Consider the following 123,161-nt stretch of genomic DNA (forward strand, 5'->3'; position numbering starts at 1 on the left):
GCTGCCAAAGAATGCATAAATTAAATTAATCATTTTAAGGCACTTGTGTATGCTATTCATTTTATTAAAGACTTTAATATCGTATGATGCTTATGTCCCCAAAGCAAGAAACAGTAAATGTTTTTAACATACTCGATATTTAGAGCTTGCCTATGACTCAAGTCGATCTTAGATTTTCGAAGCAGAACAACAGAAAAGAAGTGAAACAATAGGATATGGAGAAAATATAAACTTTTATGACAATGCACTGATGAACTTTGTCATCTTAGAGTATGATTATTATGTAATTATGGAACTAAATAGAAAAACTCAGAAATTTAAAGTCAACCACATTCTGCTATCATGATGAGTTCAAAGACTTGAAAATAAATTGCCCTCCATGACATAATTGTTCTGTCTTTCTTCGAAGTAATAAAATATTTTGTTTAAACTTCCTAATGTATAATTCTGTACTAATATGTCATAACCATTACTTTTTCCTCAAGCCTAACAATGATTTCTCAAAAAATTGAAAGATTAACCTTTTAGGTATTTAACCTATTGTTTGATATCGCAATCTATGACCTATAGTATGATATATACAAACCCTAAACAGTTTGATATTTGCTAGAAACAAACAGTGAAAGAGAGGACATAATACGCCATTTCTTAAAATAATTTATTAGATCTATAACCTGTTACATATGAAATCCTGTTTTTGTTGCTTATACGGGAGTTCTTATGAGGACTACTCAGTCAAAAAGTATTCTTTCAGAATTATTAGCAAGAACCTCGACTCTACATCTCCAAGAAAGTACTTCATAGGTAACTTCGATATTGTTGCTTTCATAGGTAACTTGGATATTATTGCTTTCTACGTGAATAGACATGCCATTCTTACAGAATTTTTATCTTGCTGACTGTATTACTTGTTACCTATCATGGAAACCATATATGGTGAAGCTTAGTTTTCATCTTATACATCTCTTGTCATCCAAATGTCAAGTGTCAGTCCAATTTCATTCCCCTGTCACTTGTGGCTAACTGTAGATCACACAAAGAAGCAGCTTCTGTCGGTAAAGTTTTCTCCCAAATTTGGATGGCAAATCTCTAATGGCAAGGTCTACCATTTTAGATGTATATTCCATGGCAAGGTATTTGGATGGCAAATACCTTGTTCGAGAACAATGGCCTCCCTTTCTTCTGGTCTGCTAATTGCCTCATGATATATGTGGAAGATCTGCAATCCTCGTTGTTGCTCTTCATCCGTTGGTCTCATATCTGAGAGTCCAATGCTTCTGCTACAGTCTATCATTCCTACTGAATCAGTGACATTGATAGGCGGAAGAGGGTGGAGCTATCATTCCTCGAACTATATTTGTCTCCTTCAGTTTTTTCGGAGTTCTTCCAAGTCCTTATACATTGACTGTGATCTTAGAATTCTCGTCCCGTGTAAAGCCACTAATCTTTCTTGGAATGCCGTCTCAATTGCTTGCTCATTGGATTTGAATGTACGATCTACCAAATCCGCAAAAAGCTCTCTAGATCTAATTGTTTGTTTCCATCGTTGACTTCTCATGTCAGGGGTTCAGGTGGTACACAAGAAGACTCCGGATCGACGAGGACGGGGACGTGGCGAACGAGTTCCTGGACGAAGTTGCACCTGAGGTCTCACCCGAGAACCTCGTAGTACTTCCCAAGTTCCAGGTGAAGCACAACACCCAGCCCACCGCCATGGCCATGAGAAAGCAGGTCATCGCGGTGGACGGGAACATCCACCAGAGCCTGGAGTACCAGGGAAAATTGCAGTGGGCATGATGAAAGATGAACCCACACCACCACCAGATTCTTGTAGTATGTTCTTTATTGCCGTACATGAACACATACTAATTGTACACGAAGGACGTGACGGAAACAGAAACATTCTAGTTCTAGTACTTGGTGGCTGCAGGTCGGACGCTGGAAACCGGGAAGGTCGGCACGGCTACTCCCGGAGGAGTCGGAGTGGCGGCGCCGATTGGCAGGTGGTGATGGCCGCCATGGAGCAAGTGGGAGCCGCGATGTGCAGCGGCGTCGTCGCTATGCTGGGCCTTCTCCTGGTGCATTTTCATCTTGGCCTCGGCCTTCTTGGCCTTGGCCCGCTCCTCCGCTGCCACCTTCTCCTCCTTGGTCCTAGCAGCGGCCTTCTCAACCTTCTCCTCGCCCTTGACTTCGTGCTCCTTTAGCTTCTCCTTGGCGGTGCTTGCCATGTCCTTCACCTTCTTGACAGCCTGCATTTCGATGTATGTCTGCTACCTGCGTGATCTATTGATTGATAATAACCTGGAGGAGTATGAGAGCAGGTGCCATTGTGCTTTATATGTATACAGGTCGGGGAGGGTAAACGTTGATGGGGTGAACTACGTGGAATGCATGCAGCTCATGTCGAGTCTTCTACTGCCATGTTTTCGAGTGAAAAGGTAACACGTGGAAGTAGGCTGAGTGGTAAGACACATGGCATGATAACATTTGATTTTGTTGTTCTTATCTCATCTTAGGAAACATTTCCTGGACACAACCTGCTGCTCCTCCGAGCTGATTTCATATTACTCTTTATATTTAATAATTTGATCCTTCGTATCATCGATTATACTAACAGAAAATATCGAATGTGTTATCATATATAAAAAATATTTTTTTAAAAAATAATTTTATAATTATTATTTTTATCATCCAAAAATATTAATTTTACATAAGATAATTTTTATAAAAAATTAGTTATTTTTCTTTGACTTCGTCTTCTCCTTCGGTTTTGTTATCCTACTTTATTTCTCTTTCCTCTTACATTTTTCCTTTACCCTTTTCAATGTAGGAGTTACGTCTATCGTGCACTGTTAGCTTTGGGCTCTCTTAGAGAAGGAAGATTTTTCCAACGACTTTGAGTTCGACGTTGAGATTGACGTTGCCATGGTCAATCCTTGCCCATCGTGCCTATGTCGATTCGAGAGTATAGAAGAAGGTTATATACTCTAACCGCGACAACTTCATCGGCAATTGGGTGGGTTGGTCTTGACATATGCGGCTATCATGACATCTTCTGCATCATGTGTTAGGATCGAGAGCACTAAGAGGGGGGGGGGGGGTGAATTAGTGCAGCGGAAATCTTTCAGCGATTAAAAATGAAAGCTGCGTTCGTTTGATAAAAACTATTTTGATGCAAAAGCCGATTCTAAGAATACTTATGATTAAGTGCAGTTTATGTCTAAACACAGTTTGCGTCTAAATGCAGTTTGTGTCTAAATGCAGATTGCGTCTAAGCGCAGTTTGCGTCTAAGATCATATTGCGTTTGAGCGCAGTGCAGTTTGCGTCTAAACGCAGTTTTACGTCTAAACATAGTTTTACGTCTAAACGTAGTTTTACGTCTAAACGCAGTTTGCGTCTAAACGCAGTTTTACGTCTAAACGTAGTTTTACGTCTAAACGCAGTTTGCGTCTAAACGCAGTTTTACGTCTAAACGTAGTTTTACATCTAAACGTAGTTTTACGTTTAAAAGTAGTTTACGTCTAAAACACAGTTTTACGTCTAAACACAGTTTGTGCAGTTTATGTCTAAACGCAGTTTTAAAGGGATCTGAACTTAGAAACTTCGTTCATAAAAGCGCAGAAGACAGTTTTGCAGAATCAAAACGTAAACGTAAACTGTAATGTATGAAAACACCGATTTACGTCTGAATGCAGATTCGGAAAGATCAGCACTTAGAAACTTGTTCGTAAAGGCGCAGAGAGCAGTAGCTATGTAGGAGGTTTGCAGTAATGATAAAGTGCTCAAAATAAACGCAAACCAGAGATTTAGAGTGGTTCGGTCAGTCTTGACCTACTCCACTTTTGGCTTCCTCCACCGACGAGGTCACCGACATCAACTAGAGGCCTTCCTTCAATAGGCGAAGGCCAACTGCCCTTTTATAGATTCACTCCTTTTGATGGGCTCAGGAGACAACCCTTACAAGACCTTTATCTCCTCTCTTTACAACTCAAGACTTGAAGAACAGAAAGAGGAGAACTTTAGGACTTTTCACAAATTTGAGCTCTTAGAATCACAGAAAAGATCAGAATTCGGTGTAGGTCTGTTTCTTTTCAGTGTTGAATGGATGGGGTATTTATAGGCCCAAACCCAATTCAAATTTGGAGCTCAAAACGATCAAATCCCGGAATTCCGGGATCAGGCGGTTGCACCTCCTGACTGGAGAGGTTGCACCGCCTGGCAGAGCTCGAAGACTGAGCCCAGGCGGTTGCACCTCTGTGTCAGGGGCGGTTGCACCTCTTGAGTCTGGCTCGGAGACTGAGCCCCAGGCGGTGCCACCTCTTGACTGAGGCGGTTGCACCTCTCTGCCAGAGCTCGAAGACCGAGCTCAGGCGGTGCCACCTCTCTGTCAGGGAGGTTGCACCGCCCAGTCTAGCTCGAAGACCGAGCTCAGGCGGTGCCACCTCCTGGCTGGGGCGGTTGCACCGCCCAGTCTCGCTGGGAGGCTTAGCCCAAGCAGTGCCACCTCCTGGCCTAGGCGGTTGCACCTCCTGGTGTAATCAGGGTCCGAATGGTTGGCTCCATTCGGCCCAATTTCAGTCTTTCAGGGGCCCAATTGCCCCAAGATTAAGCTAATGGGATCACCTCCCATTTTCCAACTTAATCAACGTGCTAACTACGATTAGATCTAAGACAATTTCTGCAGCTTTGCTTCGGTGCGTCAATCGCTTCTTCCGGCGAGTTTCCGACGAACTTCCGTCGATCATCCGATGAACCCTCGGTGATGCTCCTGCGGACTTTCGGCAAACTCCTGGACTTTGCGACGATCCACTTGGCGAGTTCCGACGAGCTTTGCTTGGCAAGCTTCTGGACTTCTCGGATCTGTTCTTGCAGAACCTCCGACGACCGTCCGAACTTCCGTCGAACTCTCGAACTCCTAACGTGATCATGAACTTGACTCCGGCGCAACTTTTGCTGCTTGTATAATTTTCATCGTAGTTAATCCTGCACACTTATCTCAACACATAGATTAGACAACAAATGACAATTGACTTCAACATCAAAATCCGAGATTCAACATCGTGATGCTTAACAAACCCTTGCTCAATGTCGTCGTCGATGTCAACCTTAATAGTGTCGATACCTCTTCGCAGAGCTCAAGCTCTTGAGTGACATTGCCCATGTCCGTATCAACTCTAGTCACTTTTGTAGCATCATCGTCCAAAACATCTCTCATCTCAAACTCCTCCACGAGCTCGACTCTAGCAACAATCGCTTCATTAGCTTGTTCCCGGACGTTGCCCTTCGCCTACCATTGCTTAAGTACCCTGGCCTTCAATTCAATGACTTTAGAGGAGTGCTCTTCAAGAAGGAGCTCGACATCATATTCTTGAACGATAACTATTTCAGCTCTTTGATGTCTAACAACTTTGGCAACTCCAAAGCCTTCATCGTCATCATTGTCAACAATAAAATCCATGGTTGCCTTCAAAGCAACATTGGCAAGATAGCGACCACCCTCAACGAGAACGATGAACAAGCTTTCAAGATTTAATCAAAACTTTCTCCTCCTAATAGGCCATTCAGGAGGATAACGAAGTCAAAAAAGGATAGTGAAGCTTTCACAGAAAATATCTTTAAATTAATATTTTTGGACGGTGAGAATAATGGCTATAAAATTATCTTTTTATTCCTTTTATAGCATATCATTTTCTGCACATGGAAACATATGCGATATCTTCTAGCAAAAGAGTTGACAGCATGAAGAGAAACGAGCTCGACCCTAGCAACAATCGCTTAATTAGCTCGTTCTCGGACGTTGCCTTTCGCTTACCATCGCTTACAACTTTGGCAACTCCAAAGCCTTCATTGTCATCATCACCAACAATAAAATCTATGATTGCCTTCCAAGCAACATTGGCAAGATAGTGGCCACTCTTAAAGAGCTCGTTTTGATGAACAAGTGTTCGAGATTTAATCAAAACTTTCTCCTCTTAGTAGGCCAATCAGGAGGATAACGAAATCAGAAAAGGATAGTGAATCTTTCACATAAAATATCTTTAAATTAATATTTTTAGACTATGAGAATAATAACTATAAAATTATCTTTTTATTCCTTTTATAGCATCATTTTCTACACATGAAAACATATGCGATATCTTATAACAAAAGAATTGACAATATGAAGAGAAACGAGATTAAATGTTTCACTTGCATAAGTATAAGGACCGTAATGCTAAGTATAGCTAACTATATATATATATAAATAAAATCTTTATTTTGCTTAATTTGATACTTTAATAAAATATATATATATATATATATATATATGAAAATTTTGGCATTAGATACCCCCAACATATGCATTTGATCGCAATTGAACTCAAGAGAAGAAGTCAGAAATCTTCATCATCAAAATCAAAACTCCTATCTACAAGTTCTTCTCAGATATCAACCCAGCAGTGGTGAAGTTTAACACCCTCTCCAATTTCCTCTGGTTAAGGACTTCGACTTCTACCAGGAACACAGAACTAACAGGGCGGTGATCGGAGAGGCTCTGCTCAGATCTCCAGTACGATAGCTGTTTGATTCCCTTCCCCAACCACACAATGCGATCGCACCTGAAAGATCATGCAAGACACGGTTGGCTTCCTTTGAAGCACAGGAAGATACTGGAGTGTACCAGAGAGAGAGAGAGAGAGAGAGAGAGAGATACCACGCAGGGGACCTCCTTTTCTCCCCCTCTCTTGCATCCTCTCCAACATATCTGTTGGAATTACTCTCGTACTTGTAGGTGGGTGGAAAAGTAATCAACCCTTCCTTCCATCCATCGAATGTGTGGCCACTTCTCAGCTCGTTGCTCAGCTGCCACAATGATCGAAATGAGATCATTTCATCATCAGCATCGCAAGGAACATGCATCGGTACCTGATCAAACTTCATGAGCTCATCCCACCGTCGTGAAGCAACCAGACCTCTGATCTCAGCGTCCGGCATTGTCAGGCGATAGTTCAAGTCCCCCAACCAGAAGATTCGACTGTTTCATTCATGAGATCAAACCGGGGAATGCTATAAGCGGACCAAGAACAGCTCCATGGATATAATACTTACTCATGAGACGGAATCGTCTGTGGATGATCGGCATTCATGGCGGATGCGAACCGCGTGCGCTGAAGGATGTCGTAAACGTCGGAGTTCCGCTTGTGTTGATCCCCCTCCTTGTGGCCGGACGTGAGGTGAGAGCAGACGAAGCACAGACGCGTTTGGAAGAGAGTCATGCTCACAGAAACCGATCCCTGCACCATTTCCATGGAAACAGCTGAGCACCGGATGTTTGCGCTACGATTCCGGAGAGGAGAAGACACGACACCTTGTTGCCCATGTAGCCCAAGAGTCCAACGCCCACCGGTGAGACCTTCAGGTTGTTCACGTGCCTGCGCAGCCTCCGGCACACCCAGACCGAGACGTAGATGCCCACCATCTGCTTGCTGACGACGCGAGAGTATCTGGAGCGCGGCCGTGATCTCTGTTCGTCCGCGTCAGCTTCGTCGCTCTTCGCTTCCTCTTCGGAGGACCTGTCGGAGATGTCGTTCACGGAATCGAGAACATCGGCTGCCACTTGCTGCTCTGACCACAGCATTCCGAGGTTCCCCGAGCTGTGGCACACTCTCTTCAGCCCTGCATTGATGGCCAGATTGCAAGGCTCCAACACCTGAGCCTCTTCCAGCCAATCCAATCCGATTCTGGCAGAACTGCTGAACACCCTTCTCAGTCTCTTGCCGGATGTCAGCACTTGATGTGGCGTATCTAGTGAATACTCAGGCCAGTCTAGCTTGATGCCACCATCACTGGTGTTGGTCTTCTTCCGGTTGAGCTTACCGTAGTCGTCGGTGCCAGTAGTCAGTAGAGATGCTGCCTCCTTGTTGTCTGTGTCAGCATCAGCAGGAGTTGAGGACATGGATGCAGCCGAGGGAGGAGCACTGTAGCTTTTGCAGAGTGCCTTGGGCTGCAAAGACTTGTTGAGTGTTCTCCTTATGATCTCCTCCCACTTCTGGATTGGCCTGTTGTCCTCAGCTCCGAGAACATTGCCGGCATTCAAGGGGACTACCTCTTGGAAGCTGCAAGAGGAGATCACTTGAGCAACTAGAAGATTGTTGAGTGACAGATACAGTTTTGATGATGAGCATCTACTTACCCAAGAACATACATATCAGCAGGTTCTTTGGTGTCAAGCCATTCATCAAGCTCAAGATCCCCCACTGGGAACCTTCCCGCGACGTTCCATGTGCCGACCATCACCCTATCGATCGAAGAAGGAGAACAAACACCGATCAATACTCCGAGTGTTGTGATCCAGTTTTCTTGAGACTAATGGTGGACCAAAATTTCAAGAACTCGATGGGGTATCAGATCCAAACCTCACATCTTTGTTAGTTATGTAGTTAAAACGCAGAGTTTCAGATTTTCTTCTCCGAATTCTTGACAATGGAATTCTTGTTTCTGTTTCTGGAGTGTTTGACACAAGAACAAGAAGTCAATTCACGAGAACAAACTCAAGCAGATCTAACCAAGTGATTCAAGATATTGGTAAGTAATGTATTTATAATTGTTTCGCAGAAAAATGCTATGTATATATATATATATGGTTTCTAAAAGCTCATATCCATGGCAAGGGAATTCTTGTCTCTGTTTCTGGAGTGTTTGACACAAGAACAAGAAGTCAATGCACGAGAACAAACCAAGCAGATCTAACCAATTGGTAAGTAATGTATTTATAATTGTTTCACAGAAAAATGCTATGTATGAATATAGTTTCTAAAGCTCATATCCATGACAAGGGAATTATTGTCTCTGTTTCTGGAGTGTTTGACACAAGAACAAGAAGTCAATGCATGAGAACAAACTCAAGCAGATCTAATCAAGCGATTCAAGAAATTGGTAAGTATTGTATTTATAATTGTTTCACAGAAAAATGCTATGTATGAATATAGTTTCTAAAGCTCATATCCATGACAAGGGAATTATTGTCTCTGTTTCTGGAGTGTTTGACACAAGAACAAGAAGTCAATAATGCATGAGAACAAACTCAAGCAGATCTAATCAAGCGATTCAAGAAATTGGTAAGTAATGTCTTTATAATTGTTTCACAGAAAATGCTATGTATGTATATAGTTTCTAAAGCTCATATCCATGTTCTACATGATGCTTATCAGTGCTTCATCCAACATGATTTTGTTTTATTCTTGCATGGTTGGATTACATGAAAATTTCTTCCAAACTTGTAGGAGCACTGAGTAAAATCTGGGGTCAAATTCCAAGTCCTGTTTACTACAAGATCTCAAACATGAAATTGTTGGAAGTCCAATGAAATCTGTACCAAACAATACATCTAAACCTGATAGTGGTTGTGAATAGTAGCTAATCCTTCTAAATCAAGCTGTATCATTTTTTTCAACCAATGCTTGACTTGTTGCAGGACATGAGAAATATATTGCTGAAGCACAGCTAATGTAAACATCAAGAGATCAAAATTCTGGCATGGAAAACAAGAAACACAGTCCGTGATTCCATCTATCGGTTTGTCGGTACCTGATGCATGAGGTTTGTATTCATCTTTGCTTCCTACTGCTTCAAGAAATGAAGCCATGCTTGAGATCCTTGCATCTTGGACTGTAGAAGAGTAGCACGCAAGTAGTTTGAATGGCAGTGTGATCAGCTTGAACAAACTAGAATTGCATCCTCATTAACATTCATCTAAACTAACCATCATCGTCGCTCTCGGTGTCGACCTCATCCTCGCTGAATTCATGCACCTTTGGCTTGATGTTGAGCCACTTCCTCATTACTATAGAGGGCCAGAAGGACTGATCACAGACAGAGCAGCAACAGCACAAGCAGAGCAGTTAAGACCTTGTCACCGATCAACAAAAAGCAATTCAACAAACACTGGACAGGCAAAGAGCAGCACCTCAGAGCGCCGGCCTTTCCTGGTTCTCATGGTCTCCTCTCCTCTTCTACGACTCGGATCGGGGTCTCGCGAGCGGCCCAAGTTACTATAAATGCAGAGTGCACCGACGACATCAAATCAAAAGAAGAGTCCTCCCCGATGGCGTAACCGATGACCTCCAATCGATGCTCGAAAAAGGAGGCAACGTACGACCAAAAGGTGCTCGAGAAAAGGAGGGGCGGCAAGCATGTGGCGGAGGCGGAGACCTGGGCGCCCGAAATCTTCAAACTTGCTGACTCCACGGATCAACCAGAACCGCGGGATCTGCTCGCCAGCTTCCTCTCCGTTTCCTGGCTGTGCTGGGCATCGTCGTCGGCACAGAAAAGGATGCGCATGTCGCTCCAACAGCGATCAACTTGGCCAACGCAGGTCATGCGCGGTATGAACCGTTGAGCGAGTGGGAAAGACAGCGACCGGCACGACCGCTACATCTCGAACTAACCGAAAGCGACCGGGGCGCAGGGGACGGAGGTGTAGACATGGAACAACAGTAGGAGCCAGTCTGCTCCACAACTTGGAAGCCCATGGATGGAGCCAATGGGTTGGAGACAGCTACAGGAGGCAATGGGAGGTGCAGAATTTAGAGCAGCGAAGAGTGTAGCCATGCACAAGGCAACAAAGAAGAACAAAGAAGGAAGGTGGTGGTGGAATATTATGTACAGCTACAAGGACAGTGATACTGTGTTGGACTTGTGCGCTCATATATCCTATAACAATAACTGTTCTATGGCGGTGTATGCCTGCAGTTGCAGATATCAAAAAGGACGACGTAAAGAGGAGAGGAAGAAGAAAGTTTCTTCCATCATGTCATTCATTGGCTGATGGTGTGAGTGAGACTGGCAGAGGAAAAGTGTGGCTGAGGTGGTGGAGGCATGCATATAAACAGCACATCCATGGCAGTGATGTCTACATCAACTTTGGAACCAACACATTCCCTTTTGCAGGACTTCATCCAGCCTTATCTTCTACAGGCAAAACTACAACCAGGAGAGAGAGAGAGAGAGAGAGAGAGAGATGACAAGCCATTGGTTATCTGTGTTCATAGTTTTAAGTAACATCTATCAATCAGCCTTCTCAAGGATCCAATGAAAGGTGTCTCTCAACCTACAGATTAGTTGAAGATTATAAACAGAGACATAGATATATACACTTAATTCTTTCATATCTTAGTAGAAACACCATCAAAAACATTCTTTAAACCATTTAGTCTGAATTTGTGAACAGACCAATTACTGTTATTATCTCCTATCTCTAATGTTATTAATAAAATATTATAAAAATAATTTATAATTTTTTTTATTATTTTTCCTTAATCTATATATTATTAATTGTGATATTTTATTACTTGTCCTATGTATTTAATTAATTATTAATGAACTAAGCATAAAAATCATAATATACTATAGTTATATAAAAAATTTAATATCAAAAACTAATATCAACCAAATATACAATACATATATTTGAATGTTGTTCATAAAGTTTTTATCTGATTTATAAGTATATTATCATCGGATCTAAAAGCTATACGATGTCGATTTATAATAAAAGTTAAATTCATCTTCTTTTCTTTTACTATTATTTATTTGATTACTAGGTTGATTTGTTCCTGGGAGATCATATCCTATAGCTTAAGCGAGAATAAAGAATATAAAATAAGTAATTATAATAGTCTTTCTATTTTCTAAAAAAATCTATCATAATTAAATTTTTTATTAATCAATAATGAGAATCCATGTATAATAAGACCCTAAAACACACAAAATTAATAACAATATAAAGATAATATATTTGATTTATGCTCGAACATTCAAAATAAAGTTTTGAATGCAATAACAAAGAAACCATTTGTCAAAACTTAGCCTTCATTCATATCCTATATATAGTCTCACTTCTGTTAGGGCAAGTCGGTACGCGTATACGTCTCTCTCTTTCTGGTTGCTTCGTCAGGTGGAGGACAAACGGAGCCCGTCGGTGGCTTTGACGGCACTGCCGACGAAACCCTAGATCTACGAGCCCGAATCCTTCCGGCGGAACCCTTTCTTTCCTCCCGTTGTAGTACGCCCCATGATCCCTTTTGCCTATCGTGATATGAGTTGGTTTGATCAGGGTATACCGGTTAGGCTATGGAAAAGGATGCAATCTTCTTTTGGTTTCATCATGCGAATAAACTGGTGATTCAGTCTGTTTCATCATGCAATATTTATTTGAATTTGTTATGAGGTAGAGAAAGTAGGAGGAATTCTTATGTAATTTGATGAAATAGGATACTGACATAGTGAGGTATTGTGTCTGGTTGGACTAGCTGTAGCCTGCGAGAGGGTTTTTCGAATGTTTTGTTGTTAGCAATTCTGTTTAATTGAGATGAACGATTTGATGACCAGACGATACAGAACAGGGTTCTAGACATAAGGCAGATGTCTTTAAAGAGCAGATTAAGATGATACATTTCTTGAAGCAGGATAGGGAGAATGAAAAGTGTGGCTGCTTTAATAGTAGAGAAAACTTAAGAAAGATCCCCAAATTTGGTTGAGGAGAAAACATTATGAATCTATCGTTTGAGGTTTCTTTGTTTAGTTGCAGGATAAGCTATTGTTGTGGCATTAGATTAAGAATATAGGAAGTCTCCTTGTGGATTGCATGCGATTAAAGACTATGACACAGTTCAGACTATAAGAATTGTTCAACATTAGCAATCAACTCAGCTTGGTGTTTGGGCAGCAAATTGATCAGGAGTTTGCATGTACCGTACCATTTACAACTAGAAGGTGGTACCTTTCTTATGTTATGGTGGTGAGTACAAAGCACTGAAATAGTGACCTCCCAATTAAATCTGAGAGTGTAAAAATTTTAAATTGGGTTAGTAATTATTGCTTGCATTTTTAATTACCTTATGTTGTAATTTCTATTTAAGATGCCTTTATTTCAAAGTCTAGGATCTCTTAGAAAGTTTGTGTGGTTTCTGGTCAGCTGGTTTATGTGGTTAGATTAAGTAGTTTTAATCTAAGGTATCATGCTCTATCATACTGTATCCTGTAAAAGCTGAGAACAGTTACTGTCTGAATTCAATACATTCTTTTGTGTGGCATCCAATGTATTATACTTGAATCAGTATTCTTTTAATGGTTGGCCTGTGTCCATGGTGCTAGGATTAGACATTGTTGGGAAAGATGTCTATTGGAATTCTAAAAGAAGTGTCGGGCAAAGTAGAGATTGAAATGATGGGAGAAGCTTTTTGGTATTATTTACAATTTGATACATCATGAAGCCTTAGATGGTGATAGTTTCTTTTTGGGGCAACAAGTTCTACATGCATCAATTGTTGTGTTATATGCAAGGTCTGCCGTACCGGATCATACCGCTCGGTACGGGCGGTACATACCGGTCCGACAGGCCAGCGGTATGCGAACCGCCTTATATCAGTCCGTACTGTAGCTGTAGTACTGTAGCTGTAGCACCTGGGTGTACCGAGCGGTATACCGTACCGGTACTGGTACCGAGCCCGGGTCGAAACGCCGGTACGGTACGGTACGACTGACCTTGGTTATATGGTTGTGAAAATGCCATTGCCAGAATGAAAAGAAAGGGTTCCTGTTATCTATCATACTATGCATACTATCCTACACATATTAGTCTGCAATCTAGTTAACTCTTTCATTAGTTGAACCCATAAGCTACTCAGTTTTCTTTGTTTCTTGCACCTCTTGACATGAACCTGTGAGGTCTGGTCTTGATCCGAATAGGATAGTTCACCTATTTTTTTTAGACCCTTAAGGTTTCCTGGGGAGAAGATTCTATTCAGAAGAGTTTGGATTTGGAAGTTAAAAGGCTTTAAAAGAGTTGTTAAATTTTTAATTTATTTTTACATCACTCAACAGTTTCATCCAGAAATATTGGGCCATTGTGGGACCATCAAAGTATTTAAATCTATCCGTTAGTTTTTTTTTTTGTATAATATGTTTATACAATAGTTATTTACACAGTAATATTTTTGTATGATTTGATTAGTATATATTTTCTAATAATTATATCATAGTTCCATTTACTACCTGTTAATTTTCATTTGCGCCTTTTATATGATTTTATGGTTTATATTTTAATTATAACTATCAATATAAAGTTATTTAACCTACAAAATATGATGGTAAACGAATATTTTATTGTATTAAAATATGTTTTCTCAAATTTGTTTCTAATTTGAATCTTTAACAAATAAAGTATGACAGGAGCCTCAAGCAGTGGGTCACCCTCTTTTGTTTTGTAGTGATCCTTTAATCCCTTTTTCATATTATTTTCTTGGTCAATCCTGATCTGAGCAACTTTGATTTGGTTGATCCAATGAATTCTGTTTATATCACATGTAACTAATCTTGATGCCATTATTGATATTGCAAACTATACTTGAACTATAAATTGAGTGGAGGCTTCCATGGATGACTTTGTTCAAGAGACATGCACATTACTTTTTTTCTTATACTTACTCCTCTATTTCTTTTTTCCTTGTTTGTTCTGCCAACATGCCTCTTCAATAATACTACATTTGTTGACCCTCTCTGGATCCTGCGGGGGCCTTTTGCAATGGGCCACTTGGTAACATGCCTGTACACAACCGTTCCATACCCTGCATCACTGATATGTAGGAGCATGCTGTCCAGTGGGTGGTGTTTTCTAGCTACTTCCTTTCCTCTCATATCAGTATGTCTAGTAGCTGTTCTCTGCAATTCTCTCTTTCTCATTTCTAGCTTTTGGTTTGGTAGTATAGGCTTAAATCTACCGGAAATATGGGATGTCTGGTCGTGTTATCATATGTTACTATGTTACGTAAGATGTAAACCAGCAAGAGATCTTGAGTTAATTCCTTATGCTGTGATGCTTAAGGAAAACTATATTGTGATCTATCTCCACAGGTTTTGAATTGTTGATTTCTTACGCCACTGAGCTCACCATTGATCGGTAAAGAAGACAATGGCGGGTTTATCCAACAGATTGACTGCTTGCCTGCACACTGGGCAGCTTGCTCTTTTGGCAATTCTGGTCTCTGGTGGAATAGTATTACAAATTTTGGTGAGTATACTCTAGATGCTAGTCTATTACATTGCTTACAACTGCATCTCTATATTCTCTCTTGTTCATTGTGATTTCAGGCATGTGCTTTATACAATAACTGGTGGCCTATGTTAACAGGTAATGGAGTAATTGATTTGTGAATATATTGACAATGAATGTAATATCTTGGTAAGTTTGTGAAATTTTTCTGCAGCCTTGATGTATGTGATCCTTCCTATGCCATTGCTGTTCTTTGGGGGTTCCAGCTCACTCATGTCCGGTGATGGAGATGGGTTAGTACTTATTGTTCTAACAAGAACGACTTTTTTGCTTTCCTAGATCTGAGATAACAAGTTTCTTGCCTTCCATGCTTACCAGCTGGGTGAATTTCACGAAATTCTTGACGGGAGCATCAGTTGTAGGAAGCATCGCGATACCCTCCATATTGAAGCATGCAAATCTCATTGGATGGGGTGCTCTGGCAATGGAGCTGTCTTCATTCGTGGTCTTTGGTGTGGCGATCTTGTCGTTCCTTCAGATGAGTGATCGTGACGAGTATAGTTACTTCTAATGCTTGATTAATAGCTCATCACGGAATTACAAAACACCTGTTTATTCCCCTCATGTACAGAGGTGCGCTTTCCTTTCATTGAGAAGAGGCAATTGCTGCTTGTGAATTTATGCAACTGTGCTGCCACACAGTTTGTTACTAGATTTTGTTTTTGTTGTTTGAAAGATGTTGGGAATAGTATTATACCTTTTGATTATTGGAATAAATTATTTTTTAACTTTAATATCACATGTTACAAAAGGTTATTTTTTCCTGTGATACAGACAGGAGATATGGCACTTGCTGAAATATCTCTGCAAGGTTTAGAAATGCACAACAAGATTCTAGTAAAGGTGAAAAATCTGAGAGGACACTGCAACTACTATTCTGTGAAGGCATAGGTTCCAAAAGATGCTAGCACTGGTTATGGTGTAATAGCTATAGGCATGCACCTGCTATGAATTCATTTGAACAATGTAATAGAAGCTCTGTCAACAGGAAACAATTACATATGAACAAGTGAGTAGATCATGATAGTCAAAGACATCAGAGTAGATATTGAGAACCAGGTAATTGACCTTGTTGTCTAGATAAGATTTTCTATTGAGCTACCACTACAAACTGCATTAGGTAAACAAAAGTTGTATTAGTTTAGGCATTATGAGTTAATTTCTTGTATGCAAACTTGATCCTTTTCAGGGGACCTTCTTATGAAATGAACACAATGTTATTGGTAGGTCAAATATCCTGCCACTGATTCAGTATTAATATATATATTTAGTTGAGAAAAATGTTGAAGGATCAGTCCTAAATTGCTGATGTGTCATTGAAGAATTGAAGTGATTCGTATATTTGCATTTGGACAAGTGCCATTGTAATCACTTCATCAGCTAACTATCATTTAAGGATGATGTTAGTATCTTTCAAAAAAATAAATTATGATTTTATATTTTTGACTGAAATTAGCCAATGTTGATTATAGTTATGATAAACCTGAATTATTTGAATTAAAATTTGCAGGAGGGATATGTGTGAAAGATCTTAATATTGTTCAAAAATATATCTGAATGTGAAAAGGCTTAGGAAATTGATGTCAACCTTCAACCTGTGACCTAAGTATTATTCTACATCATTTTCCCTCCTCTCTGGGCTTCATGGTTGGCAGAATTCCCTCATTGGCACGGAATCTTTCTTGTCAAACTTGACCATATTTAATGTAGGAAGGTTGATGATGGAGAGTGATGTTTTGTTTGAGAAACTTCTTAGAATAATTGCAATCTCTCACTAGAAGAAGACAAAAAAAAAAGAAAAAAATGCAGTCCAAGCCATTGCATATTAATGACATGTATTTTTTTCGTCTCTTCTAGATGAGGTTGACTTGACATCATGCACTTCTGACACGGTAAGAGTCACAAGTTGTGACCATTGACAAGTGTGGAAGGCAATTCAGAAGTAGTGGCCTATAATTGACATGGCTTCAGATGGTTGACTAATTTGCCATGTTTCCATCACAATGAATTCAACACCAAAGCATTGATGGGGCTTCATGTTGACTAGGGTGCGGTAGAACATTCTTAGTTTTGATCACATGAATACAAGTCCATTGATGGGCCTACACGTTGACTTTGGTGGCATAGAACATTCTTAGATTTGATCATTTTAATACAATCCACTATACATTGGTGATGATTTCATCCTTTCTTTTTAAGATATCTTCAAGAAATTAAGTTAGTATTTTTTTTCCTAGTTTATTATCCTTAAGCTTATATTAATATGATAAAATTGGACAAAAATAAATTATTGTGTATATAGGTTTTACCATTACTTAAAGAACAAAAAGTCCCAAATCCACCAAGGTGATGATATCTTGCACATAATGTGTATGGTCACAGTACAAAGATTTATGTCAATAATTTAAACCCCAAAAATATTGATTTTATCCTTTATTTTATTTATTAGACATTTTCCCCCTTCTTCTTTATTTTATTATTATTTTTAAATATTTTAAAATTAACAGTTGTTTACTCAATAATTAATCTCTTCTCCGATTGTTTGACTTCCACCTATTCTTTCAGGGGACCAAATTACCTATTAAATCTATTATTAATTCTATTTTGTAGTTTAAATCCCAACATTTAATGCGCATCACAAAATTGACCCGTCGGCGTATACCCACGTCTCACCCTTCTCGACGGAAGTGCTTTTGGTACTCAGGACGCTTCGCGTCGTGAATTACCTGCTCTGTAAGTGGAGACAGCGGTGGACCCCAGTGACGAGAAGCGTTGGGCCACGAGAAGTACGTTAAGAAAAGTATAGTTCGGTCTCGTTGGCAGATCTCTTTCCGACTCCGCACGGGTCACCCCTAAGAGCTGCACGGGGTGACGTCACGTCTCTAAGCCATGTGGTATCGCGCGTCAGAGGGAGGACCACGTCACCTTTCATTTGTTTCATCGGTGAACAACTCCTGCTGCGTGAATCTAATTAATCTGGCCGATCGAGAGCCCTACTTAATAGCTCGAGACTGGAGGACGCGACGAAGATATCTCTCTCTCTCGATCTCTCGATATTGTGTGTGGAGAATCGACGAAGAAACGAACCTTGGGGCTTGAATCTGGCGGTCGATGGCCGGAGGCCGCAGCTGGTGGCAGCGGCGATGAAGTGCAAGGAGCATCCCTACGAATTGGGCGCCGGCGTCTGCGCCTCCTGCCTCAGGGAGCGCCTCCTCGCTCTCGTAGCCGCCGAGAACGAGCTATCCCCCCACCGCCAACCATGGGGTTTCGACGCGCCCACCATCGCCTTCCCCCGGTCCGTGTCGCCTTACCTGCCACACCGCCGATCCGTCGGTTCCGACGCCTCGCACCACCACGACCCCAGCTTCTTCAGCACCCCCGGGCTCGGCCACACCTTGGATGGCGAATTCGACGGCGGTCGGAACCGGAGGTCCGGGCGGTTCTCCGTCCTCAAAGCGCTCTTCAGGCATCACACATCGGAGAAGGGAGAGGACGACTGGGTGCCTCGTAAGGGCTCCGGACCGAGATCATGGTTCTCGGCGCTCGTTCGCCTCCGCCGCCGCAGGAAGAAGCGGCAACCGGAGCCCTTCTCGGCGGCAGAGGGAGAGACGGCACCGGAACAGAATACGAGGTCGTGTCGGTTGGTGCAGCGGGGGATGTCGCCGGCCATGGAGGACGAGGAGGAGTCGGACGCGAGCGGGTACACGAGCGAGTCCTCGAACGGGTGGAGGCGTCCGATTCCGACGCGGCGGATCTCCGCGAGCAGCCGTCACCGCCACCGCCACCACCAACAGCAACAACAACAACAACAACTGCGAGGCGTCGGCTGCGTGTCGGGGTTTACGGTCCGCCTGAGCCCGCTGATGAGGTCGGGCGCCAGCGGGCGGCACAGCCAGGTGTCTGAATCGGCGGGAGTCTCCGGTGAGCTGCGATACCCGGCGAACTCGGTCCGCCGGGACCGGCGCACTGCCACCGGATGCGCTCCGCTCGGGCTCGACCCGAGCCGGTCTTGGAAGCTAGCCGATTTCGGCCGGTTCAAATGACGATTCTGCCCACCGCTTAGCATAACAGAAAAAGAAAACGATTTACTGTGAATTAGATATCTTTTATTATAAATATTCATATTTATAATAAAGCTGTGATATTGAAAACCTCCGACTTAGAAACTTTGGCGGGCTAACTCAAGTAACACTACCATTCTTAATAGTAAGATCTAAGATACATGGGAGATTCTTTACAATACTAATTCCGATGAAATGGGGTACAAATTTATGGTGTAAGTTTATCGGTGTATTCGTCAATTATTTCATCAAATTAAACTATGACAAATGATATTAAAATAGATCAATAAGAATGTAAAGTAGTGTTTGTGAATCTTGTTCCCTTTCCTACTTATAATAAAACCTAAGGGTCTTTAGACTTCTCAGTCAATTGCCTCCATCTTCCAAGTATCTGAGTAACCTCTGGCAACACTTGTGCCTAAAATAAATATACTTTACTGTTTAACAATGACACAATAGAATAGAAAGGTATCCTTTGAACACTATCAGTCTTATCACAAATTGCATCACTCCATTTGAGAACCATTTACTAATCATTTTCAAGCTTAACTTGAAGATCATGTTGTTCATGAGTTGATGATTTCAGTTGAAGGCTAAAGATTGAGTTATTGTGGTAGGTTAGAAGCTTAACACACAAATCAACTATTTTTCAGGATATGTAATGTTGATGAGGTTTCTTATTGAGAATAAACAGATGGAATTGTCTTTGTAAAATTAGCTTCTTCTTTCTTTCTTTTTGATAGAATGCTCATTGGTGTTTACCATTCAATACCTTTTAGAAATAAAAATAAAAATTTTGAAGTCAATAAATGTTTTTTAATTATTTTATCATCAAGTCAAATCAATAATCATTAGTTTTGTTCGGGAGAAAGAAATTTTTTTAAAAAAATCAGATATCGATAATAAAAAATATATCAATAAATCGATACAAGATTAATATGGCTTTGACACCGCCACTACCTATTTTCGTAAAGAAAAATTAAATTCTTGACATAGTAATCAAACTATTGATAAACCTAACTCAAACATAATTCTCCTTGTATATCTTCTTATATAAGATTAAAAAAAAAAATTATAGCTTTTGTCTACCGACGTATTTATAGAATAGTCAAATTTTAATTTTAAAATTTCTTCCATGTTTTCTACTAGGAATCTTTGTTTTATTAGAATAATTAAATCTAAAAATCTAAAAATACTTATCAATCCCAACAAGGTTTACTAAAGGATTAAGGTTTTTGTTTCAAAAGTTAGTTTCTTTAAGATTTCTCATGATAGAATTTAATCCAAAAGCTGATATAAAACTAGAAAATTTTGTAATGCAGTTAACAAGTGAAGAAGACTCGAAGAAAATTATTCTACTAAAGTATTTGCATGAAAGAAAAAAGAGGATTTGATGTGTGCTGGAGAGGAGCTTGCTGCATTTTTCCAAGCAATTTTGTGTCCCAAAATATGACATTCATGCAATCCATATGATCAAAGAGTATAAACATTTGTGTCTGATGTGAGTGTATCCATGTTTGCTCCTGAGATACATACATGTATCATGAAGATACAAAACATTAGGAAACCTGTAACTCCTAATATTTTCAGCTAAATAATTTATGACATCAAGAAAAATTAAGGTATGCAATCATCATGATGGAATGAGAAGTTCATGTATCCTCTCAACAATTAGACTGTCCTCTTTCTTTCTCTCTCTATATCTCTATGGCATACACAGAGATTAATCAAGTGATTTACAGAAGCCAAATGCTTGATTTCATGTACCTCAAGAGCAGTGTCTAAGAATGTGGGGTAGTCCTAAGGATGAATAAATGAACCCTAGAGGGAGTGTTGAGGAACATCCTATATATAATGATCACAAACCTTGAAGCAAACATATGTACATGCTTTCCCTTTTCATGTAACTTGCCATTAATGTTTTCATTGCCTTGTAAATGTGGCAGAAAACCCCCTAACTACAATTTCAACAGAGCTGAATCCTTCTGTTCCTTTGTGAATTGATCCCACAAGGATCTTCTAATGTATATCCATGTTGTCTGTACCCCATTGAGAGCAGTGAAATTGAAAGGACTGATAAAGAGATGATGAAACCTTGTGAATAGCACATGATCTTGTAATATTAAGCTTCAAGTTCTATAGAGACACTGCACACCGTCTGTGTGTTCCATGCAACCATATCCACCAATTTGAAGCATTGCTAAACCAGCTTAATCAACCATTAAAGCATAAACAAACAAGAAAATGGCAACATGATAGATGAAAGAATTGGGAGATCCAACCTCAAGTGACCCTAACATGCTGCCAAGCTTGCTGAGTGTTTGGAACATGCAGGAGAAAGCTGGGAGAACCCTAGCAAAAATGACAAGGGAAAAGGGTTCCTCAAGAAAGAGCAAGTAAGAACATAGTCCAACTACTGAACCAAAAGATTGGATTACAACCTCATGTAGTTAGATGTCTTGACATATATGTGATTGGAGTCTGTAGCTCATATCTAAGATAGAAGAGATACAGCAATCATGTCTTTGTTGACATGCGACCCAATCCTTTCTCTCCTCTCATCCAAACTCATACTCACAGCAAGAGATTAGAATTATTTCTTAGGCTAAAGATGGCAAGGAAGACAAAAAGAATGATAGGATCCTGCAACCTCTTTCTATGAAGCAACGGCATGATGGCTGCTTCTCTCCCTTTCCTTCTTCCTCGTTGAGTGGTGGCTTGTTTGATCATGCTTCCAGTGGAGGGAGAGTTTAGGCAGGACCAGCAGTGTCCATGGAGGTCTCTCCATGGCCATCCATCTCGGAGCATTCGAGGTCGACTCCGAACAGCCGGACTCGCCTTGGCTCGGCCATGCGACGGCGCACCGGCACTGATTCCAGAACTAGCGGCGTGCCGGCCATTCCACCACCGACTTGCACCCTGGTTTGCTGCGGCGGCTGGGGCATCGCTCGATGAAACAGCTGTGGCCGCCCGAGGTCCGCAGCACCGTGCACGGCGGGCATAGTGGGTGAGAAAAGCTTACCCCAGGGTGAGAATTGCAGGACGGGAAGGGCCGGGCGTCGCCAGGTTGGTTCGGGCCGGTGCCAGTCGATGAAGAAGCGGCCGTGTCCAGACTCTCCGGCGGTGGCACGGCTGAAGGAGACGGTGTCTCCGGAATCGAGCTGCTTGTCCTTCACGAACCGGCTCCACCCCTTGGTCATCACGTAGCTCTGGCTGCTGTTCCAGTACGAGTAGCGGAACTCCCAGTGCTTGCCGTTGGGGTCCTCGAAGCAGAGGTGGATGCCCTTGTCCGCCGACGAGGGGTCGAGGGGGAAGTACTTCTCTGCGTAGTGCTTGGGGATCACAAGGCGGTTCAGCTTACCGACATCGCTCGGTGTGACTACCTTGTGGAACATGTGCTCGCGCTCCACGGGAGGAGCGGAGCAGTCGGCAGCATCAGCATGACCAAGCCGAAGGGAGGAGTAGGATGAAAGCGAGGTAGAAGCAGCGAAGGGGATCGGCCTAAATACCTCCATATTCATGCCACCTTTTTTCTTCAAAGGATCCAAGAATGACACTGCTGTCCTGCTTCTTTCTTACATGAGAAAGATGATTCCGGAAAGAGATCAATCAGGAGAGGATGAAGGAAGAAGACGAAGAAGAAGAAGGATCGGAGATCACCATGTCTGTACTCCCTTATGGAAGGATGAATATGTCAGAGAGAGAGAGAGAGAGAAGGTAGGGTTACTACTGTTTGATTCTTCGCTTTACCAACCTGATCCTGCATGCCCCACAAGGTTCCCTGAACAAGGTAGGGATGCTTACCTTCAACCTAATCGGAAAAGGAGAATGGGAAGACAAAGGATGGAGGTAGCTGAGAGAGAGAGAGAGAGAGAGGAAGAAGGAAGACAACAACAGGAGACCCTAGGAATAATATGACACTACTAACCCTGCAGAAACCTTGTGCATTTGTTTACTCCATGACTGCAATTGCAGCTCCCTAATGTCAACTAATTAAGATAAAAGTATCATCGCTACATTGGTACTTGTATGGATAACCATCACAACATGTGGTGCACGCACACAAACACACACTGCACTGTCTTCTTGTTTAGCTGTGGCTTCAACATGGGTTTGGTGCTGTGGCAGAGTCAGTGGAGGGGAGAAAGACAACACGGATCAATAGATCTGACATGGTAGGAACAACATCTTGTTTCCCGAACCTGTGATGTGATCCAGACAATTGACAGAGATTCCAAGAACATTATATTTCATTGTCATCAGAATCTGCAAGTTTATCCACAGTGAAACTCTTCCTGATGCCATTGCCATTTCTTGATCTCAAACGGATCGACATCTCGGTCTTGAAATGTTCTTTTTGTTGGTTGAATCACAATTATTTTCCTCCATGACTTGCCCAAAAATATATCATATTGTTGGATGCCAGAGATCTTAAAAGACTTGAATGTAGCAAATCCAACACATCTCGAGCTGGAAGTATGGCATTAAGAATCTGAAGAACACTGGTTAATCTTTAGCTTTCAGGCTGTCAAAAGACAACGATGCATGCCCATTAGCCCTCATGCATTCGTTGCTAACTGTGCCTACAACTCAACCTTCGGAAGAGATGTTGTCTCGAATCCAAGAAAAGAAGCCTTGCTAAGGAGAAAACAAGTAAGCATTATGAAAGGCATTTAAACTGCAATGTCATGTTTAATGGAACATGTAAACTGCCATAAGATGAACCGAGAAGAATCAGACCGTATGATACGGGAAAGAAATAGAGAAGAAGTCTCAGTCATGTTCAAGCACACAACATGGGGTGTGGCAGCAGCCAACAAGGAACAGCACAAAGTTCTCTTCTAGTTTAATGGGATGATGATGCCAGCAGCTTGAAGAAGCCTGACGTTGGTTTATGGATCCTAACAAAGATTAGGATGACAATAATTAAGGTTTTGCTAGTTGACTTTGAGATCAGGAAAAGTCACTCCACCACCTCCCAATCCCACTTGCAGCGCACACCCCCAAAAACCAGCTACAGCTTCTTCTTCTTCTTCTTCATCTCCTCCTGCTGCATTAGGTTGGATCAACACAGCCATCTGTTCATGAGCTTGTCTTAGACTTGCAGGTGTGGTTATTTATTGGGGTAGTCTCCATGTCATGCAGGTATTTGTACTTGTAGGTGTGTCGACTTCATATCTTGGCAGAAGTCATGTAGTACATTTTATTGTTGTGTGCAGTAGGCACTGGGTAGGGTTAGAGAGTGCCTATTTATTATGAACACATGTGAGCCAAAGGGAATCAATCCTTATGAATCACCACATGCAAACATTAGGAAGTCTCTTATGCAACTCTGCTGGACATTGGTTGGTAGAACCAATGCTTTAGCATTTCAAACACAGGAGAAAGAAGGAGACTGTGCACTCTTTAGAATACTCTAATTAGATTGTTAAGAGAGAGAGAGAGAGAGAGAGAGAGAGAGAGAGAGAGAGATTCATCTCAGCAATCTAATACAATTTATGCCCAACACATTGGAGCATAGATTAGAATATGATTTAATAGGTCATTCCTTATATAAAAAATTAGTGAGGCTTCCTGAACCAATCCTTTTTATCCTAAAAACATCTCTAAATGCATGAAACAACACCTTCATTTGCTAGTAAAAACTTCATTTACTAGCAGCTTCTGTTTAGAGAGAGAATTTTTGGTAGATGAGATTATTTTCCTAGTATGACCACAAAATTCTCTCTTAAAGTTTCTACACTTTTTGTGAACTTAGATTCAGTCAAAAAGGGAAAGAGTATTTGGTGCTTTTCAATCTTGCAAATGGGTGAGTGGCTGTGTTCATATCGTCTCACACAGATTAGCTAGAAATAATTAGATACATCCTTTTAAATGTCTTTCTTCTGTGCTTGTAAATATATATGTCATTTTTTTTTGTACTTTAATCACTTCCTCCAGCTGCTCTATTTAATATCATATGTTGAATTGGGATGAGATCAAGACATCACCTTCCAAAGGGAATCTTTGGCATGGCTTGATGATATAAGAGTACCTGATATGCCAATGAGTACATCATACAAGAAAATTACAAGACATGAAGTCAGAATCAAGTTAGAGAGAGAGAGAGAGAGAGAGAGAGAGAGAGAGAGAGAACTAAATACTAATTTGACATGGATTTCTACTTGGAAGCATTACACGATATAGTCTCAATTAATCTCGTTGAGACATCAAAAGAACAGTCCCAAATAATGCAGAGAAGTGATAAGGACTCATAATTGCCTTGTATACCTCTTACACTGCTCACAAGGGAATCCACAGAACCTCTCATGTGATAACAGTGGCAGACCAAAAAAATCTGGTTTCAGCCTACTAATTACTTAACACGATCTCTTTTTTTTTTGTGGTCAAAACAAAAAATTAGCTACAATATCGAGTCCAGCCTGCTTGTGAAGTACAAGAGGATTTGGTGTCAACTAATTAGCTACAACAATATGGATCCAGGTTTTATAATTATGCTTGTAAGAGAAGATTAGAAAGAACAAATCAGTTTAGTAGCATAGAGAATTATCACTTGTGTGGCTTTTATTGTGTGTGTGTGCCCTTAGAGCTTGTTGTTGTATTGAAGGGTGAGCTGGGGACCCTCCTAGGTGTGTGAAACTGTGTGTATGGGTGACCTACTTTTTCTAGTTACCATGGCAGCCTCCACATGCTGTCAAAAGTATCACAATCAATGTTGCCTAATTACAGCTTGTTGATCCTTGGAGATCATGCATTAAATGACTGGTTGGGACATGGACCACAGAGACACCAGTTAGATGATTGATTCCACATACAAAATGCAATCAGTGGTGTCACAAAGAGTTTCCTTCCATTGTTTTCTTTTTCTTTTTTTCTTTTAAATAATATCCTCTTTTCATTTGTGAAACTGTCTTCAATTATTAACATGTCCACATACCTTCTCACTCATGTATCTTTTTCAAAAGGCGCATTATGGTTAGTAAATGTGAAGTGCAAACCCTAGCCAAGTATCACAGGGAGAGACAGGAAAATTCTGATAGGAAACCTAGGAACCAAGTTAGGTCATGACCTTTAAATAGTTTGGCTGGTGGGCAAAGCAACCTTGCCTACCCTTCCTCTCTCTTCTCTCCATCACCAGTTTGTTTCAGAGGGGAGGAACTTGTCTTACTACCCAAAATGTTGTGTTGTGTCTATCATACTCCTGGGAAGTAGACTAGGGACCATACTGTGCAATCATCCTCCTCTTCTTCAGACACCATAACTTTCCTCACCATTACTGTGGCACTATCCATTCTCATGTATACAATTGCTTATCTTTTTCCATATTCCATTTTGCATGTAGCATCCATTAATACACACCTACAATCGTGTCACCACAGCCTGCATGCAAGGCACACACAAAAGCCAAGGCTTGTTCTGCTTGCAAGCAAATAGGTAATATATGAGTGACATCAATCTCGAGGAGAAAACAAAACAAAGTGCGAGCTCATAGTAATCTACTGCTGTTACCATTCTATTATTTATTAAGTCATATCAATCTTAAAGAGATTGAGTGGGGAAGAAGAATGTGCCATACTTTTCTTGTTCATAGCTTCTGAAGAAAATAATCACTGCTGCGAGTTAGTTGGTGTTACCAGCTGTTACTGCAAAAGTGATTCATTGATGGCTTTTGAATGTTGTCTGAGTAGTACCATTGGCTCGGTACAATTTAATACCGACACTGAAAGAAATGAAAGGCTGGTATCAGATGGCAAGAAATAATTAGTGCTATTCTTTTCTCCACCATCATGGAAGGACTTCCCTATCTTCAAACAACAAATAATTTACAAAAGGAAGTTGCAGAAGAATTCTTGTGGATTCACACTCAATAGTTATCAATGTCACCAACCTCGGTGCAAATCTGGACAAGATCATCGTTCATTCAGTAAAAAAAAACAGTGGAGAAGACATGAGCATTGTGACTGAAATCCTACTTTAAAGCTTCCAACATCATCATATCCTGTTATTAATTGGACCAGTTCATGTGTTTTTTCAGTCTTGAAAGTAACTAGAAAGGATAACCTTATATACAACATAATTGTGGCAGAGTATCATGTAACTCTTAACAGGAAGAGAACACAGGAATACTCCAAAAATTTCACAAATGATGACGCAACTTATATAAACTTCAACAAACTGATAAAAGTTATAGCCAGTAATTCGTAAAAGTAAACTTTGTACATTACAACAATAAAGTTGCAGCATTTTCATATAAGTGGCATATACAACCAAGAAATGGTTATCAATTTGGCCGCTGCTACAAGCATGGCTGTGAAAAATTTTCATCTGATAATGCTGTTCAAAACCAGCATTATTATTATTATTATTATTATTATTATTAATACAACTCCAAGCACTGGCTCTGCATCAGATCCATCAAGTGAATAGTACATTTATCAGTCAGATAAGAGTAAGCATATAGAACCAGGAAATAATTATCCATTTGGCTGTTGCTAAGAGCATGACCAGGAAAAACTTGTCTGATGATGTAGTTGAAAAGCCTCTACTGGGTACTTCAGGAAAGACTTGTGTTTATACCTTTAAGTCAATCTAGCTTGACATTGGAATAAAGAAGGGTGTCCCTTGTCAGCGGCATGTTGAGTAATAAGTAGACCTGAGAAACCAATGCCAGAGTATCAGCACACAAAATTGAATCTAAAACAGTAGGACCTTTTGCAATCAATAGGAATCCTCAGCATTGGATGTCAAATGGTGAGAGGGGTTCAAAATTTTATTTTAAAATATTGCCATAAATGGTGATCTATCTTCGCACATCGCATGTAACATGAAGTACACCCAGACAAAAAAAAAAGTGAGGAAAAAGAAAATGAATATATTATCAACTGAGAGTCTATGACTATTTGTTGCACTCCTATTTCCTGCTTAAAAGATATAATTACAAGTAAAAAAGTAACTCTAGTTCTTCAGCAAATAAATTTGCTCTTGTCAAGACTATGCAGCAACCACACAATGAAGTGAGAACTACAAATGCTTTTAAGTTCTTTTTTCTTTAACTTGTTCAAATATAATTAAACAAAATATAACTTTTTTTTCTCACCCCAATGAGAGTTGATAGAAGAAGGATAACTCCCGTTATCCAAGCCAAACTCCGTCTGACGAGCAGCACCTCTGATTCAGTCGTACTAGAGCTTTCTTCTTCCAACAATCTGGAAAATCTTGCTGTAGAAGTTACATCCAACAACATTCCCGACTCTGGTGAAGACTCATTGTTTAATACGACAACTCCAACAAGCTTCCCTAAAAGGCAAAAGAAAATAATATAAAGAACTCTCACAAAAGTTGCCCAAGAATTAAGTGAAATAATTCAACCCAAAAAAATTAGTTTAGTCACTGACAATGTTTCTAAAGGTGGGCTACCTGAAACATTTAACTAGGCCATAAAACCTATGTCTGACTTAGGCAAATATGATGGTAGTCTATCATCTTTCATTGAAATACAGCATATATGTAAGCGTTATTTCATATTAATTGCAGCATATGTTCAGTTTAAGCATTAAGGCAGACATGAAATTTGCTGCTAATGGACTACCAGGCCACCATGACAACAGCGGTCATAAATTTGTTGGAGCTTGTTGCTTGGCCAATTACAATATTACCTAGCAACAAACTTCCAAAATCATTTTAAACGGTTATGCAAAACCAATGATCTGAAGTGAGAACCTTCACTAATCGTCAAAAATCAGACAAAAGTTATCATATGAGAAAAGGAAAAATTTACCATACCTTGAGAATTTTGCATGCTTACTCTTTATGAGTCTTGTGAAGATCAACAGTTACACAGAAACATAACAAGGATATAATCAACAACTTAAGCTTTTTATATCAAAGATTAAACCATATCTGGCAAAATAATAAGATTTAAGTAACTGAAGAAGAATTAGAAGTCACTGCTTATTCATTTTATGTAGTCCCATTAAATGAGAAGTGGACAATATATCTGCAGTCTCAGTCTCAAAGAAACATAACCAGGTTCGTAAAGCATCTTTTAGTTTCATTCATGAACAGCCACCTTCCAGAAAGATGCAAACCATAAGTTAAATACTATTTCTAAGTTGACAACATTGACTAGAAAATAAACACAAGCCTAAACCTATAACCATCACTAACCTTTGTAAGACACTTGTAACATATCAGACAACTTTAGAAGTGTTGTCTGAAGCAGCTCCACCCCCTGTCGAGCAGTGTCCCCCGAACCATATTCGGCTCTAAGAGCCTGTAATAGATTCATCAAGTCACAAAATACACATGTAAATAAACATAAAAATCAATTATAGAAGTCACAAACTTCAACAGAATTCCTATAGTTTCTGGCCAATCCTGCCATCAAGCAATTATTTATTAACTGGAAAATACAAGAGATTAGAAATGCCACTGGATGAAGAAACATGCATGACAACCATGATAGTCGAACATTCTTAGCAGCAATAAAATAAGTAACAACAAGCTATAACTTAGTAGCAGCAACATATTTTGTTTAAGCTGTGGTTTGACCATCTCTTGAAACATAATGGAACCCATATGTTTCAGATAAGCCAATAAAGAACAGCCAAAACAATTTTTAGCAAACTTTTATAAGATGCTTCAGTAAACAATCATCAGGATACAATTCTATTATAAAATTCTTAAACAATATCCTTCAAAGGCAAGGTTTAGCAAGCTGACTACAAAAGTGAAACCAAACTAGTTAACTTACCTGACTTTGCTAAGGTCATTAGAATATTTTGTCTGGAAAAATGCATCAAATGCTAGTATTCATAAGGAAATGTTCAAGCTATCCGACTCTAACACTATAACCATAGTTTCAGAGGCACCATGGCATTTATTTGTTCCAAGAATTGAAATCTTGTAACCTCATTGTAAAAATTTGAGAATTTCTTTTGTTGAACAAAGAAGAGCCAAAGCTAACAATAGTAAACTGTTTGTAGTAAGTTCAGCCCAGTATTCGACAAGTCTTCTGCGTAAAAAGGGAGAGAAACAGTAGAAATTGGTAGACTTGGTAATGTCATCAGAATGTTTTGACTGGAAAAAATTCATCAAAAGCCTATATTTGTAAGACAACTTTTAAGCTCAAATTATAACTCTATGACCATAGTTCAGAGAAACCAAGGCATTTATTTGTGTCCAAGAATTTGGAATCTTGTAACCTGAGGCCGACACAAAGAATATCATCAGCCAGAAAAATGCTTCGATAACAACGAGGGTTGTATTTGCATTATATATTTGCAATAATGAGTTTCATTTGTGAATAATGCATCAAATAGCAATAATAACAGGAACAATGAAAGTAGACATAAACAAAGTGTTATTCAGGATGAAGCCAAACATATGATCACATCCTATTAGCGACAATAAAAGATCACCTCAATGCCTGTGAAACGGCCTGTCATAATTTCTGAAGGCATAAAGCTGCTTTCTGATAAATCTTTGTGAATCTCCACTGCCATTTTAACATTTCTAACCAAAGAAACAAGAATAGATGCAAATTGAAGGTCTGCTTTCTGCAAAGCATGTGCAAGTAGCTGTCAACATTCTACAAATTGTTTATGTCAAAGAAAATGTGCCAATATGAATGTCAATGACATTAAGTAAATAAACTACCACTGGTTAAATTTCTTACCACATTAAATCATTCTCAGACTATGAACAAAGATATTCAGTTATAGGGGTAGAAAAATTCATAAGGAGTTGACAAGAAAGAACTACTCAAGTGAGGTGATTAATAAATACAAATAATCAAGTGCTATGATCATTTCTGAATTTTCAAATTAATAAGATTTACATATACTAGTGTGGTTAAAGGTACTAAACGCTAAAAGGCACCAAGCTGTCAAACTGCCTGAGGTGATAGGCACTCACCCGAGCAAAGCAAGACACTTGAAAATATTAAAATATATATAATTAAGGAGAAGAGGGATGAGGCATGGGATAGGAGGAGGAGGAAAGAGAAGGGAGTTGTCTAGGAACGGGGAGGCTCAGCGGCTATTTGTTGGGAGGGGAGATATCAGGGAACATAATTAGTTAACGGAGGAGGAGAGGGAGGGGGCGACGATGGAGGAGGAGAAAGAGGGAGGGGACACTCAGAGGGAAGGAGAGGGGTAGATTGCGTTTAACAGCATATGGTGCGTAGAGCAGAGGAAGGTCGTGGATGACTACATATGGCCAAGGAAGAGAGTAGCCAACAATGTACGACAAAGGAATGAAGCAAATGGCAGAGGAACGAATGGTGATGATGCAGGGTTTCTCTTTCGCTCGCAAAATGAGATCTAGGTAGAGGTGGGGGGAGTAGGGGTGGGGGTGGTAAGTGGGAGACTTTAGTTGGTTCGACTAAACCAACTAATTCAAATTGACTGAACCTAGACTTTGATTCGCCCAGCGCTTGGGCTCAGGTGTGCACCCAAGTCGCGCATGTTTAAAACGTCGCCCGGACCATCTTTGAGGCACTCAATTTGGCCAATAACAATGGTAGGTAACTTTAAAAAGAAAAAACTTTTGAAAACAATATATTCTATTAGTGTTTCTACTTTTTGTTAAACTGTCTCTATTGAACTAGCCTAAAAAGAAGACTTCAAATGACAATATCCTTATAACCATCCCGACGAAGATAGTAACTATTCCAAAATAAATATGCGTTAATTCACTATTTAATTGTTCTTGCTTTCGGTTGCATAAAATGTTTCATTCAGATAAAAATTCAAATAGCATCTGAACTCTAAAACCAACAACATGATAAGAATTAACTGATACTTCTGTAACTACAAACACAGTCATTAGAATGCCACTTGAACACAATCTTTCCCTTGGTCATGATAGGCGTGCAAAATGTAATCCAACCTCTTGCTGTCAAAATATCACATAAAAACCACTAGAAATATATCCATATATACATGGAGAAATCGGTGCAACGTGAGTGCTAGCATACAGATCTGAAATATATGTTATTCAGAAAACAGTACAGATGAATCCAACAACTGAACCATGAACTCTATAAGAAACTCAATTAATTTACAGACAATCCTACTTAGGAGGAACAATGGTTTAAGGATTTTGGAGAAGAAAAAGGAAATACATAACTAAAAGGAGTTTTAAGGATGAATTAACACTAGACTACAAGTATGTCATGAATCAAAGAACAACATATACAAGGTGCTAAGAAAGTTGAACCTTTGCAAGATGCAAACTCAAAGTGCTACCACTCGCTAAAGGAACAGTCAACTTCCCATCTAGTGACTCTATGGTGCCAACATATGATCCCCCCATCCATTTTGCCTGCAATGTATTGATACCATTTTACATTATGCTCTTTTCAGGAAACTAACATATTTCCAACAACTTGTAATATCCAACAACTAATTAACTAGAAAATAAAAATCTTACAAGATCACTGAGTTCCTTATCAAGGCAAGCGGCATTGCATTCAAGATCCAAAGAATTGTCCAAAGAAACAACAGAAACTTCATCTTCACCTGGAAAAAAAATTGTGATGCTTCATGCAATACAAAGAAAAGAAAAAAAGGGCCATCATAGATATGCATATCTTTGGAGGAAAACTACAACAGAAAAAAATCAGACACCTGGAAGTTCTAGTTTGGTATTGCTCGATCCAGAAATCCTACTTCTGAAAACATTAGCAGTTTGGCTACTTAAGTACTCAGATGAGAGAACTGGTTCTGCAAGAAAGTGAAGAGTATAAACACCTCTACAAGTTATATATATAGTTCAGAGCTCAAAAGAAACAAATACACTAACCCTCAACTCCACTAACTTCCAGCAAGAAAATAGCATTAGGTCTGTCAAAAGGATTGGGAAATAGAACCTCGTTTAACTGCCAGCAAAACAAGCACCAAGGTTTAGCTTTCATAAGTGCAGCATTTCACAAAGTAATGTAAGAGTTGCCCTGGGTATTAGACAAAATAGGAATGTCCATTTCCAACAAAACCTATCAATAGAACAGCCCCATATGTAATAAAGCTAAGCAGATCTAAAGGTTAACGACAAATAGTACCTTGTATGAAGAATCAATGGGAAGTGATAAAGATGGTGCAAAACCAAGTAGAGCTGATATTGTTGCAGCAATTTCTTTCGAAGACATTGAGTTCACCTGTGAGAATGCATGAAGCTCCATGATCATGTCATATAAGGTGTTCGGAGAAAAACAATGAACAAAATACAAACTTCGCATGAACTTAAAAATGTGAGGTAACAAAAAATCATATATTGACAAGATGAAGTTCCATCACATACACTAATGATCACAAACTTCATCAAAACAAAAATCCAGGAATATTCATATACGATAAACAGATGGTAAAATATAAAATTTACAAGTTTCAACTTATTGATATGTTTCTTATGAATGCAACCAATATTTGCAAACACATAACAGAGTTCTTTTTTCAAAATACAAACAAGACTAATATAGGAAGAACTATCTTATAACTAAAAGAAACCAGAGATTCTGTAGAACAATTATACTAAAAACCTCCATTGGATTCTTTAGTTTGGTTTGGCTTAGAACTTCTTCTGACCCTTTTCCATCCTATTGCTTTCAAGACTTCAAACATGCAAGTTAGCTTAAATTGGACACACAGAGGATCATACGAGCAAATGTACAGGACATCACAACAGTTCAGACACCAGATATAAAGAACTTATTGGTGTGTTTTACTCAAGTATGAAAATGTGATTAGAGAAGATAAGGATAGTTAACTCTTAAGAGACATGATTGACATCTTTTATAATATTCCCTATAAATACAGAGAAAGGAAGATGGATTCCCTTCAGCACTCCTCATTAAACAACACCTACATAATCTTCTCATGATAGGGGTAAGCAATTGTTAAATTTTATTCACATTTGCAAACTTGAAGTATGTATGTGGTGAGTTCCTGACAGTCCATCTACACCTAATAACTAAGTCATGAACATGAAGAACCTTGTTCTGAAACACTAATATCTTCAGACCACTTCCACCAATGGCTTCTTGAGTAATACATAAATCCTTATTTTTAGGTACCAATCATGTCGTGGATCCAGGTTAAAAATTCTAGTGTATGAGGTCATAACATTAAGAGGTGGTGAAGAATCATCAGTGCTTCCAACAACATTATATATTGAAAAGAATTAAGCAACAATTCCTCGATTGATGCCATCTGAATTAAAATAACCAGCATCCAATTCCTTTACTAAAGACTGCTCTTCTAATAGTTTGTTCAACCGGCTGACCACCGACTCGAACTTGTTAGACCCAGAAAGCTATGCATAGTAAGACATATCGAATGCGTGAAGACCCCAAACAATAAGATGAGAAACCCATACCACGAGCTGAAAGACCCGAATTTACAGCGATGCACATAAGAAAAGGCAGAGAAAACTACGATTACCTTCCCTGCGCTATCCTGCGCGTGATTCCTGATGTATCTGTGGGGAGAACCATCCAAGAAGACGACCGATCCCCTGCTCTCTCCCTGCACGGACAAATTCCAAGTAAATTTCGCGATGCCATCACAAGATCAACAATTCTTCCACAAGAGACAACCGAAACCACAACAAAGCTCGGAAATCGAAGAGAAGGGGCGGGAAACGTGCCCTAGCTTGTAGGTACATGGATGACGCCAAGATCAAGAGACTCAGACTCGCAACAAAGAGAGAATCCATGACTTTAGGGTTTCCAAGATCGGGGAAATGGTGCGATTTCAGGGTTTCCAAGATCGGGGGAATCAAAGAACCAAGAGAGAGCGAGAGAGAGAGAGAGAGAGGTGAATAAAAGGCGCAATAAAATATGGTCAATTTGTCATCTCGAGCATCTTCATGTTCCGACATTAGTTACGAAGTGGGGCGGTTCACTCGTGGATCTCCGCCACGTCCTAAACTGAAGAACAGTCGTGTCTTAAGTAGCGTCACAACTATTCTCGACACATTTATATATATATATATATATATATATATATATATATATATATATATATATATATAATTCTTTGGGAAAAATGAAAAGAGAAGTGTGGGAAAAGGTCAAATTAGAGATTTTATTAGAAAATTTATTTGGATCAAATTTAAAATTATTATATAATTAAAATGTCTAAAGTTCGAGTCCATATATGCATCCAAATGTAATGAAACAAAATCATATCAGCATATTTTATGAGATTGAAAGCTTTTTAGATATATTTTCTATATGACGTCTGTAAAGAAAATTGAAAATTTAATGAAACTAATGCTCAATCTATAAGCTAATAAAACATTAGAGATTCAGTTCCAACAACAACATTAATCTATTTCTTTGGAATTGTTGATTCAAAATGCAATTGCTATTCCTTTTTATTGTCATCTTCCTCAGTTCATCAGTTCATCAGTTCATCTTGTCCCGAAGGTATCATGATGCTTTTGATGTGCATATATGTCTCCAATCATCATCATGATAGAGCATATATCATACTAATTCGACCTTCACGGCAGCCTAAAACATCATAATTGGATGAACACTTCTAAGTGAATCAGAGTTATAGAAAAAAGTAACCTGCGTTTTCATTTGTTATCGACTCGGATCGGGTTGGGCTTTCATGTGACCCTATGGACTATCTATTAATTTCATTTGACCAATTACCTAAATAAATAAAATTTAATTAAAAAATATTTAAATCTAATTTAAATTTAATGGGCGAAGATCAACTACTCTTACAATTCGATTCTCCTTTTAACAGGTTTAGGAGAGAACTTTTACACCCCTACTGCCTCCTCTCTTAAATTTTACTAACACTTAGAGCTTCACAGGAGTTCTCACAAGATTACAATAATGTTTTTCTTTCTTTTTGGTATTTGTGTGTACTAAGCAAGGATAAGAGGGGTCTTTATAGGCCCCAAATAGATTCAAACTTGGAGTCTAAAAATATTTCTTCCCCTGTTTTTGGGGTATTGACGGTACCATCGTCTACAGCACTGATATTAGACAGTACCACCGCTTAGTCTGGCGATATCATCGCCTAACACAATTTGGGAGATTGTTTGTGTGGCACCACCACTCAGACTGGTGGTACTATCGCATGACACTGTTTTGGGTCATTGAATGAGCTTTTCTCTTAGCCCAAAACAATCATAATTCGAGTCTAGTTGGTTCATAATTGAGTTGATCTAATTACATTTTAAATCAACTCAATTAGAACTAAAATTACTTTGATCTAGATAATTATTACAAAGTATTAACTACATATTGTCCGGCATGTCATTGGTTCATCAGCACTTTGTCAAATTCTTCGACGCATCATCCTTTTTTGTGGCCTTTTGCCCAATCAGCATGTTAACCTTCGCAACTCCGATCTCTTTGGCGCAATGTCTGCTCTTCTAGGTCCGATGCCCGAACTCATGGCATGAAGCTTTCTACCGACACGTCTATCAATCCTCTGGCTCGACGTCCAATCTTCTGACATATTCCACTCCAACTCAACATTGATTCTTCTTGCTTTAATTATCTTTTCTAATCGAAGCTAGTCCTGCGTCACTCAAAACGTAGATTAGATCACAAATACGTCAATTGATTTCATTATCAAAATTTGAAATTCAACATATGGTAGCCAAAATTTCATAATTAGATACTCGGATCAACGTTGGGCTTTCATCAATATGATCTTTTGTGCTATTTATTAATTTCATTCGAACTAGACAAATTATCTAAATATATATAAAAAAAGATTAAAAGTATCTAAATTTGATTTAAATTTGTTCTTGCGGATTCAAATACTTAAATAATTATCCTAGCGATAAGTATTTTCTATATAAGTGTGTCTCGACGAAGAAGACAATAATTGCCTAAGTGTTAGGGTTCGACAAAGATTATGTACAATGACTCTCGACATAATATTAATACATTTTTCGTCACAACACATGTGCTAATAGTGTCTTCTTGTGTACTATGGATGTGCGTGTCACTACCAAATCTAATAATTATTTTGTGTAATATAAGATTATATGTTGCCATTAGATTTGTTGTGGATCCATGGTGAACTTTGGACCCACCCAAATTGTGCTGCCTCTTTCATTCCTCACCTACTACACTTTCTGCATTGTAATCAAATCACTGAAAGTAGATAAACCTGTTTTGTTTTACTCCAACTCAAACACACAAGAAAGAGAACGATATAAATTAAAACTTCACATATGCACACTATTTCGTGCACACAAATATGGGTAAAGAAGAAAATGAAGAATTAATGTCCATACAAGACCAGAAATATAAAGAGATAAGTCAACTTAGAGAGGAGACCTCATGTTTTCAAGAAGTCAATGTCTAGAGAGAGAGAGAGGGAGAGAATAAAAACTCTCTTTTCATGAATTTTCTTAATTTTGCCAAACAAATTTCAGTCCAAGTTTCAAACCACTTAATAATAAATATACAATGTGGTCTCTTTTTTAATATAGCAATTTGCTTTCTGGTATGAATTTCTTCATCTAAAAACTTATACCTTCACTAATTTTCTTATTTTTTAAAAATTATTATATCTTAATATTTGATCAAGTTTTGAAAACTAAGGGGAGAATATAAATTATAATTCATCAACCAATTATTGAATCTCGGATTTTGATGATAAAATTGATGAGTTTACGATCTAATCTGCGTTTTGAGTGACGTAGGATTAACTTTGATTAGAAAAGAAAAATAGATTAAAGTATGAAAAATCAGACGTTAGACCAGAGTGGAATATGTTAGAAGATTGAACATTGAGCCGGAGGATTCGTCAACGTATTGGTAGAAGACTTCATGCCATGAGTTCGAGCATCGGGTCAGAAGGATAGGACATTACGCTAAGGAGATCGAATGTTGCGAAGGTCAACATACCGATTGGGCAATATACCATAAGAGAAAACGAAGTACCGAATAAACCAATAACATACCGAACAACATAGGATTCATGCTTGTAATCGTATCTATCTAAATCGAGTTAGTTAGGTACCTAGACATAGTGTCAGCTAGTACCCAAAAACCCGAGGTTTACAGGAAAGTTCTATCATTTAGGTAGGTGAAGGAGAGCAATGCTGCGGAGAAGCTTTTCCTGGTGTGCCATCCCTTTCCATTGCAATCATCTCTCTGCATCGTTGAGTAGGTGAACCATGCTACAAGTCCACTTCTGCTTTGCTTTAGGGTTTGCAGGTCCAAAGGAGGTGATGGGGAGTTGGTGAGAGACGTGATGTGTCTCCTCTACTCTACTATGTGTGTCTTCATTAACTATTATAAGTTCACCATCATAAATGTTTAGGTGGAAAGGTTACAAATTCCGCAAGAACTCAATCAAACAACTTATATATACATTTTAGGTTATGAGACCTTATTTTTAGGTGACGATGAATGCCAACCATCAGGCCCAGAAGTCAATTATTTGTTGGAACTAAACATGCAGATGGTGGTAAGGGTTTGGTCCTCTGATGGCACCAACCTGAGCCGATGCTTTCCAAATGGTGTGACAGATGCTGAGAACTTTGTGACGCTCGCATTCACCATTGTGTGTGCTTTATGTTATTCGCCAACTCAGAGGTGTTAATGGAGAAAGATGGCACCAATCCATGGCTTTAAATATGGTTTGGATGGATATGTATCTGTGATTGAAAATACCGATCAATTCGATAGATATCAATTGTTTTTTATCGGTCTGATCAAGCCAAAATAACTAAAAACAATCTGATTTATTATTTACATTTCTCATTAACAAATATATCAATTACATCAATTTAGATCTAGAATTTAGGAGATAACATAAAACATACACACACGCGCATACACACACGCATACACATATAAATCTTATGGAATGTTGTTATGTGATATCATCCATACCGATGGTTGTTATGATATATTATCAACGTCGACGACTATCGTCACATATCAATCATATCAGTGACTATTAATATTGGTCATGTCGATGACTATTATGTTAGATCAATCATGTTAATGTATGTCACATCGAGTTTCCCACCTTGATAATTATTCTAACCCAAGTGATTAGGGAGCTTTCACTTAAATAATAGGTTATTCGGAAGGATGAGAAGAACTCAAAAATTAAAGGAAACATCCAAAAAAAATACTAAAAAAACCAACACATGATTTAACATGGTTTGATGACTAACTGCATCTTACATTTACGAAAATAAATAAATTCTTGGATTGATCTAACCTCGTTATTAGAGAATATTCCAAGAGCATCTATCTTCTCTCTTCTCTCTCTCACCAAAACCTTAACACTCAATTTATATTTATATGAATAAATTCTAATTCACCAATGACTACTCTTATGACCTAAATCATAAAAAAATAAATCTTTTTTTATTAATACGAAGAAAGTGTCAATATGAAACCCAAATCACTCAGAAAAGGCTAGCGTTCAATAATACTAAAGCCAAAATCTCATAGAATTATGTATGTGAAATCTAACTATTTAAAGACCAAAACTCTTTTGTATCATTTATAAAGACCAGAGACTCTTTAATGTGTGCGCCAAATCACTGAAAACGTAATAACGTATCATACAATTTAAAGACCTCAAACTATATTTTTCTCATGTTTAAAGATTATGTTTCTTTTAATAAATCAAGTAAAATTGTCTAGAGAGAGAGAAGAGAGAGAGAGAGAGAGATTGTGGAAACTACTAGTAATGGTTAGTAATGTTTGCCACCTTTGCACTCAAAGCCATCCATCATACCCAACCCCACACAAAAAGCTCCTTTGGTCGACCACACCCATCATCAAACGCACACAACAAGGCTGGTTTGGTGGTGCGGTGGGTGAGCCGAAGACACATATAAACCCACCACCTCGTTGTCCCACTCCCCACTCCACCTCCCACCACCCTCACCCTCCATCTTCCCCTCCCACCCTATCTCTCTCTCTCTCTCTCTCTCTCGGTCCGTCGTTGCGGCAATGGGATCCCTCAAGAACGCGCTGCAGCTGACCCCCGAGGAGGACGAGGACGCCTGCATGTACGCCATGCAGCTGGCGAGCGCCTCCATCCTGCCCATGACGCTCAAGGCGGCCATCGAGCTGGACCTGCTCGAGATCCTCGTCAGGGCCGGCCCGGGCGCCCAGCTGAGCCCCGCCGACGTGGTGGCCCAGCTTCCCACCGAGAACCCTCAGGCTGCCGTGATGGTGGACCGGATGCTCCGCCTGCTGGCCGCCTACAACGTCGTCAGCTGCACCGTCGGCACCGACGCCGACGGGAAGCCATCGAGGAAGTACGGCGCCGCGCCGGCGTGCAAGTACCTGACCAAGAACGAGGACGGGGTGTCCATGGCTGCTCTGACCCTGATGAACCAGGACAAGGTCCTCATGGAGAGCTGGTACTACTTGAAGGACGCGGTGTTGGACGGCGGCATCCCCTTCAACAAGGCGTACGGGATGTCGGCGTTTGAGTACTACGGCGCGGACGCCCGGTTCAACAAGGTGTTCAACGAGGGCATGAGGAATCACTCTACCATCCTCACCAAGAAGCTGCTCGACATCTACCGCGGCTTCGAGGGCGTCAAGGTGCTCGTGGACGTCGGCGGCGGCATCGGCGCCACCCTCTACATGATTACCACCAAGCACCCCCACATTAGGGGCATCAACTTCGACCTCCCTCACGTCATCTCCGAGGCGCCACCCTTCCCAGGTCCCCCCATTAACTCCTCCTCTGTTCTGCTCCGCCGCAACCTGACACGTCTCACCTCTCATTCTCTCGGCATGGTGTCTTGTAGGGGTGGAACACATCGGCGGAGACATGTTCGCGAGCGTCCCAAGGGGAGATGCAATCTTCATGAAGGTCAGAGAGTGCATGTTTCCTTCGATGCAATCCATCTGAGACTGACACTGATAAATGCAGTGGATTCTCCATGACTGGAGCGACGAGCACTGCACCAAGATCCTGAAGAACTGCTGCGAGGCGCTGCCGGAGAAGGGGAAGGTGATAGTGGTGGAGTGCGTCCTGCCCGTGGTGCCGGAACCGACTCCCCGAGCTCAGGGCGTCTTCAACATCGACCTCATCATGCTGGCGCACAACCCGGGAGGGAAAGAGAGGACGGAGGAGGAGTTCGAGGGGTTGGCCAAGGAGGCAGGCTTCTCCGGATTCAAAGCGAGCTACATCTTTGCCAACACCTGGGTCATGGAGTTCACCAAGTAGACTGCGACTGCACACTGTGACATCGCTTGCGTTTGCTTCGTTCGGAGATCTCGTGTCCTTTTATGTCTTGCGTGGAGTGTCAATGATAAGCGTTTACATAACTTGTTCGATTCCGTGGCCTCAGCCCGTTGACCATGAACACGTTGACATAGTCAACGATTTGCAGACCCAATTTATTTTTTAATTAGTTTAGGTGTTTTATATGTGTCACAAGTTGTCACATAACAGCATCTATTCAAAAAAAAAGAAAAAGAAAAGAAATAATAAAAAATATCATAAAAATAAATACTTTTTATTTATATATTTTTATTTTTTATATTAAATTTGTTCGTCCATATTCGAGATGTACGGTTGATGTACTAGATGAGAGACTAAGATTTCTCAAACTGTTCTTTCACTTCGTACTTAACATGATATTAGAGCTGTTCTCACCCAAAGCCCTTCTCTCCCTGCCAACACCAGCGGTGTGACGCTAGTGCATAACAGTTCTTACTCCCCACAACTCTCTGCTGATGGCAATGAAGAGCAATGCGACACATCGAAGGGCAAGTGGGTGAAAGAAGCACGGGCATCGATCTGCACCAACCTGTCGCCGATGCAACTCTGATCTCGCAACCATCGTTGCTGCTGCGGCACTCTCTCTCTTTCTCTATAGTGACTCGCTTGTGGCCGCCCCTTTCTCCTCCCTACGTCGGTGTCTTCTCTTCTCCCACCTAAGCCGGTGGTTTTCTTATGGCCACCTGCTTCGACAACCTGCTCCTGCGGTCGGATTGTAGGAGGCGATTCCCATTGTTACTTTTCCAACGGTGGTTGTTTTCCCTGCGATTACTGTAGCACTTCTCTGGTGAATGGATCGATCCGCGATGATCTGCTCAGCTTGCCCAGGCTCTTCCAGATCGAATTCCAGGACAATCTGCTCATAGACGAGTTTCCAAACACTAGCGCCGCCCTCATCTCGCTGGACCTCGCCCAGATTAGCCTCTTTAACAACCGGCTCTCGGGGCTGCTTCCACCGTCTGTCGGCTACTTCTCCGGCGACTACTTCCCCTGAACTCCTCCGCCTCGTCGAGCAACATCTGGAACTGGTTAACGCACTTGGTGCAGACCACGAACCGCTTTCTCTCGCTAGTCCTGGTCCTCCTTCAGCAATGGCAGCTCAAGGATCTTCTTCTTGGATACTTGCAACACCTCATGCACCTGCACCACCTCCATTGTTCTCGTCTTCTTGTCTTCTACCGGCAACTCGATCTTGAACAACGATTCTCTCGCCACCGCAAACAGCTTAGCTGCTATCAACTATCAAGGCGCATATAAAACATTATGAGTGTAAAGATTGTGTTTTGTGAATTAAATATTTTAGTCACAACTATGAAGGCGACTAATTCAATTATCCTGACATCTTGAACATCCAAATCAATAAAGAGCTGTCTGCTAATTATGTGACAAAGTTGGACACTACAAAAGTTTATCGATCTCGACGCAAATTTCCTCCTTCATTAGATCGGCTCCAAGAAAATCTCACGACCACTCCGAATACGAGTCAACACAATTGGATTATTGACTCTGGCGCATTCCATCATATCACCTCTGATCTACATAATTTGTCTATCCACAACAATTATAACGGAAATGAAGATATCATCATCGGTAACGGTAAAGATATTCTCATTACTCATACTAGTTCTACAATACTTAATTCACATAGTACAACATTTACACTTATACACCTCACATTAAACGAAATCTTATTTTCGTTTCTTAATTCTGCAAACAAAATAATATCTCAATTACTTTTTTTTCTAACTTCTTTTTTGTCAAGGATTTAAGCATGGGGGCATCCTTGGTTTGAGGCCAGAGTAAGGACAATATTTATGAGTGGCTATCAGTTCCACAAATCACCCAGCCAGTTGCCTACTCTTCCATTGCAACTTCAATTGATGTGTGGCATCGTCGTCTTAGTCATCCCTTATCTTCTATCCAACAAAAATTACTTTCTTATTTTTTACTTCCTACTCTTAAAACCAGTAGCAATAACTCATTGTGATGCTTATTTAAGGAATAAAAGTCATATACTCTCTTTTGGAATCTCCTTTATATCTTGCTCTAAACCTTTTGAAATTATTTATACTGATGTAAGTTTAGATTTTATATCATTTCTTTTGATAAAATTTAGATTTTATATCATTTTCATAGACTATTTTATCAAGTATACATGGTTATACTCTCTCCACCATAAATATGAAGTTTCAATAATATTTTTCAACTTTAGAAGGTTGGTCGAGGATTTCTTTCGGTCTACAATCAAAACAGTTTACTTTGATCCGACGGTGAGTATCAAGCCCTTACATCCTGGCTCTTAGCTTGTGGTATACAATATCTTAAGTCACCCCCACATACTCATTAACTAGTTGGTTCTATTGAATGCAAACATCGATGTATAATTGAAACTGATCTCACACTCCTCCATCAAGCCTCTATGCTAATAACCTTTTAAATTGGTGTCTACCTTATCAATCGTATACTTACTCCAGTCTTTCTTTACTAAACACCATTTGAAAAACTATTTTACAAATCCCCAAATCTTCAAAAACTCAAAGTATTTGGTTGTTTATGTTATCCATGGCTACGTCCCTATGCCTTGCATAAGATAACATTAAGATCTAAGCCTTGTATTTTTATCGGATACTCTCTTGAACATAACGTCTTTCGATGCTACGAACCCCAAAATCAAAAAGTCTTTATATCACATCATGTTGTTTTTGTGGAGTCTACCTTTCCATTTTAAAACCCAGAGTCTCCTACTATGCACCCTACTCTAACAAATATATATCACTAGAGCACACCGCCGATCCCATCACATGAGTCTCCTACAACACTATTCAGTCCTTCTCCTCAGGATCCACACTTCTTCTTCTCCCGGTTCAGCAGCTCCCCACCCCCTCCATTGCTCCTCTCCCTTCTTCACAAGGTTCCCCTACTACTGAAGTAATACTCTCGGAAACACAACTACTACTTTTATCCTCTTTTGGGACAAGTGATACTAAAGTACATCCAACCCGTGTTAGTATATCTCCACCGCCCATACCTTCAACACAACTTATACATCCAATGATAACATGCTCCAAAAGTGGTATCTTTAAACCACGATAAGTCCTTGACCTACATGCTATCATAAAATCCCCGTCAGAGACCAATGAACCTACCACAATTATTTAGGCCCAAAAATCTCCATACTAGCGTAAAGCTGTGTGAAGAATATAATGCCCTCCTTTATAATTCTACATGGACCCTTATACCCTCTCGTCCCACACAAAATATTATCGGGTATAAATTAGTCTTTCGAATTAAGCAGAACCTAAATAAATCTGTTGCGAGATATAAAGCACATCTAGTGGCAAAAGATTTTATCAACATCCTAGTGTTGACTTCATAAAGATATTTAGTCTCATTGTTAAACCCATAATAATCCGACTTATTTTGAATTTTGCCATCTCAAAAGGTTAACATTTATGACAACTCGATGTTAACAATGCCTTTTTACAGGGGACTCTAACTAAAGATGTCTTCATGTAGCAACCTCTGGCTTCATCCACTTTCAGTATCTAAAGCATGTTTGTAAACTACAAAAAGCTATTTATGGACTTTGTTAAGTTCCAAAAGCCTGGTACACCGAACTTGGCTCATTTTTGACATCAAATGGTTTCATCAACTCCAAGTCTAATACCTCGCTATTTCTTCGTCACCAAAGTAGCAATACAATATATCTTATAATATATATGAATAATATTATTATCACGGGTAATAATCCTTTAGAAATCAAGGCATTCCTTTAGGATTTGATAGATCGATTCTCCTTCAAAGATCTAGGAACCTTAAGCTACTTTTTGGGAGTAGAAGCAACATACATATCTTCAGGACTCTTCTTATTACAAAGAAAGTATATTCAAGATATGTTATCAATGACGAACATGCAAGATGCAAAAGCAGTTACAACTCCTCTGTCTACTAATGAGTCACTCAAACTATATGATGGAAACCCGGACCCAATTCAATACTGCCAAATACTTGGCTCCTTATAGTAATTATTTCTCACCCATCCAGATATCTCATTTGCGGTCAATAAATTATCAAATTCATGCATCGGTCATCTACTATGCATTAATCTATAATTAAACGAATCTTGCGATATCTTTACGGGACTCTCTATCATGGCCTCTTTTTCTGCAAACACTCTCTCATTTATCTCCATGCCTTTGTTGATGGTGATTGAGTAGGGGATTTTGATGACAGAACATCTACATCATAGTATTATCTTATTTTGAGCTAATCCAATTAGTTAGAGTTCTAAGAAGCAAAAGATAATTACACGATATACAGTTGAAATTGAATACTGTGTCATTGTAACCGCTGCTGCAAAACTCAATTAGGTCATAAATCTACTCAAGGAACTTGATATCAAATCCACCTCTACTCCAACAATATATTGTGACAATGTCGGAGTCACTTACCTATACGCCAATCTAGTATTCCACTCACGCATAAAACACATAATCATCGACTTTCACTTCGTGTGAGAACAAATTGTCAGACATCAACTATGTGTTTCTCATATACATACGACTGATCAATTAGCAGACTCACTCACGAAGCCTCTCGCCCACAAATTATTTTCATTGCATCGGTCCAAGATCGACATCCTTGATAGGAGAACCGTCTTACGGGGGTATGATAGCAGCTAAGATTTTCCTTGATAACAGCTAAGATTTTTCCAAGTACATAAAAAAATATCACAACTCTGTTGAGAAAAAATGTTCTCTCAGAACATATATATATATATAAATAAGTAGCATCATATCAAACATTATGAACATCTCCTTCACTTCATACTTAACAATCCATTCTAAGAATTCATTTCTTGAGTTCTATCTGGTATTAGTTAGATAGTATTACATCATATTCTGACCAAGATAACTGAACGTATCTCAACTCGATATATTCCACAACAACTCCAATCAAGCATGACAATATAAATATTATTAAAAAATGGGAACAATAATCGAGTAGTTCGAGCGTCGCTATTGCACAACAAGAATACAAATTGAAATAAGTAAATTTGACCTTTCAATGCAATTTAATTTGCAATGACCTTTTCTGGCCGCAAATACAATTCAACATGCTCGATTGCAAGACTATTCCATGTGTCAATGTCTTGCAGAAAAGCAGAACTTGTAGATGTGAATGACTGACTGCATTTGAGCATATTAATGATGAGAGCATACCCTTAGAGAACAGATATATCTTTGATTTTTTAATCTATTATATGATTTTGTGTTAACTCAGATGAAATCGAATTAGATCGATCAAGTTTAATCTTCTTTCCTACTGAAAACAAAAAGAAAGAACGAACGAAGAGGAAACAACACGAGTTATCCAATAAAAATTATCTTTTTTTAGTAATATAATTTCACCTAACAGTTTAGTATTTTATTTTATTTTGACAAATGATGGCAAATAAATGCCGAAAAGTCTTCATGGAGTATACACTATGATGCACGTAGTAGCTTTTAGTAGCTTTCAGAGACACTAGTGAGCATTTGTGTGGTTCCAGATTTCGATGAGGAAGAAGACTTTTCCTCACTGTTTTGTGCTCACAACACTTACTCCGTCTCAACAAGTCCTAACGTTGATTCCTTTCCTCGCTCACGGAAGAAGTAATCATCATCGACAGCTATTTGTCGCTACCATTTTGTGACTTTGTGACCAGGAAAAGGAAGAGATTACGCATAAAAAATACTATAATGGCAGAATAGGTGATGAAGATGACGAGCTGAAGGTGTATAAATCATCCACCCACTGATCTCCTCTGTGTCTCCTACCCACTCTTCATCCTTCCCGTGGTTCTAGTTGCAGAGCCATGGGATCCATCAAGGAGGAGCTGCAGCTGACACCCGAGGAGGACGAGGAGGCCTGCAAGTACGCCGTCGAGCTGGCCGGCGGCCCCATCCTGCCGATGACGGTCGGGGCCGCCGCCCAGCTCGGCCTCTTCGAGATCCTCATCAAGGCCGGGCCGACCCCGAAGCTGAGCGCCGACGACATCGCCGCCCAGATGCCCAACCAGAACCCCCAGGCGGCCGTCATGGTGGACCGGATCCTCCGCCTGCTCGCCGCCTACAACGTCGTGAGATGCATCGTCGAGACCGGTGCCGACGGCAGGCCGTTGGGGAAGTACGGACCGGCGCCGGTGTGCAAGTACCTGGCCAAGAACGAGGACGGTGTGTCCATGGCCGCTCTGGCCCTGATGAACCAGGACAAGGTCCTCATGGAGAGCTGGTACCACTTGAAGGACGCGGTGTTGGACGGCGGCATCCCCTTCAACAAGGCGTACGGGATGACGGCGTTCGAATACTACGGCACGGACGCCCGGTTCAACAAGGTGTTCAACGAGGGCATGAGGAACCACTCCACCATCATGACCAAGAAGCTGCTCGACATCTACCGCGGCTTCGAGGGCGTCAAGGTGCTCGTGGACGTCGGCGGCGGCGTCGGCGGCACCATCTCCATCATCGCCGGCAAGCACCCTCACATCAAGGCCATCAACTTCGACCTCCCCCATGTCATCTCCGAGGCGCCACCCATCGCAGGTCCATCTCGACCGCCGCAACCTGATCTCATCTCAAGCGCTCATGGGGTTGTTTGCTTGCCGCAGGAGTCGAGCATAGAGGCGGCGACATGTTCGATAGCGTCCCGAGCGGAGACGCCATCCTGATGAAGGTGATAAGACCACCATTAAACCCTCCAAATCAAACATGCGGACTGACTTCAGGTTTTGGGGATGCATGCAGTGGATCCTCCACGACTGGAGCGACGAGCTGTGCGTGAAGATACTGAGGAACTGTTGGAAGGCATTGCCGGAGAAAGGAAGGGTTATACTGGTGGAGTGCGTCCTCCCGGTGGTTCCGGAGCCAATGGGGCGAGGCCGGGGAGTCTTCTATTTGGACGTCGTGATGATGGTTCACAACCCGGGAGGGAAGGAGAGGACAGAGAGAGAGTACGAGGGCTTGGCAAGAGAAGCAGGCTTCTCAGGATTCAAAGCCACTTACATCTTCGCTAATACATGGATCATTGAGATCACAAAATAGAGTGGGGATATGTTATGCACTTAGGTTCTACCTAGCATTATCCTTAAAGAGAACATTGGCCTATGATTCTCTTCTATCTATCACAATGTTACTTTCTCCAAATAATAAGATGGAAGTATAAGTGATTTCACCCACACAAAGGGGAGAGTCGAAAGTGATTTGTTGATCCAACGAAAACATTTGTTAATTTGTTGCTATATGCATCTTTACAAACTAAACCACACTGTAATTGCAAGAAGAAATTGTATGAGAATATGATGTCAATGTTCAAATGATGATCAATAACAGTGACAAGTACTAATGCTATTCAACATCAATTGTCAACGTGGGGGTGGGTGGTTCCACCGAATCTTTTGGCAGCTTATGTAGGTTTAGTCCATTAAAGATTGACGGTTTGAAATATCATCCAATATATTTTAATATTTTAAATATTGATTCGATAGTGATGTAAGTAAGTTTATTCAAAATTTTATTCAATATATTTTAACATCTTAAGCATTGTCATATGGTATATCCGACTCTCTTATCAAATATTAAGGATTTAAAATTTTATCCAATATATTTTTATATCTTAAATATTGATTTAATAGTGATATACGAAGCTTGAAGGTTGAAGGTTCAAAATTTCATCCGATATATTTTTACACCTTAAATATTATTTTAATAATAATATATCAAATCCTCTTATCAAAGTCAGGATTTAAAACCTCAATTGATATACTTTACACTTTAAACATTACTTTAGAGGTGGTAGGTATCCTATACTCTCCTATCAAAAGTTGAGGAGGGTTCCAAACATTAACAAATATTTTTTACACCTTAAATGTTGATGATGTATCAAAAAATTTAAAATCTTATTTGACATTTTTTTTAAGGTGCCAATAATTTTAACTATTAAAAACTTTGATAATTAATCGTAAGATCTTAAACTCAAATCTCATCGTCTATTCTTTAAAAAAAAAATATAAGTGAACAAACTTGGTTTTACTTTCTAAATATTTTTGACTTGATGTGAACAAGCTGATCATTCCAGTGGAAAAATCCACGCTGACAATGACAAGAAGGTTGGAAGTCTTGATTGGCCTACCAATTTCTAATTTTCTATAGAGTAACTTTAACACATCTTTCCAGGTGGAAAAATCCATGCTGTCAACGACAAGGAGGTTGAACAAGTCTTGCTTGGCCCACAAATTTCTAATTTTCTACACCGACAACTTTCAAGTCACTTGTGAGAGTACGTAAGACCACTTATTTGTCTTTGTGAAACCACGAGAGTGTTGGAAAAATAGAAGATAAAAAGAATTATTGAAGAAGCTTTATTAAAGAAGCTTTAGCTTGAATACATTAACATTTCCCTCTCTTATTTATACAGATTAGGAGGAAGAATTTTCCTCAATAGAATAGAAAATTTTTCTCAGTAAAAAGATTTCCTCGTATAGTTGGAAAAATCTTATTTGCTATCAGAGAGACAATCATGAAATGATAATATAACTCTTATTTTCTCAAGAGTTTATGATAGACATATAAAATAGTAAAATTTCATTCTCACTATATAGGAAAAAATATACTTCCTTTTTATTTTCTTTATGAATTTGAAACAAAATTTTATTTTCTTGGAAGTCAGTTGAATGTCCCATGACTCATTTGGGGAATCTAAAATGATGGAATTTTTTCACATTATACAAAGTATAACATAATCCTTAATCTTCTCAAAATTTGGAGTGATACCATAATCCAAAATTTTTTAGGGGCAAATATGCTACTTCCAAACCTCCAATGGAGACAATATGTAAAGTCCTCTTCTTCCCTTTCTACAAGTTTCTCTTTTGTTCTTAGATTAATTTTCCCATAAACATTTGTCCCTCCTTTGACAAAGGTTTTACCATAACTATTCCATCATCATGCATGCTCACCTCAGATGATGCATGTGAAACTGGTTAGACTTCCACAATCCAGATGCCATGTTCGTGCATGACCATGGTGAAGACAATAATGCAGATAAGGAACTTAAGGTTCAAAGGAAGCAGATATTATTATGATTAAGAACAAAAAAAGTTGAAGAACTGGCTGGTAGACATTTCGAGAATTAACTGTGGGTGTCTGTCTCTAAACTTAATGATACCCTGATCTGCCACATATGTCATATATTTCATCCATATATTTCATACTTCAAGCAACAGCAAGGCACAGTTCTCTTGTTCAAATGCAAACTCTTCTGCAAAGATGGCTACACCTTATGGTGAGTACATAGACGATAACTTCTCTATCCAACCTAGCCATGTGGATAGAGGACTTCAGCGCCTGCTACAAGCTACCTTAAACAATCCAATGGTAAGTCAACTCATTTAAAACAAGGACTATAGAAAGTTGGGATCATGGTAGATACTTGAATGAACAGTTCAACAATCAGCCCTCTTTTTTTTACTTAACACCATTGATGAACTTTCTAACCACAACATAGTTTAATCAGTCCTACAAGCTCAAAACTCACCAGTCCTGCAGCTATTTCTCACATGCCACGTCGAGATATAGCTTACCCATGACTTGAGGTGGCTTTCTAGGGAAGGAACTCCCCAGAATTTTTTTCTAGGGCTCTAGGTAATTGTTATTATTGTTTTAATATTGTTGATCGTGGATCCACATAATTTGATTCCATGAAAGCATAAAATTATTTGGATAGCTTATGTGGCGATTGAGTATGGTGGTTGGAGTCGAAAAAGGTTCGATCAAAACGATCTCGAGGTGAGTGTTGAGCATCTAAGGCAATTCTTGAGTCGGTTCTTCGGGTTTTGGGGTTGAGCCGAGGTAAACCTTGGTCTCCTTGAGGATCCTGCACAAGCAGTCAGTGTGAAAGATTTCTGAACTCAACCCTTCTGATGATAAAATTAGTTTTAGTGGAGTAAGAATAGTAGAGGATTTGAGTTTGATCTCCTATTCAGGCCTTGGGATTAGCTTTTATACCAGGGAAACTGATGAAGCGGGAACAATGGTTGATGGAGACTAGCCTATACATCATCTTGTGGCACATTTATGTGGACAGCTAACCCATACAGTTCCCTAAGGTGCGTTGTCAACGAAGGATGACTACAAGGGCACTACTTATTAGTGTTAAGTCTCGGATTTTAACGATGAAATCAATTAATAAATTAATGATCTAATCCATGTATTGAGATAAGTGTTGCAGGATTAACTATGATAATGAATAAGGCATAAAGCATATGTTGGGCCAGAGTCAAAGATCGGACGATACGTCGAAGATTCAGACGATGTGTCGGAAGCTCATCGGGAGTTCATCAGGAGTTCATTGAGAGTTCATCGGGAGTTCGCCAAGAATTCGTCAAGAGTTCACCAAGAATTCATCGAGAGATCGCTGAGAGTTCATCGAAAATTCGTCGAGAGTTCGTTGAGAGTTCGTCGGGAGCTCGTCGAGAGTTCGTCGAGAGTTCGCCAAGAATTCGTCGGGAGTTCGCCAATAATTCATCTGGAGTTCGTGTTGAATATTGGATTTTGATGATGAAACCAATTGATAGAGTTTATGATCTAATCTATGTTTTTGAGTAATGCAGGACTAGCTTCGATCATAAAGAGATAGTTAAAACAGGAAGAATCAATGTTGGGCCGAAATAAAACATATCATAAGATTATAGACATGTACAACCATTGGAGAAATGTATACCCATTTTATGGATATTGTTAATGGTTTAAAAGTAATTAGTAATTTTTTTTTAAATTTTAAACTTGTTAATAAAATACTAAGATTCCTTCCAAAATGATCCCAAAGTAACGATAATACAAGAAGCAAAAGACTTAAACAAGTTTCCACATGAAGAACTTATTGGTTCATTAATGACATATGAAAGAACATACAAGACATATGATGAACGTGATGAACTTGAGAATAATCTTTCAACAAAAAGGAAGGACTTGCACTTAGAATAAAAGAAGACCACTCGAGCGAAAGCTCAAGTGATGATGACATAGAACTCCTCACAAGTAAATTTATAAAATTTATAAAATATGAGACTGAGAATAAAAATTAACTTGAGCTCATCCAAAGATGAGAAGCAAACCAACAAAGACCAAATACACCTTAATGACTTTCGACGATGAGATAACTAAAACCCCCTTAGTTTACTATGAAATTACTTGATGTATTTCATAAGTTATTTTTAAATTAGTATATAAAATATAAAAAATAAATAAATAAAAGGGGATCATGCTTTTATTTCTAGTGTTTTAAAAAAATTAAAAAATTAATCATGATAATTACATCTCTTTATGATAAAGGAACAAAATATTAGATTTAAATCTAATACTTGTACACCGATTAATCCTATGTATATTTTTAAGAAGCAATAATGTGTATCTTGATAATTTTCATATTACGTTTTGATCTTAATTGAAGATGCTTTATGTTCAATGAAACCGATAATTTAATGATGCAAGATGATTTGAGGTAATAATAATTTTTTTTATGTTATACTATTGATCTTTGTTGTGATGAACTTCAGTTTTACACATGTTGCATGATTTTGATATAAAAACAAAAAATAAAAATTTGGGCATGCTTGTATGAAATCAATCACATGAATTGAAACAACTAAAAAGGGAATGCATTATTGAAAATTTCTATATCACTATCTTATCGATTTTTCGAAAAGAAATTAATGAATCTATTTATATTATTTTTATGAATATCTTGAAAGTGATTTTGATTATTTGACAATTTGAATTTGAATGAGTTATTAATCCAAATCATGATATTGATTTCTCGGAATTCATAACTTAAGATTTTTTTTGAAGATCATTGACTATTTAATCTTCTAAGATTTCTTTTTGTTATTTACTAAAAATGAGATTTGTCTAGATGAATCATTCATGAATTGATCTTTCTTGATCTTTCATCTTTTATGTCATAATTTTTATATGACTCCTTTGTATTTATGTTATGATTAGAACATTGATACAAAAGAAAGCAAAAAGTGCTAGTTGGAATGATAAACTTATGCATGTTAAATTCTTGATTTCTCGATGATTGATACTTGAGATTTCTTTTGTGTGAACTAAGATATCATATTTGTTCTCGCATAATTCTCTCTTTTTATTAAAGAGGAGACTTATCTAAATAAATCTTAATTCTTTCACTTGATACTTATGAATTGAAATTTATGTTATATGAATCAAGATTTTTCATTAATTATTCTCATATGATTCTTCTTGGTATTTAGAAAGATTTATCCAAATAAACCAATAATATATATATATATATATATATATATATATATATATATCTATATATATCTATATCTAGATTTTTTAATGTTTATGACTCGAATTTTATTATGTACAATTCTCATGTATTTATGATTTGTATATCTCATGATATGATTGAATCATTGATGTAAAAAGAGATAAATTGTACTATTGTATTCTTTCCTTCTTTTTACCAATAACAAAGAGGGAAAAAGGATTGCTAGTGTGCACATCTCACAAGAGAACCAAAATTTTCTAGTTTGCACAATTCAAGAAGAAGCAAATCACACTAGCTTGCACATCACAAAGGAAAGCAAACTTGCTAGCTTGTATGTTCTAAAATGATGTAAAATTTTCTAACTTGAATATTCTAAAACGATGTATTGCTATCTTGCTAGCTTGCAATCTCAAGCAAAAGTTCTATCTTGCCTATCTCAAGAAGCAAAACTTACAACTTACATATTATAAAAGGAAGCAAAAATTACTAGCTTGCATACACACTTCAACGAGAGACAAAAATGCTATCTTGCATATCTATAAAACTTGCTAAGCTTGCATGTTTTATAATGAAGTAGAACTTGAATGTTTCAAAAATTACTAATTACATTTCTCGTTTTGTTGATGCCAAAGAGAGAGAAAATATAATGATGAGTTGAATCATGATAAGAAGATATGATGATAATCATGCATGGGATGATGTACTTAGATATTTTGATTATGCATGATTTTATGTTACATGATATGATTAATTGGTTATTTCAATATTCATAATGCATGCAATGGTGAAATACTTAAATTCTCTAAATTTAAATGTTATATCAATATGACATATTGATAGGGAGAGTTTAGTTTAAACTCCGTCATCAATTGATTATCATCATAAAAAAAGGGGAGATTGTTGAATTTTGGATTTTGATTATGAAACCAATTAATAGAGTTTATGATCTAATCTACATTTTTGAGTAACGTAGGACTAGCTTCGATCATGAAGAGACAATTAAAGCAGGAAGAATCAATATTGTGCTAGTCATAGGTGCCCAACAAGCCAATCACGTGAGTGATAGCACGTGTGACTTGATAAAGAATCTTTTTGCTTATTATATTTTTGGCGTATATCACTTTATAACTATTGCATAAATGCATATGTATTGTGATGTCCTTGGATTTGTGCAATGGGAATCGGATCGTGATGAGATCACGATAATGAGATCGATTCACCTTTAAACACATATCCTAAATAATCCCGGTCATAGGTTACTCGAGAGGGACATCGTGATAACCGGATAGACTGGTGTGCTGTATACCCGTCCATATGATGGATGCAACTGGTCTCATAGCTGCTCGTGTAGGGACACTAGGGATACAGTACAGGTGCTCATTGGAGAATGAGTTCACTGATTGATCCGCTTACGGAATGCTGGATGGTTGATGATGCCTTATTGTCAGACAACGATTCCGTAGTCCTAGTGGTGTATCTGGTTCTTAGACTTGAGACACCAAGGATGTCCTGTATGAGTGCTCCACTCTTTGATACCAGACTTATAGGTTTGGCTGTTCCCAGATCTAGTACAGCTGGTCATTGGGAGTGGTAGTCGACCTTACGAGGGCTATTGAGTGTCGATAGAGGATCATCCACTCTCGGTATCATGAGAGGAATATCCCATGTGTTCTTGCTCAGACAAATCCCTGGCCAGGGTCATTCGGGTTGAGAGAGAAAGAGTTCTCCGGGAGAATCCGATTAGAGCGAGACTCAAGTAGAAACCGTATGGGTCTGACAGCACCATGCTCGATATACGGTCTCTGGGATATTAGATGGATGAGGGACTATAGGTACATGGTAACTGAGGACAGACAGGTCCAATGGATTGGATTCCCCTGTATCGTCTGGGGACTACGGCGTAGTGGCCTAGTACTTCCGTAGTCGATGAGTCGAGTGAATTATTACAGAGATAATAATTCACTTAGTTAGAAGGAGTTCTGACAGGTATGACTCACGGCCAGCTCGATATTGGGCCTAGAGGGTCACACACATATGGTAGGCATTGCGATGAGTAGAGGTTCGGATATGAGATATCCGACGGAGCCCTTGTCTTATTGGATGCAGATCCAATACCCACTAGGGAAAGGACCCATTAGGGTTTTGACACGGGATCTCTATAAATAGGAGGGATTCACAGCCTCATAGGCTAGAGTCTTTGCTTGCCCTTCCTATTCTCCTCTCCCTCTCCACCTCAGAGTAGGCCTGGAGTTTTGAGGAGTGTCGTCGTAACCCTGCTGTGTGGATCACCGCTAGAGAGGAGGACGCTTGACCTCCTTCACCCTCTCCTGAGGATCTGCAAGGAAACAGGGATATACGATCTCCCTAGGTAACACAATCTCTATACGCAGTTTTGTGTTTTGCGGATTTTGCGCACCAATCTTCGCACGACGACGAACATCTTTTTGGGAATCGGGGATTTTTGTTTTCTTGTTCTTCCGCTGCGCATATGATGTCGCCCCCCATGATTTCCCAACAGTGGTATCAGAGCCAGGTTGTTCGTGCGAATGATTGGTTTTTTGAACTGTGTGTGTTGTGTTTAGGAAGAATATTGACGTCAAAATCGTTGACGCAAAAGCAAGGAAGGGCAGCAACAGTTGCTGCCCTCGATCTGCATGCCTGCAGCCAGCCGCAGCCGCAGCCAGGCAGCACAGCGCCGGCGCATGCGCAAGCGCTGTGCCTGCAGTAGCCGGCCAGCGATCTGCTTGCAGCAGGCTTGCGGCCGGCGGGGCTGGGAGCCCGCTCGGTAGAAGCGCCTGCGGCCACTGAGCCCGCGGGCAGAGGCGCCGCGGGGCAGCAGCGCGGGCTGAGGCACCGCAGGGCAGCGGCGCCTGTGGCCGCTGCTCCCACGGGCAAAAACCCCGCAGGGGCGGCCGCCAGCGAGACAGCACCACCTGCGGGCGCTGACTCGCGGGCAGAACCGCCCGCGAAGGCGGCGGCGCCCGCGGGGGCGCCCACCTGCAGCGGCAGCGACCCCAGCGGGCGTGCCACCTGCAGGCGAGGACAGTGCCCTCGCCCTCGCCGCACAGGCCGCCGCCAGCAGGGTGGCGGCGGCGGCAGCGCAGCAGCGAAAAGGGGAAAGGGTATTAGGGTTTTCTGCGCAAAAGACAGTTTTGCCCCTCGGAATTTGAGAAATTCCAGTTTCTGTCTTTTGTCCAAATTATGAAAATACCCTTAGGAATTGAGAAATTCCCTATATATCCCTGATTTCAGAAAATATTAATTAATTAAAAGGTTTAGTTGATTATTATTTTTATTATCTAGTAGTCCTACATAATGACGATTATTTATACATGTGATGTATGATGAGTGGACGGATGATCATGGACCGTGTGATGTGTGTACTTGTGATTATTATTATTGAGGTCTGCGAACCTCCATTATATTTCTCGTTTATTGTCGGGCCTGCGTGCCTATGATTAAGTTGTAATCACATGAGGAGGCGCAGCGGGAGCGTGGATGCGATAGCGGGACCCACGAGACGGACGATCGTGATGCATGGAGATGCATCAAGATGTCGACGGAACCGACGAGGACGAGATGGATGATCACAGGGCATGGAGATGCACCGTTGCACACATAGATCTTGATGTGAGTGATTAGGCCTACTGGCTCGGGCCTAATCATATTAGGTTGTGGTCCATGATCATCTGGTGTGATTGCTTATACATATACTAGATATATATATATATATTTGCATGCGATGTAGATATATATTAAATATGTATATGTGTGACATGTCATATTAGGAGACCAAATTATAGAAACATCTCTCGATAATATTAAGTCGGTAAACGTGAGGCAATTAGATTGACCCACGTGGCCTTCCATCGTTATGAGTAGGAACCGAATCCCGGTGTAGGTTGAGTTGGTCGAGTCCCTCGAGACTCACCTATATCGCGATTCGCTATCTTGCTTACGACATAGAGATGTCACCGGTGACCTGAGGGCATGATATGCTTGGTCGAGTCCCTCGAGGGTATATCATCAAATCAGACTCATCTTGTAACGAAGGTGTTGACTTAACCGAGCATCATGGTTGGTCGAGTCCCTCGAGGCCATGGTGATTCGGAGGCCGAACAGGACGGGAATCACAAGGAGTTGTGATCGGCAAGAGTTGTCTACCTTTTAGGCTTAGTGTGATTGGTCGAGTCCCTCGAGGTTACACTAAGACACTGATTGGATCCTGATCCCCACTAGAAGTCTGCCGGAGACTTCCGTTTCACGTGCTGAGGGTGTCGCGTGACTCGTTAGTAAAATAGTGGGAGCATATTAAGATAGAAGTCCATATCTTGATAGTTTATTTCTTGCAAAATCTGCATGTTATTCATTTTTGCTACATCTTTATTTTCAGAAAATGTCGCTTTCAAATCCCTTACGTGGCATACTTGATGTCAACCGCCTCACTGGTCCAAATTATACGGATTGGCTCCGTAACTTGAGAATTGTTCTCACAGCGGAGAAAATCGTGTACGTCCTTGATACAGTGATGCCTACGCCCGAAGAAGGGGCAAGCGAGGATGAGATCGCTCGCTACGTGAAGTACATTGATGACTCCACTCTTGCTCAGTGCTATATGTTGGGCTCTATGACTCCAGAGTTACAGAGACAACATGAAAAGATGGATGCCAGATCCATTCTCCTACATGTCCGTAAATTGTTTGAGGAACAGGGAAGGACTCAACGATATGAGATATCCAAGAGCCTTTTCCGCGCTAGGATGACTGAGGGGACACCGGTTCAGAACCATGTCCTAAAGATGATTGAGTGGATAGAGAAACTCACAGGTCTAGGAATGGTCCTAGAGGATAACTTGTGTGTGGACATTGTGCTTCAGTCCCTACCAGATTCCTTTTCACAGTTCATAATGAACTTTAATATGAACAAGCTTGAGGTGACTCTCCCAGAGCTCCTCAATATGTTGAGGGAGGCAAGGAGTACTATTAAGAAAGAGAAGCCAGTTCTCTACACTGGTGAGACCAGAAAGAAAAGGAAAGCAGAAAGGTCCCTTAAGAAGGGAAAGGGCAAGGGCAAACAAGGTAAAGCAAAGGTTGCTAAGAAAGACCCAACAAAGGACAAAGGCCAGTGCTTCCACTGTGGTAAAGATGGGCACTGGAAGAGAAACTGCAAAGAGTACCTTGCAGAAAGGGCGAAACAAAAGCTTGATGAAGCTTCAGGTACATTCATGATCGGTCTCCATTTGTCAGACTCTTATGATAACACATGGGTATTAGATACCGGTAGTGCTTATCATATATGTAATTCGTTGCAGGTTCTGGCAAGGCCTAGGAGACTAGAGAGAGGCGAGATGGACCTCAAGATGGGTAATGGAGCAAAAGTTGCTGTTTTAGCTGTTGGCGAGGTCGCCCTACATCTGCCTAGTGGAGCTTTTATTGCATTAGATGCATGTTATTTTGTTCCTTCTATTATCAAAAACATTATCTCCATTTCATGTTTAACAGTTAGTGGATATAAATTTGTTTTTGAGAACAATGGTTGTTCGATATTATTAGATGATAAGATCATCACGAAAAGAACATTGCATAATGGTTTATTTATGTTAGACACCACTCCACATATCATGAATATAAATATGTCCAAAAGGAAACGAGATGAGTTGAACAGTGCATACCTGTGGCATTGTAGGCTAGGTCACATCCATGAAAGAAGGATTCAAAAGTTGCTAAATGATGGATATCTAGATCCATTCGACTATGTGTCATATGCAACTTGTGAGCCTTGCATTCGTGGAAAACTGACCAACTCTCCATTTAGTGGAACTGGAGAGAGAGCCACTGAGTTGTTGGAACTCATACATAGTGATGTATGTGGACCCATGTCAACTCATGCCATTGGAGGTTACTCCTACTTCATTACATTTACTGATGATTTCTCAAGGTATGGATATGTGTACTTAATGAAGTACAAGTCCGAGGCCTTTGAGAAATTCAGAGAGTATAAGAATGAGGTGGAAAACCAGACTGGAAAGAGTATCAAAACTCTTCGATCAGATCGAGGAGGTGAGTACTTAAGTACAGAGTTTACTCACTTCCTCAAGGACCATGGGATATTATCTCAATGGACACCTCCTTATACACCTCAGCTCAATGGTGTCTTTGGAAGGAGGAATCATACGCTATTAGATATGGTACGGTCCATGATGAGTTTCGCTGACCTACCCATCTTATTCTAGGGATATGCCCTAGAAACCGCAGCTTACCTTCTGAACAGAGTTCCAACTAAGTCGGTAATGTCTACACCATATGAGATATGGAAAGGGAAGAAGCTTGATCTTAAGGTTGTTAAGATTTGGGGCTGCCCTGCCCACATTAAAAGACACAACCCCGATAAGTTAAAATCAAGGATAGAGCGATGCAAATTTGTGGGATATCCCAAGGAAACTTGTGGGTATTATTTCTATCATCTCGAGGATCAAAAGGTCTTTGTAGCTAAGAGAGCAGTGTTCCTTGAGAAGGAACACATTCTTGACGGAGACAGTGGGAGAATGATAGAATTGAGCGAGGTTGGAGAACCAAGCTCAAGCACCACTCTACAACCCGAGTCTGTTCAGGTACCTAATACACAAGTTTCAACTTTACGCAGGTCTGATAGAGTATCTCATCCTCCTGAGAGATATGTGGGACATATTAGAGGAGAGGATGCTGAGGATATTGATCCTCAGACCTACGAGGAGGCTATTATGAGTATAGACTCCGGGAAGTGGCAAGAAGCCATGAATTCTGAGATGGATTCTATGTACTCCAATAAGGTTTGGAACCTAGTTGATGCGCCCGAAGGTATTGTACCCATCGGTTGCAAATGGATCTTTAAGAAAAAGATCGGAGTAGATGGAAAGGTAGAGACCTATAAAGCAAGGCTAGTGGCTAAGGGGTATCGTCAAAGGCAAGGTGTTGACTACGACGAAACTTTCTCACCCGTAGCAATGCTAAAATCCATCAGAATTCTATTGGCTATTGCAACACACTATGATTATGAGATCTGGCAGATGGATGTGAAAACCGCATTCCTCAACGGGAACCTGGAGGAGGAGGTGTATATGATGCAACCTGAGGGATTCGTGTCCAAGAACTGCCCAGATAAGGTGTGTAGGTTGCTTAGATCCATTTATGGACTAAAGCAAGCTTCCCGAAGTTGGAACATAAGATTTGATGAGGCAATCAGATCTTATGACTTCGTTAAGAACGAAGATGAGCCTTGTGTATACAGAAAGGTAAGTGGGAGCGCTATTAGCTTTTTGGTGTTATATGTGGATGACATCCTCATCATTGGGAATGATGTAGGAATGCTATCCACAGTAAAGACTTGGTTATCTAGACACTTCTCCATAAAGGACTTAGGGGAAGCATCCTATATCTTGGGGATTAGAATCTATAGAGATAGATCCAAGAGGATGCTTGGCTTGTCCCAGTCCAGGTACATAGAAATCATTGTCAAAATGTTTGGCATTGAAAATTCTAAGAAAGGGCGAACATGGATATGATACCTTATGCCTTAGCAATATGGTATATCATGTATGCCATGCTATGTACTAGGCCTGATATAGCGCATGCTCTGAGTGTCACGAGCAGGTATCAGGCGGATCCAGGCTTGGAGCACTGGAAAGCAGTAAAGTGTATCCTTAAGTACTTGAGAAGAACTAAGGATTTTTTACTAGTATATGGAGGTAATAGCCTTAAGGTTGAAGGCTTCACTGACTCAAGTTTTCAGTCTGATGTCGATGATAGCAAGTCGAATTCAGGGTATGTGTACACCTTGAATGGAGGAGCAGTGTGCTGGAAGAGTTCCAAGCAAGATACCACTGCTAACTCGACCACAGAGGCGGAGTACATTGCTGCATTAGATGCAGCAAAGGAGGGAGTCTGGATGAAGAAGTTCATCACAGATTTGGGAGTCGTGCCGAGTAACGAGGAGCCGACTTCCTTATATTGCGACAACTACGGGGCGATTACTCAAATAAGGGAACCCGGGTCTCATCAGAAGTGTTCTGAGGAGGTTCCAACTTATTAGAGAGATCGTAACCCGAGGAGATGTAGTAGTGGAAAGAGTTCCATCCGAAGATAACATTGCAGATCCACTAACAAAGCCATTGTCTCAGATTGTCTTTGAGCGTCACAGGGGTCTGATGGGGATCAGACACATAGGTGATTGGCTTTAGGTCAAGTGGGAGATTGCTAGTCATAGGTGCCCAACAAGCCAATCACGTGAGTGATGGCACGTGTGACTTGATAAAGAATCTTTTTGCTTATTATATTTTTGGCGTATATCACTTTATAACTATTGCATAAATGCATATGTATTGTGATGTCCTTAGATTTGTGCAATGGGAATCGGATCGTGATGAGATCACGATAATGAGATCGATTCACCTTTAAACACATATCCTAAATAATCCCGGTCATAGGTTACTCGAGAGGGACATCGTGATAACCGGATAGACTGGTGTGCTGTATACCCGTCCATATGATGGATGCAGCTGGTCTCATAGCTGCTCGTGTAGGGACACTAGGGATACAGTACAGGTGCTCATTGGAGAATGAGTTCACTGATTGATCCGCTTACGGAATGCTGGATGGTTGATGATGCCTTATTGTCAGACAACGATTCCGTAGTCCTAGTAGTGTATCTGGTTCTTAGACTTGAGACACCAAGGATGTCCTGTATGAGTGCTCCACTCTTTGATACCAGACTTATAGGTTTGGCTGTTCCCAGATCTAGTACAGCTGGTCATTGGGAGTGGTAGTCGACCTTACGAGGGCTATTGAGTGTCGATAGAGGATCATCCACTCTCGGTATCATGAGAGGAATATCCCATGTGTTCTTGCTCAGACAAATCCCTGGCCAGGGTCATTCGGGTTGAGAGAGAAAGAGTTCTCCGGGAGAATCCGATTAGAGCGAGACTCAAGTAGAAACCGTATGGGTCTGACAGCACCATGCTCGATATACGGTCTCTGGGATATTAGATGGATGAGGGACTATAGGTACATGGTAACTGAGGACAGACAGGTCCAATGGATTGGATTCCCCTGTATCGTCTGGGGACTACGGCGTAGTGGCCTAGTACTTCCGTAGTCGATGAGTCGAGTGAATTATTACAGAGATAATAATTCACTTAGTTAGAAGGAGTTCTGACAGGTATGACTCACGACCAGCTCGATATTGGGCCTAGAGGGTCACACACATATGGTAGGCATTGCGATGAGTAGAGGTTCGGATATGAGATATCCGACGGAGCCCTTGTCTTATTGGATGCAGATCCAATACCCACTAGGGAAAGGACCCATTAGGGTTTTGACACGGGATCTCTATAAATAGGAGGGATTCACAGCCTCATAGGCTAGAGTCTTTGCTTGCCCTTCCTATTCTCCTCTCCCTCTCCACCTCAGAGTAGGCCTGGAGTTTTGAGGAGTGTCGTCGTAACCCTGCTGTGTGGATCACCGCTAGAGAGGAGGACGCTTGACCTCCTTCACCCTCTCCTGAGGATCTGCAAGGAAACAGGGATATACGATCTCCCTAGGTAACACAATCTCTATACGCAGTTTTGTGTTTTGCGGATTTTGCGCACCAATCTTCGCACGACGACGAACATCTTTTTGGGAATCGGGGATTTTTGTTTTCTTGTTCTTCCGCTGCGCATATGATGTCGCCCCCCATGATTTCCCAACAGTGGTATCAGAGCCAGGTTGTTCGTGCGAATGATTGGTTTTTTGAACTGCGTGTGTTGTGTTTAGGAAGAATATTGACGTCAAAATCGTTGACGCAAAAGCAAGGAAGGGCAGCAACAGTTGCTGCCCTCGATCTGCATGCCTGCAGCCAGCCGCAGCCGCAGCCAGGCAGCACAGCGCCGGCGCATGCGCAAGCGCTGTGCCTGCAGTAGCCGGCCAGCGATCTGCTTGCAGCAGGCTTGCGGCCGGCGGGGCTGGGAGCCCGCTCGGTAGAAGCGCCTGCGGCCACTGAGCCCGCGGGCAGAGGCGCCGCGGGGCAGCAGCGCGGGCTGAGGCACCGCAGGGCAGCGGCGCCTGTGGCCGCTGCTCCCACGGGCAAAAACCCCGCAGGGGCGGCCGCCAGCGAGACAGCACCACCTGTGGGCGCTGACTCGCGGGCAGAACCGCCCGCGAAGGCGGCGACGCCCGCGGGGGCGCCCACCTGCAGCGGCAGCGACCCCAGCGGGCGTGCCACCTGCAGGCGAGGGCAGTGCCCTCGCCCTCGCCGCACAGGCCGCCGCCAGCAGGGTGGCGGCGGCGGCAGCGCAGCAGCGAAAAGGGGAAAGGGTATTAGGGTTTTCTGCGCAAAAGATAGTTTTGCCCCTCGGAATTTGAGAAATTCCAGTTTCTGTCTTTTGTCCAAATTATGAAAATACCCTTAGGAATTGAGAAATTCCCTATATATCCCTGATTTCAGAAAATATTAATTAATTAAAAGGTTTAGTTGATTATTATTTTTATTATCTAGTAGTCCTACATAATGACGATTATTTATACATGTGATGTATGATGAGTGGACGGATGATCATGGACCGTGTGATGTGTGTACTTGTGATTATTATTATTGAGGTCTGCGAACCTCCATTATATTTCTCGTTTATTGTCGGGCCTGCGTGCCTATGATTAAGTTGTAATCACATGAGGAGGCGCAGCGGGAGCGTGGATGCGATAGCGGGACCCACGAGACGGACGATCGTGATGCATGGAGATGCATCAAGATGTCGACGGAACCGACGAGGACGAGATGGATGATCACAGGGCATGGAGATGCACCGTTGCACACATAGATCTTGATGTGAGTGATTAGGCCTACTGGCTCGGGCCTAATCATATTAGGTTGTGGTCCATGATCATCTGGTGTGATTGCTTATACATATACTAGATATATATATATATATTTGCATGCGATGTAGATATATATTAAATATGTATATGTGTGACATGTCATATTAGGAGACCAAATTATAGAAACATCTCTCGATAATATTAAGTCGGTAAACGTGAGGCAATTAGATTGACCCACGTGGCCTTCCATCGTTATGAGTAGGAACCGAATCCCGGTGTAGGTTGAGTTGGTCGAGTCCCTCGAGACTCACCTATATCGCGATTCGCTATCTTGCTTACGACATAGAGATGTCACCGGTGACCTGAGGGCATGATATGCTTGGTCGAGTCCCTCGAGGGTATATCATCAAATCAGACTCATCTTGTAACGAAGGTGTTGACTTAACCGAGCATCATGGTTGGTCGAGTCCCTCGAGGCCATGGTGATTCGGAGGCCGAACAGGACGGGAATCACAAGGAGTTGTGATCGGCAAGAGTTGTCTACCTTTTAGGCTTAGTGTGATTGGTCGAGTCCCTCGAGGTTACACTAAGACACTGATTGGATCCTGATCCCCACTAGAAGTCTGCCGGAGACTTCCGTTTCACGTGCTGAGGGTGTCGCGTGACTCGTTAGTAAAATAGTGGGAGCATATTAAGATAGAAGTCCATATCTTGATAGTTTATTTCTTGCAAAATCTGCATGTTATTCATTTTTGCTACATCTTTATTTTCAGAAAATGTCGCTTTCAAATCCCTTACGTGGCATACTTGATGTCAACCGCCTCACTGGTCCAAATTATACGGATTGGCTCCGTAACTTGAGAATTGTTCTCACAGCGGAGAAAATCGTGTACGTCCTTGATACAGTGATGCCTACGCCCGAAGAAGGGGCAAGCGAGGATGAGATCGCTCGCTACGTGAAGTACATTGATGACTCCACTCTTGCTCAGTGCTATATGTTGGGCTCTATGACTCCAGAGTTACAGAGACAACATGAAAAGATGGATGCCAGATCCATTCTCCTACATGTCCGTAAATTGTTTGAGGAACAGGGAAGGACTCAACGATATGAGATATCCAAGAGCCTTTTCCGCGCTAGGATGACTGAGGGGACACCGGTTCAGAACCATGTCCTAAAGATGATTGAGTGGATAGAGAAACTCACAGGTCTAGGAATGGTCCTAGAGGATAACTTGTGTGTGGACATTGTGCTTCAGTCCCTACCAGATTCCTTTTCACAGTTCATAATGAACTTTAATATGAACAAGCTTGAGGTGACTCTCCCAGAGCTCCTCAATATGTTGAGGGAGGCAGAGAGTACTATTAAGAAAGAGAAGCCAGTTCTCTACACTGGTGAGACCAGAAAGAAAAGGAAAGCAGAAAGGTCCCTTAAGAAGGGAAAGGGCAAGGGCAAACAAGGTAAAGCAAAGGTTGCTAAGAAAGACCCAACAAAGGACAAAGGCCAGTGCTTCCACTGTGGTAAAGATGGGCACTGGAAGAGAAACTGCAAAGAGTACCTTGCAGAAAGGGCGAAACAAAAGCTTGATGAAGCTTCAGGTACATTCATGATCGGTCTCCATTTGTCAGACTCTTATGATAACACATGGGTATTAGATACCGGTAGTGCTTATCATATATGTAATTCGTTGCAGGTTCTGGCAAGGCCTAGGAGACTAGAGAGAGGCGAGATGGACCTCAAGATGGGTAATGGAGCAAAAGTTGCTGTTTTAGCTGTTGGCGAGGTCGCCCTACATCTGCCTAGTGGAGCTTTTATTGCATTAGATGCATGTTATTTTGTTCCTTCTATTATCAAAAACATTATCTCCATTTCATGTTTAACAGTTAGTGGATATAAATTTGTTTTTGAGAACAATGGTTGTTCGATATTATTAGATGATAAGATCATCACGAAAAGAACATTGCATAATGGTTTATTTATGTTAGACACCACTCCACATATCATGAATATAAATATGTCCAAAAGGAAACGAGATGAGTTGAACAGTGCATACCTGTGGCATTGTAGGCTAGGTCACATCCATGAAAGAAGGATTCAAAAGTTGCTAAATGATGGATATCTAGATCCATTCGACTATGTGTCATATGCAACTTGTGAGCCTTGCATTCGTGGAAAACTGACCAACTCTCCATTTAGTGGAACTGGAGAGAGAGCCACTGAGTTGTTGGAACTCATACATAGTGATGTATGTGGACCCATGTCAACTCATGCCATTGGAGGTTACTCCTACTTCATTACATTTACTGATGATTTCTCAAGGTATGGATATGTGTACTTAATGAAGTACAAGTCCGAGGCCTTTGAGAAATTCAGAGAGTATAAGAATGAGGTGGAAAACCAGACTGGAAAGAGTATCAAAACTCTTCGATCAGATCGAGGAGGTGAGTACTTAAGTACAGAGTTTACTCACTTCCTCAAGGACCATGGGATATTATCTCAATGGACACCTCCTTATACACCTCAGCTCAATGGTGTCTTTGGAAGGAGGAATCATACGCTATTAGATATGGTACGGTCCATGATGAGTTTCGCTGACCTACCCATCTTATTCTAGGGATATGCCCTAGAAACCGCAGCTTACCTTCTGAACAGAGTTCCAACTAAGTCGGTAATGTCTACACCATATGAGATATGGAAAGGGAAGAAGCTTGATCTTAAGGTTGTTAAGATTTGGGGCTGCCCTGCCCACATTAAAAGACACAACCCCGATAAGTTAAAATCAAGGATAGAGCGATGCAAATTTGTGGGATATCCCAAGGAAACTTGTGGGTATTATTTTTATCATCTCGAGGATCAAAAGGTCTTTGTAGCTAAGAGAGCAGTGTTCCTTGAGAAGGAACACATTCTTGACGGAGACAGTGGGAGAATGATAGAATTGAGCGAGGTTGGAGAACCAAGCTCAAGCACCACTCTACAACCCGAGTCTGTTCAGGTACCTAATACACAAGTTTCAACTTTACGCAGGTCTGATAGAGTATCTCATCCTCCTGAGAGATATGTGGGACATATTAGAGGAGAGGATGCTGAGGATATTGATCCTCAGACCTACGAGGAGGCTATTATGAGTATAGACTCCGGGAAGTGGCAAGAAGCCATGAATTCTGAGATGGATTCTATGTACTCCAATAAGGTTTGGAACCTAGTTGATGCGCCCGAAGGTATTGTACCCATCGGTTGCAAATGGATCTTTAAGAAAAAGATCGGAGTAGATGGAAAGGTAGAGACCTATAAAGCAAGGCTAGTGGCTAAGGGGTATCGTCAAAGGCAAGGTGTTGACTACGACGAAACTTTCTCACCCGTAGCAATGCTAAAATCCATCAGAATTCTATTGGCTATTGCAACACACTATGATTATGAGATCTGGCAGATGGATGTGAAAACCGCATTCCTCAACGGGAACCTGGAGAAGGAGGTGTATATGATGCAACCTGAGGGATTCGTGTCCAAGAACTGCCCAGATAAGGTGTGTAGGTTGCTTAGATCCATTTATGGACTAAAGCAAGCTTCCCGAAGTTGGAACATAAGATTTGATGAGGCAATCAGATCTTATGACTTCGTTAAGAACGAAGATGAGCCTTGTGTATACAGAAAGGTAAGTGGGAGCGCTATTAGCTTTTTGGTGTTATATGTGGATGACATCCTCATCATTGGGAATGATGTAGGAATGCTATCCACAGTAAAGACTTGGTTATCTAGACACTTCTCCATAAAGGACTTAGGGGAAGCATCCTATATCTTGGGGATTAGAATCTATAGAGATAGATCCAAGAGGATGCTTGGCTTGTCCCAGTCCAGGTACATAGAAATCATTGTCAAAATGTTTGGCATTGAAAATTCTAAGAAAGGGCGAACATGGATATGATACCTTATGCCTTAGCAATATGGTATATCATGTATGCCATGCTATGTACTAGGCCTGATATAGCGCATGCTCTGAGTGTCACGAGCAGGTATCAGGCGGATCCAGGCTTGGAGCACTGGAAAGCAGTAAAGTGTATCCTTAAGTACTTGAGAAGAACTAAGGATTTTTTACTAGTATATGGAGGTAATAGCCTTAAGGTTGAAGGCTTCACTGACTCAAGTTTTCAGTCTGATGTCGATGATAGCAAGTCGAATTCAGGGTATGTGTACACCTTGAATGGAGGAGCAGTGTGCTGGAAGAGTTCCAAGCAAGATACCACTGCTAACTCGACCACAGAGGCGGAGTACATTGCTGCATTAGATGCAGCAAAGGAGGGAGTCTGGATGAAGAAGTTCATCACAGATTTGGGAGTCGTGCCGAGTAACGAGGAGCCGACTTCCTTATATTGCGACAACTACGGGGCGATTACTCAAATAAGGGAACCCGGGTCTCATCAGAAGTGTTCTGAGGAGGTTCCAACTTATCAGAGAGATCGTAACCCGAGGAGATGTAGTAGTGGAAAGAGTTCCATCCGAAGATAACATTGCAGATCCACTAACAAAGCCATTGTCTCAGATTGTCTTTGAGCGTCACAGGGGTCTGATGGGGATCAGACACATAGGTGATTGGCTTTAGGTCAAGTGGGAGATTGCTAGTCATAGGTGCCCAACAAGCCAATCACGTGAGTGATGGCACGTGTGACTTGATAAAGAATCTTTTTGCTTATTATATTTTTGGCGTATATCACTTTATAACTATTGCATAAATGCATATGTATTGTGATGTCCTTGGATTTGTGCAATGGGAATCGGATCGTGATGAGATCACGATAATGAGATCGATTCACCTTTAAACACATATCCTAAATAATCCCGGTCATAGGTTACTCGAGAGGGACATCGTGATAACCGGATAGACTGGTGTGCTGTATACCCGTCCATATGATGGATGCAGCTGGTCTCATAGCTGCTCGTGTAGGGACACTAGGGATACAGTACAGGTGCTCATTGGAGAATGAGTTCACTGATTGATCCGCTTACGGAATGCTGGATGGTTGATGATGCCTTATTGTCAGACAACGATTCCGTAGTCCTAGTGGTGTATCTGGTTCTTAGACTTGAGACACCAAGGATGTCCTGTATGAGTGCTCCACTCTTTGATACCAGACTTATAGGTTTGGCTGTTCCCAGATCTAGTACAGCTGGTCATTGGGAGTGGTAGTCGACCTTACGAGGGCTATTGAGTGTCGATAGAGGATCATCCACTCTCGGTATCATGAGAGGAATATCCCATGTGTTCTTGCTCAGACAAATCCCTGGCCAGGGTCATTCGGGTTGAGAGAGAAAGAGTTCTCCGGGAGAATCCGATTAGAGCGAGACTCAAGTAGAAACCGTATGGGTCTGACAGCACCATGCTCGATATACGGTCTCTGGGATATTAGATGGATGAGGGACTATAGGTACATGGTAACTGAGGACAGACAGGTCCAATGGATTGGATTCCCCTGTATCGTCTGGGGACTACGGCGTAGTGGCCTAGTACTTCCGTAGTCGATGAGTCGAGTGAATTATTACAGAGATAATAATTCACTTAGTTAGAAGGAGTTCTGACAGGTATGACTCACGGCCAGCTCGATATTGGGCCTAGAGGGTCACACACATATGGTAGGCATTGCGATGAGTAGAGGTTCGGATATGAGATATCCGACGGAGCCCTTGTCTTATTGGATGCAGATCCAATACCCACTAGGGAAAGGACCCATTAGGGTTTTGACACGGGATCTCTATAAATAGGAGGGATTCACAGCCTCATAGGCTAGAGTCTTTGCTTGCCCTTCCTATTCTCCTCTCCCTCTCCACCTCAGAGTAGGCCTGGAGTTTTGAGGAGTGTCGTCGTAACCCTGCTGTGTGGATCACCGCTAGAGAGGAGGACGCTTGACCTCCTTCACCCTCTCCTGAGGATCTGCAAGGAAACAGGGATATACGATCTCCCTAGGTAACACAATCTCTATACGCAGTTTTGTGTTTTGCGGATTTTGCGCACCAATCTTCGCACGACGACGAACATCTTTTTGGGAATCGGGGATTTTTGTTTTCTTGTTCTTCCGCTGCACATATGATGTCGCCCCCCATGATTTCCCAACATATTGGGTCAGAGTGAAACATGTCAAAAGATTGGACGTCGAGCCAGAGGATCGGTCGATGTATTAGTAGAAGGCTTCGTGCCATGAGTTCGAGCATCGAGCTTAGAAGAGCGAACATTACGCCAAGGAAATCGAAGTTGTTGAGGTCAATGTGTCGATTGGGCAAATACCGCAAAAGAGGACGTGATATACCGAAGGATTGGACGAAGCGCCGATGAACTAATGATATGCTAAAAAATATTTGATTAATATCTTGTAATAATTATCTAGATCAAAGTAGTGTTAAGATGTAATTGGATTAAAATTAAGCCAACTCAATTAGGGGGGCTATTAGGCCTAAGTAAGGGCTGAGTTGGGTCGAATAGAGGGCCCACTCGGCCACTTAGAACCATGCCAGGCGGTGGCACCACCTAGAGTGGGCGGTGGAACCGCTTAAGGCTCAGCCTTCAAGGAGGTTTAAGTGGTACTAGGCGGTGGTACCGCCGGCCATAAAGGTTGTCAAGTGGTGGTACTGCTTAATGTCAAAGTGTTAGGCGATAGTAATGCCCAGTACTAGCAGTGGTACCACCAGTACCCCGAAATTCGGGGATGAGATACTTTTTGGCTCCAAGTTTGAATCAATTTGGAGCATATAAAAGCCTCATTCATCCCTACTTAGAAGCACATCAACTAAGAGCAAAAAAAGAAGGAAAACACTATTATAATATTGTTAGAACTCCTCTCAAGCTCTCTAAGAATTGGGTGAAGTTTAAGAGAGGGGTGAATGGTTGTAAAGGTTATCTCCTAAACCTATAAAAATGAGAAAAGATGTATAAAAATCTTCACTCATTAAAAGAAGATCGGTAGTGGAAGCCGATAGCCTTAAGTGAAGAGGAATCAAAAGTGGATGTATATCACAACGACCGAACCACTATAAAAATCTGATTTGCATTTACTTTAAGCTTTTCATTTTAATTACAAACTGAATTCTTATTTTCACTACTTTTATGAACATTTTCAAGTCAAGCATCTTTCTGATACATTTTCATCATATGAAGTTTTTTAAATTGACTCAATTTTTACGTATACAATAATTCACCCCCCCCTTTAGTGTCGACTCAATCCTAACAGTTCGTCAAAAGCTTGCTGAGAGTTCACGGAAGTTCGTTGAGACTTCGCTGGAAGAACAATTGACATATTGGACAAAGATTACTTAGCTAATGCCTTAATTATCATAGTTAGAACTTAGATTGAGTTAAGATTGAGAGATAATCTCACTAACTTAATTAGGGGCCAATTGAGCCCGATTTGGTTTAGGCCGGACTGATGGCCCAAACAATGACCTGAAGCCATGTCAGGCGGTGGCACTATCAGAGCTAGCAATGGAACTGCTTGAGGCTCAACGTCATAGGTGGTCTGGGCAGTGGTATCACTAGCATTTAATGCTGCCAGGCGATGGTACCGCTAGAGCCCAATCTTCGAGGCTTTGTCAAGCAGTAGTACCGTCAGAATGGACGATGGTACCACCTAATGTTAGAGTGTCAGATGATGGTACCGCTTAGTACTAGCGGTACCACTGCTAGTACCCCGAAAACTCGAGATAAGATATTTTTTTGCTCTAATTTTAAAGTCATTAAGGCTTATAAATACCCCACTCTTTTCTGCATGAGGAAGCAAAAAAGTGTGAATAAAATCTTAAAGTGTTGTAAAAGTACTAAGTGTCCTCCTCCTCCCTTTCTATGTCTTATGATCATTCAAGTGAGGTATGAGGTTTGTAAAGATTGTCTCCTAAACCCAAAAAAGGAGAAAGTATTATAAGAATGTGATTGGTCTTCGTCTTTTGAAGAAAGACTATTAGTGGATGCCGATGACCTCAACGAAGGAAGAATCAAAAGTGGACGTAGGTCACAACGATTGAACAACTATAAATCTGGTGTGTTCTTTGCTTGTTGCTTACTTTCATTACTTAGCTGCACTATGCATTGTTCATTTACTTCAAGTTGACATCTTCTCGATATGATTTCTTCGTTACATTTTTATCAACTTGAAAAGAGTTGGAATTACAATCGTAATTTTTATTGCTACACTAATTCACACCCCCACCCACCCCCCCCCCCCCCCCCCTCTCTCTCTTAATGTCATATTAATCTTAACAATTGGTATGAAAGCAATGTTACTTTCAATTTGGATTAAAACCCAAGAGAGATTATTTTTGCTGGCAATCATGAGGGTCATTCTATTACACATCCTCCCATGTTCAATGTAACATATTACACATAATGAAAAACTATAATGAGGATTTTCTTGATTTATATGGATTTTGAGTTATAGAATATCGTTCAAAACAGATTTCAAAAGTCTTCTCTTCCAATAAATGATTGGAATGATTTGGAGAAGAAGACTTTCTCTTTGAACGCTAAAGCTATACATGTTTTATTTTATGCTTTGGATAAAAATGAATTTAATCGAATTTCTATTTACAAAATGGCTTATGACATTTGGCATACATTTGAAATCACACATGAAGGCACGAGTAGGGTTAAGGAGTCAAAAATCAATCTTTTGGTTCATAGTTATGAATTGCTTCCAATGAAATCAAGCGAGACCATTGGAGACATATACACCTGATTTACGGATCTTGTCGATGGTCTAAAAGCACTTGGTAAAAGTCTTTCTAATTTTAAATTTATTAATAAGATATTAATATCTCTTCCAAAGAGTTAGGATCATAAAGTAACTGCAATTCAAGAAGCCAATGACTTGAACAACTTTTTACTCGAAGAACTTATCGGGTCATTGATGACTTACGAAATGACATACAATGCATATGAAGAATTTGAAAATAACTTTCCAAAGAATATAAAGGATTTGACACTCAGAACTCAAGAATACCACTTGAGAGAAAACTAAGTGATGATGATGATGATGATGATGATGATGATGATGATGATGATGACGACTTGGCACTTCTAACAAGAAAATTCAAAAAAATCATAAAAAAAAACTAAATAATTTGCTACAAATGCAAGAAGCCGGGCCACTTTAAAAGTGAATGTCCCCAAGTGAAGAAGAAGCAACCGAAAAAGAAGAAAATGCTAAAAGCTAATTAGGATGATTCAAGCACATTTGAATACGAGGAGCCAACTAACAAAAAAAAGTTGCTAACTACATTTTAATGGCACTTGGTGAGGAGGCAAGTAACTCGATCGAAGCTCATTTATCCTTTGATAAATTGTTGAATACTTTTCATGATTTATTTGATGAATGTAAATTAGTTAGTAAAAAATATAAATTATTAAAAAATAAGCATGCCTCTCTTGTTAGTGAATTCAATAGATTAAATATTAAGCATGATAATGAAATATTGCATCCTTGTATAAAACATGTTCAAGAAAATTTGCTACTACATGAAACCTTAGAAAATTTTGAAATAGGAAGCAAATCTTTAAACATGATCCTTGCAAAAAAGGATCATGATCATAGAAGAGATAGAATCGGCTTTGTAAGTAACACTCACCAAAAGCTAACCAAATTTGTTAAAGGTCTAACTTTACATATTTTACCCTGAAATAAATCTAACTTTGTTACAAATTTGGATATTATGCTCTATTTAAGAGGTATGGTCCATATAAGTTAATTTGGGTCCCTAAAAACTATTAAGTGTCAATAGAGCATCATCCACTCTCGGTGTCATGAGAGAAGAATGTCCTACGTGTTTTTGCTCAAGTAAATCCTTAGCTAGGGTCATTTGGATTGAGAGAGAAAAGAGTTCTCTAAGAGAATCTGATTAGAGTGAGACTCGAGTAGATTCCATATGGGTCTGATAATACCATGTCCGATATTCAGTCATTGGGATATTAGATGAATAAGAGACTATATATACATGATAACTAAGGATAGATATGACTAATGGATTGGATTTTCTTGTATCATCTGGGGACTACGGCGTAGTGGCCTAATATATCTGTAGTCGATTAGTCGAGTGAATTATTATTGAGATAATAATTTATTAAGCCAAAAGGAGTTCTGACAAATATGACTCACATCCAACTTGATATTATGCCTAGAGAGTCATACACATATAATAGGTGTTGCAACGAGTAGAGGTTCAGATATGAGATATTCGCCAGATCCATTAGAGTAAGAGATTTGAGTAGTTGGATAGAGATTTAGTACCCAATAGGGCATGATCCATTATGGTAATTTATAGAAACCTCTATAAATAAGAGGGAACCAAAAAGCCATAAGTTAGACCCTTTTTAGTTACCACCTATACTCTTCTCTCTCTCCTTGTCAGCCAACAACCTATGTTTAGGGCGTGTGGATAACAAGAAGAGTTGGCCCCTTCTTGATCCTATAGTGCACGTGAAGAGGAGGTTTGTGCAGTGATTTGAGGAGCGTATTTGTAGCCCCTATCATGTGGATCACTAATAGAGAGGAGGAATGTGATCTCCTTCATCTTCTACTATAGAGCTATAGGGTTTTATGGATATATGGTAACACGTATGGTTTTTTAGTTTTGTAGTTATTTACGCACCAATCTTCGCATGATGATAAGAAACTAGTTTATATGAAAATCTGAAATTTTTGTTTTTTATTCTTTTACTGCGCATATGATGTTGTCCCAAATTTCTCAACATGTCACAGCTTGATTGATCACCAAGGGGGCCCCTAAGGGGTCACATGAGATAGTAAGAGTGGGAAGAAGACCTAGTTAGCATAGTCCCGAGATGCTGCTTGCTTGCTATGAGCGAGTTTGGTATCGCCTCAAGGTGCGCTTGAACTTCGCTGAGGTTTCTGTACAATCAATCAGCGTTAGGATAATATTCCCAACCCGAACCCTCCTATGGTAAAGTTAGTAAGGCAGTGATAACAGTAGAGCATTTGCCTCTCTAGGCTTTGGGGCTAACTTTTATACTTGAGTAACTGATGGAGGACGACCGATCACTCATCTTGGAACCCCTCATGTCGTTAGGGGCTCATTTATATTGGTAGCCAATGAGCACATCTCATTGAGGATTGAGTCAGGAGAGAATGATTACGAGAGTGTCGTTTATCATGGCTATAGTTTATCTAAGATAAGGTGAGATGGTCCCCGGTGTTAGGTATCCGGAAAGGAGAACCGAATCATGTCAGTTAGGACTAATGCTTCTTGAGTCCGGACATACAAACCCTCTCATGATCGACGAGAATGACGGATCATGACCCGAAGGGAGAAATCAGGACAATGAGCCTCATTGTCGTGTATTAATGTTGCTAGTGATCGGCTCGTGCAGCTTTCCCAAAGATTGAGGCGAACACGGCCAGAGGGTCGTGCACCTACCGGCAACTATAGGGGAGGGGGCACAAACTCTTCCGTACATATCGTTTCATGACAGTATGCGATTATAAAGTCAGCAGTGTAATGACTATTTTTTCTCTCATGTTTAAAGATTATGTTTTCCTTTAACAAATCAAGGTAAAATTGTCTACACAAAGACGACGAGAGAGAGAGAGAGAGAGAGAGAGAGAGAGAGAGAGAGAGATTGTGGAAACATGTAGTAATGGTTAGCAATGGTTGCAGCAGAGCACCGTCGGAACCGACGCCGACGGGAGGCCATCGACGAAGTACGGCGCCGCGTCGGCGTGCAAGTACGTGACCAAGAACGAGGACGGGGTGTCCATGGCTGCTCTGGCCCTGATGAACCAGGACAAGGTCCTCATGGAGAGCTGGTACTACTTGAAGGATGCGGTGTTGGACGGCGGCATCCCCTTCAACAAGGCGTACGGGATGACGGCGTTCGAGTACCACGGCACGGACGCCCGGTTCAACAAGGTGTTCAACGACGGAATAAGGAACCACTCCACCATCCTCACCAAGAAGCTGCTCGACATCTACCGCGGCTTCGAGGGCGTCTAGGTGCTCGTCGACGTCGGCGGAGGCATCGGCGCCACCCTCTACATGATCACCGCCAAGCACCCCCACAACAGGGGCATCAACTTCGACCTCCCTCAAGTCATCTCCGAGGCGCCACCCTTCCCAGGTCCCCCCATCAACGCCTCCTCTGTTCTGCGCCGCCGCAACCTGATACGTCTCACCTCTCATTCTCTCGGCATGGTGCCTTGCAGGGGTGGAACACGTCGGCGGCGACATGTTCGCGAGCGTCCCAAGCGAAGATGCAATCTTCATGAAGGTCAGAGAGTGCATGTTTCCTTCAATGCAATCCAACTGAGATTGACACTAACGAATGCAGTACCGGAGAAGGGGAAGGTGATAGTGGTGGAATGCGCCATGCCCGTGGTGCCGGAGCCGACTCCCCGAGCTCAGGGCGTCTTCAACATCGACCTCATCATGCTGGCGCACAACCGGGGAGGGAAAGAGAGGACGGAGAAGGAGTTCGAGGGGTTGGCCAAGGAGGCAGGCTTCTCCGGATTCAAAGCGAGCTACATCTTTGCCAACACCTGGGTCATGGAGTTCACCAAGTAGACTGCGACTGCACACTGTGACATCGCTTGCGTTTGCTTCGTTCGGAGATCTCGAGTCCTTTTATCATATCTTGCGTGGAGTGTCAATGATAAGCGTTTACATAACTTGATGGATTCCGTGGCCTCAGCCCGTTGACCATGCACGCGTTGACTAGTCAACGATTTGCAGATCCAATTTATTTTTTAATTAGTTTAGGTGTTTTATATGTGCCACAAGTTGTCACATAACAGCATCTATTCAAAAATAATAATAATAAATATCATAAAAATAATTTTTTTTATTTTTATATTGAATTTGATCTTCCAAATCCATATTCGGGATGGGAAACCTTTCTAGGAGAGTTATCCATTCTGAAAGTTCATATTAAAAAGTTACTATTATAATCTATGCGAATAAATGGGATATTACGTATTACATCATATTCTAACCAAGATAATGTGAAGTATCTCAAATCGGCATATTCTACAGCTCCAATCAAGCATGACAATATAAACATTATTAGAAAAAAATGGGGAAAATAATCTAGTAGTTCGAGGGTCCCTATCGCACAACAGGAATACAAACTGAGACAAGTAAAATTGACCTTTCTGGAATTTAATTTGCATCGTCTTTTTCTGGCCACAAATACAATTCAACATGCATGATAGCAACTCTATTTCATATGTGTCAACGTCTTGCAAAAAGTAGAACTTGTGGATGTGAATGATTGAACTTCCTATGTCAGATCGATCAAGTTTGGTCTTCTTTCAGCCATTTCTTTTCATCATCCTTTCGTCGCAATCCATATAGGACAGTCAATCAATTACATGCATGCATGTAATAGCTTTCAGAGTCGGTTGTGAGCATTTGTGTGGTTCCAGGTTTAGACGAGGAAGAGAAGAGTTGTCCTCACTGTTTTGTGCCCACAACACTTACTACGTCTCAACAAGTCTTAATGTTGATTCCTTTCCTCACTCACGGAAGAAGTAATCATCATCTGCAGCTATTTGTTTCTACCATTTTGTGACTGTGACCAGGAAAAGGAAGAGATTACGCAGAAGAATGACTGTAATGGCAGGTTACGTGATGAAGATGACGAGCTGAAGGCGTATAAGTCCACCACCCACTGATCTCCACTCTCTCGAACTCACTCTTCATCCTTTCCCTGCTTCCAGTTGCAGAGCCATGGGATCCATCAAGGAGGAGCTGCAGCTGACCCCCCAGGAGGACGAGGAGGCCTGCATGTACGCCCTCGAGCTGGCCAGCGGCCCCATCCTGCCGATGACCGTCAAGGCCGCCGCCGAACTCGACCTCTTCGAGATCCTCGTCAAGGCCGGGCCGACCCCGAAGCTGAGCGCCGCCGACATCGCCGCCCAGATGCCCACCCAGAACCCGCAGGCGGCCGTCATGGTGGACGGGATCCTCCGCCTGCTCGCCGCCTACAACATCGTCAGATGCACCGTCGAGACCGGTGCCGACGGCAGGCCGTCGGGGAAGTACGGACCGGCGCCGGTGTGCAAGTACCTGGCCAAGAACGAGGACGGCGTGTCCATGGTCTCTCTGGCCATGATGACCCTGGACAAGGTCCTCATGGAGAGCTGGTACCACTTGAAGGACGCGGTGTTGGACGGCGGCATCCCGTTCAACAAGGCGTACGGGATGATGGCGTTCGAGTACTACGGCACGGACGCCCGGTTCAACAAGGTGTTCAACGAGGGCATGAGGAACCACTCCACCATCATCACCAAGAAGCTGCTCGACATTTACTGCTGCTTCGAGGGCGTCAAGGTGCTCGTGGACGTCGGCGGCGGCGTCGGCAGCACCATCTCCATCATTGCCGCCAAGCACCCTCACATCAAGGCCATCAACTTCGACCTCCCCCATGTCATCTCCGAGGCGACACCCATCGCAGGTCCATCTCGACCACCGCAACCTGATCTCATCTTAAGCGCTCATGGAGTTGTTTGCTTGCCGCAGGAGTCGAGCATACAGCCGGCGACATGTTCGCGAGCGTCCCGAGCGGAGACGCCATCCTGTTGAAAGTGATAAGTGTTATAAATTGTTCAAATTAAAAAGAAAAAAAAATCAAAAGATTTATTTGAAAAGGTATTTTTTTTATAGTTATTTTGATAGTTATTTTTCTAAGATAGTGTCTTTTGAAAAAATATCTATAAATAGATATTTGAAAGTAAATTATTAAGACATTTTTTTCGTATTCTTCTTCTCTACTCTGCAAGTGATTGAATTAGATATTCTCTAATTCCTCCTTGAAGATTCTTTATTGTTTATTCAATACAGAACTTCTAAAGGCTTGTCATATCCACTAAAATTATTTGCATCAAACTCATAGCAATCTTATTGAGAAGAAGATGCAAATATCATTTTTAGGAAAGTATTTATACATGTTTCAAGCCTAAATATCTTTACTAAAAGTATTCTTGATCTTATGTTTGTTATTTGTTTCCATAGTATTTTTATCTTTTTCTTTGTCATATTTTTTCAATAATCTAAAAATGATATTTTTGAGTTTATATAAATTCGCTATAGAGGCCAAAAATATCATCAAATTATTGAATCAAGATTTTGTTTGTTTGAATCATTTTGATAGAACGAATTTTACTTGTTGGCAAGATAAGATGAAACTCATGTTGACTGCTTTGAAGATCTTCTATGTGTTTGATCCAAATCTTCAACCAATTCTTGATCCAACCGATGATGACACCGATGAAGTCAAGGCTGAACAAAATAAGAGAATCGAAGATGAAGTCATATATAGAGGACACATCTCAATGTTCTTTCGGATCGGCTTTATGATCTTTATACGGTGGAACCATCTATAAAAGCAATTTGGAATGCTTTGAAATTCAAGTATCATGCCGAGGAGGAAGGTACAAAGAAATTTTTGATTTCTAAATATTTTGATTACAAGTTTATGGATGACAAGCCAATCTTGGCATAAATGCATAAGTTGCATGTCATTGTTAATCAATTGAAGGCTAAAAAAATCAAATTTTCTGAACCTTTTCAAGTATAGGCTATAATAGCCAAGTTGCCTTCATCTTGAAAAGGGTATAAGAAGAAGATTTTGCATGACTCTAAGGATATCACTTTGGAGCAAATTCAAAAACATCTTCGAATCGAGGAGGAATTGAGGATGAGAGACAAGAGTGAGAACTCTTTTTACAATATAAAAGCAAATACTGTGAATCGGCCTAAGAACTCCAACAAAGGCAAGCAAAACAAAGAATCATTTTGGCCCCAAAAGGGATCAAAGAAAATTTAAAAAGCCAAAGAGTGGAGGTTGTTTTGTTTGTGGAAAACCTGATCATTTTGCTAGGGATTGCAGATTTAAAAAGGGCCAGAAACCGAAAGTCAACTCCGTTGAGGGAGATGATAATATAATTGCTATGGTGAGCGAAGTGAATGTCATATTTGGTAAGGTTTCTAGTTGGTAGTACGATACTTGTACTACCGTCCATGTTTGCTATGATAAGGCACTCTTCAAGACTTACAAAGAAGTCACAGAAGGGTAAGAGATTCAAATGGGAAATAAAGTTCGTTCTAAAGTGATTGACAAGGGAAATGTGGAACTCACTTTCACTTCGGGTAAGAAAGTCACTCTTACTAATGTTCTTCATGTACCGGATATGAGTAGAAATTTAGTAAGTGGGAATCTCCTTAGCAAACATGAAATTAAATCTATATTTGAATTCGGGAAGTTAATTCTATCCCGTAATGAAACTTTTGTTAGAAAATGTTAGGAATGGTCAAATTATCTATTGTTGATAATGATTCTAAATTTAATAAAGATGTTTCTATTTATATTGTTGATTCTTATTCATTATGGCATGATAGATTAACACATATTGGAACTAGCACTATTGGAAGAATGATTAAGTGTGATTTAATAAATATTCATTTTGATGATCTTAATAAATGTGAAATTTGTGTTAAATCAAAGATGATGAAGAAACCGTTCAAAAGTGTTGAAAGATATACTAATTTGTTAGACTTAATACATTCTGATATATGTGGATTAAATAACATATTAACAAGAGGAGGTAATAGATATTTCATTACTTTTATAGATGATATATCTAGATTCACATATGTGTACTTATTGAAACATAAAAAATAATACTTTTAATACTTTTAAGGCATATAAAACAGAAGTTGAAAATCAATTGGGAAAGAAAATTAAATCTTTAAGAAGTGATAGAGGAGGAGAATACTTTCCTAATGAATTTAATTTGTTTTGTGAACAACATGGTATAATTCATGAATGTTCAGCACATAGAACACCTGAGTAAAATGGATTAGCAGAAAAAAAAATAGAACTTATCTAGAGATGATTAATGCTATATTGTTGCATGCTAAATTATCTTATAATTTGTGGGGAGAAGCTTTATTAGCTGCAAGTCATATCTTAAATAGAATTCCCTCTAAAAAGAATAAAATCTCTCCATATGAGTTATAGAAAGGAAGACAATCTAACATTGATTATTTTAAAGTGTGAGGGTGTCTTGCATATTGTAAGAATAATGATCCTCAAAGGACAAAGTTGGGACCTAGATGTGCATTTATAGGCTATGCTTCAAATAGCAAAGCATATAAACTTCTTAATTTGAAATCTAATATCATGATAGAATCTCGAGATGTGGAGTTCTTTGAATATTTAATGACTTCAAGTAATAATGTTCATCCTCCAACTAGTGAGGAGTCATTAGTGGAGACATCTCAAAAGGTTGGTGAGCAACCTAATATTCCTTTAATTAGACATCAATCAAGTTCACAAGAGGTTGGAGAGTAATCTCATAAATTAAGGAGAAGCACTCGTATACGAAAAGCAAAAACAATTCCTCTTGTTTTACAAGTGGAAGATGATCCATTCACAAAACCTCTTACAAGAGAAGTTGTAAGATCAACATCAAAATGGATGGGGCTAAAACTCTTTGAATAAAAGATCCACCAATGATAGCAACCCTACTCGACATTATGAAATGAGTAATGAAGAGTTCAAAGGGTAAGAACAAGTCATTGACATGTGGAGTGATTCAGCACTTTGAAATATTTTACGAGTCCCATCTAAAGATTTTAAAGTACTGGTTGTCACCAAATGAGGGTTGAGTTAATTATACTCTTAATGAAGTTCAGTCAAGTTAGGACAAGTATCTCAAAGAGTGACAAAGATACTATAAGAACTTCACCTATATGAACTTAGAAGTGGTGTCGCTTCAATTGAGAGTTGGAGTTTTCTCTCATAAAAGTTCATGAACTTGGATGAGCCCAAGACCATATTAGGGTCAAGCGAGATTTTATGAGGAATACAAGGATATTGTATTTATATGTGTGGTATCACCGATGTTGTCATTAGGACTAACAAATTCAAAGCTTTTATGCTATTTGGGATTTCGACTTCACTTTGTAATGCTTACACTAAGATAATATTCAAATTAAAAGATATATTATTTTATTTATAAATACTATTTAATCACTTGGAGAAAATTTTAAATTTGAACAAGTGGAGGATTGTTATAAATTATTCAAATTAAAAAAGAAAAAATTTCTTTTCAAAAGATTTATTTGAAAAGGTGTTTTCTTTTATAGTTATTTTGATAGTTATTTTTCAAAGGTTATGTCTTTTGAGAAAATATCTATAAATAGATATTTGAGGGTAAATTGTTAAGACATCTTTTTCATATTCTTCTTCTTTACTCTCCAAGTGATTGAATTAGATATTCTCTAATTTCTCTATGAAGATTCTTTATTGTTTGCTCAATACAGATCTTCCAAAGACTTGTCATATCCATTAAAACTATTTGCATCAAACCCATAACAATCTTATTGAGAAGAGGGTGCAAATATCATTTTTAGGAAAGTGTTTATACACGTTTCAAGCCTAAATATCTTTCCTAAAAGTATTTTTGATCTTGTGTTTGTTATTTGTTTCCATAGTATTTTTATCCTCTTCTTTGTCGTATTTTCCCAACAATAATACCACAAACCCTCCAAATCAAACATGCGGACTGACTTTAGGTTTTGGGGATGCATGCAGTGGATCCTCCACGACTGGAGCGACGAGCTGTGCGTGAAGATACTGAGGAACTGTTGGAAGGCATTGCCGGAGAAAGAAAGGGTTATATTGGTGGAGTGCGTCCTCCCAGTGGTTCCGGAGCCGATGGGGCGAGGTCGGGGAATGTTCCATTTGGACCTCGCGATGATGGCTCACTTCCCGGGAGGGAAGGAGAGGACAGAGATAGAGTACGAGATGTTAGCAAGAGAAGTAGGCTTCTCAGGATTCAAAGCCACTTACGTCTTCGCTAATACTTGGGTCATTGAGATCGCGAAATAGAATGGGGAATTATAGTTTAAGTGCATGCATGTTGTGATCTTATGCACTAACGTTCTATCTAAAATTATCTCTAAAGAGAACATTGGCCTATGATTCTCTTCTAATGTAAGTCTATTCAATAATTTATAATAAATTTATCCTTCTAATATTTTTAATGTTTATTCAAAAGTGAATACATATTATTTATTTAAATTAATTCATAAATATATAATATAAATAAATGTATGTATGTATGTATATATGTATGTACTCTGATAAAAAATTTCATATGACCCAAATATATAATAAATAAATAAATATAATCATGTTAATAAATATAAATAATCTTAAAAAATAAATAAATAAAATTTTATCTTATAAAAAATATAAATCATATTGATTTCTTATAAAATTATTTTGATATTTTTATAATTTTATAATTTTATATAACATCAAGAGGGTTTTTAAAATTTAAAAAAAATATATATAAGTATTAGCATTTGAACATTTTTAATACAGCATCTAAATCAAATACGATCTGAAAAAAAAAATTTCAAGCATTGAAATGTGTTTTGGAACCTCGATACATATTTTATGGAAGAACCATTCTCAAGAGGAGATTTTTATGGCAAGAGTAGCTTTCAAGTGATTCAAATGAAAACATTTGTTAATCTGTTGCTATATGCATCTTTAAAAGCTAAACTACATTGCAAGTACAATTGCAAGGGGAAATTGTATGAGAATATGATGATCAATAATAGTAATAAGTTCTAATGCTATTCATGTTAGAACATCATTTGTCAAATGTGGAGGTGGTTCCATCAAATCTTTTGGCAACTTATATAAGTTTAGTCCATGCTCTTTCAATGTCTTATTTATTTATAAGTACATCTTAAACATTGATATGATTATGATGTATTAAACCCTCTTATCAAAGATCACGGGTTTAAAATCTCATCCGATGTATTCTTACACCTTAAACATTGATCCGATAGTGATACAGGAAGCTCACTTACCACAAATTGATGATTTTAAATCTCATCCAATATATTTTTACACATTAAACATTACTATGGTGGTGGTGTACCAAACTCTCTTATCAAAGACCAAGGGTTTGAAACTTCATCCGATATATTTTTATCGCCTTAAATGTTGATATGATAATAATGTATCAAACCCTTTTATCAAAGGTTTAAGGATTCAAAACCTCAACTATATTTTTACACCTTAAACATTGATCTGATAATAATGTATCAAACCCTTTTATCAAAGGTTTAAAGATTCAAAACCTCAACAAACACATTTAACACCTTAAATATTGGTTTGATAGTGATGTTTTAGATCCTCTTACCAAAGGTTGAAATGTTCAAAGTCTCATTCGACATATTTTTGAAGATATTAGTTAGCTTAGTTAGTAAAGATTTTTAATAGTATATTAGAAGTTCTTGGGTTCGAATCCCGCCATCTCTTTGAGAAAAATTGAAGTGTACAAATATTCTTATCATAATGATTCATTTGGGGAAACTTCTAAATATTTTTTGACTTCAAGTGAACTAGTTGATCATTCCAGGTAGAAAAATCCATGCTGACAATGAGAAGGTTGAAGAAGTCTTGATTGGCCTGCAAATTTCTAATTTTGGACAATGGTAACTTTCTAGACACTGGTGAGACTATGTAGGACCTATTTGTCTTCTATACTTGTAAGACCATGAGAGACAGTCATGAGATGATAATATTTTTCCTTAGTGTGTATGATGAATATGACTCTTATTTTCTCAAGAGTTTATGATAGACATATAAAATAGTAAAATTTAATTCTCACTCAAAAGGACAAAAGATACTTTTTATTTTCTCTATGAGTTTGAAACAGAATTTTTATTTTCTTGGAAGTCGGTTGAATGTCCCATGACTCATTTGGAGCATCTAAAATGATGGAAGTTTTCCATCATAATCCTTATCATCTAAAAATTTGGAGTGATCTATAATCCAAAAAATTTTTAGGGGTGGACATATAATACTAAACTTTGGAGGGGCAACTATGCAACTTCTAGACTTTGAAAGGATAGATATGTAAAATCATCTTCTTCCCTTTCTGTCTCTTTTATTCTTAGATTAATTTTCCCATAAGCATTTGTCCCTCCTTTGACAAAGGTTGTGCAATAACTATTCCATCATCAAACATGCTCACCTCAGATGATGCATGTGAAACTGGTTAGACTAATCCAGGTGCCATGTTTGTGCATGACCATGGTGAAGACAATAATGCATATAGATAAGGAACTTGAGGTTCAAAGGAAGCAGACATTATGATTAAGAACAAAACAGTTGATGAACTGGTAGACATTTCAAGAATTAACTGTGGGTGTCTCTCTCTATCTCTAAACTTAATGATACCCTGATCTGCCAGTGAACACAAAATTCCATCCATATATTCCATACTTCAAGCCACATCAAGGCACAGTTCTCTTGTTCAAATGCAAACTCTTCTACAAAAATGGCTAACTTCTCTATCCAACCCAGCCATGTAGATAGAGAGAAGGTGCATCTGCACCTGCTACAAGCTACACTAAATAATGTTAAGTCAACTCATTTAAAACAAGGACTTCAGAAAGATGGGATCATGTTAGATACTTGAATGAACAGTTCAACAATCAGCCCTCTCTCCTTTTTCCTTGACGCCATTAAGGAACTTTCAAACCTTGTCATGGCGGCCAAAATCAACATCAACATAACCACGAGTACATAAAGCTGTAAGTTTAATCAGTCCTACAAGCTGGAAACTCACCATTCCTGCAGCTCTTTTCATGTACTTGTCCTGGAAACCAGAATTATGGAATAAGTTAAGCTTATGTAATGATTGACAACACCACCAAGTCATAATATCCCAATTACTTAGGGTTGATTTCATGATGCACTGATCTTTTAAAGAATTAATCCAACTTTCATCAATCAAAATAATGTCAACAAATAACATAATTTTGTGTAAGGCTAGTTTCATCCACAAGTCATGTGAAAAAATAAATACTTAAATCTACTCCTCAATGATCCTATAATAATATAAGAATTTGTTACACATCTTTGGCAGTGCTAGTACTAAAGACTACTCTATCATACATATCCTTTTTATATCAATATTAGATAGTCTTTTTTTTCACTAAAACCTAATGTAAAACATACACAAATATTATCTTCTTCTCTCTATATTTTTATTAATTATTTTCATAAATAAATAATTTCTATGATTGATCTTACAAGCAAAAAATAAAACTAATTTTCAAGTATACTTGTCTTATATCTAACTCTACTATCAATCACTCCTTTAGTTTTATAGTATGCATCATTACTATAAACAAGGAATAATTATGAACATCTCGTTCTTATATATCAATACAAAAAAGCTTCTCCTCCATTACTAGACATTTTTTTAGTTTTCAAAGTCTTTTTTAATAAACTAGTTAATAAAACAATTCTTGATCTCATAAGTTTCTCTATATCCCAATAGAGATATCATCAAGTTCTACACTTACCAATTTTCATCTCTCTTCAAAACTTTTTTTTTAATTTACTCGAACTTTATAGACAAATCTATGATCCCTAAAGTTGTCACTATTTTCTATCTCCAAAGGCAAGTTATCTATAGAATGTTTATCAAATAATTTATAAAATTAACTCCCCCATCATGTTCTTGAAACTTTGGGAAAGAGTTATCGAAAGTAGGATAAGACTTGAAATAAAGTTGTCACTATTTTCTATCTCCAAAGGCAAGTTATCTATAGAATGTTTATCAAATAATTTATAAAATTAACTCCCCCATCATGTTCTTGAAACTTTGGGAAAGAGTTATCGAAAGTAGGATAAGACTTGAAATAAATATCTCTTAAAATTAATTTTATTTTATGCTTGGAAGATTAAATTTTATTTATTTATTAAGATAATTAATAAAAATATAAGGAGAAAAAAAAATTATAATTTTTATTAACTTAGAGAAAGCATATGATAAGGTTCCTAGAGATTTATTATCACGAGTTTTAAAAAAAAAATGTATCCACTAATTATATTGATATTATTAAATATATGTATAATAATATAGTTACTAGTGTTAGAACTATAGGAAGTGTGTCTACTAAGTTTCCAATTAGCATAGGATTACACCAAGAATCCGTATTAAGTCTCTACCTTTTTACATTGATAATAAATGAACTTACTAGTGACTTACATGATAGATCTCCCTGATATATGTTATTTGCTAATGATATTATCTTAATTGATGAAAGCTTAAGTGGAATTAATTTAAACTTGAACTATGAAGCCAAGCCTTAGAAACTAAAGGTTTTAGATTAAATAGGACTAAAACTAAATATATAAAATATAATTTTAGTGATTCTAGAAATAAATAAAATAATATAGTTAACTTGGATGTATAAAAAGTCTTTTTAAGTAAAAGTTTCAAGTATCCTAAATCAATTATTTAATAAGATAGAGATATCAATAAATATATTATTCATAAAGTAAAGAAAAGATTATTAAAATAACGAAGGACGTCAAGAGTCTTGTGTGATCATCGGATACCTTTAAAATAAAAAAAAATATATGAAACAATTATGAAATCAACAATGCTTTATGAATCTAAGTGTTAGGCAGTTAAAAAAAAACATATACAAAAAGTTTGTGTTGCCGAGATGGATATGTAAAATTACTATGAAAGAAAAGAAAAAAAATACTTTTATTCGTGAACCATTATGTACCATTTCGAAAGAGGATAAAATGAGAGAAAATCATTTAAGATGGTATAGGCATGTATTAAGATTTTCGGATGTGGTAGTCAAAAGAAGTGAAATAATTAATATTAACGATATAAGAAGAGGTGAAAGGAAGACCTAAAAAAGATTTTGATATAAACTATAAATAAATATTTAAGTGTTTTGAACTTAACTAAACATCATTTTACAGATCTCAATGATGGCAAAAAATCCATGTAACCAACTCCAAATAGTTGGGACTTATGACTTTATTATTGTTGTTGTTGTTGTAACTCTTACATTATTCCTTAATTTCCATACCAATAATAAGCATCCTTTAATTTAATCTTTAACTCTTTATGCATCAATTGTTACCTCACTTTCTCTATATCCTTTCCTCCATTTTTAGTATCTTACTTACCATAAAAATTTTAACAAATCTTAATAGTCTTCTTTTAAATAGTATACATCTTTTAAACTTCTCATTTTTAAGTCTATCCTGGTAAACAGAATAATCCAAGTCAAACTTCTTTAGTAGTGCGCATTATCTTTTCCATATTACAAGCAACAAACAATCACTGACTAATCCCAAGTTTAGTTCAAGTTCATGTGTAAAAATGTTTATTTAATTATTATAAAATAAGAGAAAGACTCTGAGTTATTGATCCTGGAGGGGTATTATCTTGTATCCATCTCAACCACTCCAATACATCTGAGCTTCTCAATACTCCATTGAACTTTATCTCTCTCACTCATGCAAGAACCTTTTGCTTTCTCAGACCCAAACTCTTCTATAAGCCCTCAAAAAAAGATCTCGATAAGTGGAAATACATCATTCCAAATCAGAGCAAGTTGTTCTCATCCAAAATTCAAAACCCATGAGAGAGAAACAATTAGAGTTGTATCTCATCATCAAACACTTCCAATAATATTTTTGTACTTTTCATTTACAAGTATATGTAAAGGCCTTCTCCCAATTTTACAGTGGACATAAAGAAAAATCATTCATTATGACTTTGGAATGCAATCACGACCACCTGTGGTTCAACTTAATATCCCCATTAAGTTAATAGTACAACCAAAACACTAGTATTCTTGCTTGACTGAATCATCTTATAATTACATCTTCAGCCAGGCTGAGGTTCCAAATAGTTACAAGGTAGTCTAGAGTCACCAACAAGACATATTCATTAAAACTAAAGAATTTACCTGTATATTACAAGAACAAAAATATCCCTTGCCACATGAAAGAAACAAACGTAAAAACATATCACATTATGATATTTTAATTCTTTACACAGATGAAGTTTGATTTATGTTACTATATCAATGACCCACTTATTCTGCATGAAAGGAAGATAACATTTGTAAAGATAGACAAACCACTAGACTAGAGCTTTCCAAAAATACATTTTCAGTGCCAAGATGTACATTAAAAGAATTTCCTTTGTCTAGTCCATATTAACAACTGCAAATTATAGCTCCATTGTAGAACTAGTAATCGTCAGTGATTTGGTAGATAAATGATCACAACATCCAACTTCATGGAACCTTACAAAAAAACATTTTTACAGATTACATCAACTAATATATACAACGATAGGTTTTGTGACATTTCAAAATTCTGTCAAGACTAAAATACCATCCTGCTACTAAACATGTTTTTGACTCCAAAAGTGAGAAGGAACTAGGATGCAGCTAGGCCATTTCATCACATTGATGAAGAAAACTATCCTCACATATGATTCAATCTACTACTTAGATTACATCACGACAAACACCTAAAGTGCAATATTTCAAAAGGAATATAAACTTATAAACGTATGATCAACTCAAATTCAGAGTTCTAAACCAAATCAGATAGTTCAAGAAACATTTATAAGCAAAGAATCAGACAACTTCAAGTTAACAAGATAAGCAGAACAAGAAAAGGCAGTACCTATCAACTGTACACAACCAAACTTTGATCCCAATTTTGATTCGCCATAATACTCCTAGTATGCTGAGAATCAAACTCATAGTCTCAAAAATATCAAACTCAAAATCCATCCTCCATGTCTAAAATCTCAACCACCAAAGAAGGAAAAGAAGCCCTTCTTCTTGGGTTCCTCCTCAACCATGACAGCAGTCATTGTATCCTGCTCCACCAGTCTCCATGCTGCCTGCTCGAATGCAAGTCCAGCCATTGTGGGAGGCTTGTTTAGAACAAGTGGATATCCCCTATTCGTGCTTTTGATAACTTCTGAATCCTCCGGGATGACACCAAGCAATGCAAGTCCAAGCATTTCCTGCACGTCAAGCACTGACATCATGTCCTCGCCCCTTATTAGGTCCGTACGAACCCGATTGACGATCATCTTGATGTCACGGATGCCATCGCACTCGAGAAGGCCAGTGACACGGTCGGCGTCGCGTAGGGCAGTGATGTCGGGGGTGGTGACCAACACGGCCTCATTCGCCGGCGCGATGGCGGTGATGAATCCGGCATCTATGCCGGCGGGGCAGTCGATGAGCACGAAATGTGGAGGACCCGCCGGCCGTGAGCGGAGCGCGTCGACAACCCACGTAAGAGCCTTGGCGCCGAAGCCGAGTGGGAGCTTAGAGCGGGGCTTGGAGATGCAAAGGAGCTCGAGCGAGGGACAACGGCGGTCGCGGACGAGGGCCTGGTCGAGGCGGCAGTCGCCGTTGAGGGCCTCGACGGCGGTGTAGTTGACGCGGTTCTCGAGGCCAAGGAGGAGGTCGAGGTTTCGGAGACCGGCGTCGGCGTCGATGGCGACGACGGAGAAGCCGAAGCGGGCTAGGGAGAGGCCGACGTTGGCGGTGGTAGTGGTCTTGCCGACGCCGCCTTTTCCGGAAGTGACGACCACCACGCGGGGGGTCTCCCCGGCGAGCTGGGGCTTACGGTTCCACTGGAGGGCGGCTGAGACAGCAGGGCGGCGACGGTGTTGAGGAGAGAGGATCTTGGAGGGGAGGAAGAGGGGGGGATGGGAGGGGGAGAGGGGGATGGAAGGGAGAAGATGGGGGAAGGGGGAAGCCATCGGTAGGGTTTCGGGGACGCGGGGTTTCAAAGGGAGAAGTGGAAGAAGGGATCGGCGGCCATGGCCGATTAGGGAGCGAGGAATGACGCGTGCGATTGCAATCGAAAGGGGATTCGGTGGGTTTGGCTGAATAAATGGGTTCGGGCTCGGGTCGGGTTCTAATAAAGCGGGTTTGGTCGAGCCCTTCCTCTCTCTCCTACTCACTCATCTACGGGTCGCAATGGATCGGGTATTTCCATTACCCGATCCGTTTAAGTCAATTTAGAAACCTCGCTAATCGAATTTAAATTAGGTATAAATAAGAAAATTAACACCGATTCTAACATCAAGTAGAGGGAGAATAATTATGAACCTGAGATATTTATATGAAGTATTGATGAATAAGCACGCAAGACTCATCAGTTTCTTAATCAGGGACTCACATGGAAACAAACTACCCAAAGAATGATGAAGTCAGTACTGTCTCATGCTACAGAAAATACTGAAGCAAACAGTATTCTCCATCCCACACGCCATCCCCTGTACCATCGTCGCTGCCGCCGCCGATGTCCACTGCCTCCCAACTAACCGCCGCCGCCGCCGAATCTACCGTCTCACTTGACCCATTTCCACCCACGCCTATCTACATTCGACAGTTCCAATTGCTCTTTCAAAAGAGCCACCCTCGACGGCCGCCAACACGAGCAGTGGAAGGAGGAGGTGCAGGCGCTGATACGGGTGAGAAGCGGACTGGAGCGGAGATTTCACGAGATGGGGCCGAAGTGGCCGATCTGGCAGGAGGTGAGCGCGGCGATGGTGGCTCCAGGGCGAAGTGGGAGGAGGTCAGCGCGGCGATGAGCCACCACCGCAACGCCAAAAGAGGTGCAAGGAGAAGTGGGAGGCCATCGACAAGTAGTTCAGGAGGATGAAAGATACAGGGGAGAAGGTGTTGGGCGTAATTCCACTACGTGCCCATACTAGGAAGGGATGTACCAGTTTAGTGTTGCAAAGTAGGACGGCTCAGATTGAACCCAACTCGAGCCCAATAAAGATCTCTAGACTGGACTGATTTCTTTTTAACTTAAACTAGCTCGTGTTAAGTACAACTAATCATGGTTATGCAACTGTTGTTTCAAGGATGGATATGTCAAAGCCCTAAAATAGCACCTAAATAATGCAAGAACATTTAATACAAGTAGAATACAAATATTGTTTATGCAACTGTTAAACCCTGAACCAAATAATAAAGAAGCAACCTTACAATTACATGATATATAAAGAACTTTCATTAGTTAGTGTTTGTCATCCAGTAGTTTAGGTATGGCTCTTTGTGGTTCTCATGCAAACAAAATTGAGTATGTTTTCCTGCCAGGCTAAAATGCAATCCAACATAAGATACAGATCCCAGATTCCAGCATAAAATACATGTAGAGACAGAAGAAATAAGATGCCATGATAGAACAGTAAAATTATAGCGATATCATTTGCAATATGAAAAGTTAGGAACAAGGTGTTGCCCCAACTGTTGCTTGTAGCTATGGATACTGATTCTAGTTTCAACTAAGAAATTGACAAGAACAGTTCTCAGGCGACAAACAAGAACATGGGTGAATAATTTGCACTTATAAAAATGAGCTGGATACTTTCAGAGACCACTAAATTTCAAAAAAATATTTCCTGAGAAGCTTTTGTCAATCTACCAAAAACAGAGAAGTCAATTTATTTGCATATTAAGAAATACCAGATTTGCATACTGGACACAAAGTCTTCCTCCTGAGCCATGTGTCGATGCACTGCCAAGTGTGAATTAAATAGATTATTTGTTTGATGATGCATATTCAAGGCAAATATTACTCATAAGCCAAGAATTTTAAGTGGTATCAGTATGATAAGAATCTTTACTTCTTTGTGAAATTTATGTAGGCAAGGCAGATGACGGATGACATCTCCAACGGTCGGTGGCTCAAGGCAGATGACACATGCTTCTACATTGCCATTACTCTGTCAAAGATGATGGAATGGAAAATAAGCAGCGGTACAGAAGTGAACAAATTGGTTGAAATGCTTGTATTGAATGTAAAAAAGAGAACCATACAAAACCTGGATCACTGATTCTGGCAAGATGTTGATCTGACTCTCTGATGCGCCAGAATGTTGATGGTTGTCTTCATCAAGGCCCAACAGCATCTCATAGTCATCTCTGTTGTTGAAATGAAAATTAATTTGAAAAAGGAAAACAATTTGTCTCTAGCAGATGTGAGTTTCTTGATTGATGGAGGACATAATTAGCATTTGTTGTACATGTTCCGTCATGTGGAGATCCACATTAAGAAACTAGGAAATATATTGGAATCATGCGACAGGTACCATACGTACTACATGGGTGCTCTGACCCAAATTACGAAAATAGGAAACATATAATAGGTGGTTTATTCAAATTGCAAATATTCTGCAACAGCAAGATTATAGTACATTGAAATCGATTAGTCATGTAGAAGTTCAAAACTTTCTTTATCTTACCCTTAAGAGCACAGCAACACAGCTGTAACAATATGTTATTCCTCACTTCTAATGAAATTACAAAGTAATAAGTCCATCATCACCTTCATTAAAAACATTTTTAAAGAAAATATAATAGTCTTCATGGCTGCAAACCCAACATCTTCACATCTGTACTCAAATCTAATGGGCGGAAGCCTTATATGGTAAAAATAAGTTTCTCAAACCATAGTTTTGTTCAGCTACCGAAATTTTCCATACCTCAACCAGCAGTAATATATAAAGAACAATAATCACAATAAAATGTCTGGCAATATGTTCAACAGAATAGAACCAGAATACTATGGAACATGATAAGTGACTTATTTGTCAAAGAATAACATAAATGCTTACTCGGTGATGTCACGTTGAACCAGAAGAGTATCATCTAAAATCTCCATGTCTTGTTCATTCTCAAACGCAGCTTCCAATGCTTCCAAGAAGTTGAGCCTCTGGGCATTGTGTAAAGGACACCACTATATTAGAGAAGAGAACAATAATTTACAATCAAACCACCCTATTATCTAAGCACAACACTAGGCCAGACAACAATGAGCCATGGAAAAGGCAAAACACAAATACTTTAGAATAACATGCTTAAAGAGGCATGAGCAGGGGCATAGCTGACAAGATAGTCAACACAATGACAAACAAAAATATAATCCAAATAAACAATTAACATAATGAAAGAATATCTAATCCCACTAATAAAAAGATAATATATAAACCACTGAAAGATTAGTTTTATTAAAATCCAAGAATATCTTATCCAGTTCCACTGAAAATAATATATGGAACAATATGCAATGTCATGAAACAATGCGGCACCTTGAATAAAGCAAGCACATAAAGATTCACTAAAAAATGTCCTTAGCAAGGGGTTTGCACTGAACATTTAGCAAAGTAAACCAACTTTATAGGAAAAACAACCATGTAGATAAAAGAGGAAAAGGTAAGCGGACCTAAACCATTAAAGACAAAATTGTAAGAATTTAAGGCCAATGAGCAGAATGGATCACAAATTTAGCACTAGGGACTAGGGTGGCATTGTCTAGTGCTGGCATTATTTCATTAATTTTACAATGATCTCCATTTAGAAGCTAGGTCAGCAAAATCATATTTAGCAAACAATGGAAAGTGCAAATTTCAACGAGTAAATTTGAGAAAGTGTCATCTGCAAAATTTCATCTACAGAAAAATGTAAGGGTTTACCGTCTCCAGATCCATTTCGCCATTGTTGAAATTTCTCCGTAGTTCAGCAATTATTGACTGGAAGAAGGTGATTAATTATTTACTATATATTTATATCTCAACTATATAATGGAAGTTCATGACATGAATATAGAAAGCATTACCATCTCAAGATCCATATCAGGACTGTTGAAGTTTCTCCTAAATTGGGTCACTCTGCCTGATGCTGAAACTCTAGCACGATTTGTCAACTGTTGGGAATAACTACGGAATGAAGGACGTGGACCGTGTACAAATAAATGCGCCATAGATGCATCCCTCTGAGAGAAACAAAAAATATGTCAAAATATGTGCAAAAATGGTTTTTAAGGAGACAAGGTGTTAACTAAGGTTTATAAATATTAGCAAATGAAGGAATAACAAAAATCCACATTCAATTAACAGTGCTGGCTGTTTTAATACAAAATACCCAAACCATATGAACAATGTCCATAGCAAACCTGAGTTCGGCCAATTTCTTGGTCCTAAAGTAAGAAATCTGTGGAAAACAACAAGAATCAATCAAATGGAGTTGGCTGATATGGTAGTTTAGATTGGGAGGGGAAGAAGGGAAAAGCTGAGATGGAAAGACAAAATTCTGTAACTATAAACATGAAAGATAGGAGACATTGCTTTTATTTGTTCTTTGATGCGACCACCACTATTGTGTATTTGTAGTATTCCACCACCATCTACCATAATGTAAAATAGATAGAAAAGAGTACAAGGAAAGAGATGAATAAAGAATAATCCATAACCTGTTATGGGAATAGGAATCACATAGATCAAAGATGCCATAGGATTCAGAATCAATCCCAAATTTCTTCTTATTGTTTACTTTTGCATTACCATTCATTTTACCTGCATTGCATTAGAAACATTACGGCCAATGTAGGACTTATTATTACTTCTAAAGTTGTAGGTTGACAAGCTTTGGCACTTTGTATGGTATATATGATAGTTATTTAATTACAATGTCTTTATATGATATGATTGTTGTTAATTCTCTAAGAATATTCTTTCTTATTTTTCATTGTTGTTCTTGTGCAATTTATTATCTTTTGTATCTCAATTTCAATTTTTTAAAAGAAGATAAAAGAATCATTTAGCATAATTTTGTATTTTCTCCAAATTTATTTCATGCTTTTCTAGTTCTATTTTCTATTTTTACTTTTTTTTATTTTCTAGGTCAATTCCAATCCTGTCAATCCACTGTGACCTTCCTATCATACTGACCCTGACATAGCATTCTTAATCAATCCCAGACATACAAACTATACAAATACCACCTCAACTGGCTGCATGAAAGGGTCTGAAAGCACAAACGCAGGAACTGAAGTTACCATAGAAACAATAAATACCTAACAAAATGATGTTGTGTTAGGAGTAGTATTTATAAGTTTATGTATTTGACCAGCAGACCCATACAATGACCCTCATTTCTAGACGGATAACTGGAATAGGATTGTCATTCTCATTATATCTCCTCCAGTGATTGAAGAATTTACATGTAGAGGTCGGTTTCTACACCTGAAGAATGTAAAATCCAAACTATTTTGTTCTACAATAAAAGCCTTAAAGAAAGAAAAGCTGACCAATCTCACTCCAATTTCACCTAATCGCCAGATCACAGCACTGTGGCCGGCATACACTTCTTTGAAAGAGATTGCAATTCAGCATGATACATGCACCATCCCATGTCAATAAATAGGCATCAAGCATTTTGTTGCAGTACCAGCCAGAACATAGGCACTGGAACTCCACCTGCATGCTGGACAGCAACTATAATTCACCATGCTAGAAAATGTAAATGCTCGTTCTAGATTGTTCCAAATCTGATGTTGCTGAAATCTTTTGTATATATACCTATCATTTCGTGATGTTTACTTGTAGGCACTTAGACTTGATTGGATGAAACATGAAAAATGATGTACCAAATCCGACAAGAACAATTATAACAAAAGACAGGAAAGAAACCATGCCCACAACATTCAGGTTCCTGTTAGAGTTGAATCCTTGTAAATTATAATAAAATTTTAGGAGAAGAACAAAGTTTGGCTTTTAAACAGAAGAAATTAGCACATTGAGACACTCACAGGATGAGATCGATTCCTCCTTGAAGATGCAACATATCTGTCATCCTCCTCCTGCTGCAATGACCAAGCTATACTTGCATCACTCTGTTCAATGATAAAGTATCAGCATTATGTTAAATACGAGCATCACACAATACTGCAATTAACAAATCCCTGACAAAAATAATCAAACAAGGAAGAACCTCCTCTGTGCCTTCAAAGCCTGGCAATTCATGATAAAATTGCTCCTGAAGTTGACGAGCTAATATCTCATCTGACTCAACTTGGCTTTGGATTGCATTATAATGACCACAACCATTCTCTTGGAAATTTCTAGGGGAACTTATCTTGTCAACTTCTAAATGTCGCCCCAAAATTTCTCCACGCCACTCGGCATTGTGGCATCTAATGGATTTTGGATTTGAAGCTTCAGTATAGGATTGGATGTATGACTTTTCAAAGCCTTCTGAAGGTAAGCTTGATCTTTCACCAAAATGTGACCGAACTGCATTACATTTCCTTTTTGGCTTCTGCTTTAGGCACCTATGGCACCTCCCATTTTCTGATTCAGATTCAGATTCAGAGGTCACATAGACCATGCTTGAATTTGATTCGTGATGAGAAAATATTATCTCAGGATTGTCATGAAGAAGATTCACATGGTCAGCTTCTACCATTACAATTTCATTTTCATGTGTTTGATCAAGTAATTGACCTATGGTCTCTTCACTATTGGAAACACTGGCACTTTGACAAGATAAGTCTACAGGAGCTTTTCCTTTATGATCTCTCAGGGCCCTCTGACCTGCTTTTGCAAATTCAGGTGTATCATCACTGCTGACTGCAACAGAAGTTACATCCTGCCTTGATTTTAAACATTCCCTGCATGGTAGCATTAAGTTTAAATACCACAATGATTCAACACGCATTGTCATCATGGGTGCCAGCATTAATTTTGGGTACAACTGAATATGTACTAGGCATATGATGATAAAATTAAATAATACATGATAAAATTATTAAAATCAACCAACATTATGAACATAAACCTGTATCCAAATTAAATAATATGTGACAATATTTAAAAAGTTAAAAAGTATATATGTAATTCAATTACTTGAGAATTTCAACACAGATGTACCATATACATATATATAATGAAAGTTAAATAAAATTTATATTAATAAAACGAAGTCCAAAAAGAAGTGATGACAACAAGAAGATGACCATGGGAACAAGAGCGAACAGGAGAACAAGAGGGAAGCATAACTAAGCAAGATAAATGAATATAAAATCCAACAAGACATAAAAATGGAGTGGTCGATAGGAGATGAGGTGAAGAGAAGATAAGAAGAATGGTAGAGAGTGCATGACAATGAAGGGAGATGAGGAAGCAAAGGGGAGAGGTGGTCAAAGGAAGAGAGGGCGACGAAAGGAGAAAAAGACATTTTCTTTCTTACCTTAATCCAATTTATAACTGGCATAAGTACCCTCTAAAACAAATAACAAGAAAGATTTAAGTTGAGAATATTGGAGCAATATAAGGTGTATTATAAAAGCCAATCGATTTTATTTAACCCAACCAGTTCATGAGGATTATTCAAAAACCAACCGGTTCAAATGACCAACGGATCAAATAAGTGAATCAGACCAATTACGATTTTTCCGATTCGACCACTAGGTTTGGTCGGGTTCTAATAACTATGCTTTTAATCAAGCAAAAAACACAACAAAAAGCTTCTAACCATGCAACAACATTTTTTATTACAACCTTAACAAAAAAAACTCCCAATCATGCAAACAACATTTTCTATTACGGCCATATCAAAAGTAGATTGTCCAGGTCCTTCTTACCATATTTGTTATATCTCTGTCATATGAAACCTCCTAGCCCTATATTTATCTGAACAAAAAAGGGATAGTCAACTCAATGCAGCTTGCCTATTTACTTTCACAGAAATTAACAAATACTACAATTTTTAATTTCCAAATAAGGACTTGATAACCACTGATATACTTGGGGATGGCACATCCAATATGCAATAGAATTGACTGCATGAGACTGAAACAAGCAAGCTAAATTACTTCCAAAATGAAGATAACAGAATCTGTACAGATACAAACATGTGTTATGGTGGTTCATAATTTCATTGTATGTACTTGGTTCATTTAATCAGTTTAGTGTTGTAACTAACCTGTCAAACTGAGATTCAACTTCTGTTCTCCGTACATTATTTTGTGCTTCACCGGCATTCAAATTTTCTTTTCCTTTCTTTCTATCAGGCCAAACTTCTTTCGGATTGGGACTGACGATTTCAACTTGAACTACAGAATTCCCACCAGAGAGAACATTTCCAACACTATCATCTTCCATCACATTGTTACCATGTTGGATGTTATTTGGGGCAATGCAACCATTATGCACTAGCTTCTTGTCTTCGATTCTCCCATTAACAACTTTTGTTGGTCGATCATCTAGACGCGATGAACTTTGTGTAACACTTTCTTTCTTGTAATCTTGATGGCTGACACCGGTAAGCAGGGAGCATGTTTCACCAGCAAAAGACTTCATGATGTTTAGACCATCAACTTTGGACGAAATTTTACTCTTTGCAATATTATTAGGAGAAATAACACCATTACGTACTAGCCTCTTCTGAGTCATCTTCCTTTGAAACCTACTGGGCAGCAATTGTCTTGGCAGTTCTTCTGATGTAACTTGTGAATCACTGCTAATGTCAATCCGCTTACCTTTTCCTTTATCTCTCTCTACATTGCCAGCATTATCGCCTGGTTCCAAAGGAAATCTACTTCCAGTCTCCAACCTTCCAAAGTAACTATTTTGCTGAGATAATTTTTCACCATGCAATCCAGTGTACACACAATTCTTTATATTCTTTCCCTGACAAGACGCTTCTTGCTCACTATTCCTCCTCAAGTCCATACATTGAGCGGGATAAGAAACGTGACTAGAAATTTGCTGATGGAGTCCAGTCGACTTTACACTCTTCTCCTGATCGGAATCAAGTACTTTGCCTTTGTTTGGCAGAAAATGATTCCTGTAATGTGTGTTAGCCAAAGAGCCCCTTAATCTTAGATGACTGTTATTATCTCGTGCAGTACTGTCGCAAGCCACCTCACACACATTAGATCTCCAACAGTGATGAGCATCTATTTTTGCCACAGGAGCCACTTTCTGATCTGAAGAAGCAACTAGTTCTTTGTCGAGATCAATGAGCATCCCTGAGGTCCTGGAGCAGTCATTGACTGTGCATCTGGTTGCCTGCTTATCAGGGGTGTCAGGGACTTCTAATACCAGATCATGTTCCATGGCCTCCATATTCTGCATTGTCACAGGAACTATCAGAAAATACTTTTCCTTTTTATTTGTGTTTCTTATCCATTGGTGCTAGTTAACCAAGATTTTGAACTCAGGCATAAGATATCAATTTCCTATATAATACTAAGAGTACTATTAATGACCATAATTAATATACAAAGAGTAAAACAATCATCTTCGGTAGTAATAACAGCGTTAAATTATAACACCGGCATCGACAACAAGAGCAGATCCTAACGCTAGCAAACAAAGAAAACCTTCGGCAATTGAGAGTTCTCTTGAATCCCACATCCTTAACGAAGGATATTGGAAAATCCAGCCAAACCTCAAATGAATTAAAATGGAGTTCCAAGAATTCTTGAAGAGGAACAATTAGAACATCATCTCGAGGAAGAAAGAAGAAATGCAAACAGCACGCCATCAAAACAAACGTTAAAAAAAGGCCCTCTCTGCTATTCTAATAGGTCAACAAAAAAGAGGCGACCGAACTGAAGCGAAATCTGATATGACATGCGATCAAGTCGGCGCATGTTCGTCGACCGTAGGAGAAAGAAAAGAACCACTACAGATCATCGGAACAGATACCTTGTTGACGCCGAGGGTATCGAGGGCAGAGAGGAGCTCGGAATCGAGATCGGAATCCAGAGGGACGGGGGAACCCATACACGAAACCGGCGAATCGCCCGGCTTTGAAAACCCCCCTTTCTTCTGCCCCTCTCGCTCCTCAGGATCTTTTACCCTACGTTTGCTCTCCAAGATGTACGCGGCTCCGTGCATCGAGATTCGCACACGCCGTGATGTGACGGCATACGCCGCCGCCAAATAGTTGCGGGCTCGCACGTGACCGAACCCTGACAGCTGTTTGTGTTGTTCCGCGCTGACATCGGACCGCTGTTTCGACCGCCTCAACCTGCACGGGATCCTCTACGTAGAAGTAATGGACGGATGAGATTCGTTTGTTAGTCACCTCTATCAGAATCTCAGAAGCATATGATTGGCTATAATGGATACTTTAATCATATGATTTGAGAAGATTATTAGTTACAATAGAAAGTATCAAAAGATAAAAGATAAGATAAGATAAGATAAGATAACGATACTTACAAACAAAAATAGATATCTTAAATATTTACATGAAGCTTAAGTAAAAATTGATATTATATGAATTATAATATATAATTTCACTTAATTTTGATCGTCATTTCTATGATGACATATGCTCATGAGAAATTATTTATTTTGAACGTATAATTTTATTTTTTTAGGACTGATAAGCGATCTCATAGGTTAGTAAGGAATTATTTATTTTGGACATACGGTTTTACCTTTTTCATGATTCGTGGGCTCCAAAAGTTATTTCTGAGGGTAAGGATGACCCGCTTATAAATCCTTGATTTCTCTCACTTAAGTATTTGATCGTATATAACGGATAATTTAACCATATGATTTAGGAGGATTATTGCTTATAATAAAAAATATTGATACCTAAGATAAGAGCAATTACAAATAAAAACAGATATCTTAAATATTTGAATAAACATTATGAGCGAGAAGATATAATTTTTAATCAGGAGAGAGAGAGGAGAAGATGGTTATATGGATTATAATATTAAAATATAATCAATTGTGAGAAGACATGATATTATAATTCATGAAGTTGATTAATTTTGATAAAAAAAGATTCGATTAATCGAGAAGAATTTCGAAAGATTCGATTGATCCGAAAGAATTTCATTTACTTTGATATTATATTAATTATAACATATAATTTCACTTAATTTTGGTCATCGTTGGTTCGACAATATAGATTCATGAGAAATTATCTATTTTGGATACACGAGTTTATCTTTTTAGGACTCGTGAGCAACCCCAAAAGCTCACGAGAAATTATCCATTTTGGGTGCATAGTTTTACCCTTTCAGAATTTGTAAGCCCCAAAAGATACTTCTAAGGGAAACGATGACCCAGCTTATAAGCTTTTAATTCTCCTCTCAAAAGCATTTGATTGTATATAGTGGATAATTTAACCACATGATTTAAGAAGGATTATTGCTTACAATGGAAAGTATCGATAGATAAGATATGATTTTTAATCAAGAGAGAGAGAAAAGTATATGATTATATGGATTATAATATTAAAATATAATTAGTTGTAAGAAGACATGATATTATGAATCATGATATTATAATCCATGAAGTTGGTTAATTTTAATCGAAAAATATTTGATTGATCGAGAAGAATTTGGAAAGGAAGAATTTCACTTAATTTGATATTATATAAATTATAACATATATTTTCACTTAATTTTGGTTATCATTGGTGTGATCTCATAAACTCACAAGAAATTATCCATTTTGGACCTACGATTTTATCCGTTTAGGACTCATGAGGGACCCCGTAGACTCACGAGGAAATATCTATTTTGGGCATATGGTTTTGCTATTTCAGGATCTATGAGCCCCAAAAGATGCCTCTAAGGATAAGGGTTACTCGATAGGTTTACAAATCCTTGGTTTCTTTCTTTGAAGTATTTGACTTTATATACTAGATAATTTAGCTATATGATTTTAGGAGGATTATTCCTTACAACATAAAGTATCGACAAATAAGTTAAGAGCACTTACAAACAAAAATAGATATCTTAAATATTTGTATAAAAATTATAACGTTGAGATGATATGATTTTTAATCAAGAAAGAGAGAGAGAGAAGTATATGGATTAGAATATTAAAGAGAAGACATGATATTATGAATCATGATATTATAATATATAAAATTGGTTAATTTTGATCGAAAAAGATTCTATTAATCGAGAAGAATTTCACTTTAATTTGATATTATATGAATTATAATATATAATTTTACTTAAGTTTGGTAGTCATTGGTATGACCCGTAGACTCATAATAAATTTTTCGTTTTGAGTGCACGATTTTATCCTTTCAAGACTCATGAGCAACTTTGTAGAGTCGTGAGGAATTATTCGTTTTGGATGCAAGATTATATTTTTTTAGGATTTATGAGTCCCAAAAGATGCTTTTGAGGATAAGGGTAATCCAGCAGGCTTATAAGCCCTTGGTACCCTCTTTTAAAGCATCTAAAATTATATATAACAAATAATTTAGCCATATGATTTGAGGAGGATTATTGTTTACAACAAAAAGCATCCGTAAATAAGATCAGGGCACTTACAAACAAAAATAGATATATTGATTACATAAATATTGTAAGGTTGAGGAGATATGATTTTTGATCAAGAGAGAGAGGAGGAGAAGATAGTTATTTGAATTATAATATCAAAATATAAATAGTTGTGAGAAGATATGATATTATAATATATAAAGTTGGTTAATTTTGATCAAAAAGATTCTGATCTAAAAGAATTTTGAAAGATTCGATTGAACGGGAAGAATTTCACGTAATTTGATATTATATAAATTATAATATATGATTTCACTTAATTTTAATCATCAATGGTATGATCACATAAACATACGAGAAATTATTCACTTTAGGTACATAATTTTATTCTTTTATGACTCATGAGCAATCCCATAGGCTTGCAAGGAATTATCTATTTTGAGTATACGATTTTACCTTTTTAGGATTCGTGAGTCCTAAAAAATATATTTAAATATATTTGAGGTTAAGGGTGATCAAGTAGGCTTATAAACTCTTAGTTCTCCTCTCTAAGTCATCTGATTGTATATAACAGATAATTTAGCCATATGATTTGAGGAAGATTATTGCTTGAAAGTTTCGACAAATAAGATAAGGGCAGTTACAAATAAAAAAAGATATCTTAAATATTTGCATGAAGATTACAAGTAAGGTTGAGAAGATATAACTTTTAATCAAGAGAGAGAGGAGAGTAGATGGTATGGATTAGAATATTAAAATATGATTAGTTGTGAGAAAACATGATATTATGAATCATGATATTATAATATATAAAGTTAGTTAATTTTGATAAAAAAAAATTGATTGATAAAAAATAATTTCACTTAATTTGATATTATATGAATTATATCATGTAATTTCATTTAATTTTGGTTGTCATTAATATGACATCGTAGGCTTATGAGAAATTATCTATTTTTGATGCATTGTTTTACTCTTTTAGGACTCGTGAGCGACCACGTAGGCTCACGAGAAATTATCTATTTTGGGTGTACGGTTTTGCCCTTTCAGAATTCGTGAGTCCCAAAAGAAACCTATCAGGGTAAGTGTGACTTGACGAGCTTATAAGCTCTTAATTATTCTCTCCAAAGCATTGATTGTATATAATAGATAATTTAGCCACATGATTTGAGGGGGATAATTGCTTATGATAGAAAGTATCGACGGATAAGATAAGGGCAGTTGCAAACAAAAACAGATGTCTTGAATATTTGCATGAAGATTGCTAGTAAGGTTGAGGAGACATAATTTTTAATCAAGAGAGAGAGAGGAGTACATGGTTATATAAATTATAATATTAAAATATGATTACTTTTAATCGAAAATGATTTGATTAATCGGGAAGAATTTTACTTAATTTGACATTATATGAATTATAACATATAATTTCACCTTATTTTGATCGTTATTGATATGACCTCGTAGGCTCACAAGAAATCATCGGTAGTATAATTTTGCACTTTCAAAACTCGTGAGCTCCAAAAGATATCTCAAGGATAAAGGTGACCCGACAGGTATATAAGTCATTGGTTCCCTTACTCCTCATCCAATATAAGACTAAATATCCATATATAGGATAAGTATATAAGTCATTGGTTCCCTTACTCCTCATCCAATATAGGACTAAATATCAGTGCCCTCTTCGTAGGAGAGCTAAGAGCTCATGTACCTTCTTCTAGTATCATTCCGATAAGTCAGCATTTGAGCTTCACTAGTGTGACCCCGTAATATCATAAGGAATTATTTGTTTTAAACTTTCCCACACGATTTAACATTTTCTAGACTCGTGAGCCCCAAAAGGCTCTTATAAGTATAAGAGTGATCCAACGAGTTTATAAATCTTTAGTTCTTCTACTCTTCAACCAATGTGAGACTAAATATTCTTATCAAATATAATATTATAACATATGATAAAATTAATTTAATATTTTAAAAGTATTTTTTTAATATTTTTAATCAAGAAAAAGAGAAATATATGATTATATGAATTATAATATAAAAAATAAGATTAGTTGTGAAAATACAAGATATTTAATCATCAAGTTAGCTAATTTTGATCATCAATTTGATATGATAAAATTAATATAATATTATTTATTTCTCGATAATATTTGAAATAGAAAGAATATTCGAACGATTAGTAGAATTTAACTCGTGGACAAAACGTTTATATTGGGCACTTACAAGCAATTAATTAAGGTTGAGATGGAAAAAAAAATCAAATTATATGGTTATATATGAATTATAATATTAAAATACGATCGATTGTGGAAAGATATGATATTATAATCAATTAAATTAATTAATTTTCGATCGTGAATCTTAAGCAATAAAATTAATATAGGAAGAATGCCACTTATATATGCCCTACATATTGTATCTCACTTCAATATGAAAGTATAAAATAGTAGTAACTTATGTCTTATTTCTTATTAGATCCAAAGTATGTCTAACAAAAGCTCTTCGATAATTAAAATAATTTAGCAAATTTATTGTGAGGAAAAATTATTTATAGGTACGTCAGTCTTGACCACGGAACATATGGTTTCAATTCTAATTTAAACCATCAATTTTTTTTATTATTTTTAAATTTAAAAATTTATAAAAATTATATTTTTGAATAATAAAAATAATAAAATTACAAAACTGATGTTCGAATCAAAATCGAAATTATTGGGTTTCAGAATAAATGATTTTGCTCTTTTATATTTAGAACTAATTTGACGAATATGGATTCTAGCTCGATTTGAATTTCAATTTTTGATCCGATTCAATTTTGATTCAAATTAAACCAAGCTCAAGAGCTTAAGGTTGATTTTATCAATTTAAAAAAATAAATATATATTTGAAAAAAATAACTTTCTATAGTTATAGTTTTATAATCATCAATTTAATGAGAAATAGTCTTTTTTAAGTATTATGATTATGTTGTATATTGTTAACGTGATATGTCCTATTTGAGTGTCTCTGACTCAACAAACTTATAAATTCTTGGTTCTTCTATTTAATTAATATCGAACTAAATATTTTATCGGGATGAAGACAAATGCATAGAAATTATTCAACATAAAAAAGGGTAAATTCTCAATTTATGTATTGCTTATTATTATTATTTTTTAAGACAATGAGATTAACATTGCTACCTATTATGACATATCTGAAAAGATATTTTCTTGATCCATAAGAAAGGAGTGAGAATTCACACTAATATATCATACAGTTGTATTGGCTATGAGCGTTTGACCAATGAGAAATTATTTGCTTTTGAATTTGAACCTCAATTTTATTTTGTCTTTTCGGGTTGGATTCTAAAAGGCATCTTTGGAGAAGTCACCTTTGATCCTTCACAAGACATTTATTCTTTAGCTCTCCAACAATAGATTTGACTTCATCAGTAATAAAAATAATTTTGGATAATTTGATTCTATAATTTCTGTGTCAATTATTTTATCAGCATTTATTAATTCAAATTTCAGTGTCAATGATTTAAAAAAAAAATCATTTGCATAGCCTTCCTATAAAAAAAATTAATTTCTTTCTTCTATCTAATTCTATCAAGATATTTGGATTCACTAACACTCCATTCTTAACATCCAATTATAGTTCCATCAAATTAGAATCACCAACATGCAAACATAGAACTAATAAATAAATAACTTAGAGATAATGAGTTTCCTTGTAATTAATAAATTAATTACTTTTTCTGGACCCCATTTCCTGAGCCAATCACAGAACAGGTAGAGATTGTGTTCAGTAGTTTTGGGCCCCATCTACAGCTTCTGGGTCCCATTTTGTTCTCTCTCTCTCTTTCTACTCTCCTTCTTCTTCTTCGTGTCTCCCTGCAGTAATAAATGAGTAAAGCACCTGCGGTGAGCTCCGTCTTTATATACCGCCTAAATCCTCGTGTCGCTTTTCCTTGTTCTGCCATCATCAGTTCACTTCGGCAGCGGTGAGTTCATCCTCAGATCTGCTCAAATAGAAACATTCTACACGAAGAAGAAGAGGAGAGAAGAGGAGGAGAAGATCAGATCTATCTCGAAGAGGGGGGGGGAGAGACGAAGAAGAGGAAGAAAGCCAAGATGCAGTACAAGAACTTGGGGCGATCGGGGTTGAAGGTGAGCCAGCTCTCGTACGGGGCGTGGGTCACGTTCGGGAACCAGGTCGATGTCAAGGAGGCGAAGATCCTGCTGCAGTGCTGCCGCGATCACGGCGTGAACTTCTTCGACAACGCCGAGGTCTACGCCAACGGCCGAGCGGAGGAGATCATGGGCCAGGCCATCCGCGAGCTCGGTTGGCGCCGGTCCGACATCGTCGTGTCCACCAAGATCTTCTGGGGCGGCCCCGGCCCCAACGACAAGGGCCTCTCCCGGAAGCACCTCGTCGAGGGCACCCGCGCCTCCCTCCGCCGCCTCGACATGGACTACGTCGACGTCGTCTTGTGCCACCGCCCTGACGCCGCCACCCCCATCGAGGAGACCGTCCGCGCCATGAACCATATCATCGACAAGGGCTGGGCATTCTACTGGGGCACTTCCGAGTGGTCCGCCCAGCAGATCACTGAGGCCTGTGCCATCGCCTCCCGCCTCGACCTCGTCGGCCCTATCGTCGAGCAGCCCGAGTACAACCTCCTCTCTCGGCACAAGGTAATGTGATCCGATCCGATCCAACATGATCTTATCTACTCTATCATGGTTCAGATCTAGTGAATGCTAAGATCTCTATGATGTGATCTGTATGGTGGTAATTCTTTTTTCCTTCTTTCTTTTTGGAAAGAGAATCCCTCCTTTGACCTCTTAGTCTTTAGATCTTAAGAATTTCTTTTACTTGATCTGTAGATGCATTTCGCTTCATCATGCTGGTAATACATAGTGAGATTTGCTATATTCGTTATGCAGTAAGGGTAAAAATATGATTTTGTTGAAGGATCTTGATTTGGTGGCTGACTAATTGATTCTCCCCTGGTTCAATCTTGTTTGGAACTCATAGTCACTAAATTGAGAATGAGTTTCCTATGCTTAGATTTTTTGTGCAAATTTTTTTAGGTGAGCTTTTTTTTGATCAGTTGTGTCTCACCTTTAAGAGCATAAGTATTTTAGTTTTTCTTTTTTAAGTGTTCTGTCATGTCACATTCTTCATATCTATTCTCGAATGTTACTTCTGCTCAAGACGGTGTATTTTTTCAGTAGCATTCTATGGTTGAACTTTCTCTAAAGCAATTACTCTGCATGGGAAATGATATTCTAATTTAATTTTCTAGCATGAGATAGATGTTCATTTAGCTTCGTTTGAGCTGAAACGGTAGCATGTGAAAATTTAAAGCCTAATGATCGTTGCTGTAGGCTAAATTGCTTTAACTATCCAGGAAAATGATGGCTGACAAAAAGATTTGCTTTAATATTAAATTGGCTAAACACTACCAGCTAGCCAATGATAATGTATTTGGGTCATACGTTGAAGGTTTAAATTTTCATTATGACATCTCCTTTTTCTGTTGCTCTTCACCCCTTGTGATGGATTCCCTTCTCTCGGTGTGGGTCTTGATGCTTCAAGTTGTGCTGGCACAAAAAATAGCTATTATGTTCTTGAAGTATCTTCTTTTAATCAAAGCAGCAAAACCTTTTTGAAGCAAAAGAGGTAACTGCAGATTAGTGGTAACCATGTCAGATCTCTGCAGCTTTGACTAGCCAATATAATGAAATTAGAGGTTGCATATAGAATTAACACTAAACAGGCCTTGTTAACATTGCTATTTAGCATGAGATTTTTTAAGACCAGAAAGTCAGAACATCAAATTATTCTATGGATGTCCACTTGTATGGTCATGAAAAAACATATTAGCTAAAGGTGTGGTAAGCTCACCAGAAAAGATGAGATATATGATGCAGTAAAGACAAAAGTTTTTTTTTCCATTCAGAAGTGGATCATTATATAACAATAAGTACAGAAGTTCGAATAATGGTTTATGCCTTGTAATGATTCACCATCTTGTTTTCTGTTTCATTACAATCAGGTAGTGTAGATTTGTATGTTTTTATATCACAGGAGTGAGATATCGGTCAAACTGTAACAGGATCAATCATTTTGTCCCCCAACCATACTTTGAGGAAGCCCATTAAATAGAACACACAACTAATCCAGAATGAAGTAGTGTGTCAATCTGAAAACCTGTTCAATTTAATCTTTGAAATACCTTGGGAAATGGATGATGTGCAACATGGGTAGCCTTCCACTTATTGTGCTGAAGTCCATAAAACTTGTCAGTACATAGCCTTGCTAATCAGTCGAGAACTAGAATGTTATTGGTATCTCCTGTTTTTAGTTAACATTAAATATTTTGTGGAAACTTTAACTGAAAATTTATTAAACAAATATTGTGCTTGTTATCTTTTCGATGTTGATACAGGTTGAAGTAGAATACCTTCCTCTGTACAGCACGTATGGCCTGGGTCTCACCACATGGAGTCCATTAGCATCGGGAGTGCTGACTGGGAAATACAGTAAAGGAAATGTACCTGCTGACAGTCGGTTTGCACTTGAGAATTACAAGGTGAGGTTGGAGACACTAATTCACTTGTTATATGCAACTATGTAGTTTTTGTTTACTTTGATTAGTAAGCTTAGAGTTGAATTGCAACAGACCAATTTGATAATTTGGATAATATTGAATTTGTGCCATCCATGCCATGCTATATTCCGTTAGGGGTAGGTAATCCCATGAAATCATCATGCTGTTGGAGTATGCAATGTCCAAACCAGAATGAGCTTCTGTAGCACTGTCAAAAAGAGACTGAGGTTTGAGCTAGTTTCTTTATTTTTATCATTTATATTCCATGCTATAAATATAGTCGACTTTGAACCAAGGTTCAAAAAACTGACCATACCGATTCATATGATTAGGTTTTTATCAGTCTGAGCCATGATAGCTAATTTGCTATGCAGACTGTGCAATGTTGTCATGTCCAGTTTGGAATAGTGTTCATCATATGGTATCTTTATGGGCTGGGCAGTCCAGTTGAAATATGATGGTACACGTGTGTATCGGGTGATAAGCCTATCACCCAATACTGGGACTTCTTTTTTTTTTTACTTTTTAAAATTTTTTAAATAGGAGCCCTCTTTACTCTTCTTTTGTCAAGCTGTTGACAGCTTCTCTCTTACTCCCCCTCTTTCTTACAGTTTCGCCTCCTCCTCCTCCCCCTCTCTCTTACAGCCTATCACCCAATACTGGACTTCTTTTTTTTTGAACTTTTTAAATTGTTTTAAACAGGAGCCCTCTTTACTCTTCTTTTGTCAAGCTGTTGACAGCTTCTCTCTTACTCCCCCTCTCTCTTACAGTTTCTCCTCCTCCTCCTCCTTCTCCTCCCCCTCTCTCTTACAGCTTCTCTCTGTTGACAGTTTCTGTGCAATGTCGTCATGTCCGGCTTGGAATAGCGTTCATCAGATGGTATCTTTATGTGCTGGGCAGTCCAGTTGAAATATGATGGTACACATGCGTATTGGGTGATAAGCCTATCACCCAATACTTGGACTTCTTTTTTTTTTTTACTTTTAATTTTTTTTTAAATAGGAGCCCTCTTTACTCTCCTTTTGTCAAGCTGTTGACAGCTTCTCTCTTACTCCTCCCCCCCCTTTACAGTTTCGCCTCCTCCTTCTCTTCCTCCTCTCTCCCTCTATCTCTCTCGCAGCCTCCTCTGCCTCCACCCTACCTCCACATTTGTTGCTTCCTTTGCTGCCTCCTCTTCCTCCTCGTGCTGGCGTTGTTGTCTCTTCACATCACTACCACTTCCTTCTTGCATCACCCCCTCCTCCTCTCTCTTTCTTTCTCTTTCTCTGAGATCTGCAGCTATATTGACCTCTAATGATTGTTGGTATGTCATTTTGTATTGCTACCGTATCAGTCCGGCTGCCAACCTATCGGCATTATTACTAGATTCCAAACCTTGTTTCCAATCATGTCTTGTTTTGAGAAAATTCAATAAGTCCCAATTATTATGGGAATATGGAAAGGAATAAATAATTAGAAAAAGTTGTCACTTGCTGATGAACAAGTGGAACAAAATGAAGGTGTTGTATACCACTATACAATGATAGAATGCTATTTCAAATACCACATTTATACATGTTTTCTTTAATATTATATTTACAGTTCAAGGTTAGGGGTACAATTGAGAGATGGTAATTATTTTCATAAGTTTTGATTGGATATGGTGAATGATTATGCTACAAGGAAACACCAAAAATTTCATAACCAGTGATAAAAATCTCAATCAGGGTTATTCTTGTTTCTCTTCTAGTACTTTTTTTTCTTGCTAGTCTATGTAGTCAATCAGGGTTATCATAGCAATCTAATTTTTCAATCTTTTTAATTTAAACATATAGTTTTTTTTTTTAATTTTGGATTCTAATTATAGTTTTGTGCCTGTAGAATCTTGCAAGCAGATCACTGGTTAACGACACACTAAGAAAAGTAAATGGACTGAAGCCAATTGCAGATGAACTAGGAGTTCCCTTATCTCAACTTGCGATTGCTTGGTGTGCATCAAATCCACATGTTTCATCAGTAATAACTGGTGCCACCAAGGAGAGTCAGGTATGTAATATATGTTCAACGTCTAGCATATGCAATTAATTGTAATCTATATAGCATTTTACGCCTTCCATTTTTTTTACTTCTAGACTTGAAGCAACTTGTTCAATATTACTGATGGACAATCTAGAGTACTTATTCAATTTCTTTGATTTTTATAATTAATATCAAAAAATTCTTTGAACAATATATTATGTAGGTATAATAGAGGCTCAGTGAAAAAAGGTATTCGAGCAAAGTATGAAATAAGGTGAACTTAGTAAAGCATCCAAGTGTTATAATTATATATAGAAAGGGTTCTTTGAAATTGCTGCCACCTAAACAGAAGTCCATTGGTGTCTTTATATATAATCCTCCACATGGGAGAAGACGATTATTAAACAGCATTTTTTCCTTGTCAAGTTGGGATCAAGGAAGCAAATTATCAACAGAAGAACAAAAGAAAAGGAAGAAATATGCTTTATTATGGGAAAAACAAGGTAGTTGCAGCATGATAATGTATCAAATGTTGACAAAACAATAGGTGGTGTGCTCTAACATGATTGGATATTAGGATTTAGATTTGGATCGGATCAAGATTGATCCATATTGCCAATTGTGAGTTGGATTGTCAAATTTGGTTTCACATAAGATATCAATTTCTCATACTTTGTCTACATACTTTGTTTCTTGTTAGTTGCAATTTCCTTAGTTGAGGATGTCTCTGACACAGATTGTAGAGAACATGAAGGCTCTTGAGGTCATTCCCAAGCTGACACCTGACATACTTGAAAGGATAGAGGCAATCATTCAAAGCAAACCCAAGCGCCCAGAATCATACAGGTGATTCCATATTGAAATATTCTTCTCATCTTTTCTTGCAATTTCGTGGAGAATGATATTTGCTCTGAAGTCTGGGAATGTGAGTATTTATTATGCAGTTGTGATGTTTTTGTGGGTCACTACAGTCGGTCTTGTTGAACTTTGAACTTGTTCTGGTTTCTATCAAAGATTTTTATTAAAACCGGTTATGAAGACAAGTTTGATTTATTAATGTTGTGGAGGAACCATAAACTCCTTTTGGATTTTCTCTGGTGTATCAAATTTGTTTCATTGGAACTGGTTATGAAGACAATTGATTTATCAATGTTGATGCTACTGGACTATCTTTGTTGTTTTGTGTGTTTTCTGCAATTTGTAGTTGTTGACTAGTGTTTGTCAGTTACAACTGTTCAAATTGCTAATAATTATTCATTTAAAATTTCCTTTTTACATGATAAAGCATCACATTTAATTTGTCTTTTAGATATATACTGTCCCTCTTCAGTCTTGGATATAAGATGTTACCTTCATCTTGGCTGTTTATCCATGAATATTATAATTATGGTCTCATTGCTCCCAAGAAATATATAAAAATATCATTTTCGAGATATTTATTTCCAGGAAGGAGATAAAGATATCCAGGCACAATAATATTTTCATACCGTTGGAAATATAAAAAATTATCAAGTAAACAAACAAAGATTGGAAACTTGGATCTATGCCCAAATGAGCACAATTTGGTATCTTGTTTTGATTTGGCCCCTAGTCACATATGAAATAATTGATGGTACATATTTAGCAGCAATTTTTTTGCTCAAGATCTCTTATGGGAAAAATGATGAGGTCCAACTTAGAGTTGTCACTTATAGCAAGTTCATTTCAAAAAAAGAAAAAAATTCAGACAAGTATTCAATTACTTCAGACTTGCTTGATATCAAATTGTGACAAAGGAACAAAGTGGTTTCTGCACAAGTACTCAAAGTGGTTGAATGAGATTGCCATGAATTGGGTAGCTGGACAACGATAAAAACGCTATTGAAGAATGGATTGCCATGAATTGTTGCAACTCAAAGATTAAGCTGGGTTGATGACAGAGACTCAGAATAGTAGTTTTGTATGACATATTAGATCTCTCATGGGACTATTAGTTAGATTTTGACAAGAATCTAAGGATCTGTTGATGGAGAAGAACAAGGTTGTATACTCTCTGGCTAAATGTGTGCATTAATTATATACACAATCTATTGTCTTATATAGGCCAAATTCAGTGGCTAGATTAATTGTGTTCCCACGAAGGTACCAAATTTAAATGGGAGCCTCTCTTCTTATAGATGCTTGTGATCTTGTTTCTTTTTTTCAGACTAATGATGGTTTACTTAGGCCAGATACAATTGTTCCCTCTATAGAGAACCAGCATATTCTAGAAATGTGGAATATAAAATCATACTTGAACAATAGTAGGTAACAACAAGTTGATTACTGATATATCAGTTTTGTGAGTGGAAATAGAAGAATCAAAATCCTTATTTTTTTGAGATAAATCCAATAATATATATAGTTGTATTTGCCATCATAGATGAAGAGTAAGGTCTATCTTATCTTCATTGCCATTCTTACCATCCTCAGCGCAAACACTGTCTTGCTTAAATTCTAAGGTTATGTTTGTGGATGCTGATGGGACTTGCATGGTCACCTGTGCCATTTCTTGCGGTGCCCTTGCATTACCAGCAATTTTAGGGTTGTAGCTTCTTTGACAGTTTGCAGTTCTTGAGCTCTCCTCGTCTCTTAGCACATGCCCACCATAAGGGGAAACCGAGAAACTGTACCTTGGATCAATCCTCGATGTGGCTTCCACGTTGTTGTCGAAGCTATAAGGTGGATGGTAATGCTGGTAGTGAGCAGAGGGTGGCACGGGGTGATATGGTGGGCACAGTGGCTGCCGGAGATGGCCTCTGGCAGCATGCACAAGCGGCTGACTGGAGTGCAGAAATGATGGGAATGAGAGCATGGGCACTGGTGTCGTCTGCATGCTGTAGAAGAGCTCGGCTGCACGCTCAGCCCTTCTGGCAGCATCCCGTTCCCGGCGGTGGCCGTTTTGGTGGCCACCAAGTGCTTGCGAGGTTGCAAACACCCGGTCGCAGTACCGGCACTTGAAAGCCTTCTTCCCCTTGCCTTTCTTAGCTGCCTGCTCTTCTGCTTCACCCCTTGCTTCCTCATCAGCCATTTTTGATCTGAGAATACTGGTTAGGTTAATAACATATCAAGAGAAGTATGTGATTAAAAGAGAAGGTAGAGAACAGATAACCTACATCACTACCACTTTGTTGCTGGAAACTGAGTGAAGGTGGCAGAAGAACTGTTCTGGGAGTGAGATGTGTTTGAGAATTGGTCTCCTCTTATACTGGGTGGCAAATTACAGTAAGCATAAAAATGGAAGATTCTGTTTTGAAGGGATGTCTTCTTTCCTTGAATGCTCACCAATCTCACAAAGATGGCTAGATCACTAGAAGATTCAACAATGAAGAAATGAGATATTTAGACATTATGGGTTTATAGATTAGGAAACACTTTTCTTTCCCTAGACAATTGATTCATCCCCTCCCCCCTTCATTAGTAGTTACCTCATTGACTCTATTCTTGTCTCTCATGTGAGATGACAGCACATATTAGCTTTCCAAATTGTTGTCTACTTAATTTACATATCAAAGTTTTGTAACTGGCAGTTCTTACACTCGCTTTTGGCTTCTTTCAAAAGGATTTTTGTGTGGATCATGAAGTGCCAATTGTTCTCAACTTTGTCTACATGAGTTCAATCTATTTTATGTGAGAAACACAATTGTAACAGGTAATTTACATCGCATACTGTCTAATTATTTCAATTTCATACCCACTTGCTCATATAGAAATACCCAAGCCATTAAATTGATGATGTTTTTCTGCATATTTTTCGTCGTAAAAGGAGAAGAAAAATAGTTAAATCTAGAAAAGAGAGTTGGAAAGGAAACTTGTGAATGCATTGGCTAAATGTTGAAGCCTTCTTGCCAAAAAATCTATATGCATCTTTGAGATCAAATGGTTGCCTTAAGAAGTTGGTGCAATCGGTAGGCACTTATTACAGAAAGCCTGCATATATGTTGAGGCTTTACCTACCAAAGGAGGAACTAATGCAGATGAAGAAAGCCTGTAGAGAAGTAGATTTGCATGTCAACATTGATGGTATACCCATCAATGAGGTAGAGAATGATGTCATCTTTGAGGCAAACTTCTTTTGGTCTCCACAACTCTTGATCTTCCAATCTTGATGCAATTAAAGCTCAATCTGAATGACCTTTCCATGGTTTAATGCCAACCAATTGATCAACTCCAATCACAAGAATTAGTTTGGGAGTGCAAAGAAGATAAATTGTAGAACACACCATTTTTGGTCTCCTTCCATATCATGGTAAAAATGAATTATCTACACATTCAGTAGGGTACACTTCAAATTTTCTTTCATTTATAAGTCACTTCAATCAAAATCATTATTATTAAAAAAATTCAAAGTTCAGCAACATTTACTTTGCTCAAGTGTTAACATGATCCATTCTGAAACCAAATCCTTGCATTTCAATGCCATGCATGTGGGTAAAAGGATCTCTTTTCTTTTTACCAATAATTTTAATTTAACACACATTGACCAAATGAGAATATTGGCTAGAGGGTCTCTGTTCACTATATGAATTTTAATATTTATATTTTCCGCCATCATCGTTCTTCATATTTTTCATTTTTTTAGTTTATAGTCCATACTTTTGTCATTTGATACTTTCCTCTTTTTAAAATGTATTAATCATAACAAGTTTTAAAGATATTAATATCATTTGAAGTTTTAGTTAACAATCAAATGATGACCATTAACCATGATACTATATATATATATATATATATATATATATATATATATATATATATATATATATATATATATATATATATATATAATTCCATGGTGCTGAGATAGTTGACATTTCGTGTCATTTTAACACATGAAAACGATCCAAAAATAAGTTCAAAACAAGTCATTTTTGGTTGCACTAGTGAGTGATGAGTGACGAACAATAAGCGTAGCAAGGGACATCACCTTCCTTGATACCTGAAACCCTCATCCAGCCCTGTATTAGTCGAGGGATTTCATAGTACTATGATTACTAACATTTCACGCCACTTGTCACGATCATCGTAGCAAGCGAAAATAGCCTAAAAACAAGTCAAAATAGGTCGTTTTTTGTTGTGTGAGCGAGCGACAAGCAACGAACAATGAGTGAAGCAAGGGGCAATCTTTCCTGATACCCGAGGCCCCCATTGAATCCTATGCCACTAGGGGGGGTTTCAGAGTGTTGAGATGACTAATGTTTCATGTCACTTCTTACAATCGTCACAACACGTGAAACTGACCCAAAAATAAGTTATTTTTTACTATGCAATCGAACAACAAATAATGAGCGAAGCAATGGATAACACCTTTCTAGATCCCAAGACCCTCATCCAACCCTTTGCCACTCGGAGTGTTTCAGGGTGTTGAGATATCTAATGTTTCGTGCTGCTCACCGTGATCGTCACAGAAAATGGACCAAAAACGTTGCATGCATGGCCAATATGGCCACCAACCATGCTGCTTTACTTTGACACATTAGCGCTGATGGCAATAAATATTCATTATAGGCAATAATTTTAACATAATGAACCAAGACAAGTTGGAAACTTAAATTTTATTAACAAAAAAATAGAGTTTGCAAAATACGAGGTTAAATAATTATATACATAAATGTGTGCAACCAAAGAAGTCTTGAATTTGTTATGTCACCATTCTATCTACATAAATGATTGGTTTCAAAACAAAAATGGAAAGATATTTTAAAGATTTATCACATTTTGAGTGTTTTATAAAGTAAGAATATGGTTGATAATGTGTATAAAGGCTATAACAATTACATTAGTTCATAAATAAACTCGACCCGTATTTAGAATTATTATACATAATTTTTTTTAAAAAAAACCAATAAATCATAGTTATCTTATATTTTCATTGGTTGTTCCATGCATGTGGTGGAGGACTAATCCACAAGTTCTAAGCCTATCATATTTTGATTGAGATTATCTATAAAATTAAATATTTAATTCTTTTCTCTTTTATGTTGAGCATGCCATCTTAATGTATTGGGTGGTGGCTTTGGATGCTTGGGGCCATCAGCCATGTGATCAAGATGTCACTTTAACTAAAGTTCCCAATCTATTTGCCCAAATCATCGATGGATGTGCATGCTATGTCTCCATCAATTCACCAATCAACACTTTCAATAGTTCGATATCTTATCATTTATTATCGATAATAAAAAAGCTCTTTTGATTTTGATTGTAAGACAAGAACAATTATTGAAGAAGTGAAAAAACTTAAATACATTAACATGTCCCTCTCTTATTTATACAGATTAAGAGGAAGGATTTTCTTCAACAGAATAAAAAAATTTTCTTAACATAATAAAAATATTTCCTCGTATAGTTAGAGAAATCTTATCTTCTATCAACTTGATCCTCATAAATCATTGATGTCAGAGCTTTCGATTGTCTTATCGAAGTTAGTAAAGTTAGTGCCGTGAATCATCAAATATCCATATCAACACTGAGTTGACATAGTTAGCTATAAGATAGTATGATCGACGTGTTAGATTCTTTAGGTGCTTAGTCAGATGTGATGTATCGTCAAATTGAATGCTCCTTATCAAATATCCTTAAGGCATGTCAATTTTAGAGAGAGAAAGATATTCCAAGTAGATTATGATTGATGTGAATGTTGATGGAATCATCGTTTTCTTCTGCTTGTTGAAATCACTAATGCTTATTCTCTCTAATTCTCCTCGATGTTTGCTATCGTCCTCACCGAATTGCCAATAACCTTCAACCTCGTATTCACATCAAAGAAGAAGCGTCAGACCACCGTAAAATCTCACAACTCAAGCAAAAAAGAAGAATTCCACCATCGATTGTTCTCTTGATTGCAAAAGGATTCACGACTTCTGCACACTGAACACATAGTGAAATCAATCATCTCCTAATGTAAGGGAAGAACAGAACTCTGCAGACTATGAATCAAGTTGTTGATGCAGATCAAACCATCAGAGAATCGATGCCTGTTGAAGGAAGGATCACTGTGGCAGCTGATCCAGCGGGAAGAAGAGCTCCATTTGGCTCCCATGGCCTCAGAAGGGTGTCCCGATCTCGCTCCTATCAGTGGGCGTATACAGCGCGGACCTGTTCCGGGACCTGTTCTCCTCCAGCTGCTTCACCACCTCGTTCATGTCCGGCCTGGCCGCCGCTGCCGGTGCGCAGCAGCCCATCGCCAGCTTCAGCGCCTGCACCAGCCCGTCCTCCATCGGATTCCTTGTCCCCTTCAGCACCTCCACGTCGAACACCTCCATCGTCGTCTCCTCCAGCACCGCCACCTTCACCAGCGCCGGCAGGTCCGCCCCCTCGCCCGTCCCCTTCCCTGGCTTCCTGCCCATCAGGATCTCCAGGAGCAGGATCCCGAAGGCGTAGACGTCCGTCCTCGAACCGCACTTCTTCATCTTCTGCAGCTCCGGCGCCTTGTATCCGTCGCACTTGGCGGCGGACACCATCTCGTCCGCCACGGCCGGGACCATCAACTTGTCGAGCCCGAACTCGGTGAGCCTCGGCACGAAGTACTCGTCGATGAGCACGTTCTTGGACCGCACGTTGCCGTGTGTGATGGGCGTCTCCAGGCCGGTGTGCAGGTGCGCGAGCCCCCGCGCCACCCCGAGGGCTATCTTGTGCCGTCGAGGCCAGTTCAGCAGCGGCTTTCCGGCTCTGGTGTCTGCGGCGGCGACATCGAATCGAAACACAGAGTCGTGAGCTTTGGATGTGATGCAGTCCAGAAGACGTCGGACTATGGAGATCGCTGCTAATGGACTTACCATGGAGGAGGTCATGGAGGGATCTACTGGGGTGGTAGTCGTAGATGAGGAGCTTCTCCCCTCGCTTCCCTTGGTAGAACGCTCGCAGTGCTGTCAGATTCTCATGCCGAACTCGCCCGAGCTGCCGGATGACCGGCAAGCACTCCGCTTGGTCCTTGCAGCTACCTTCCCTCAGCAGACGAAGCGAGATGTTGCCACCGTCGGCCAGCTTCGCCTTGTACACCGTTCCATAGTTCGTCTTCTCCATCACCTGCCCGGTGGCGTTCAGCACGTCCTCGAGCGAGAGGTGCTCGCCGCCCTGGAACACAATCAGTTTCCCGTCTCCGCCGCCGTTTCCGTCCTCCTCGAACACCATGTCCGCCTCCTCGTCCGCCTTCCTTGCTCTGTTCCTCCTCTTCCTCCCCTGCACCCAGCCAATGAACACCGACGCAAGGACCACCGCCCCGGCCAGCAACCCAATCACGATGCCCGCGATCGCGCCGGAGCTCAGTCCGGAGCCCGACCCGCATTTCCCCAATGGCGGCCCACATAGCCCCGGGTTCCCCTGGAACGCCTCCGCCTTGAACTTGGACTCCCCGAAGGACGCCGGCAATGGCCCTGTGAAGTTGTTGCACGAAAGATTCAACCTTACCAGCTTTCCGAGGCCAGCGAGCGAGTCCGTGATCGAACCGGAGAAGCGATTGTTGCTAAGATCGAGCTCCTCCAGGCCACTGAACTCGGAAACGAACTTAGGGAAAGATCCTTGGAACCGGTTGTCGCTCAAGTCCAAGACTTTAAGCTTGTTGCAGCTCGAGCTGGGCATCGCCGGGTCAGGAACGGAGCCGGAGAGGTCGTTTTCGTGAAGCCGGAGCGAGACAAGGCGGTCGCAGAGGTTCCATATGGAAGGCGGGAGGGCGCCCTCGAGGGCGTTGCCGGCGAGGTCGAGATCGGAGAGTGCGGGGGCGTTCCCGAGCTCGAGGGGGATGGGCCCAGTGAGGGAGTTGACGTCGAGGTAGAGGGACTCGAGGTAGGAGAACAGGCCGAGTTCCGGCGGGAGGGACCCGGCTAGGGCGGCGGCCGGGAGGCGGATGGAGAGGAGGTGGAGTGAGGGGTCGGAGGAGAGGGAAAGGTTGGAGCGGAGGGCCAGGTCGTCCTCGCACCGGATCTTAGCGGCGCTGCCACCGGCAGACCAACGGAGGCCACGCCAAAGGCAGAGGGGGAGTGAAACGTTCCAAGAGGAGAGCTCGGCATTGGTGGCGGAGCCTTGGAGCGCGGGCTTTATCTTGTTGAAGAGAAGGGCGACGTCGGCTGAGCTAGGCTCCGAGGAAGCGAAGGAGAAGAAGTACACCGCGAAGCAGCACAAGAAGAAGAAGAAGAAGGAAGAACATGGCAGGAGAGAAAACAGAGGAAAAGGAGCAGCTTTTGGAGGCAAAGAAGGCATCTTTGGGAGCAAAGAGGAGAGCGGCTGAGGAGAAGAGTTGCACAGAAGCCAAAAGATGGGATTTTTAGAACAGAGAGGGAGAAGAAATAGTGGGAACAGAGGAAGTGAGGGGAATTGAAGCAGCAAACACTTCTCTTAATTTCCACTCCCCTTATTAATACCCCACTCTGGGCCCCATGTTCTCCTCCAGTATAAACCCAATTCATTTCTGGTGGCAGATCTGCTCACTCTGAACAATGTTTCTTTCCTTGAGAAAGCTCCCAGTATCTATCAGTAGATACTGGTATAAGATTTAGAGGATTCATGATCAGCTTGTCTCTGTGTCTTCAATGTTTCTCCTCCTCTCTTTTTCTTCTCCCATATGAACATCAATAGCTGTCTGAACTTGACATCTTCTTTCTCACATCTTCTCTTGATCACTTGCAGAGATTACACGCAGCAAATATAAAGATCAGTTAAGACTTTGGGGTAGAATTGAAGAGGTGGTTTGAAGATCATGTCAAACACCCTTTTCATGAAAACAGCACACACATGGATTCCAAACCCCACCTCATGTCATGGCATGTGATTGTTCTTTCAAAAGGCAGCGATGAGTTTTGACAAAGGCTTTGGGTCTGTGTTAATAATGGAGGCAGAGTGACAGAGATAGAGAGGACTAAAAACTGGTTTGAGGACTGTGCACCATTGAATGAGTTGAACAATCAATGCACTTTATATCCAAGTAGTCACCAGGAAAGTCATGAAAGTCCATCTCTTTCACTCTCTCCTTCTCTCTCTCTCTCTCTCTTGTCATTACTATAATGTTTTCCAATTTAAATAAAATTAAACTCTGATTTGTAGTTGAAATGGAAACTGAAATCAAAATTTATAGCTATGGTTTCTGTAGAAAGTAGTGAGGTGTCTTTGATGTGATCTCTCTAATTAGATGTTAATTTGTTTCAATAGATTGAGACTGATGATGAAAACAAAAGAATATATATCTACTTTAATGAAAAGTTGGAAAAGAAAAAAAAAACCATCTTCTTTTTCTCCTCTTTCAATCCCTACAAATCAATCTTTATCCACTTAATATCTGTAAAGAAAGACTGGCCAGCTTTGATGGACAGTAAGAAAGATCTTGACTTCTCAAGAGAAAACAAGGTAGAAGAAGACAGCAGACCTCGTATTCGATTCTGATACATCGTAGAAAGATGGTTAAAGGTAGAGGAAGAAGAAGGGTGTGAGCAGGGGGATTGGATACTCATATGCAACAAAACTAGCTGTCATTGGTCTTGGGAAAAGCCTACAGACATGCCATAGTAGTCATTGTTTTCTTGGGAAAGGTTGGCAGTGCAATCTTTGTCTGATACTTTCCAAGTTCTTGGAAGATTACACAGCAGTTATTTGAATAGATTTGATCCAGAATTATTGAACACAGATGGAAGGTGAAGCAAAAGCATTTGATTTTGAGCACAGTTTGAGTGTGTGTTGAGTCTAAAGCATTTACAGGGCCTTGTTGAGCATGATCTTATAGCCCTATCAGTCCTTGGATTCAGCCCACAACTTAGGGCAAACAGTAGTACCACAGGTAGCAGTAGACCTGAAAACCCTACTATCCTGAGACTTGAAGCCTCACAGTGGGAGATCCAGAAGGAATGATTGGAAGTAGATTCAAATCACTGATCATTCTGAGAAACAACAAGTCAGAGCTTGGTGTGAGATGAAAGTGGAGGGTTCATGCAGCTGGATTGAGCTGCCACAGACACACACACACACACAGCAGCAGTACAGTGGAGCTGCTGATCTCTCACTTCAGTTCTTCACACTGAAGTGCTTCAGATTTCATTGTCACTGGCCTCCCATGCT

At 39.2% G+C, this 123,161-nt stretch overlaps 15 protein-coding genes and 1 pseudogene across 30 annotated transcripts in view; 8 read left to right on the plus strand and 8 right to left on the minus strand.

The window, feature by feature from the left end:
- The window catches only part of LOC135649200 (uncharacterized), a 4,357-nt gene extending 1,821 nt beyond the window's left edge, over positions 1-2,536 (plus strand). The window contains exons 2-3 of one of the 4 annotated variants that reach the window (XR_010501185.1): positions 1,564-2,261; positions 2,349-2,536. Coding sequence is in view for 3 of the 4 variants with exons in the window: in XM_065167375.1 (XP_065023447.1) it covers positions 1,564-1,797 (234 nt within the window). In the remaining variant the exon portion in view is untranslated. Of the gene's footprint in view, positions 1-1,563 lie in introns of all 4 variants that reach the window. The other 3 variants (XM_065167375.1, XM_065167376.1, XM_065167374.1) reach the window with 3 other exon arrangements.
- Positions 1,911-2,255, minus strand: LOC135649083 (late embryogenesis abundant protein 18-like). Its single transcript, XM_065167189.1, has one exon. It carries the CDS (start codon positions 2,253-2,255, stop codon positions 1,911-1,913), a length of 345 nt encoding a protein of 114 aa, XP_065023261.1.
- Positions 2,537-6,356: 3,820 nt separating the features above from the next.
- LOC103998979 (type I inositol polyphosphate 5-phosphatase 2-like) lies at positions 6,357-10,883 on the minus strand. 2 transcript variants are annotated; one of them, XM_018831441.2, is made up of 10 exons: positions 9,948-10,883; positions 9,744-9,843; positions 9,569-9,649; positions 8,398-8,485; positions 8,175-8,279; positions 7,350-8,097; positions 7,091-7,275; positions 6,908-7,016; positions 6,696-6,844; positions 6,357-6,600 (listed from the first exon to the last, which is right to left on the minus strand). In XM_018831441.2, exons 1-10 carry the CDS (start codon positions 9,975-9,977, stop codon positions 6,411-6,413), a joined length of 1,785 nt encoding a protein of 594 aa, XP_018686986.2. In that variant the 5' UTR covers positions 9,978-10,883; the 3' UTR covers positions 6,357-6,410. The 2 variants fall into 2 exon arrangements, with proteins under 2 accessions (XP_018686986.2, XP_065023887.1); XM_065167815.1 differs by lacking the exons at positions 9,744-9,843; positions 9,948-10,883 and having other exon boundaries at positions 8,403-8,485; positions 9,569-9,596.
- A 1,004-nt stretch (positions 10,884-11,887) lies between these two features.
- On the plus strand, positions 11,888-16,277 carry LOC135648463 (vacuolar protein sorting-associated protein 55 homolog). 5 transcript variants are annotated; one of them, XR_010500967.1, is made up of 6 exons: positions 11,888-12,044; positions 14,894-15,050; positions 15,131-15,170; positions 15,247-15,325; positions 15,411-15,665; positions 15,867-16,277. XR_010500967.1 is itself a non-coding variant. In XM_065166189.1 (6 exons), the coding sequence occupies exons 3-6, from the start codon at positions 14,952-14,954 to the stop codon at positions 15,601-15,603; spliced, it is 411 nt and encodes a 136-aa protein (XP_065022261.1). In that variant the 5' UTR covers positions 11,892-12,044; positions 14,627-14,681; positions 14,894-14,951; the 3' UTR covers positions 15,604-15,826. The 5 variants fall into 5 exon arrangements, 4 of the variants coding, with proteins under 4 accessions (XP_065022260.1, XP_065022261.1, XP_065022262.1 ...); XM_065166189.1 differs by lacking the exon at positions 15,867-16,277 and adding an exon at positions 14,627-14,681 and having other exon boundaries at positions 11,892-12,044; positions 15,411-15,826; XM_065166188.1 differs by lacking the exon at positions 15,867-16,277 and having other exon boundaries at positions 15,411-15,826.
- Positions 16,278-18,088: 1,811 nt separating this feature from the next.
- LOC103998760 (uncharacterized) lies at positions 18,089-19,247 on the plus strand. The gene has a single exon (XM_009420337.3). It carries the CDS (start codon positions 18,236-18,238, stop codon positions 19,133-19,135), a length of 900 nt encoding a protein of 299 aa, XP_009418612.2. The 5' UTR covers positions 18,089-18,235; the 3' UTR covers positions 19,136-19,247.
- Positions 19,248-21,570: 2,323 nt separating this feature from the next.
- Positions 21,571-23,116, minus strand: LOC135648698 (B3 domain-containing protein Os03g0120900-like). Its single transcript, XM_065166591.1, has one exon. The coding sequence runs from the start codon at positions 22,672-22,674 to the stop codon at positions 21,904-21,906; it is 771 nt and encodes a 256-aa protein (XP_065022663.1). The 5' UTR covers positions 22,675-23,116; the 3' UTR covers positions 21,571-21,903.
- Positions 23,117-27,329: 4,213 nt separating this feature from the next.
- On the minus strand, positions 27,330-34,977 carry LOC103998762 (uncharacterized). 2 transcript variants are annotated; one of them, XM_065169021.1, is made up of 11 exons: positions 34,795-34,977; positions 34,594-34,673; positions 33,216-33,311; positions 32,960-33,035; positions 32,785-32,880; positions 32,588-32,676; positions 32,375-32,479; positions 30,574-30,711; positions 29,321-29,426; positions 28,251-28,450; positions 27,330-27,806 (listed from the first exon to the last, which is right to left on the minus strand). In XM_065169021.1, exons 1-11 carry the CDS (start codon positions 34,865-34,867, stop codon positions 27,738-27,740), a joined length of 1,128 nt encoding a protein of 375 aa, XP_065025093.1. In that variant the 5' UTR covers positions 34,868-34,977; the 3' UTR covers positions 27,330-27,737. The 2 variants fall into 2 exon arrangements, with proteins under 2 accessions (XP_065025093.1, XP_009418615.2); XM_009420340.3 differs by having other exon boundaries at positions 34,594-34,677; positions 34,799-34,976.
- A 5,041-nt stretch (positions 34,978-40,018) lies between these two features.
- On the plus strand, positions 40,019-41,459 carry LOC135648289 (tricetin 3',4',5'-O-trimethyltransferase-like). The gene is made up of 3 exons (XM_065165789.1): positions 40,019-40,842; positions 40,928-40,992; positions 41,053-41,459. Exons 1-3 carry the CDS (start codon positions 40,116-40,118, stop codon positions 41,347-41,349), a joined length of 1,089 nt encoding a protein of 362 aa, XP_065021861.1. The 5' UTR covers positions 40,019-40,115; the 3' UTR covers positions 41,350-41,459.
- A 5,681-nt stretch (positions 41,460-47,140) lies between these two features.
- On the plus strand, positions 47,141-48,635 carry LOC135650257 (tricetin 3',4',5'-O-trimethyltransferase-like). Its single transcript, XM_065169525.1, has 3 exons — positions 47,141-47,990; positions 48,056-48,120; positions 48,192-48,635. The coding sequence occupies exons 1-3, from the start codon at positions 47,264-47,266 to the stop codon at positions 48,486-48,488; spliced, it is 1,089 nt and encodes a 362-aa protein (XP_065025597.1). The 5' UTR covers positions 47,141-47,263; the 3' UTR covers positions 48,489-48,635.
- Positions 48,636-76,182: 27,547 nt separating this feature from the next.
- On the plus strand, positions 76,183-77,202 carry LOC135649400 (caffeic acid 3-O-methyltransferase-like; annotated as a pseudogene).
- Positions 77,203-77,924: 722 nt separating this feature from the next.
- Positions 77,925-83,444, plus strand: LOC103998765 (flavone 3'-O-methyltransferase 1-like). The gene is made up of 3 exons (XM_065167703.1): positions 77,925-79,003; positions 79,069-79,133; positions 83,147-83,444. The coding sequence occupies exons 1-3, from the start codon at positions 78,277-78,279 to the stop codon at positions 83,441-83,443; spliced, it is 1,089 nt and encodes a 362-aa protein (XP_065023775.1). The 5' UTR covers positions 77,925-78,276; the 3' UTR covers position 83,444.
- A 2,385-nt stretch (positions 83,445-85,829) lies between these two features.
- Positions 85,830-92,363, minus strand: LOC135649457 (septum site-determining protein minD homolog, chloroplastic-like). Its single transcript, XM_065167812.1, has 2 exons — positions 90,101-92,363; positions 85,830-86,237 (listed from the first exon to the last, which is right to left on the minus strand). The coding sequence occupies exon 1, from the start codon at positions 91,197-91,199 to the stop codon at positions 90,228-90,230; it is 972 nt and encodes a 323-aa protein (XP_065023884.1). The 5' UTR covers positions 91,200-92,363; the 3' UTR covers positions 85,830-86,237; positions 90,101-90,227.
- Positions 92,364-92,636: 273 nt separating this feature from the next.
- LOC135649456 (uncharacterized) lies at positions 92,637-101,122 on the minus strand. Of its 7 annotated transcripts, XM_065167807.1 has the most exons (10): positions 100,947-101,118; positions 99,217-100,364; positions 97,225-97,903; positions 97,043-97,126; positions 95,072-95,227; positions 94,929-94,985; positions 94,071-94,168; positions 93,279-93,378; positions 93,081-93,179; positions 92,637-92,971 (listed from the first exon to the last, which is right to left on the minus strand). In XM_065167807.1, exons 1-10 carry the CDS (start codon positions 101,022-101,024, stop codon positions 92,909-92,911), a joined length of 2,562 nt encoding a protein of 853 aa, XP_065023879.1. In that variant the 5' UTR covers positions 101,025-101,118; the 3' UTR covers positions 92,637-92,908. The 7 variants fall into 7 exon arrangements, 4 of the variants coding, with proteins under 4 accessions (XP_065023879.1, XP_065023880.1, XP_065023881.1 ...); XM_065167808.1 differs by lacking the exon at positions 94,929-94,985 and having other exon boundaries at positions 100,947-101,120; XR_010501270.1 differs by lacking the exons at positions 92,637-92,971; positions 93,081-93,179; positions 93,279-93,378; positions 94,929-94,985 and adding an exon at positions 96,562-96,710 and having other exon boundaries at positions 100,947-101,122.
- Positions 101,123-107,483: 6,361 nt separating this feature from the next.
- On the plus strand, positions 107,484-113,272 carry LOC103998768 (probable voltage-gated potassium channel subunit beta). The gene is made up of 4 exons (XM_009420347.3): positions 107,484-108,183; positions 109,944-110,087; positions 111,966-112,130; positions 112,840-113,272. Exons 1-4 carry the CDS (start codon positions 107,620-107,622, stop codon positions 112,951-112,953), a joined length of 987 nt encoding a protein of 328 aa, XP_009418622.2. The 5' UTR covers positions 107,484-107,619; the 3' UTR covers positions 112,954-113,272.
- A 1,226-nt stretch (positions 113,273-114,498) lies between these two features.
- Positions 114,499-115,152, minus strand: LOC135649084 (zinc finger protein JAGGED-like). The gene has a single exon (XM_065167190.1). It carries the CDS (start codon positions 115,150-115,152, stop codon positions 114,499-114,501), a length of 654 nt encoding a protein of 217 aa, XP_065023262.1.
- A 3,766-nt stretch (positions 115,153-118,918) lies between these two features.
- LOC135650253 (putative kinase-like protein TMKL1) lies at positions 118,919-121,640 on the minus strand. Its single transcript, XM_065169522.1, has 2 exons — positions 119,897-121,640; positions 118,919-119,796 (listed from the first exon to the last, which is right to left on the minus strand). The coding sequence occupies exons 1-2, from the start codon at positions 121,314-121,316 to the stop codon at positions 119,165-119,167; spliced, it is 2,052 nt and encodes a 683-aa protein (XP_065025594.1). The 5' UTR covers positions 121,317-121,640; the 3' UTR covers positions 118,919-119,164.
- Positions 121,641-123,161: the final 1,521 nt, after the last annotated feature.

The sequence above is a fragment of the Musa acuminata genome, chromosome BXJ3-9 (assembly GCF_036884655.1).
Source record: "Musa acuminata AAA Group cultivar baxijiao chromosome BXJ3-9, Cavendish_Baxijiao_AAA, whole genome shotgun sequence".
NCBI classification, from domain to species: Eukaryota; Viridiplantae; Streptophyta; class Magnoliopsida; order Zingiberales; family Musaceae; genus Musa; species Musa acuminata.

Excerpts from the sequence above, each read along its gene's own strand:
- LOC135648289 (XM_065165789.1), top strand. The coding sequence starts at position 40,116 with ATGGGATCCCTCAAGAACGCGCTGCAGCTGACCCCCGAGGAGGACGAG. Across the intron at positions 40,843-40,927 it reads CGAGGCGCCACCCTTCCCAG|GGGTGGAACACATCGGCGGA; the intron begins GTCCCCCCATTA and ends GGTGTCTTGTAG. Across the intron at positions 40,993-41,052 it reads GAGATGCAATCTTCATGAAG|TGGATTCTCCATGACTGGAG; the intron begins GTCAGAGAGTGC and ends TGATAAATGCAG.
- LOC103998760 (XM_009420337.3), top strand. The coding sequence starts at position 18,236 with ATGAAGTGCAAGGAGCATCCCTACGAATTGGGCGCCGGCGTCTGCGCC.
- LOC135648463 (XM_065166188.1), top strand. The coding sequence starts at position 14,952 with ATGGCGGGTTTATCCAACAGATTGACTGCTTGCCTGCACACTGGGCAG. Across the intron at positions 15,051-15,130 it reads GAATAGTATTACAAATTTTG|GCATGTGCTTTATACAATAA; the intron begins GTGAGTATACTC and ends TTGTGATTTCAG. Across the intron at positions 15,171-15,246 it reads CTGGTGGCCTATGTTAACAG|CCTTGATGTATGTGATCCTT; the intron begins GTAATGGAGTAA and ends ATTTTTCTGCAG.
- LOC135649083 (XM_065167189.1), bottom strand. The coding sequence starts at position 2,255 with ATGCAGGCTGTCAAGAAGGTGAAGGACATGGCAAGCACCGCCAAGGAG.
- LOC103998762 (XM_065169021.1), bottom strand. The coding sequence starts at position 34,867 with ATGGATTCTCTCTTTGTTGCGAGTCTGAGTCTCTTGATCTTGGCGTCA. Across the intron at positions 32,480-32,587 it reads ATAAGGAACTCAGTGATCTT|GCAAAATGGATGGGGGGATC; the intron begins GTAAGATTTTTA and ends AATACATTGCAG. Across the intron at positions 30,712-32,374 it reads TGAGTTTGCATCTTGCAAAG|AAAGCAGACCTTCAATTTGC; the intron begins GTTCAACTTTCT and ends CATGCTTTGCAG.
- LOC103998979 (XM_018831441.2), bottom strand. The coding sequence starts at position 9,977 with ATGAGAACCAGGAAAGGCCGGCGCTCTGAG. Across the intron at positions 8,280-8,397 it reads ATAACTAACAAAGATGTGAG|GGTGATGGTCGGCACATGGA; the intron begins GTTTGGATCTGA and ends TTCGATCGATAG. Across the intron at positions 7,017-7,090 it reads CAGACGATTCCGTCTCATGA|TCGAATCTTCTGGTTGGGGG; the intron begins GTAAGTATTATA and ends TGAATGAAACAG.
- LOC135649456 (XM_065167807.1), bottom strand. The coding sequence starts at position 101,024 with ATGGGTTCCCCCGTCCCTCTGGATTCCGATCTCGATTCCGAGCTCCTC. Across the intron at positions 100,365-100,946 it reads ATACCCTCGGCGTCAACAAG|AATATGGAGGCCATGGAACA; the intron begins GTATCTGTTCCG and ends GTGACAATGCAG. Across the intron at positions 95,228-97,042 it reads GGAGGAATCGATCTCATCCT|AGGGATGCATCTATGGCGCA; the intron begins GTGAGTGTCTCA and ends TGTTTCTCTCAG.
- LOC103998768 (XM_009420347.3), top strand. The coding sequence starts at position 107,620 with ATGCAGTACAAGAACTTGGGGCGATCGGGGTTGAAGGTGAGCCAGCTC. Across the intron at positions 110,088-111,965 it reads TTGCACTTGAGAATTACAAG|AATCTTGCAAGCAGATCACT; the intron begins GTGAGGTTGGAG and ends TTGTGCCTGTAG. Across the intron at positions 112,131-112,839 it reads GTGCCACCAAGGAGAGTCAG|ATTGTAGAGAACATGAAGGC; the intron begins GTATGTAATATA and ends TCTCTGACACAG.
- LOC135649457 (XM_065167812.1), bottom strand. The coding sequence starts at position 91,199 with ATGGCTTCCCCCTTCCCCCATCTTCTCCCTTCCATCCCCCTCTCCCCC.
- LOC135649084 (XM_065167190.1), bottom strand. The coding sequence starts at position 115,152 with ATGGCTGATGAGGAAGCAAGGGGTGAAGCAGAAGAGCAGGCAGCTAAG.
- LOC103998765 (XM_065167703.1), top strand. The coding sequence starts at position 78,277 with ATGGGATCCATCAAGGAGGAGCTGCAGCTGACCCCCCAGGAGGACGAG. Across the intron at positions 79,004-79,068 it reads CGAGGCGACACCCATCGCAG|GAGTCGAGCATACAGCCGGC; the intron begins GTCCATCTCGAC and ends TGCTTGCCGCAG. Across the intron at positions 79,134-83,146 it reads GAGACGCCATCCTGTTGAAA|TGGATCCTCCACGACTGGAG; the intron begins GTGATAAGTGTT and ends GGATGCATGCAG.
- LOC135650257 (XM_065169525.1), top strand. The coding sequence starts at position 47,264 with ATGGGATCCATCAAGGAGGAGCTGCAGCTGACACCCGAGGAGGACGAG. Across the intron at positions 47,991-48,055 it reads CGAGGCGCCACCCATCGCAG|GAGTCGAGCATAGAGGCGGC; the intron begins GTCCATCTCGAC and ends TGCTTGCCGCAG. Across the intron at positions 48,121-48,191 it reads GAGACGCCATCCTGATGAAG|TGGATCCTCCACGACTGGAG; the intron begins GTGATAAGACCA and ends GGATGCATGCAG.
- LOC135650253 (XM_065169522.1), bottom strand. The coding sequence starts at position 121,316 with ATGCCTTCTTTGCCTCCAAAAGCTGCTCCTTTTCCTCTGTTTTCTCTC. Across the intron at positions 119,797-119,896 it reads CCTCCATGACCTCCTCCATG|ACACCAGAGCCGGAAAGCCG; the intron begins GTAAGTCCATTA and ends TCGCCGCCGCAG.
- LOC135648698 (XM_065166591.1), bottom strand. The coding sequence starts at position 22,674 with ATGAATATGGAGGTATTTAGGCCGATCCCCTTCGCTGCTTCTACCTCG.